This window comes from Mesoplodon mirus (assembly GCF_964341445.2).
Source record: "Mesoplodon mirus genome assembly, chromosome: 4".
NCBI lineage: Eukaryota > Metazoa > Chordata > Mammalia > Artiodactyla > Ziphiidae > Mesoplodon > Mesoplodon mirus.
Window position 1 is genome coordinate 142,781,955 of NC_138979.1, and position 144,179 is coordinate 142,926,133.

Sequence of the window (144,179 nt, forward strand, 5' to 3'; positions counted from 1 at the left end):
ACGAGGAGGAGACAAAGCAGGTTCAGCTTAGTTCCTCTGCTTTCTCTAGAGCAATTCCACAGTTCCACTGTATGGCAGTTTGGGCTGCCATAACGGAATATCATAGACTGGGTGGCTTAAACAGTAGAAATTCTTATGGTTCTGGAAGCTAGGAAGTCCACGATCTAGCTGCTCGCTAGTTCAGTTCTCAGTTTCGATGAGAGCTCTTCCTGGCTTGCAGACGGCTCCTCACTGTTTCCTCCCATATGGAGAGAGAAGCAAGCTCTCAGTTGTCTCTTTTTATACAGACACTAATCCCATCATAAAGGCCCCATCTCCAAATACCATCACGTTGCAGGTTAGGACTTAAAACATGGATTAGGGTGGCAGGGGCACAATTTGGTTCATAGCACTTACAGATAAGGTGTTTGAGGGGACAAAAAGCTTTGCTGCTTTTAAATTCTTAAAACTATTGTAGATGTCCACATCTCCTAGTTGAGGTTAGCTAAAATCAATCCGATTCACGAGTATAATAGAATCTCCATCCATCTAGAATTCTTTTTTTTTTTTTTTTTTTAATTTATTTTTGGCTGCCTTGGGTCCCCGTTGCTGCACGCGGGCTTTCTCTAGTAGCAGGGAGCAGGGTCCGCTCTTCGTTGCGGTGCGCGGGCCTCTCACTGCGGTGGCCTCTCATTGCGGTGGCTTCTCTTGTTGCAGAGCACAGGCTCTAGGCGCGCAGGCCCCAGTAGTTGTGGCTCGCAGGCTTTTAGAGTGCAGGCTCAATAGTTGTGGTACACGGGCCCAGTTGCTCCGCGGCATGTGGGATCATCCCAGGCCAGGGCTCGAACCCGTGTCCCCTGCATTGGCAGGCAGATTCCCAACCACTGCACCACCAGGGAAGCCCCTAGAATTCTAAGCTATGCTTAAAGTGTTAGTGTCACACAAGAAAAGAGGATTATTTAACATTTTAAGTTTTTGCTCTGCCTTGTTTTATATTAGGCCTTATTTTTTAAGATGGTCATTTGGACGAGCATTCCTTAAAGATAGGTAGGTAGATTTAAAAGAAAGCCTTTTCGCAGAGGTTGAGAGTCCGCTTGCCGATGCAGGAGACACGGGTTCGTGCCCTGGTCCGGGAAGATCCCACATGTTGTGGAGCGGCTGGGCCCGTGAGCCATGGCCACTGAGCCTGCGTGTCCAGAGCCTGTGCTCCGCAACAGGAGAGGCCACAACAGTGAGAGGCCTGCATACCGCAAAAAAAAAAAAAAAAAAAAAAAAAAAAACTGAACTAAAAGACAGCCTTTTTTTAGGGATAAGGAAATCTTTAAAAGAGGTTAAGTAAATCCCAAGGTCTCCTTACATGACAATGGCATCAAAACGGTTTGTCCACTAGATTATATTTTGCTCAGATATCCAGTACCCTTTATATGTAGTTCCTGGATTACCAATCTAGACCCTTGCCTTTTCTCTTCCACAAGACATCCTGACTTGTTCTTGTCCCCTTAACCACTGAGTAGATTCCACAGCTATGGGAAAACTAGGAAAACACTCAACTGGTTAACTTTTTAGATAAAGAGGCCAAGTTAAACTGAGCTTCATGTATTGTCCCACTTCTTACCCAGGTTCATTTCCTGGGAGCTAGTAACTATAGCTCTTCTGTACACTTTACATACTTTAGCTCATGGAACTCTTAACACCCTGCATTTGAGATACACACAATCTAGAAGAAGACAGAAACAAGTCTAGTTGACTGTTTAAATGCACTGTCCCAATTAAGACACAACAGACCTCTAAGACAAGGACAGTTCTTAATCCTCATTTTATAGATAATGAAACTACAGCTAAGAGGTAGAGATCACACAGCTGGTATGTTGTGGAACTGAGAATCCTAGGTGTGACCAGTAACAAAGCTTTGCTCTGTGCCACTTTGCTACAGAATGCTGCTTTCCTAAGAACAGGTTCTCCATCTTACACGTGCCTGCCATGGTTGCCTTAGTGCTGTAGTTCTGCTTCCAAAATTGTATACCTGGAAAGTCAAATCCATCTAACATGTATTGAATGTTATGTAGCAGACCTTTCACAGTTTATGTCACTGAATAAGTTTCATTAGCTATTCACTTTAAAAATCTAGTGTTTGTTTGAAATGTATATCCTTAGTGTCTGGTGAATAAGCACAATTCTTAAACTGCTAACTTGGAGAGTTGTATTTTCACAAACAGACAAATAATATTCAAAGGTGTAGCATTACAGAGTAGGTTAAAATATGGATGTGAGAATTGTTACAAAAGGTACTGGATGATCAAATCACTGGTTTCAGCCCTACCGATTATTGAAGACACTGGTTATCCAGCTGCCCCAAAGTGGGAAAGTCTTGGACAAGGCTGTCAGAGTGGCTGAGACAAGAGGTTTCTGTTAGTAATAGTAGATGAGCAGCCAAGATGTACAGGAACTATACAGAGGGTGGGAGAGTCCAAGGGAGGTTCTACCAAGTATGGCTTGACAGTTCTTTTTTTAAACTTGCTGATGCAGGACATGCTAAGTTAAAACATCTAAATTGTTGCTTAGTTACTGCAACACAGAAAAATCCCAAGTACTAAACTTAATGAATACCTGGATCCCTTCTTGACTGCTCAAAGAAATCTTTACTAAAAAAGCCCAAACTACATGACTAACGATCAGGAGGACTCAGTACTTGGGCTCTTTATAGAAGGGGGTGAAGACGATTAATGTAAACTAGGAGAAGCCTGTTGACAAACTTCACAAGACTTCTTATCTGAAAGGTGGTAATGAGTCTCCACCTCTGGCGAGTCCGTAATAGAAATCTGATCAAATTCTAGAATGCAGTTTTTCATGGTTCAGTGAGCAGCACAATTGCTGGGGATTCAAGGGCAGAGTTTTTAGCTTTGAGCTCAGCCTGGCAGTGTGATTTGGTACAATTGACTAGCTTCCTGTGCTGATTTACTTTATCTATAAAACAGATAATAACGCTCAAAATACTCAAAGCACCAGGAGGGAAAAATGGAACATTCTTTCTTGGAGGGATTCTATTTAGTGTATTAGCATTAACTAAAAGATTACACATCTAGGGCCTCCCTGGTGGCGCAGTGGTTGAGAGTCCGCCTGCCGATGCCGGGGACACGGGTTCGTGCCCCGGTCCGAGAAGATCCCACATGCCACGGAGCGGCTGGGCCCGTGAGCCATGGCTGCTGAGCCTGCGCGTCCGGAGCCTGTGCTCCGCAACGGGAGAGGCCACAACAGTGAGAGGCCCGCGTACCGCAAAAAAAAAAAAAACAACAGATTACATATCTAATATATAGTATCACTGTCAATGCTTTTTAAAAAAATCAGATTGTCAAGCTTGAAGGCTAAAATTTACACAATGTGATGATATATTTATTAAACACAAAGATTGCCTTATAAGTGGTCATACATGCCAGTTTGCCTGGGACAACTCTGGTTTATGTTGTCCAGGCGTAATTATTAACAGTACCCTCCTTGCATTCTCAAAAGTGTCCCGGATTTAAGGATAAATTATATGGTTATCTTAACTATAACAAAATAGAATGCAAGTGAAGATTTTCCATGTTTATTTCCTGAGATAAAAAACATCCTAAACATGTTTTAGCATAGAATTAACCTTTCCTTCACATATATTATCTAGGGTGCAACTTATACTGCATCTTACAAAGGTGAAGAAAAATAACCCAGTCACTTAATTGCAGCCACAATTGTCTTCAGAAAATCCCCAAAGAAGAGAGCACATTCTAGTCCTAGAACAGGAAGCCATGCCTTTTTTAAACAGAGAAGCTAGATAGAGAAGGGGAGATGGGAATAAGGCTTCCTACTTTTCTGGGCACCTGTCCAAAGGTTCTTGCCTCATAGCCTCAAATGTGTCTCTTTTTGCCCCCCATTCCGAAAGCAATTTCCCTTAAAGCTCCAAGTTCTTTCCTAACTTAATCTTCTCACAAACTCAGTAGCACTGAAAATCATGTCCAATTTTGGGGGTCTTTAGCTGCTACATACAAACATCACCAAATCTCTGGTAGAACTGCATTTCCTCCAGTCCTGGGCTGACATGAGTGTTTCTAATTCACAATAATGGTGGAGGGGAGGGGACAGTGAAATTATTATTTCATAGGGTCCATTAGTGGCAGGAAATAAATGATGAAAATTTAAACCATTTCAGAATTATCTGCTGGCTGTAGTAATAGTTTTCCATTTTTTGCTATTTAAGCACTTCTTTTTTTTTTTTTTTTTTTTTTTTTGCGGTACGCGGGCCTCTCACTATTGTGGCCTCTCCCGTCGTGGAGCACAGGCTCCAGACGCGCAGGCTCAGTGGCCATGGCTCACGGGCCCAGCCGCTCCGCGGCATGTGAGATCCTCCCCAGACCGGGGCACGAACCCGTGTCCCCTGCATCGGCAGGCGGACTCTCAACCACTGTGCCACCAGGGAAGCCCTAAGCACATTTTTTAATACTAGAACTTGGGATCTCCTGTAAGGATTCAGTGCTTCAGGGGTTGCCACGCTAGTCTTCATCAAGCTGTTGGTATAATGTCTGCTGCCACGACCAAGTTCTCAGAACGATCAAGTTCTCTCACGTGGCTGCATGGCGAAGTACTTGGAGTTGCTGGAAACCATGTTTCCTCGGTGCTCGTGTGCTAGCACACTCCCTCGTCCCTCCTGCAGTTTGAATCCTGCCCTTTACCACAGGCAGCGGCTTCTTAGCTTAGCATTCCGACAGCATTGCCATAAAAGTACACGTCCCCCACGGTGGTAAAAATCAGTTTTGCATGTTGACCACAATTTAGTGACACATCTGTTCTCAGCACACTATTATGCTGCAGTGGTTGTGAAGTTAGAATCGTAAACAGCTCACTGAAAACATCCGTTTGAATAGAAAGTGAAACCTCGAAATAAGTTTGAATATCCATTTGCTGCTAGTACCTTTCATAACAAAGTACTTGGGAATCACATCTGACTTATTCATCAGAAAATTATTGCTCTCAAACAGCCCATACTCTGTATAATGAAAAGCATATTAGCATTACCAGGGGGAGGGTTGGAAGGAGATGCAATTGGGATTGGGTACATGGAGGACTTGTTAGAGTCTGATCATGTTCTATTGAGTGGGGTGAGGGCTATACATGAGTATTCGTTCTATTTATTTAACTCCAAAAATATGTAATACTCTTTTGTATGTACAATTTACTTGTTAAAGCATATGGGGCCTGAGCACCTAATATTGAAAGGAAACCCCCATTTCACCCAGACTCTCTTTGAGAAAGGTAGAAAGGCCAGGCTTCAGTGTGACTGATTCCTGAGACATGTAACAGTAGCACAGGGCCGTGCCTAGCGTCAGTTTTTCCTTTGTCCTGATAACTGAAGATCTCAATTGCTTTAGGAGACAGATGGTTGTCATTAAGAACACAAAACATAAAGGGTCTGCACAGTGGTCCATTCAGTCTAGCATCCAGGCTGACAATGACAACAAGAAATGTTCTGTGAAAGAGCATAACTGGTACCTAAACCCGGCACGAGACAAGTGGAGAGGCGATTGTAAAGCATTCGAGTTTATAAGGCATTGTGTTAGGCTAGTACAAAGAGAATCACAAAATAAATATAGCCCCTCCCACACAGGAGGAGATGATAGGGATGGTACGCTCCATGGTGATATTAGGATAAGTGGAGAAAAACGAGGAAAACACAGACTGAGGATGAAGTGGTGCAGGAGCGTGTAAAGAGCACAAGTTCTGGAACCTGACCAGCCATATATACCGCTTACTAGATATATCACATTGGGTGAGTTACTTAACCTCTTGGCGCCTCCATTTCCTCAGCTATAAAAGGCGGATAACAATAATTCCTAACTCCATAGGGTTTTGAGAATTAAATGAAGTAATCCAGGTAAAGCACGCAGTGCTTGATGTCATAACCACTCAACAAATGTGAATGTACCATGGGACCTGGAAGGCACTTTTCTAGGTGTTAACAGTCTAGCAGAAGAAAGAGAAAAGTGAACAGGTCGTTTTCATTCGGTGTGATGTTCCAACTGCAGGAGGTGCAAATGACTCAGAAGACCCAAGCAGCACCTGAGAGTTAAGTGGCTACCATGTTTTGAGCACTACAGCCTCCTAAGGGCTTGAATCCCATTATCCCATTGAGTCAGGGGGTAAAATTCAGCCCTGTGAATGCAGAGCTGCATTCTTTCCCCTTTGCAATGCAGATCTCCGTTAGTGATTCAAGGCATCTGGCACTTCAGAAAAAGTCCTGTCTCAGAGAAAATGAATACAAGAGGGAGACTGTCCTCACCTCCAGCCGTTTGCCCCTGGCCACATTTTCCTAATCACATCCATACTCTGTTTGAAAGCAGCTGACTTTGGGTAGGCTAAGGAATGGGTATGTGAGTAAGTTTCCGGAGGGATGTGAGGCAGGCAGGTACTCTGGGGTGGAGCTGATTGAAGCCGCTTGAGTGTAACTATTCTGCCACCGAGGAGCAGTAGAATAGAACCTGTGTTCCCAACATTCCAGAGAACAGCTAGCCCCACCCTGGAATGGCTTTCCCAGCTTTATTTCCCAGTGACGTCAGCAGCATACCTGCGAACACAGCTTGCTTCATGGCTGCCCACAGCTACACCATTCCTTCTTGCTGGCCTTTGGGAGTACACAAGACCTATTCATTACAGAGTCTCAGGCCACTAGGAACTCTGAACACCTCATTTTTTTTTTTTTAATTTAGCCTCATCGGGTCTTAGTTGCGGCGCGCAGGCTCTAGAGCGCGTAGGCTTGGTTGCCCCATGGCATGTGGGATCTTAGTTCCCCGACCAGGGATCAAACCTGCATTACCTGCATTGGAAGGTGGATTCTTAACCACTGGACCACCGGGGAAGTCCCTGAACACCTCATTTTTAAACAGAGAGCCCTGCTTTTCCAAGGCTGCTTTGCTCCAGATTACATGAGAGACTTTAGCCCATATACAGGGATGCCAACTACTACTTTGATCAGGGAATAGATAAGAGAGGCATTTCTTGGAATGAATATGGGAGGATCTGAGCCTTGGATAAAGAGAATTGAGAAGACTTTGACCTAACACAGGAAGACAGAACAGTCCTAACTTAAATGAGCAAAAATGTATCAGCACATAGAGTTTTTCATTCAACTGGTATTTTTTAAAATTTATTTATTTTATTTATTTATCTTAGGCTGTGTTGGGTCTTCATTGCTGTGCGCAGGCTTTCTCTAGTTGCAGGGAGCGGGGGCTACTCTTCGTTGAGGTGCGTGGGCTTCTCATTGCGGTGGTTTCTCTTGTTGTAGGAGCACGGGCTCTAGGCTTGCGGGCTCAGGAGTTGTGGCGCACGGGCTTAGTTGCTCCGCGGCACGTGGGATCTTCCCAGACCAGGGCTCGAACCCGTGTCCCCTGCATTGGCAGGTGGATTCTTAACCACTGCGCCACCAGGGAAGTCCTCAACTGGTATTTTTATTAACCACTTGCACTGTGCCATGTGCTAGTAATTCAACAGTGAACTAGTCAGTTTCTGCTCTCACGCAGCTCACAAGCTAGTGGAAGAGGCAATCATTAGATAACATTAATTGCACTTGTGATAAGTGATGGAGAGAGAAGCATAACCTAGTTTGTAGGAGTCAAGTAAAGCTCGCCAGAGGAAACAACATTTGAACGGCCATCTGAGGGGTGAGCAGGATTTAGGCAGGAGACAAATTGGGAGAAGGGTGCCAGGAAGACAATATAAGAGGGGCAAGAAGGCAGTCCTTGTGCGCAGGGAGGGAGGGAGGGCCAGGAGTGGGGGTACCTGCCTCCATGTTGATGGTGCTGGGGCAGAGGGTGTGAAATGGAGCACACACAATAGGGTGGAAGCCTTGTGATCGGCTCCACTTCTTTCCCCCATTTTGTCTACTAGATTAAGTCAGCTATCTTCCTATTGACAAATGCAGAGACTCCAATAAACTCAGTTTCAAGTCTTTAGAATCCCTTGACAGTCTGGGGTAACCATACCAGGGAGATCCTTTTCATAGACATCTGGGTTCCCTGACGTCTCATTAAACTAATATTTTCCCAGCCTGGTGGAAGATGAGGTCTTCGTTTTTTTTTTTTAATTTCTTCAACTTTATCTTTTTATTTATTTATTTATTGGCTGTGTTGGGTCTTTGGTTGCTGTGCCCGGGCTTTCTCTATTTGCAGTGAGCGGGGGCTGCTCTTTGCTGAGGTGCGCGGGCTTCTCATTGTGGTGGCTTCTCTTTGTTACGGAGCACAGGCTCTAGGCACACAGGCTGCAGTACTTGTGACACGTGGGTTCACTAGTTGTGGCGTGCAGGCTCTAGAGTGCAGGCTCAGTAGTTGTGGCGCACGGCCTTAGTTGCTCCGCGGCATGTGGGGTCTTCCCCGACCAGGGCTCGAACCCGTGTCCCCTGCATTGGCAGGCGGATTCTTAACCACTGTGCCACCAGGGAAGTCCTGGTCTTCCTTTTTATAATCTTAATATCTTTCAAAGTGCCTGCCTATGCAGCTATATAAGCCAGTAGTGGAAGAATTATTGTCAGCACTATGCTGACTGGGGGATGGGGAGTCCATCCCTGGGTTTATCCCAAAGGAGAAATTAGAGAAATCCTTCACTGAATAATTTGGTCAGTTCACACCTGAGCAACCCCAATTTCCCTATCTTGCTTCTTGCCATAGATTTATTTCTTTTTTATTTTTGGCTGTGTTGGGTCTTCCTTGCTGTGCGTGGGCTTTCTGTAGTTGCGGCGAGTGGGGGCTACTCTTCGTTGTGGTGTGCCAGCTTCTCATTGAGGTGGCTTCTCTTGTTGCAGACGTGGGCTCATGGGCTTTCAGTAGTTGCAGCATGCAGGCTCAGTAGTGGCAGCATGCGGGCCCTAGGGTGCAGGGGGCAGGGGAGGGCTTCAGTAGTTATGGTTTGCAGGCTCTAGAGTGCAGGCTCAGTAGCTGTGGCACACGGGCTCAGTAGTTGTGGCTCATGGGCTCTAGAGTGCAGGCTCAGTAGTTGTGGCGCACGGGTTTAGTTGCTCCGTGGCACGTGGGATCTTCCCCGACCAGGGATCGAACCCGTGTCCCCTGCATTGGCAGGCGGATTCTTTTTTTTTTTTTTTTTTTTTGTGGTATGCGGGCTCTCACTGTTGTGGCCTCTTCCATTGCGGAGCACAGGCTCCAGATGCGCAGGCTCCGGACGCGCAGGCTCAGCGGCCATGGCTCACCGGCACAGCCGCTCCGCAGCACGTGGGATTCTCCCGGACCGAGGCACGAACCCGTGTCCCCTGCATCGGCAGGCGGACTCCCAACCACTGCGCCACCAGGGAAGCCCCAGGCGGATTCTTAACCACTGCGCCACTAGGGAAGTCCCCATAGATTTATTTCTAACCCAGAAAAGCTGAATGTCTATACCTTATAAGGTACACAAGGGAATTTCAAATCAACTGCTTAGTCTGTGGCTGCCTTAGGAAACATCTACATTTCCCAGCCCTCTTTAAGGACTTGCACAGAGCAGTCCCCTAGGGGGCATTTCCCAGGATGTGTTCTATAGAACACTAATTGCTAGATATATACCTCGAGTAGAGTTCCATGGGTCAGTAAGTTTGGGGACACTACGTGTACTATCACTCATGGAAAGGTACCCCTACATGAGTGCATTAAGGCACTAACAAGTCCTGCAGTAAAGAAACCCAATAGTTCCCACGTGTATTTAACTACAGGAACTTTTTGTCTGAATAATTACATTTCTATGGCAAGACTACAAGAGGGTATTGCTTATTTTTTAAGATTTATTCAGTGTACACCATGTCCAAAGTAGGTGAGTGTGTCACAGAGAGATGAAGGAATAACAGATGGGGAGAGTTTAGTACATTTGATGTATAGTTTTAATATATTTAATTCTGTAGATGATAAGAAATGAATGGATAAACTCATAAGATACATCAAGTAAAGGTCAGAATTAGTAAATAGAACATGTGTGGGTTAAACATTGATGAAAAATGGCTAGAAGAACCAAGAGTACATGGGGTAATAAACATACATGAGGGGCACCTGGGCACTAAATATTCAACGATACATTCAATATCAATATTCATGAGTCCTTATTTCGGCCACCCATTAGTGATACCTAGTCTGGCTCCATGTGCCGTCCATGGCTGTTCAACAGACGATTTGACAAGCTACAACTGTGGCTATAACTTCATGTCTCCAACAGAGCAAGTATATATCACTGACATAGGACCCCCTAGCTCGAACCTCAACTCTAGTCTTTATATCTGCATTGCCAGCAAGCAGGGAAAGCTGATACAGCACAGAAAGAGAAAGACAGAAGTCCTATGAACATAGCACACCCCAGGATTTCAGTAGCACAGTCCTATCAATTCCACTTGTGCCTATCCTAAGTGTTTAACTTAGCCATTTCCACTCCCTTGTTTCTCACAGTGTGTTTTACATTGACTTAATAAACTTTGTGATCCAAGCATTTTGATTTGGTGTGTGATCTTTTATATTCCATGAACCCTGGGATAGCTTGCCTAGTAGTGTATTTAGAGGCTACTATTGGATGAAGGTAATTTTCTACATAATAGAATGACACACATAGATTTTTTTTAAATTAGCTAATCTAGTCAATAGCATTGGTAAACCTAGGCTAGATTGATCAGGAAAAAAAAAGGAAGAAAACACAAATTACCAATATTAGGAATGAGAGAGATGACATTTCTACACATTCTGCAGATACTAAAAGAAGAATAAGGAAATATCAACAACTTCATGCCAATAAATTCAACAATTTACATGAAAGTGACAAATTCTGTGGAAGACAAACTATCAGTGCTCACTCAAGATGAAATAAATAATCTAAATAGCCCTATCTTTTAAAGAAATTGAAGTTGTAGTTTAAAACCTTCCCATAATTGTACAGCCACTTGGAAAACAGCCTGGCAATTTCTTCAGAGGTTAAACCCAGAGTTACCATATGACCCAGTAATTCCACTCCTAGGTATATACTCAAGAAAAATGAAAACATATGTCTACACAAACAACTGTACACAAATGTTCATAGCAACATTATTCATAATAGCTAAAAAGTAGAAAGAACCCAAATGTTCATCAACTGATAAATAGATGAACAAAATGTGGTATATCCATACCATAGAATATTATTCAGCCATAAAAAGGAATGAAATACTGATATACGCTATAACATAGATAAACCTTGAAAACATGCTAAGTCAAAGAAGCCAGTCACAAAGGACCACACTGAGTATGATTCCATTCATATGAAATGTCCAGAATTAGCAGATCTGTAGAAGTAGATTGTTGGTTGCCAGGGCCTGGGGAGAGGGGGGAAGTAGGGAATGACTCCTAATAGGTACAGAGTTTCTCTTTGGGGTAAAGAAAATGTTATGGCATTTTGATTGCAGTAATGGGTGCACAGCTCTATAAATATAGTAAAATCCACAGAATTGTACCCTCTAAAAGGGTAAACTTTATGCTCTATGAATTATGTCTTAGTAAAGCTATTATTAAATCTATGTAGTTCACCATATTAAAGACTAAAAAGGAAAAAAAATCATAATTGTATCAGTAGACACAGAAAAACACTTGGCAAAATCTAACATCAATTCTTTTTTTTGTTTGGTTTTTTGGTTTTTTGGGGTTTTTTTTGCGGTACGCGGGCCTCTCACTGTTGTGGCCTCTCCCGTTGCGGAGCACAGGCTCCGGACGTGCAGGCTCAGCGGCCATGGCTCATGGGCCCAGCCGCTCCGCGGCATGTGGGATCTTCCCGGACCGGGGCACGAACCCGTGTCCCCTGCATCGGCAGGCGGACTCTCAACCACTGCGCCACCAGGGAAGCCCGCCAACATCAATTCTTGATTAAAAGAAAAAAACCTCTTAGCAAACTAAGAATAGAAAGGAACTTCCTCAACCTGTTATAGGGCATCTATAGCTAACATCATACTAAATGGTAAGAGACTGAATGCTTTCCCTCTAAAATTAGGAACAAGGGAAGGATGTCTGCTTTCATCACTTCTATTTAATATTGTACTGGTTCAAGCCAGTATAATAAGGCAAGGAAAAGAAATAAAAGACAATCAAATTGAAAAGAAAGTAGTAAAACTATTCATAGAGGACATGATTGTCGATGCAGAAAATCCTATGGAGTCTACAAAAAGAGCTTATAAAAATAATAAGTGAGGTTAGCATGGCTCCTGGATATAAGTTCAATATATAAAAATCAACTGGATATCAATATATTAGCAAACAACTGAAACCTGAAATTAAAAATTGTACCATTTACCCTAGTATCAAAAATGTCAAATGCAGAACAATAAAATTGACAGAAGTGCATGTCCTGTACACTGAAAACTACAAAATACAGCTGAGAGAAATTAAAGGAGACCTCAATAAATAAAGAGCTACTCTATATTTGTGGACCAGAATACTCAGTATTGTTAAGATGTCAATTCTCCCTGAGTTTACATATAGATTCAATGCTATTCTAATCAAAACCCCAGCAGGATTTTGTATAAAACTTGACAAGCTAATTCTAAATTTTATTTGAAAATGAAAAAAATCTAATAGCTAAACAACTTTGGAAAAGACACAGTAATCAAGACAATATAGTATTGGCATGAAGACAGATCACTGGGGGAAAAATAGAGTGTGGAAATGGACCTACACATATATGGTAAATTGATTTTTCAATAAACATGTAAAAGTGATTTAGTAGAGAAAGGATTGTCTTAACAGTGCTGAAATATTGCCTATCCAAGGGGGAAAAAAAACTACTTTGATTCATATCTCACACCATACACAAAAATTAACCTAACATTTATAGACCTAAATGTAAAACTTAAAACTATAAAACTTCTAGAGAAAAACATAGGAGAAATCTTTGTGACCTTGGATCATAATACCAAAGCCATGATCCATAAAAGAAAAAATTGATAAATTGTCTTTCTTTACAATTAAGAAGTTCTGTTCTTTGAAAGACAGTGCTAGGAGAATAATAAGACAAGTTACAGACTTCAAGAAAATATTTGTAAGTCACATAAAGGATTTATATACACAATATATTTTTAAAGTCTCAAAACTCAAAAATAAGAAAACAAAACCCCATCAATATTGGGCAAACAATTTGAACAGATAATTCATCAAAAAGATATATGGGGCTTCCCTGGTGGCACAGTGGTTGAGAGTAAGCCTGCCAGTGCAGGGGATGCAGGTTCGTGCCCTGGTCCGGGAAGATCCCACATGCTGCGGAGCGGCTGGGCCCGTGAGTCATGGCCACTGAGCCTGTGCGTCCGGAGCCTGTGCTCCGCAACGGGAGAGGCCACAACAGTGAGAGGCCCGCATACCGCCAAAAAAAAAAAAAAAAAAAAAAAATATATATATATATATGGCAAAAAAGCACATTTTAAAATGCTCAACATCATTAGTCATTAGGGAAATTAAAATTAAAATCATAAAGAGATACTACTACATGCCTATTAGAATATCCAAAGTTAAAAAGAGTGATCATACCAACTATTGTCATCAATGTGGGGCAGCTGCAACTCTCATATGCTACTAAGGGGAATGGAAAATGGTACAACCACTTGGAAAATAATTTGGCAGTTTCTTAAAAAATTTAACATTTACCTACCTTATGACCCACCCATTCTACTCCCAGGAGAAACATAAGTTTGTGCCCATATAAAGACTTGTACACAAATGTTCATAAAACTTTTATTTCTAATATTTCAAAACCGAAACAACCCAAATATCCATCAGGTGAATGGATAAACAAATGGGGTATATCTACCTAGCATTTGATATACTCAACAATGGAAAATTACTAAGCAACTGATAGATACACTCAACACTATGGATGAATTTCAAAATAATGCTGAGTGAAAGAAGCCAAAAAAAATATGCATACTATATGATTCCATTTATATACAATTCTAGCAAATGCAAGCTAATCTGTAGAGACAGAGAGTACATAGTGGTTGCCTGAGGACAAGTAAATGGATTACAAAAGGATATAAGGAAACTTTGGGGGTTTATGGATATGTTCATTAACTTGATTATGGTTTCACAGATGTGTACATGTTAAAACTTATGACATTATATACTTTAAACATGTACTGTGTATATTACATCTCAATTACTTCAATAAAACTGTTTAGGGAATTCCCTGGTGGTCCACTGGTTAGGACTCCAAGTTACCACTGCAGGTGGCGCAGGCTCGATCCCTGGTGGGGGAACTAAGGTCCCACATGCCTCACGGCGAAGCCAAAAAAAAAAAAAAAAAAAAGGAGTAGAAAGATCAGAGAATAGATAGAGTTTTCCAAAATAAATGGAGTACTTACTTAAAAAATAATAGCCAATATTTATTGAACATTTTTAAATGCCAAACACTATGCTAGTTAAGAGTTACTACTTCCTTTCATTCCCTGTAACTTTATGAGGGAGGTACTATTGTTTCCATTAAGTAGTTCACTCAGATTACACAAGCCAGTGAGATGCTAAGCCAGTATGTGAACCCTGGACCATTTGACTTCACTACCCACAATCATAACCACTTGATAACATGATTCCAGGAGGCCTTCAAGGAATTTGAACTACCGGGGAGAGAGAGACACCACCCCTCCCCAACTACAAGAGAATAACTGAAGGGGAAAGAAAGAGAAGTTTTAGTAAAGCTGAAACTAATCTCTTGCAAGGTTCCAAACCAGACCATTGGCACTGCATGGGTAAGGCTCTAGATACAGAGTCCTGGTGCTTCTGTAGGGCCACCGGAGAAGAAAGGGGCTGGCAAAAGATGCGAAGCCTCTATGTAGACCAAAGGAGATTGGACCGTGCACACTCGGTGCAGGCAGTCCTACCAGGCAGGGCTCCCCCAGTTTCTGCCCAAGTTAAAGACAGAAACAACTGAGCAGACATTGCCTTATCCCATTTCAGGAGTACCAAGAGAGGTGTTTCTTTTGTTTTTCTGTTTTGTTTGTTTTTTATTAATTTTTACTGGAGTATAGTTGCTTCACAATGTTGTGTTAGTTTCTACTGTACAGCAAAATGATTCAGCTATACATATACATATATACCCTCTTTTTTGGATTTCCTTCCCATTTAGTTCACCACAGTGCATTAGAGTTCCCTGTGCTATACACAGTATGTTCTCATTAGTTGTCTATTTTATACATAGTATCATAGTGTATATGTGTCAATTCCAATCTCCCAATTCCTCCCCCCCACACACACACCCCCCACCAAGAGAGGTTTTTAATTGAAAGACCTAAGATTTAGAACTTTGGGTGAGTCCTTTCACTGCTCAGTATTCCTACTTCCTCATCTGTAAGATGGGAAAGTTGAACTAGGTGTTGCTGTGGTTCCTTCTAGGTCTCACATGCTCTGTCCCAGCCTGTATTATGGTTTTCCCAAAGAATATGAAGGCTCTGATGGCCATCCATGAAGTGTCTAGTAAGGTGACTTGACTTCTCTCAGCAGCTCTGCTGATTACAGGGAAATGTACTGCGATTACAAAGCAGCATCATTAAATGACTAAAAAGGAAAATCATTAACTTCAGATGCCTTTATATTATTAGTTACTCTTCTGATTACCAAAGTAACAGAGGTGAATTATAGACATTTAAGAAAATTCAGACTGTGAGGAAAGAGTTAACACAGCAGGTCTGGTTGCCTACTCCCTACCTGTCTTCAAGGACCCATGATTAACCCTTGGCCAACCGCTGGGAATGTGGGCTTAGAGTGTTCTTTTTGTTAGTGATTGATGGGTCTGTTATACACACCTGGAGCAATGGACTGTATCATACCTGCTTGTCAGGTTGCTTTGCACAAACATCAAAATCTACGATCCGCACCTGGTTTCATTATTAAGGTCCTGAGTTTCGGTTGTCATGGTTGGTTGCATAACAGGATATACCTATGTGACGAGCTCCCCATAAAAGCTTTAGACACTGAGACTCAAACAGCTTCTATGGGAAAAGACATTTCACATGTGTTCGTAGTCAACAGTGAAAGAGTACTCCTGTGTGACCTCAGAGAAGGAAGGACATTGGAAGCCTGTTTTGAACCTCTCTGGACGCCATTAATGCATGTCTTTCTCCTGCTGCTTTTGCTCTGTACCTTTGTTATCATAAATCTCAGTGAGTATATAACCTGCTATTGGGTCTCATGGATCCTTCTGATGAGTCACTGAAGGAAACACAAATATATCTATGTAGATATTTATGTATATATTTAAAAATAACTATGTATATAGATATATTTAAAACCAAAATCCCTCCACCTAGATATAATCATCTGGCTAACTTTAAAAACAGGTTTTGACTGCACGAAGATGGCACGTAAGGTGAAGAAGGAAGCCCCTGTCCCTCCCAAAGCTGAAGCCAGAGCAAAAGCTTTGAAGGCCAAGAAAGCAGTGTTGAAAGGCATCCACAGCCACACAAAAAAAGACCCGGACATCACCTACCTTCCGATGGCCCAAAACACCGAGGCTCAGGAGGCAGCCCAAATATCCTCGGAAGGGCGCCCCTAGGAGAAATAAGCTTTACCACTATGCCATCGTCAGGTTCCCCCTGACCACTGAGTCAGCCATGAAGAAAATAGAAGACAACAACACACTGGTGTTCATTGTGGATGTCAAGGCCAACAAGCACCTGATTAAACAGGCTGTGAAGGAGCTCTATGACATTGACATGGCTAAGGTCAATACCCTGATCAAGCCTAATGGAGAGAAGAAGGCATATGTTTAACTGGGTCCTGACTATGATGCTTTGGATATTGCCAACAAAATTGGGATCATCTAAACTGAGGTCAGCTGGCTAATTCTAAATACCAAAGTTTTCCCTATTAAAAAAAAACCCAAAAAACACAGGTTTTGACCTACTAAATCATCGTGTGAAAGTCCTTCTAAATTGTCAGAAGGCAAACAAAACTGCTAATTGATGGTAAGTTGTATTGTGGCCTGAAGATTAAATTTTATGGAAGCCCCATATTAAGACTTAAAAGAATAATTTTGCTGTTTTAAATAATTACCAAGACTTATTGTACTTTGCTTTTGTGACATAATAATGGCTTAGTCCATTAAATTGGAATGCAACTTTTAAGCTTGATTGGGTTCTGATGGGAAGAAACAGGACACTCTATAAGAAGTTGCTTTATAATATCCCCCAGGAACAGGTAGTGAAAAGCAGAGACTGCCTGTACATGAGAGTCTGGGGAGAGAAGGGGGGGAGGTGAGCAAGACTAGCTCCCCTGCCATGTACCCCTCACTCTGTAAATCCCCTTCTTTGACAACTCCCCTCAATACTCTTAATAATAGTAACTAACATTTACTGAGTACTTACTCTGAGCCAGACACTATTCTACGCACGTTTTGTCTTATTTAATCTTCATAATAGCCTATTCAGTAAATATTACTATTTTCTCCTTTATACAAATGAAGAAACCAAGGCTAAATATAACTGAGTAGCTAGTTCATGAAGCTAGTATGTGAAATGGGACCGGAACTTAAACCTGAACTCAGAAAGTCACCTGCTATATACTTCATGTCTCTTTACATTCAATATATTCAAATGAGATGTCACTGATATAAAATGGAATTCGGACTAGGTTTTGCATCAGTCAGGGTTCTCCATGGAAACAGAACCAATAGGAGATACACACACACACACACACACATATATATATAATATACACACACACATACATACAGTTGAAACGCTTGAACAATGCAGGTTTGAACTGCATGGGTCCACTTTTACCTGATATTTTTCAATAGTAAATACAGTACTACACGGTCTGTGGTTGGTTGAATCCATGGATGTGGAGGAACTATGGATACAAGGGCTGACTATATACTGGATTAAACTGCACATTGTTCAAGGGTCAACTGTATACACACACACACACACACACACAGTTTTATCTTAAGGAATTGACTCACACGATTGTGAGGGCTGACAAGTCTGGAATTCGTAGAGCAGGCTGGCAGCCTGGAAATTCAGGAAAGAGTTGATGCTGTAGTATTGAATTCAAAATCTGCAGGCTGGAAACACAGAGTTCCTATGTTGCGGCCTTGAAGGAGAAATTATTTGGGAAACCTCAGTTTTTGCTCTTAAGGATAAGGCCCAGCCACATTCGGAGAGTAAAAAAAGTACTGATTTAAACGTTAACCACACATAAAACTAACCATCATAGTTGTGATCTTTCGTTTTTGAAGAGGAAAGGAAGGGTGGATCCCCAAATGTGATTTACCCAAGACTAACCCCAAGATGAGCCTGCTCCCGAATGAACATCCAGCCCCGTGTCACAAGCCCCTCACCTTAGCTACAGCCATGCAAGTGTGGCCTTGGCCAGAAGAGGGCACTGCCATCTACTTGTGTGACTATCTGCTTGGGAACCAATAGGATGGAAGAGGTTTTGACACGACTTTCAATTAATTATTAATTTTTACAGCCCCTGAGTTAGCATAGTACAAACTTTGGAAGAATAAATGGCTGTGAACTTTTAGCTTCACTGTGAGACCAAAGCACCTCCCTGACATTACTCAAACTTGACATTCAATAATGCAAGAGGGTGTGGAATGCTCATGTCCTTTGGCTTTCCTGGTGCCTTAAAACTGGTCCAGCTGGGCAGAGCCAAACCAAACAGTTTTTCCACATCAGGACAACTCAGGAAGATGCAGAGGAAACAAAGAAGTTGGGCATTTGGGGACTGAGAGGAAAAACTGGGAGGACCCCTGGGGCTCCAAGCAGGTGAGGAATCTTCTGGTAACATACAGAGGAGGACAGGCTTGGGAGGTTACTCTATGTGTCTGGGTTTGAGAGAATAATATTACAGGCCCCTCTGGCAATACCACTCTGTCTAGCAGAGCAGTTAATCTAACCTCTGGATTCTTCATTGGAAATGGAAATTCACATCAGTATAGTTGTTCTTTAGTTCTCATTAATAATTAGAAGTCTCCCTCCCCTGCTTCCATGTTAATGACAGCTTCCATTCATGCAGCTTGAGACTTTGCAGAGGGCTTTCCCACCCACAGCAAGGAATAGAGCAGGTACTGATTATTTCCAGTTTACAGTTGAGGAAACACAGAGGGTGAGTGGTTTACTCTGGCTCCCCTGTAATCCAAGCCTGGGAGGTGACCAGAGGTCTGGGGCCTGATCTTAGTCCTGTGCTCTGTCCCATAACAATACTACATTCCTGGGCTTCCCTGGTGGCGCAGTGGTTAAGAATCCGCCTGTCAATGCAGGGGACACAGGTTCGAGCCCTGGTCCGGGAAGATCCCACATGCCGTGGAGCAACTAAGCCCGTGCCCCACAACTACTGAGTCTGCACTCTAGAGCCTGTGAGCCACAACTACTGAAGCCCATGTGCCACAACTACTGAAGCCCACACGCCTAGAGCCCCTGCTCCGCAACAAGAGAAGCCACCGCAATGAGAAGCCCGCGCACCGCAGCAAAGAGTAGCCCCCGCTCGCCACAACTAGAGAAAGCCCACATGCAGCAACGAAGACCCAACACAGACAAAAATAAATAAATAACATTTTAAAAAACCCCACTATATTCCTAACTCTCGCCACTGCTGTTTCCAAGGTCTGTTAAAAGCTGAATGTAGGGCTTCCCTGGTGGCGCAGTGGTTGAGAGTCCGCCTGCCGATGCAGGGGACACGGATTCGTGCCCCGGTCCGGTAAGATCCCACATGCTGCGGAGCAGCTGGGCCCGTGAGCCATGGCGGCTGAGCCTGTGCGTCCGGAGCCTGTGCTCCTCAACGGGAGAGGCCACAACAGTGAGAGGCCCATGTACCGCAAAAAAAAAAAAAAAAAGCTGAATGTATGCAAACCCTGTGACTCAGCAATTCCACCTGTAGGAATGTATACAGCAGAAGTGCGTGCCCACAGGCACCAAAAGGTATGTGCAAAACTGTTCATAGCAACATAATGTGCAATAGCCCCAAATGAAAACCAACCCCAAATCCCACCGACATAGAATGGATAAGTTGACTGTGGTATATTTCTTTCATGAATTCCATGTGGTAATGAGAATAATGACCAGAATCTATGCAAAATGTGAATAAATTTCACAAATATATATAAAGTTCAAAACAGGCAAAATTAATATAAAGTGTTGAAAGGTTAGTGGTTATACCTCAAAGGACTAGTAAATGGGAGGGGGCGATACAGGGGCCTACTGGGGTGCCAATAATATTCTACTTCTTGACCTAGGTAGGAGTTACATGGGTGACATAGGTGTGTTCACTTTGCACAAATTCACTAAGCTGTATGTTTATAATTCATGCACTTTTCTGCATGTAAGTTACACTTCAATGAAAAGCTTTAAAATCCTGATTTGTCTAAATAAATTACTTTTCCATGAGCAACTTTAGTACTGCTCAAACGTAGCTCATCCCTGATTAAAGCAGCCTTGTTTGTTGCTCTGCTCTGACAGTGACCACACCACCATTCCCCAGAGAATTCCCAAAGGGTTGAGAGAGGAGGTCAACATCTGCCTTTGCATTTGTGCGTGCAAGAATACATTTCAGGAGGCTGCCACATGGGAAGTTCAGCCCCTGCCTCCACTACTACAAACATATGTTCATTCTGTGTGTTCAGAAAGTAAAAAAGAAGGAAACACGCAAGCAGGATAAGCCAAACACAGCAAACATCTCCTCCAAATGGCAAAGCTCCCCTGCCTGTCCCATTTTTAACAGCCAATGACACTAGCACTATCTTGCAGGAAAAACAAGAACTCTAACCCCAGCATCCTAAAGATGCAGATGGCACCTCTAGACAAAAGACCCAAAGCACAGGGCAGCAAACTGAAGCTGTTCAAAATTCCATGGTAGGGCCCGATGAAGTCATAAATGGAACCAGATTTCCTGTTTCCCAGAGTACAGCCTGCTTCTCATTAGCCCTTACTGCTTCTTACAGGACCAGGGGGCTTGAAAATCTTAAAGGACAAAAGTACAACAACACATTAGATCAAGGACTGGCTATCTCCATCCACGGGCCAAGGACATTTAGTCTAGGGCTACACACACACACACACACACACACACACACACACACACACACTCACACACACACTCACACACACACACACACACTCCCTGGCTCCCTCTGCTGTTTTGGAGAGCTTCTAACGCCACTTCAGCTCCCTGTATCTCCTATGTCAGTTCCCAGGGGCAAAAGAGTGAGGATCTTGAAAACCACTTTGATAGGCAGCCACTTTCAGACTTTCTCCAACTGGATTGCATTGGGAAAAGCTGGCCTTCTTTTTTTCCCTCCCAACGGTCAGAGGGACACTAGCCATACTTTTTGCACCTTTGCATGATGTGGTGGTGTTGTCAGAACTCTGGACGCTGGGCCATAAGGTATTCTCGATCACAACAGCAGAAAAATAGGATGAGAGCAGAGGTCAGGACTGAGCCTGGTCGAGCTCCTCCGAAGCCTAAATGAGTACTGGCCGTAGCGGAGACACGCTAGGGTATGCATAGTTGAAGCCCAATGCCAGGAGTTTTCTGGCAGTGGCAACACTCAAAGTCAGGTAGATGGCACAACAACACGCACACAAATGAGTTCACTGCAGCACTGTCGTCCAAGAGAAAAATGAGAAGCAAGTGAAGCATCCAACAACAAAATGTGTTACATTATATGATATCATTATATACAATGGATTCTCATGCAGCCATGAAAAAGAATCAGGCAGCTCTATGCTAACTAACACAGAAAGTGGTCTACACTTTAAAGTTAAATGGTAAAGGCAAGTTGGCGATAACTACATATAGCATGATTCCATTTGTATATTTTCAACATCCTGTATGCATATACATACAATCTCACACACACTAGCACTGTGAAATGATCTAGAAGGATACACATTTATCAGGTTACCTCTGGGGAAGGGAATGGAAGTAGGAGGTGAGGGGGAATCTTTCCAAATTTGCCATTTTTTGTTTCTATAGTATTTGTTTATGCTGTACCAGTAGCTCTTTAGTAATTTAAAAAGCAATCTAAGGGCTTCCCTGGCGGCGCAGTGGTTGAGAGTCCGCCTGCCGATGCAGGGGACACGGGTTCGTGCCCCGGTCCGGGAAGATCCCACATGCCGCGGAGCGCCTGGGCCCGTGAGCCATGGCCGCTGAGCCTGCGCGTCCGGAGCCTGTGCTCCGCAACGGGAGAGGCCACAACAGTGAGAGGCCCGCGTACCGAAGAAAAAAAAAAAAAGCAATCTAAAAAACCAAGGCTATGGGAATGGGGTATGGAGGAGGCACATCTGATGGGGGTGGTCAGCACAGCCAGAGGCTTCTGTGGGTCAGGACCAAGGGCTGGGAAGTAGATTCACCCAGAATTTTGGGACAGGCTCCAAGCTCCTGTTTATGCATAATAGATTTTTGTCCTGTTTTCCCTCTTTGGGATCATGTGCTCTTGGTTCTCTTTGGGTCACTTCCAACCCAAGGCAGCTGGAGGAGAAGAGCCCCTCCCTAGAAAGGCCCAGGGAGGATGGCTGGGGCCCATTTAGCCTGAGGCCTTCAGAGGAAACCTCCTTTTCTCCTTGGTGCACATTTCCTTGGGGTTCTTTTCCTGGGCCTTTGCCACCACTGGACAAGATCTCCAGGGGCTGAGGAACTTGGCCAACTCTTAGTCAAGCCTACTGTTGTTCTCTTGGGGAGGTTTTTTTTTAAAATATAAGCCTCAAATATAGACATACACATTGAAATATAGAATAAATGCTTTGTTATGTTAGCAAATGACACATGCTGGGTAAAATGGAAATTTTCACCCATTCTGGAATGAATGTAAATTGGTTAAAAGCCTTTCGAAAAGCAACTGGACAATATCAAGAGTCTAAAATATTTTCAGGGACTTCCCTGGTAGTGCAGTGATTAAGAATCCACCTGCCAATGCAGGGGACACGGGTTCGAGCCCTGGTCCGGGAAGATCTGACATGCCACAGAGCAACTAAGCCCGTGCTCCACAACTACTGAAGCCTGTGTGCCATAGAGCCCTCAGGCTGCAACTACTGAACCTGCGTGCTGCAACTACTGAAGCCTGCGCACCTAGAGCCCGTGCTCCACAACAAGAGAAGCCACCTCAGTGAGAAAGAGTAGCCCCTGGTCCCCGCAACTAGAGAAAGCCCGTGCACAGCAACAAAGACCCAGTGCAGCCAAAAAATAAATAAATAAAATAAAATATTTGCATACTATTTTATCCAGTAATAAAACTTCTGGAAATTTCTCCTAATGAAATACATAATGCCTCAAATAGGAAAACTTATGTGAAGATTGCTCTCATTGTTTCCTTTTATTATAGCTAAAAATTGGAAACAAACTAAATGTTCAACAAACAGCAGGCGACTGGTTAAATATGTGTGCTCGGGACTTCCCTGGTGGTCCAGTGGTAAAGAATTTGGCTTCCAACGCAGGGGACACGGGTTCGATCCCTGTTCGGGGAACTAAGATCCCACATGCCGTGGGGTAACTAAGCGTGCGCGCCACAACTACTGAGCTTGCGCGCCTCAACTACAGCCCGTGTGCTGCAAACTACAGGGCCCGCGCGCTCTGGAACCTGCGTGCCACAACTACAGAAGAGAAAACCCGCACGCCACAACTAGAGAGAAGCTCGTGTGCCGAAATGAAAGATCCCACATGCCACAACGAAGATCCCGCGTGCTGCAAAGAAGACCTGACACAAATAAATAAATAAATAAATACATACATTGGATTATGTTTTTTTAAAAAAAGATATGTGTGCTCCATGGAACATTGCACAAAAATCAAAATTATAAAGAAAATTTGTAATAATAAGTTCACACGTACTAGTGATGGCCTTGTAGCTTTTTTTTTATACAAAAGTACTTTTGTACTTATATAAAAGCTCATTTCATAAGAAAGAATAAACATGTTCAGGCCTCATCCCAGTCTAATTAAATCAGAAGCTCAGGAAGCGGGGCCTAGACATCAGAATTTTTTTAAGTTTCCCCAGATGACTCTAACTGAAGCCAAGGGTGACAGAGAACCATTGGCTTTAGATCAAAGTGAGACCGCCCACTTCAGTTGTGGCCCAGTCCAGCTCAACTGGATGGAGTTCTACATGGGGCACTGAATGGCCTATGTTTCCCTGGTCTTGTCCCCAAATATAATGACTAGTGGGTTGGGTGGTGCCCCCCCCCCAGTAGGAGGCTAATCATAAATTTGAGATTAGGGCCAAATAGCTTTACACTTTATCACAACCAGCAGGCCGGCAGACTCATTAGGAAGTAGATAGTTCAGATAATCTCCGTAAGATTCATGAGGTCAGAACGGGTTGAGAGGCATGGCAGAGGCAGATCCTCCACAACTAGGCACCTGAGCTAAAGAGTTGGAACCAAATCCCGTAATGTATGTCATCTGTTGAGGAGGGGATGCAGCCCTACAGAGCCCCTGGCTGCCTGCCTGCTGGTGTCAACCTCCACAGTCTTGCTAGCAGGGTTAAAAGCAGAAAGCTTTAGAAGATTTGCCACTAGGAGATTCTGGTTTCTACAGGGCTCTTTAGAAGAAGCTGTGACAGCAAATTTGCTGTTGGACCAAAGGAAACAAAATGAAAATTGAATAGGAGAGAGAAAACTCAGGAAAGGTAGACAGCAAAAGGGAACCATCAGCAGAATATAATGACCCCTTTATGGCATCCAGACTCCCTGTTGCCTGTAATTCCACTATGAGATTAATTCCACTTGGGTTATTAAGAATTGCCCCTTCATAGCTGTCCTCTTTGAAAATGCGCACTCCTAAAAGGAACGACACTTTGATTCAGCAACAATTTAATGGAATTAGCTCATGATTTACTCAGCCAATTTGAATGCCTACTCTGGGCTTGGTACTGCACTGGGAACTGGGATACAGTGGAAAGAAGACCTCATTAAAGTGACTAAGAAGACTCCATTTATTTTATTTATTTATTATTTATTTATTTTTATTTTTGGCTGCGTTTGGTCTTCGTTGCTGCTGTGTGCAGGCTTTCTCTGGTTGCAGTGAGCGGGGGCTACTCTTCATTGCAGTGCGCGGGCTTCTCATCGCCGTGGCTTCTCTCGTTGCGGAGCACGGGCTCTAGGCATGTGGGTTTCAGTAGTTGCGGCACGTGGGCTCAATAGTTGTGGCTCGTGGGCTCTAGAGCACAGGGTCAGTAGTCGTGGCTCACAGGCTTAGTTGCTCCGCGGTGTGTGGGATCTTCCTGGACCAGGGCTCGAACCTGTGTCCCCTGCCTTGGCAGGCGGATTCTTAACAACTGCGCCACCAGGGAAGTCCCAGAAGACTCCATTTAATTCAGAAGTATCTACTGAACATGTCTTGTCACTGGACAGGGAGCTGGTGCTGAGACAGGAGGAAAACAACACCGTTACCTCCCTCAAGGAGCTTCTAACCTTGCTTGGGGAAATCCAAGCACACAAGAGACAAAACAAGCAACTGCTTATTAAACTGCTAAGATAATCAAGGGCCAACATGAAGAGTGGAGCTAAGTGCCTTCATGTCAAATAGCCTTTTCAGAAACCCTCATAATTAAATCACACTAAGTCTTTTCCTTAGGGAGCCTGGAAAATAAGCTATCATAACCCCACTCTTTTCTAAATATTAACACGAGTGTGACTTTCTGGTTCTGAGGCCTCACCTTAGTTTCTACCCTACACCCTATAGCTCTGGCTAGGCTGAGTGCTACTTAAAGGGAGTTATTCATTAAGCATTTACAGGGTGCACGGGGTCCACCCACTTTCTCTGCCTGTGCCCCCACCTCTGGCCACTTGCCGTGTCTTGGTGGTGGGCTGAGTGGGTGGTTTCACATTGACTAAACATGCACAAGATACATGGTTTCTGTTTATCACAGTCACGCTCACAAGGCTCCAGCTGTCACTGGGAAGGGAGAACTGTGACTGTCACCCAACTGGAGTAAGGAAGCAAGATTTAGGAACAGAGAAATAGGTGTGGCTCAGAATCTAGCCATCAAGCAGGACCAGACAGGGAGACATTACCAAGTGTTGAGGTGCTGTGCCTTTTAATGAAACTATCTTTAGTAAATTGTGTTATTCTGGAAGTATATTCCAGGCCAGATATTCTTTGGAGCTGCGTCAGAAGTCCAGTAGGAATGAGGAGTGTAGACTAGTGCAGGCACCGAATCAGCGTGTAGCCTGTAGGAGGAGCAGACTCATTGGCACCAGAGATTGCAAAAGACTGGAAGAGGAACTGGAAATCAAATCTGGGATTGCCAAGGAAGAGCAGCACAACAAAATCTAAGTCCAGGCACTGAGGTGGCATGAGCCTTGGAGTGGGAGAGCCCAGAGTAGAGCACAAGATGAAGATGGGGGTTCAAAACCAGGGCAGCCAATTGATGTCTTCAGACTAAGCAAAAGACTGGAACAGTGGTTGCCTCAGGTGGGGGGAGGACTGATTGGGAAGAAACACGATGGGACTTTCTGAGAAGATACAGAGATGAATGTCCCATATCTTGAAAGAAGTGTGGGTTATGTGGGTACAGCTATTTGTCAAAAGCCGTTGAACTGTATACTTAGGATTTGTGCATTTCAGTGTATGTAAATTGTACCTAAAAAAACAGTAAACAAATCAAACCTTGGGTTTACTCTTAGTAGTGCTAGGAATTAGCAATTCTGAAACTACAAGCTGTATATTCTTGGGCATGAGGTAAGTGGGAGTCTGATTTCCAAATGTTGGGGAGAGAAAGTACAGATACAGAAAAGGTGTTTTTTGCATTGGAAGTGGAGTTATCCATATAACTATATATGACTAATATATCTCTATATATGCCTCCGATATATTTCTAATACATTATTAGAAATAATAATCTATTTATAGATAGAAAATAATCTATTTCTGTGTGTTTATGTAGGTAATATAATCTAATTCTGTCTGCTAAAAGGGACTAGAAGCAATGACACAGTGGGAATGAGCATATTTAACCCCCAGACCTTGGTTTCTAAGTACCATTCCCCACTGAAGGAACCAGGGATCCTTGAGAAATGGCTTGTTCCAGGGTTGGGGGCAGGAAAAGTACAGGATGAGCCTGGAACATCTTGTTGAGCCAAAAAGTAAAGAAATACTCAAAGAATCATGTTGAAAGGACTCAGAAGCTAGCTTGATGGGGCTCCCACTGGCCCAATCTGGGACAATCTCACATCAAAATAAATAATATTTGTAATGGATTATACCCCACTAAATAAAATAAGAATCCATATTGATATAAATAAATAAATGAACAAATAAATAAATGGAGGTAAAGGGAAACCTCTTCACTTAGAACACCAAAATAACAGAGGTAGAAAACTGATAGGGAAGAGTTTGACAGAAAATTGGATAATTACTGGACTTCCCTCGTGGCGCAGTGGTTAAGAATCCGCCTGTCAATGCAGGGAACACAGGTTCAATCCCTGGTCTGGGAAGATCCCACATGCCGTGGAGCAACTAAGCCCATTCACCACAACTACTGAAGCCCATGCGCCTAGAGCCCGTGCTCCGCCACAAGAGAAGCCACTTCAATGAGAAGCCCGTGCACTGCAACGAAGAGTAGCTCCCGCTCACTGCAACTAGAGAAAGCCCGTGCGCAGCAATGAAGACCCAACACAGCCAAAAAAATTAAAAAAAAAAGAGAATGAGTCTCAAAAAAAAAAGGACAATTACACAGTTGCAAAGTATGCCCCCCAATTACTTATTGACTACAAAGGAAAAAATAATAACTTCAGAGTTATTATTAAGGCAGAAAGCACTTAATCAAGTAATCAAACCTAACAATGCTATATTGGTATAAACCAATATCCAATACCATGTGCCTCGGATTGGGATGCTTGGAGAAGGACACACCAACAATTCTGTGATATTCCTGCCAAAAATGCATAACCTGAATCTAATCATGGAAACATGAAACAAACTCACATTGAAAGACATTCTACAAAATAACTGGCCTGTACTCTTTTATTTTATTTTATTTTATTTTATTTTATTATTTTTTTTTTTTTCCTTTTTGCGGTATGCGGGCCTCTCACTGCTGTGGCCTCTCCCGCTGCGGAGCACAGGCTCCGGACGCGCAGGCCCAGCGGCCATGGCTCACGGGCCCAGCCGCTCCGCGGCATATGGGATCCCCCCAGACCGGGGCACGAACCCGTATCCCCTGCATCGGCAGGCGGACTCTCAACCACTGCGCCACCAGGGAGGCCCTGTACTCTTTTAAAATGATAGGATCAAGAAACATAAAGAAAAGCTGAAGGAATGTTCCAGAATAAAGGAAAATAAATAGATCTGACAACTAAATGTTGTGTGTGATCTTGGATTTGCTCCTGGACTTGGAGAGAGAAAAAAAAGAAGTAAGGACATTTTGGGAACAATTGATGAAATAGATAGTAGTATTGGATTAATGCTTAATTCCCTGATTGTGTTAACTGAACTGTGGTAAGAGAATGTCTTCCTGGAAAATGCACACTGCAGTATTTAGCAGTAAAGGGGCACCACATCTCCAACTCACTTTTAAAAGGGAGGGAGGGAAGGAAGGGGTGGGAGGAGAGAGGGAGAGGGAGGGAGGGAGAGAGAGAGAGAGAGAGAGAGAGAGTGCACCCGAGTGCAAATAAGGCAAAAATGCAAATAAATGGATCAAAGATTGTAGGAGTTCCTTGTACTATTCTTGTAATTTTTCTGTAAAATTGAAATTGTATCAAAACAAAAATTCCTCTTTAGCAAGTGGTGCTGGGAAACTTGGACAGCCACATGTAAATCAATGAAGTTAGAACACACACTCACAGCATACACAAAATAAACTCAAAGTGGCTTAAAGACTTAAATATAAGACAAGACACCATAAAACACCTAGAAGAGAACGTAGGCAAAACATTCCCTGACATAAATCATACCAATGTTTTCTTAGGTGAGTCTCCCAAGGCAATAGAAATAAAAGCAAAAAATAAACAAATGGGACCTCTTTAAGCGTATAAGCTTTTACACAGCAAAGGAAAGCATAAACAAAATGAAAAGACAACCTATGGAATGGGAGAAAATATTTGCAAATGATGCGACCAATAAGGGCCTAATTTCCAAAATATACAAACAGCTCATAAATTCAATAACAAAACAAAACAAAACAAAACAAAAACCCAATCAAAGAATGAGCAGAAGACCTAAATAGACATTTCTCCAAAGAAAACATACAGATGGCCAATAGGCACATGAAAAGATGCTCATCATCGCTAATTATTAGAGAAATGCAAATCAAAACTACAATGAGGTAGTGACTACCTCACACAGGTCAAACTGGCCATCATTAAAAAGTCTACAAATAATCAATGTTGGAGAGGGTGTACAGAAAAGGGAACCTTCTTACACTGTTGGTGGGAATGTAAATTGGTGCAGCCACTATGGAGAACAGTATGGAGGTTCCTCAAAAAACTAAAAAATAGAGTTGCCATATGATCCAGCAATCCCACTCCTGGGCATATAGCCAGACAAAATATAATTTGAAAAGATGCATGTGCCACTTTGTTCATAGCAGCACTATTTACAATAGCCAAGACATGGCAACAAACTAAATGTCCACTGACAGATGAATGGATAAAGAAGATGTGATATATATATATATATATATATATATATATATATATATATATATACACACACATATATATATACATACAGTGGAATATTACTCAGCCATTAAAAAGAATGAAATAATGCCATTTGCAGCAACATGGATGGATGTAGAGATTATCATACTAGGCGAAGTAAGTCAGACAGAGAAAGACAAATACCATATGATATCACGTATATGTGGAATCTAAAATACAATACAAATGAACATATCTGTAAAACAGAAACAGACTCACAGACACAGAGAAAAGACTTGTGGTTGCCAAGGGGTGGGGGAGGGGAAGGGAAGGATTGGGAGTCTGGGATTAGCAGATGCAAAATGTTATATATAAGATGGATAAACAACAAGGTCCTACTGTATAGCACAGGGAACTAGATTCCATATCCTGTGATAAACCATAATGGAAAAGAATATGAAAAAGAATATATATATGTATAACTGAGTCACTCTGCTGTACAGCAGAAATTAACACAACATTGTAAATCAACACTATACTTCAATGAAATTTTAAAAATAAATAAATAAAATAAAAAGATCCTCCCCAAAATGAAAGAAAGCAAACAAATCTATGGGTGTGGTCAGGAACCAGGCAACACTCTGGAACTAGCAGCCAAGAGGCCTGTGTTTCCTGCTGGGACGGGAGCCAGTCCAAAGTATGGCCATTCCAGGGATTGCAGGAGGGGAGGGGTATCCACCCTGTGGGGTAGGCTTAGTGGACTGGAACTCGTGTTATGTAAATTTTGTCATCGACTAGACCACAAACTGGGGTGCAGTTCCTGTTAGAGCATGGAACTTACACCATCATGTCCTTATAGCAGAGAGGCCTCACAGCTGTTTTGTGTCAGATGATTCACAGATAAGATGTAGCAAACAGAAAATCATTGGGAAATGTGTGAACTGTGGTCAGATTTCATCTCTTTTCATAAAACTGACTATTGTTTAAGTCTTCTGCTTTTGTTACGGCCCATCTAGATATAGAAATGTGTTTGCATTTTTGCAAGGAGGCCTGAATTTTTTTAAATCTGGTAAAAGAGTTTAAGGTTAAAAGAATTTAAGGTAAAATCAGTTAAGGTTTTCCCATTTAGCAGTTTTCCCACTAAGCAACTCCTTTCCAAAGAGAAGCATATGTTTAAACGTAATTCATTAATATCTCTTCCGTGGCCATTATCCAGTGTTTGGCCTTCTGCCACAGCTCTAGAGCACAGTGATTTCTTTTTCTCTGTCATCTCTTTTTTTTTTTTTGGCCAGAGATTCTGAGAATCTCTAAATCGCTAATTCTATGATTTCCTCTGGTTTGCCCCCAAAAGCTTAACAGTCAGACTTTTTTTTTTCCAGGAAATTGATGCCCCACAAATCTAAGGCCAATTAGCTGAAAATAAGACAGGCTTCTTCACACAACCCCGAGGTGGATATCACCATTGCCTTTTCTCAGAGTCAGAGATAGCCATCTGAGAAAAGGATGGATCAAAATGGATCTCACGGGCTTCCCTGGTGGCGCAGTGGTTGACAGTCTGCTTGCCGATGCAGGGGACGTGGGTTCGTGCCCCAGTCTGGGAGGATCCCACTTGCGGCAGAGCGGCTGGGCCCGTGAGCCACGGCCGCTGAGCCTGTGCGTCTGGAGCCTGTTTTCCGCAACGGGAGAGGCCACAGCAGCGAGATGCCCGTGTACCACACACACACACAAAAAAAGGATCTCACTATGGAAGTTCTTCCTAACCCTTCACTGGTGCCTCCCAGGCTGTGACGGGGAAAGGCCAAGAGTGGCTGCAGTGTTGGGGAGTGGGACACACCGGAATTCACCTTCCCTTTCCCTCTGCCTGCCTGTGGGGAGTGTTTCTGACTCGCATCCTGGCTCAGGCAGGGCTCTGGTGGCCTAGGCAGCACCTGGCCGACGTTAGAGGGGGCGCTGCCCCAGGAAGGCCTGCAACACACAGCTCATTAGAGTGAGGCTGAGTCGTGGGGTATGGAGGCTGTTGGGTCCCATTCTTGCAACATAACAAGCAAACAGAGTACTGGCAGAGAAAAGCCAGACTGTGGAGTCTGTAAAACTTTTTCAAGGCCAGTTCACAAAGGCATTCACCAGGTCTGTGAGAGTGAAATAAAAGGTTAACAGAGCCAGTCAGAACTGCACAAGGTTAGGTTAGCCTGGGGCTGACCTGAAAGAAGAGGCCTCTGGAAAGGCAAATACCTTTTGGGGTCTGAAGTCTCCAGCAGAGGGAGGGCATGAAGCCTTACTTATAAAAAGGGCTAAAGGGACTTCCCTGGTGGCGCAGTGGTTAAGAATCCGCCTGCCAATGCAGGGGACACGGGTTTGAGCCCTGGTCCAGGAAGATCCCACATGCCACAGAGCAACTAAGCCCGTGTGCCACAACTACTGAGCCTGTGCTCTAGAGCCTGTGAGCCACAACTACTGAAGCCCACGCACAACAAGAGAAGCCACCGCAATGAGAAGCCCGCGCACGGCAACGAAAAGTAGCCCCCGCTCGCCGCAACTAGAAAAAGCCCACACACAGCAACGAAGACCCAACTCACACAAAAATAAATAAATAAATTTATAGAAAGATTTTAAAAATAAATAAAAAGGGCTAAAGACTGAGAAGCAACCTCTCTCGGGGCAACTTGGTAAATATCTTACAAGCCTCTGGGCTCCAGCTTTAACTACTCTTGGTCTTGAACTCCTACCAGGCCAGAGTTTACCAAAGCAGGATGTAGCCCCTCATACCCTGAATACCAGGCAGAGAGGAGTGCTTGAAAACTGAGATCTGTTTCCAGGGCATAATTGGTTCAGATCTCTGAAACTGGAAGATGAAAATCCGGTACATCTGAGAAGCAGGTTTGCTGGAAGCTGAAGGTTCACATAGAATAAGTGAGACAGACCTAACTTGTTTTCTTGGTAGCTTAAAACCATTTCTTTCAGGCAATGATCTGAAAGGGAACACCTGGCCCTGAGACCAAACTAAGCGTTCATCCTTACGAGGAAATATTTCCGATAGATCAAATAGTAGGAGTCCATGCAAGCCGAGAATGCTGAGGCTAACACACTGGTGTGATGGCCACACCCATCTCCGGTATGGACACCACCTCCCCAACAGGACATCTTGAACCTGGCATTTAATATGCTATGAGAAACATGAAACATGTTTTCACTCTCATGATCAAAGGATGAGAGATGCTTTCTGCCTTTTTTTTTTTTTTTTTGGCCATGGCATGCAACTTGCGGGATCTTAGTTTCCCAAGCAGGAACTGAACCCGGGCCCTTGACAGTGAAAGTGCCAAGTCCTAACCACTGGACCACCAGGGAATTCCCGCCTTCTGCCTTCTTGCCTGTGGTTAGTTTTCTCCCATTTCCCAAGCTTGGCTGAGGAAAAGAAAAGGAAGGAGAAACCTCGAAAGAGAAGAAACTTCCTCCAGTCCTCTCACAAATTTCTGTTCTGCTCCTGTGGCTGCAGAGCCAGGGCCTGGAATGGGTAGTCTGCTCACTCACATTCTGGTCATTTTCTTTCTAAAGTAGAATGACTAGCACCTCCACTTGTGTTGAACGTTTCTGTCCAGGGCCTGTGTATAGTCCTGCAGATGTGTCGCTGGCAGCAAGGAGGTGCCAGGTTTGGCTGTGTATGGTGAGATGCAAGTCCCTCTTGCCTCTGGGAAAACAAGTCAAAGGCATGCCTTACTCAAGGTAGGCAGACTCCCTCTAAACCCAGTATATTTTACTGTATTATGGGATGCAGAAGAGATGAGAACTAACATTTGTTGGGGGCCAGCTAAGTGTGCTGGACACTTTAGTTATATTCCCCCTTAACCTCGCAACAACTCTGAGGCAGATGGCATTATACCCATTTTACAGATGAGGAAACTGTGGCTGTGTATTTGATAAGGTACTAGATGCAGGACCTTAGGTAACCAGCAGACTTAGGACTTGAACCCAGGTGGTACATGCAGAGGCCTGTGTGCTTTCCAAGGGGCTGTGCACGCTGTGCTCGCCTTTTCCACTGGCCTGACCTCCAGCCATTTGGTCATCTCTGGTCACCCAGAGCATCTTCAATCTTCCATGAGTTTTTGCATATTGTCGGGAATGATGGAGACGTCACTAGTGATTTGAATTTGATTTGAATTTCACCTTCTAGCTATATTTGATTTGAATTTTATATTTTAAATATATCTGGATTTCATTTTTAACATACATTTAAAACTATTTTTTAAAACTATAATTAAAAACACAAACATGCAGCTGTGTTAGCTATCAAATCATAACACAATGGAAAACACTGTACATAAACTTTTTTTTAAATATCTTTATTGGAGTATAATTGCTTTACAATGTTGTGTTAGTTTCTGTTGTACAACAAAGTGAATCAGCTATATGTATACATATATCCCCGTATCCCCTCCCTCTTGCGTCTCCCTCCCACCCTCCCTATCCCACCCCTCTAGGTCGTCACAAAGCATCGAGCTGATCTCCCTGTGCTATGCAGCAGCTTCCCACTAGCCATCCATTTTACATTTGCGAGTGATTATATGTCAATGCTACTCTCTCACTTCGTCCCAGCTTCCCCTTCCCCACCCCGTGTCCTCAAGTCCATTCTCTATGTCTGTGTCTTTATTCCTGCCCTGCCACTAGGTTTATCAGTGCCATTTTTTTTAGATTCCATATATGTGGCACATAACTTTTGCTGACAAGCTTATGAGCAAATCCTGGGATAGAGTTTCTTGGGCCCTCCCTGCTTTTCTCTCTTCTCTCTCTCTCTTTCAGCCAATAGGACTTTGAAGTATAATTTACCTACAGTCAAATGCACAATTCTTAGGTATACAGCTCATGAATTTTCACACATATATACTCCATATAACCGCCACCCATATCAAGATATAGACAATGTCCAGCACTGCAGAGAGTCTCCTTATGCCCTTTCAAGTCACTGGCACCCTTCCCCCATCACCATCTGACTCTACCACCATAGACTAGTCAGTCATGTACCACTGATTAGGAGGGTTATGGGTCTGCACTGACCTTTTATGTCTGTTCCTGTAACAAAGTTCCCCAAAATGCAGCACTCAGTCACACCAGACTCAGAAGCATCTATTTGGTCCCTGCTCTTGTCAGGCCTCAGTGATCTTTCACAAGTGAATGCGTAACCTGTCACCTGGTTCTACTGCTTATAAAAAGTGTTGGGTAGTTCATGTCTGACTTTTGTATCCTGGACAAGAAATTCAATAGTCTTAATTATGATTATCTGGAAATTTTTAAATGTTCTAGTACTCCTTTTTTCAAACTTCTGGATCAGTTTAAATAATAGGTGATAAGGCAAGCTGTTTTTATTTTGTTTTCTAATAAATATTTGTTTACTCTTTGCAACTAAAATAATGTATAGAAGTAAATTAAATGCTGAGCTTATGTAAGATTGCAATGGTCATACCTATATTAATTGTTCCAAATTTGGTATTCATCAAGACAATAATTTTTCCTCATAGATTAACTTTATAAGAAGTGAATGCTAAATAAGTTTTAACTTTAAATGTATACAAAAAAATTATTTAAACATTAAAAAAAATTAGGGTTCTCAAAGATTTGCCTGAAAAAGTTATAATACTAAAAATTTGCAACCCACATCCTGGGACATAATATTTCTGGACATAGAAACTTGATGGCCCTTAAAGTAGCTGGATTGTCTCTTCTTGACATGCAGTTGATCACAGGCTTACATTCTTCTGGACCGCCCTTGTTCTTTTCCTATCCAGCTTGAAGTGATTTCTCTATTTGTGGGAGCAGTGGAAACAAGGTAGTTAATATTCTACTACTTTCACCAGGAGAACCCTACCAGTCCCCTTCCATGTAAGCCTGGTTTTTGAAAGCCCCTTTTGGAGAGTGTGTGTACGTGTGTGTGTATGTGTGTGTGTGTGTGTGCGTGTGTTATTAACAGCATTAGGGATTGCTGTTCTTATTCCATGTAAGTGAGAAGTATTTTTCTATTCTTAAAGAAAAAAAAGTGAGACCGTTCGCAAAAGTCATTTCCTGAAATAAAGTGGGGAGGGAAGGCATGGGCGTGAGGGCAATGAGTCATCAGAAGGCAGCTTGGGGAGAGCACGGGGTTGCTGGCATGAGCTAGGGGAGCCTTGCTTAACCCTGCACAAGCCTCTCCGATCAGTGAGCTGAGCAGGATATCAGGCCCTTCTGATGTGAGAAGAGGGCCTCGTGAGAGGTCCAGAGGAGGCTGATGTACAGGATGGTGGGCAGCTGGGGGCAGCTGGAGGTACAGGGGGAAGGCAGACAGACAGGTCCTGGGATTTCGGCGGGGGCCACTCAGCTGCTGGAAAATGAGGTTCACAGAGTGGCTTGGACTGTGTGAATCTGGACTTAGGATAGACCGAGCCGTAACACTTGGTTAGGTGACACACACTTCAGGCACCTTGCACGGGGATGTGAACTGGATCATGGGAAAAGGCAAGACTGCGAAGGTGAGAAGTGCAAGAGGGCAGAGGGAGCAACTCTACAATCAGTGCACCAGCCTGCGGCCCTGAGAGGAATCACGGGGCTCCCAACTTGGACTTGATTCAAGCAATTGCAGAGAAGAAGGGCCAAAGGGCAACCAGGAGGCCCTAACCAGAGGAAAAACTGAGGAGGAAGTTCTGAAAGAGGTTGCAGAATCCATGGTCAGGCAACTAGGGCAACCCAGTTCTGCTCCCAGCTAAAACTGGAGATCATGACTCTAGCAGCTGACCCTGTAGGTGGTGGGTGAGTGGGAGGATGATATTCTAAATAAAACCTAACTGACAGGGGATTCCCTGGTGGGGCAGTGGTTAAGAATCCGCCTACCAACGCAGGGAACACGGGTTCGAGCCCTGGTCCGGGAAGATCCCACATGCCGCAGAGCAACTAAGCCCGTGCGCCACAACTACTGAAGCCCGCGTGCCTAGAGACCGTGCTCTGCAACAAGAGAAGCCACCACAGTGAGAAGCCTGCGCACTGCAACAAAGAGTAGCCCCCATTCTCCGCAGCCAAAAACAAAAAACAAAAAAACGAACTGACAAGTCCCACTGGAGCTTTGAAGAAGGAATTAGGAAAGAGGGACCACGAGTTGCCTAGTTCGACTTGTATCAAATTTAGAGTAAGTCCCACATGACCAGTGACTTAGTCTAAGTTTTTTAGTCTAAGTTGTTTTTTTTTTAATTAATTTATTTATTTATATTTTTGGCTGTGTTGGGTCTTCTTTGCTGCGCACAGGCTTTCTCTAGTTGCGGCAAGCGGGGGCTACTCTTCGTTGCGGTGCCGCAGGCTTCTCACTGCAGTGGCTTCTCTTGTTGCAGAGCACAGGCTCTAGGCATGCAGGCTTCAGTAGCTGTAGCACACGGGCACAGTAGTTGTGGCTCACAGGCTCTAAAGCGCAGGCTCAGTAGTTGTGGCGCACAGGCTTAGTTGCTCTGTGGCATGTGGGATCTTCCCAGACCAGGGCTCGAACCCGTGCCTCCTGCATTGGCAGACAGATTCTTAACCACTGTGCCACCAGGGAAGCTGCTCAACTGCTCTGTCATTTGCTACCTTTGCTATCTTCTTTTTCTCAATAATTAGGAGTGCATTGCAGTGAATAACAGTGGTCAAGAAATCAGACTGCCTGGCTTCATACTCTAGCTCTGCCACTTATTAACTGTGTGGTCTTGGCCAAGGTTTTTTGTTTTTGTTTTTGTTTTTGTTTTTAGCCAAGTTTTTTTTTAATGTCCCTGAGTTTCTACTTCTTTATCTGTGAAGCTGAAATATTGATAGAAACAACTCATGACATAAATGTGATTAAATCAAATGTAGAGCCTTTGGCACAGGGTAAGGGTTCAATAAACATTTGCCCGTTGTGACAATGAGGCTAGAAATAATAGCACTAGGAGTAATGATAGCGACAAAAAAAAAGGCAGTCAGGGGCTTGTTTCAGGGATGGGAGAGTGGAAGAGAAGTTGGGAGTGGTGCCCTATAGGTTTGGGCTTCCTTCCGTGGTTAATCTCTGGGCACCTCATCATCCCAGGTGGTTCCCTTAAGCCTGAGCATAGCTCTGGAAATCCTCCTTTCCTTCAGTCTCTGCACTGGAACCATGACAGTGGATTCCTTCTACTGCTGGGACCCTGACTGATCCAGTACCTGACGGTGGTTGTGTGTCTTTCCATCAGTCTTTTGTGCTAGGACTCAAACCAGCCCCTTCTTCCAACTCTCCCCATTGGCTGTGGGTACCAGCATATGACTTTCAGTCACCCCTGACTGGTTCGTCCCTCTCCCTGAGCCCCCCACAATGCAACATCCTGAGACCCTACATTCCCACCTCACAGAATACCTCACGTCCTCCCCTCATTGCCCTTCCCATGGCTTCTCCTTCCCATTCAGGTCCTTCTTACTGCCCCCTTGGGCTATGACAAGAGCATCCTAACTAGACTCACAGGCTCCAGTTTCCTCCTCCGCACCCCTAATTCAGCCTCTGATTTGTCATCAGATTAGTCTTCCTAACTCTGGGGCTTTCAAAATTTTTTGGCCATGACTCACAATAAGAAATATATTTTAGGGACTTCCCGGGTGGCGCAGTGGTGAAGAATCTGCCTGCCAATGCAGGGGACCTGGGTTCGAGCCCTGCTCCAGGAGGATCCCACATGCCACAGAGCAACTAAGCCCCTGCACCACAACTACTGAGCCTGTGCTCTAGAGCCCGTGAGCCACAAATACGGAGCCCTCATGCCACAACTACTGAAGCCCGCCCGCCTAGAACCCGTGCTCCGCAACAAGAGAAGCCACCGCAATGAGAAGCTCGCGCACCACAATGAAGAGTGGCCCCTGCTTGCCACAACTAGGGCAAAGCCCATGTGCAGCAACAAAGACCCAATGCAGCCAAAAAAAATTAAAAAATAAATTTTAAAAATATATGTATATATATATTTTTTTTACCTCACAACCCAGTACACACATACAAAACACACAAAGCAATACTGCACTCTGATATTTTTTTTTATCGTGGGACCCACGAAATTGGATTTGTGAGCCACTAATGGATCATATCCCACAGTCTGGAAACACTGCCCCCCACAGAGCTCTAATCATGTCACTACCCCAGTGAAAGATGTCAGTAGTCCCCATCACTGACTGAATTTAGTACAAGCTGTTTAACCTGGCATCAAAGGCTTCTATAGGATGCCCTCAATTTGTCTGCCTAAACATTTCTCTCCCTACCTCCATTTATGTCATTTTAACCTCTCTGAGCTTTTGTGGTCTAATATATAGAATAAGAACAAAAATATTTCTCCAGCATGAAGGCCAGGGGTAGACCAGATGGTACATTAAGTTTCCTCTTTAAGGGTTATAATTCTGGGATTGTAAGTGCCTGATATCCAGTAACCAAACATATCTCCTCTCTGGTCTCCATACACTCCCAGATCTATGTCATCTATGCTCCTATTGCCCCCTTTAGCCATCTTCCTCCATCTCCCTCTATCTTCCTATGTTGAAATCCCATCAAAGTCTAGCAAGGGCAAAGAACACAGGAAGGAAGGGTCAGAACATACTTAAGCAATGCAATTAGTCCCCTAAGAGTGGAGCCACTAAGGCTGGTATGTTACAAACAGGTGGGAAGAAAGATGAATCTAAAGAGGTGGGCTAGGCTAGATTAAGCCAAACCGAGACCCTCAGGCTGAGATTTCATCTTAATTTAGAGGTCATGGGGAGTCAGTGAGAGTTTCTGCACAGGTGTGATATGACCAAAGGTGACGTTTAAGAAAACTGATTTGCCTGGAGCTGGGGCATCAGAGGTTTTTCAGTAGTAATATGGACATAGCCTAGATGTAGTTGGTCTCATGACAGGCCGGGTCAGGCATGGATCCCAGAAATTCAGGCAGGCAGCATCAAGGAGGTTCAGCTTTGGCCACAGATAAGCATCCTGGAGAGCAGAAGGAATATGGTGTCTGGTTATAAGGAGCAGACTTGAGCAGAGGGCCAAGAAGGTGCCTGGCTTCCACCAGCTCTGGCAACACAGTGCAGGGGCCCAGCCAAGAACTGGGACTCAGGGGCAGGAGGCCGGTCCTTGACAGGGCTGGTGAGAGCAAAGCTTCTGGCAGAAAAAGAAAAGGAACCACACCCTTTACTCAGATCCTGTATGTGACAGTTTCTCTGCCAAGCACTTTTGCACACTGGTCTGACTCCAAAGCCTAAAGTCGGAATGACACCAAACTGCTCCCAATGTCTCTGAGGACAAGAAGTGAATTCCCTCTCCTCCTGAGACCTGGCAGTGCTTATACAGAGTAAGCCTAGATAAATATTTGTTGGATCGAACTGAAAAGAGATTATCATTCCTATCACCCCATGGATATTGCTGCTGGTTCGTCTATCTTGACTGGTGATTCTTGGTGTCCTGGGCCTTACACTGTTTAACTGAAAGAGCCTGAATACCAAAGCTCTGTGGCTGATTATACTGATACTCTGAATGCATTAACCTAAATGTATTTCTAGATGAAAGGCTTCAGGTGTGGCTTTAACAACTGACGATGTGTGAACAGCCAAGGGAGAAATGAGCGTTAGTGTCATCTTTCATCCCAAAGGCTTTGCGGGCAGTGAGAGCTCAGCTCTGCAGCAAAACATGAACTATAAATCATCATGAGATTTGTTTCCCCGCGTGCAGTGGGAGAAACCTGCACTATTATTATGTCTCTTTTCACGTGCCCTCTTCCAGATATATCTTGGTCTGCCCACCACCCAAGGTGCTCAGTAGATGGATGGAGCCATTCAAGGAGCAACCGGGGTTGGGAGGAAGCTGAGCCTTGCGCTAGAGCTGGTGGGCTCTGTGTGGAGCTCACTGCAGCTCTGGCAGCCCTGGCAGGGGTGGTAGCAGCTGGCTGTGGTCCCTTGGGAGCAGTACATTCTCGGGGGCGAACAGGAGACATATGACTGCCAGGAAAAGGGTGTAGAACTGTTTCTCTTGGTAAACTCTCCATAATCATGTATTATTCAGACTCTCTGCCTCCTAGTTATTCAGTCAACACTTACTTACTCACAGCCCCTGTTAGTAAGAGCAAGAAGGCAGAGTGAAGGCAGGTCAATTCCATCTTTGAGGCTCTTAGTATATTTAAAAAATGAACAATGGCTAAATTAGATTTTAAGTCATAGTAAGTTTTAATGTTTATGTATTTAAAATTAAACTTATATGATGAATACTGTCTTCTTTCCTTCCTGTAACTACAGCTTTGTGTCTGAATTCATAACCTCATTTGCAGGTAGTGCAGAAGTCCAAATGTGAGGCTCTTATGAATATGGGAACTGGATCTCTTGCCCCTAAACCCCCAGGCCTCCTGCCTTGTTGCTTACCAGGCCCAGATGCACAGAGGACTGAACCACAGTTCATATGGCTTTGACTGACATCAGACCGTCCACTGCTTCCATTCAACCACAGAGACTCCCTTTGACTTCAAGTCAAGTCTGGAGCTTTGAACTGCCCTGAGGGGCTACACCCAGATGCAAGACTCTGTCCTTGTCTGAAGCATGTCTCCTAGGTCATGAGAATCTCTACTGCCAACTCAGCCACTAAACCTTGCTACTTGGCTTGAGTTCTATCTATGTTTTCCTCACATGCACTTAAGCTGTGAGGACGCCCTATTTCTAAATGCTTGGACACACTCACCTGTAGCAACAGGAGACGAAGGGATTCCCCAGAGAGGCTCTTATGCTTAGGCACATGACACATACCTCTAAACCCACTGAGCCAGGAATAGGAGGTACCCTGATGTCCAAACACAGAAACATAGGATTTGATGCCATTGTGATAATATGAGGAACCGCCAAGCATCCTCTTTTTAAAAATAGCCAAAGGGACCTAACCCAAAACATTAACATACCTACTCCGTAAGACTTTGGCTTTAGGGACCGATGGTCAGAGGGACCCATTTCTTTGGGATGGCTGAATCTGCCTCATCTCCAGCTTTGCGAGGACCCACCCTGGGGGCACCTACAAGGCCAACTGACCTCCAACTCAAAACCACATTGGATTTTCCTCACTCAGACCTTTTCTCTAAGAATCTCAAATCTGTTTCGAGAGAATTAGGGAGTTAGCAACCAACCTGTACAGAGTCCCCATAAAAAAAAACAGGGGTTCTGTCTCTTCAAGAAGTGGGAAATCTGAGGCCCTGAGGCCTGTTCTGTGTCCTGGGGTGGCAGACCTCATTCCTGTCCCAGAGTTCACTGACAGTTGAAAATATAAAGAGGTGGTGAGGAACGGGGAGTGACGCAGTTAGAGAAAGCTGTCTAAAGATCTCAGTAACCTGGAAACTACTGGCATGTAAAAGTGCCTACCCTTCCGAAAAAGCAGATCAGCAGATGAGAAAGAGCAGAAGGAATAACATAGGCTCTACAGTATCATTAAAGGAATAAAAATATTTTTTCAAACTTCATCTTAATTATAAGGAGGTACAAATATGATGACGTAGCTGCCAGAATTATGATTTTATTGGCAAAAAGCTATGCAGTTTTGGGGCTTCCCTTGTGGTGCAGTGGTTGAGAATCCGCCTGCCAATGCAGGGGAAACGGGTTCGATCCCTGGTCTGGGAAGATCCCACATGCCATGGAGCAATGAAGCCCGTGCGCCACAACTACTGAGACTGTGCTCTAGAGCCCGTGAGCCACAACTACTGAGCCTGCATGCCATGACTACTGAAGCCTGTGTGCCTAGAGCCCGTGCTCCACAACTAGAGAAGCCACCGCAATGAGAAGCCCACACACCACAACAAAGAGTAGCCCCCGGCCCCCGCTTGCCACAACTAGAGAAAGCCCGTGCGCAGCAACGAAGACCCAACACAGCCAAAAATAAATAAATTAAATAAATAAATGTATTAAAAAAAAAAGAAATCTATGCAATTTTGTTTCCTCACAGGCTATGTCAAAGGGAAAACACTGAAAAAAATTTTTTAATCCCAAAGGGAAAAAAAGACACAAGTGGAAGAAACACTTTTTTCCCAGACCTGATCGCACTTATATTTGAAAAAATAGTGCACTTCTATTTATTTTAGAAAGTTTCCACCTACCAGAGAAATGCTAGAAGACAAAGCTGGTTATTCTATGTTTGTCTGGGTGTTATCTCTTGAAAGAAAAGTATAAAGGAAGTACCATATCCATCATTAGTCACTGAGCTTTAGAAATACTTAGTCACATGACTTTTAGTGTGTATTTGTAAAGGAAATATTGACTGTTGCCTTTCTTTCTTTGTCTTTAAGAGTGAAAATTCTGGTATAGCTTTTATATGAATTCTGGTGGATTTGATCATAACTGGACCACCAGTTTCTCTGCCCACACCTGCACTCTTCACCACCTTCTTTATCACCAGTTAAAAAAGATTGTCTCGGGGCCTGGAGGAAGAGGCTTGTCCAGCAAGAACAGAATGGGTGAGGCGTCTGCGCAGTACAACCCAGAGCCCCCGCCCCCTCGCACCCATTACTCCAACATCGAGGCCAATGAGAGTGAGAAGGCCCGGCAGTTCCGGAGGCTCTTTGCCCAGCTGGCTGGAGAGGACATGGAGGTCCGTGCCACAGAATTCATGAACATTCTCAACAAAGTCGTGACCCGACATCCTGATCTGAAGACTGATGGTTTTGGCATTGACACAGGTCGCAGCATGGTGGCCGTTACGGATAGTGACACGACCGGCAAGCTGGGCTTCGAGGAATTCTCGTACTTGTGGAACAACATCAAAAAGTGGCAGGCCATATACAAACAGTTTGACATTAACCGTTCAGGGACCACTGGCAGCAGTGAACTCCCGGGGGCCTTTGAGGCAGCAGGATTCCGCCTGAACGAGCGTCTCTACAACAGGATCATCCGACGCTACTCAGAGGAGGGAGGGAACACTGCTTCTGACAACTTCATCAGCTGCCTGGTCAGACTGGATGCGCTGTTCCGTGCCTTCAAACCTCTTGACAAAGATGGCACTGGACAAACCCAGGTGAACACCCAGGAGTGGCTGCAGCTGACCACGTATTCCTGAATGGGAGTCCCAGACCCGACCCCTCATCGCCTCGCTGTAGGAGTCACCTTGGACTCTTCAGTCTCCCCCAGGGCTGATCCTGTTTGCAGTCACATCTTCATGGCTCCTGCTGACCCACACAGGCCTTTCTGTTCTCCCAGCCCTTGGCACCCGGATTCTCAGTCAACAGCCAGGGCCCAACATGCTTCAACACACCCTGCCCCAGCACACCCATCTCACATCTACTCCATAACCCCTCTCTTGCATCTGTGCCAAGCCCAACATTTGTGTTGCTTGCACATCCCAAGGGCCCTTCTCTCAGTTCTGGGAGGATCACCCCAGTCCCTACACACCCTGGCACACCCACCCAGTTACCACCCAGGCAGCTGAACTCCAGGCCATAACAGGTCACATGCCCCAGTGCCTTTGTCTGTATTCTGCTCCCAGCCTGCCAGGCCCAGGAGGAAATAAGTGCACCCTAGTTGGGGCTCTCTCTGAAAAAAAAAACAAAAAAAAGATTGTCTTCACCCCTTGCTATCAAGAATATTAGTCCTAGTGACTCCTTCCTTCATGTCTAAGAAAAGGGGATGCTATTTAACCATTTATTCACTTTATTCAACATGTATTCATTCAGTGCCTGGTGGTGTTTTTTTTTAAGACCATTTTTATTTTTATTTATTTTTTAATTAATCTTATTTATTTTCGGCTGCGTTGGGTCTCCGTTGCTGTGCGCAGCCTTTCTCTAGTTGCAGCAAGCGGGGGCTACTCTTTGTTGCAGTGTGGGGGCTTCTCATTGCGGTGCCTTCTCTTGTTGTGGAGCACGGGCTCTAGGCACACGGGCTTCAGTAGTTGTGGTGCGCGGGCTCAGTAGTTGTAGCTTGCAGGCTCTAGAGCACAGGCTCAGTAGTTGTGGCGCACGGACTTCGTTGCTCCGCGTCATGTGGGATCTTCCCAGACCAGGGCTCGAACCCGTGTCCCCTGCATTGGCAGGCAGATTCTCAACCACTGTGCCACCAGGGAAGCCCTCTCTCTTTTCTTTACTCACCCTCTTTGCTCCCCTCTTTGTCTGCTCTCCCCTGGCTCTCTCTAACAAAAGTTCCCCTCATCCAGATGCCCTCTGGATCTTCTGGCATGCCACCAGCTTCCTCAAAGTTCCTCCTCCCCATCCTGGTGAGAGGCCTCTCCCAGGGTCCTTGCTTTCATGGCAGGGTCCTAAAAATCTCTTTATCAGTAGAAATCAGCCAAAATATTGCTTGAGGGCTAATACTGGGCTTGTCCCTTATTTCAAAAACCATAGTGATTTGTATATAGTAGTCACTCAATGATATTTTTATTGACGTTATTAGATTGCTTTTTACAGTTATCTTGGAAGAGTTTTATAGGCTTTGGGTAGGGTACTGTTGAGTCATTTACTGCATGTATACAAATTATAAATTCCCAGGCACACCCAATCATAGCAAAACCCTTTTGTTAGCTCTAAGGGGCATGGATTTGACACCAAGAGTGGTGCTTGGGGATGTGCAATTAAGGAAGTGAAGCGAAAAAGATGTTTGAGCACATGATGAGCCCACTAAGTAGCAAGGGCATGAGCTTTATCTATCCCTGAAATGACTGAGGATTACTGGAAAGAAAGGCAAGAGGGTGACTCATCTCTTGTCTCCATAACAACTGGTTTGGCCATCCCTTTTTCTTATTACCAGAGGCTAGCCCTCTAAGGACAGCGATGCCGATGCCACTCCTCGCCCGCCCAGTGGCCTCATGACTCAAAGTCTTAAGATTTACGGCATTTTCTGAAGAGGCAAAGGCCATTACTGTGGGTAACTCCTTTTTAATACTCATAGGTTAGTCACTTACTATGGATGATTCTTTCAAGTCAATTGGTTGCCAGGCACCCTCTTCAGAGAAGGGTTTATATTTTCATAAACAATCCCCAGCATACAGTGACTTCTATGTATAAGCCTAGAGAGGACAGCAATGAAAAAACAGTACCAGCCACTAAGGCACTTTCAAATGTATCCTAAAGGATGCAAGACACCTTCCCAGTTCCATCAAGTGAGTCCTTCATGTGCACACTTCCCTTCTATGGTAGAAGACTGGATGAAAGAATTCATCTTTACACAATGAATTATTTGGTTATTTTAGAGAGGACAGGAATTATTTAGGAAGCAGATTATACCTGGTCTCCTCCCTAGTTTACATAAGCCAGTCCCTGCAAGGATTCACTGCTCCGTGTTTGTCTAGATGAGTTGTAAAAGTCAGGACTTCGGGCTTCCCTGGTGGCGCAGTGGTTGAGAGTCCGCCTGCCGATGCAGGGGACACGGGTTCGTGCCCCGGTCCGGGAATATCCCACATGCCGCGGAGCGGCTGGGCCTGTGAGCCATGGCCGCTGAGCCTGCGTGTCTGGAGCCTGTGCTCCGCAACGGGAGAGGCCACAACAGTGAGAGGCCTGCGTACCGCAAAAAAAATAAAAAATAAAAAGTTTTTTTTTTTGCTCTTTATTGTTTTGTTTTGTTTGTATTTTACAAACATAGCAACCTATTAATTGAATTCTTCATTATTAAAATTTTAATCATTTTAAGAGGCATTAAATAGTTAACTAAGAGGGAAAAGCACTGAAAGTGATAAAATCAAACAGCCACAGGGTTTTTCTCCAGTGCCCACACTATGAATTTATTTACTTAGCAAATATTGAGTGCCTACTATGTGCCTCTTGGATTCGTCAGTGAATAATACAGCAAAGAACTCCGTGGTCAGGGAGGGGAGTAGAAGAAAGTCAGGGGGAACCAACAATAAACAGTAGATATAAGAAATAAATCAATTCTATAGCATGCTGGAAATTGATAAATACCATGAAGAAAAGAAAAATTAGAGCAGGGTAAAGGGGGATCAGCAGCATGAGGAACTGGGGAACTTTTGAGCTGCAATTTTGAATAAGGAGCTAAAATACTGAATAGTAGACTCCTGGAGAAGCACCACGCGAGCAAAGACTTGAAGGAGGTGACAGAGTCGGTAATGGGAGGAGACAGTTTCACATATGGGGACAGCCGGGCAAGGATGTTAAGCTTGGAGCGAACCTTGTGTGCAGGGATGGAACAGCTGGGGGCCCTTGTGGCCCCAGTGGGTAAGCAAGGGGAGGAGAATAGGAGGGAAGTAAGAGTTAAACTCCAAATATAAATGTTTGCTTCCTTCAACTTTCTTAGGGGCAATACAGCTTTATATATTACATATCCTTCATTCTCTGACATCATAGGGCCCACGCAAGCAACATTGTCAGGCTACCTGGGTCACCTTAATGTAATGTCGGAGTTCATAGGAACGTTGCAGCCCATCATGAATCACACATTTTAAAAACATTAATGTATCTTAGTTTTCAGAGTTATTTACGGATACATGGAGTGATAAATATTTATATATCTAAATATATTTTGGGGGCATAAAATGTAATTTGGACTTTTCATAAATTTCTACCCTTCGATCCTATTGTATCATTGATTACACCACGAGGCCACATTTCCATTTTCCACTTTGGTTTACTGAGTGAACTCATTGCCCAAAACACAGAACACATGTAACTATCACCAAGTTACATCACAACTCCCAGTTGACCAGTTCTAGCGAGGCCTCCTTTGTCCCACTGTGGGACTATGGCTCCCATAGTCTGTTCTGGCATAGAGCAGAGCCCTCCGCAGCCCCTCCCCTGCTCAGTGCACCCCAAAGAAGTAACCTGTGCGGACCCCACTCATGCTAACAAACCAGTGTGCCGGCCACCTCACCTCACTCCCCTACCCCCCACCCCAGCCCCTGGCAGATGCAGCCTCTGCTCGCCCCTTGGGAAATGTCCATTACCTACATGAGGGAACCCCCAGCGCCAGTGGTTCTTCCTGGTGAGAACGCTAATGTCGGTCCCGGGGAGTCTGCTCTGGGAATCTGCAAAGAGCCAGCAAGTCCTGGGGTGTGTGCAGAAGGGGAAAGGATAGATGCCTTACACCCCAGAGCTGTATTTTGTCACTTGGGCCTTGATGCCACTTCTCAAAAAGCTTTCACAAAGACAGCCCCATCAGCTTCTGGCCCCATTCCTCTCTCCCTGGGGCTCCAGCCCAGCAAAAGAGGCTGGACTGGAATTGGTTTCGACATCCCCTCCCTAGTTCTCTGTCCTTACTCCACTGTCTAGCACCAAGTCCCTTCCTCCTCTAGCCAAAAACCCAAAAGCTCCCAGACACAGGTCAAGCAAATACAGAGGCTTTCTCACATACACTATCAGCCAGACACAGAATCCCACTATAAGATAGAAAACTGTCCCTCAGAATTGAAACACTGGAATCAAAAGAGCAAGTCTACTCCTCCGTTCTTTCAGAGATCATTTCACTGTGAGGTCAATTCTTCTTTCCTTTCCTGAATGATCCCCTCCAACTTCTAAATCTACCAACTTTTGGTGGCCTGCTGGCAGTGGCATTTTCCCTCCCTCCCTCTCTTCCTTCCTTCGTTCATTGGCGTATTCTTTGCCTCAATCTGTGGAATAGCAAATCCCATTTCCAAAGGCTTATTTCTTAGACCCTGACATACTTTCAACTTGATCTGTGTTGTGATCTTGGTCATATCTAATTCTCTATGCCTCAGTTTTTTCATCTTTAAAATAGGGATAAACATACCTCCCCCCCCCATATAGGCATGTAAAGCACTAGGTATAATACAAAGCACATAAGAAGTGCTTGATGAATAGTAGCCGTGGGCTTCCCTGGTGGCGCAGTGGTTGAGAGTCCGCCTGCCGATGCAGGGGACACGGGTTCGTGCCCCGGTCTGGGAAGATCCCACATGCCGTGGAGCGGCTGGGCCCGTGAGCCATGGCCGCTGAGCCTGCGCAGCCGGAGCCTGTGCTCCGCAACGGGAGAGGCCACAACAGTGAGAGGCCCACGTACAGCAAAAAAAAAAAAAAAAAAAAAATAGTAGCCGTTAATATTATCTAAACTTCATTTACATATACATATAAAATGAGATATATTTATGTATAATGGATATATATACATATATATATATGAAATGATTACCACAATAGTTACCACATCCATCACTTCACATAGTTACCTTTCTGTGTGTATGTGATGAGAATATTTAAGATCTACTCTCTTAGCAACTTTCAAGTATTGTCAACTATACTCACCTTGCTATACATGAGATCCCAGAACGTATTCATCCTGTAACTGGAAGTTTGTGCCCTTTGACCAATATCTCCCCATTTCTCTCATCCCCCAGACTCTGGCAACCACCAAACTATGTTTTTGTTTCTATGAGTTCGACTTTTTTAGATTCCACATGAGTGAGATCATTTCGGTATTTGTCTTTCTCTGACTTACTTCACTGAGCATAATGCCCTCAAGTTTCATCCATGTTGTCACAAATGGCAGGATTTCCTTCCTGCCATTTTTTATGACTGAATATATTTCACTGTGTGTGTGTGTGTGTGTGTGTGTATGAATGTGTATAGATATAGATACAGTATATAGCTATAGATATATATCTCACATTTTCTTTATCCCATTCATTCATCCACGGACACTTAGGTTGTTTTCAGTTCTTGGCTATTATTAATAATTCTGCAATGAACGTGGGGGAGCAGATATCTCTTCAAGATAGTGATCTGATTTCCTTTGGATATGTACCCAGAAGTGGAATTGCTGGATCATATGGTAGTTCTAGTTTTAAGTTTTTGAGGAACTTCCATACTGTTTCAATTTAAATTCCCACTAACAGTACACAAAGGTTCTCTTTTCTCCACATGTCTCCAACACTTATCTCTTGTCTTTTTGGATAATAGCCATTCTAACAGGCATGAGGTGATACTTCATTGTGGTTTTGATTTGCATTTCCCTGATGATTAGTGACGCTGAGCACCTTTTCATGTACCTGTTGGCCATTTGTATATCTTCTTTGGAAAAGTGTCTGTTTGGTTCCTCTGTCCATTTTTTAATCAGATTTTTTTTTTTGTAATTGAGTTGTATGAATGAATTCCTTCTATATTTTGGATATTAACCTCTTCTTTGGATATATGATTTGCAAATATTTTCTCCAATTCTGTAGGTTGCCTTTTCACTTTGTTGACGGTTTCCTTTGCTGTGCAGAAGCTTTTTATTTATTTATTGGCAGCATTTGGCCTTCGTTTCTGTACGCGGGCTTTCTCTAGTTGTGGCGAGCAGGAGCTACCCTTCGTCGCAGTGCATGGGTTTCTCATTGTGGTGGCTTCTCTTGTTGCGGAACACGGGCCCTAGAGCGCATGGGCTTCTGTAGTTGTGGCTCGCTGGCTTAGTTGCTCCACAGCAGGTGGGATATTCCCGGACCAGGGATCGAACCTGTGTCCCCCGTATTGGCAGGCAGATGCTTTAACCACTGCGCCACCAGGGAAGTCCCTGTGCAGAAGCTTTTAAGTTTGATGTACTCCCACTTGTTTACTCTGAGCTTTTATTGCTTGTGCTTTTGGTGTCATATCCAAAAAAATCATTGCTAAAATCAATGTCAAGGAGGTTTCCCCTGTTTTCCTCTAGGAGCTTTATAGTTTCAGGTCTTACATTTAGGTCTTTAATCCATTTTGAGTTAATCATTTGTTTTTGAAGCATAGTTGATTTACAATGTTTCAGGTGTACAGCAAAGTGATTCAGTCATATATATATTTTTCAGATTCTTTTCCATTATAGGTATTACAAGATATTGAATATAGTTCCCTGTGCTATACAGTAGTTCCTTGTTGTTTATTTTATATATAGTAGTATGTATCTGTTAATCCCAAATTCTTATTTATCCCCCCCTCACTTTCCCCGTTGGTAACCATAAATTTGTTTTCGATGTCTGTGAGTGGAGTTAATTTTTGTGAGTCTAAACTTTAAAAAAAAATCATCTTTGACATCCTTAGCCATTTCACTCAGCTATTACCCAGCTAAATGCTACCAAACAAATACCATTTCTCTTGGAAGCATCACTACTTGTTGTAACAAACTTTTTGGAGCCATAGCTTTATTTTATTTAATTCTTCCCTCCTTTATCAGGACTCTTCCCAATAGGAAGTGACTCACCATTTCAATCATTCATTCATTAAACAAATATTTACCAAACACAGGGTAGATGCTAAGGATGCAGTGGGGAGCAAACAGCAAAACAATTTAGGGCTCCTAGTCTGAGGTGTGGACCCACATCACAGTTCATAAAGGGAATGAAAGCAAGACCAAGAACATGGAGCATCTCACCTAGCATCTCAGAAAACTGTGACCCAAGTCATTGCGCGAAGGCTTTGATGCTGAGAAGGGATTTAGGTAAAGTAAATGCAGAACGGTTGAGAGTGCCTGAGATTCAGGCAGAAAAAGAGTAAACACGATTAAAGCAAGTAAGCAAGCAAAACTCCCCAAAGAAGCACACACAAAAAGCTTCGCAGACTCTTCCTATCTTGGTCTGAGGAGTTAGCAGGTGAATCTCGTGAGACGGCGGTGAACCACGTTCTCCAGCAGCTGCGGAGGGGACCGACTGGACGCTCCGGGGATGGAGGCCTCGGGTCAGGGTCCCACCCACCGCTGTTTCGAGTCAGGCGTCTCCTCTGCGCCCTGGAACCGCGGCGCCTGGGCGCCCAGGTGTCCAGCGGGACCGCGGACTCGCCCCGCCTGGTCCGCAGAGCGAGGCCGGGGGTGGCGGCCCCGCCCCGGGAAAGGCGGGCCTGGCCCGGAGTATTTGAGGCGCAGAGCCGGCCGCCGCCCAGCCAGGACGACAGCACCTCTGCCGAAGCTACCCCCGCGGCGTGCGAGCTAGTGCCGAGGCGTCGGGTGAGTGGCGCGGGGCGCCGGGACGGGGGCGCGCACGGGCCTGCTGGCGGCTGAGCCTGGCAGGGCGAGGGCGCCCGGGCGCTGCTCGGTGCGCGGCCGGGGCTTGACTTCCCGGGGGCCCGCGGGAGGGGGTCGCCGAGAAGGGAGAGCGGAGTCTGAGACTTGGGGAAAGTTAGCAACGCCTTACAAGGACTCACCTGCATTTACTCGCGGCGGACGGGTGTGTTACTCTCTGCGGCGACTGGGAGGCTCAGCCCCGGCGTCGCGCCCTCCCGTCCCCGGCCGCCCAGGGCCGCCGGCGGTGAGCGGTGCGCGCGCATCACCCCAGCCGCCCGCTCCAGCTGGGCGGGAGGAAGCAGGCCCTCCTGCCCCCATTCCACAGAAGGTACTGCTCCCGGACTCTGTCGGGCGGCTCCACGACCCCTGACTTGGCTGTCGACCACTTGATCTTGCTGTGGGATGGGAATGCGCTCTGCTACCAGGCCAACAGGGTCAGGGGCTGCAGCCTCTCCCTGGACGCTGATCCCGCAGAAAATGGTGCTGCCCCAAGGCTGAGTGGACATGTGCCCGGCTTGACAAAGACCGTACACCCTGAGTTTTTACAAATCAGTGACTCATCCCTGTCCAGATTTGGGCATTAACGATCTCACATCTGTGCCGGGGATATGTGGGGTGTGGCAGAATGTTGGTCCCAGGGTGCAGAGGCCTCCTAGCTGAGGCGGGGGTGGGGAGGCTTTTCAAACATGTTTGAGCATTTATTCTGGATTGTGAGTTGCTCAAATCAAAGCACTAAAATGCATGCACTTTGAGGAGCAGGAGCTCAGGGACGCAGGGCTTGAGGTTGTGCCTTATGCTTCATGCCCTCCCCTTAGCGATTCCTATTCCAGATACCGTGGAATATTTGTAAAGTGACTCCTGGGAGTTGGGTTGCTGGACAATGAGGACGGTTGGACCTCAGTGACCCAGTCTGTTTCTAGGATTCTGGAAAGGAATGGAAGAAAGGCTCATTTAGTTCTGAAGAAAATAATAGCAATGAAAATTGACCTCTTGGCACAGAGCATGAGAGAAAATTTTCACCAGCTTCCAAAATTCTGACTCATTTGCCTCAAGTTTATCTTTCATACTAGGAAATTGTTTCCATAAAAGTTAAAGTTTAATAATAAAAATTTATTGTTGCACAATAGTCTCCTTTTCAGACACTGACTTTGAATCCCTAGAGGAGAGTCTTTCATTCCTTTCATGGCTGTGCCCCATCCTTGATCTATGGGAGATTGGAGCTCTTTCCTAAGTTAATAATGTGTGGGCGTTATACTTAGAATCAGCATTTACGTCATATTCTTGGGAGAAGTTTGATGATGGGTCTTGAATGTTTTGAGTTTAGAAATATTAGGTGGTGCCTCACCAGGTTACATAAGAAGCAGAAAAGAAGGAGCATTGCTTAATAGATTGACCCCAAAAGCTAGTTTTTTGGGTTTTTTTAAGACATGCTTTTCTTTTGTAAGTCACCAATGCCTTTTTAATTTTTATTTATTTATTTAAATTTATTTATTTTATTTATTTATTTTTGGCCGTGTTGGGTCTTTGTTGCTGCACGCGGGCTTTCTCTAGTTGCAGCGAGCTGGGGCTACTCTTAGTTGCGCTACGCGGGCTTCTCATTGCGGTGGCTTCTCTTGTTGTGGAGCACGGGCTCTAGAGCGCAGGCTCAGTAGTTGTGGCGCACGGGCTTAGTTGCTCCGCGGCATGTGGGATCTTCCCGGACCAGGGCTCGAACTCGTGCCCCCTGCACTGACAGGCGGACTCTTAACCACTGCGCCACCAGGGAAGTCCAAAAGCTAGTTTTTTTTTTAAAAAATGGAATATCAAATTTCACTGTGTTGAGGGGTCCTTAATCAATGACATTTTGCTATGCCACAAATATGCAGAAGTGCTTTATAAAGACTTTTTACTTACTTACTGCTCGTGAGGTCAAAGGCCAATATTGGTCTCACCTATGATTTAGATACTGTTTGCCTAGAACCTTCATCAGCCAGGCTCTAAATTTTAACTGTAATAGAGATATTTATTCATACAGTAAAACTTGAGACTCTTATGTTACCTTAAATACCAGTTGGCTTGTAAACTTCATGTACCTGAGACTCATAGTAACTGATCTAAAACTTAGCCTCTCTTTCCTGTGATAGTTTGGGACATAGGCTTCTGCTGAGGACAGCTAGTTAATATTTTGTGTCTGGTGCCTGAACGGGTTCTTCTCATTAAATTCTGAGTGGTAAGCCTGCCAGGGCAGTAATTCCAATTTGCTGCTGACTAAGTATCATGTGTTCTCTCTTGACTGATGTTCAGCTTTTCCATAAGGGAAAAAAAAATCAGTAACTGAGAGGCACAAAGTAACTTTACCTTCCTTGATGCTGAGGAACAATGATGAAAAAGAAATCCTAGTAAAGGACCAGTTTCCTTTATTCTAACCAGCATCATTAAATTTGGCTTTGGTAAGTGGGCGTTCCTCAAGGCCTGTCCCGTGTTTCAGCAAGGCCAGGACGTAGACTGCCTGTCCTGTGTTCTTTGGGGAGGAGTGTGGGCAGTGCTTGGGGTTCTGAGGAAATACGTTTGGGATCTACTTCCCTTACAGCTCGTATAAAAGTTGGGGCCCTTTGTGGGCAGAAATTTCAGAAGTGCTCCTGGGAACCCTGGCAACTGAATTAATTGCTACATGGGCCTAGAACAGCATAGTACAGTGGATAGCCACTCTTTATTAAAGGGCAGAGCTGCAATTAACAACCGATTAAAGTGGTCTGCGTTCTGATTCATGTTTAAATTCCTTATTCCAAAGCAATACTGAACTACTTTCTGTAGGTTTTTCCAAATGTGAAGACTCAGATAGTAGTTTTTAAAAGTTTTTGTCTTTGATGTAGTTTTTAAATGTTTTTGTCTTTGATGTAGTGTTTTTATCCTGGCTTTTCAAAATTCTCTGATTTTGGGAATGCCAGAGTTCACAAACCTATAGTACCTGTGGAGTGGGAAGATTTTTTAAATTTTACATTTGATTGTCTCTATAAGCTACTCCTCTAAAAAAAAAGAAAGAAAGAAAGAAAGAAAAAAAAAAAAGAAAACTTCCAGGCAAGTAAGGAAGATATTTACCCAAATAGATGTGTTGTTGTTTTTTTTATTCTTTTTTTTGGTTCCTTTTTTTTTTTTTTTTTTTTTTTTCTGTACGTGGGCCTCTCACTGTTGTGGCCTCTCCCGTTGCGGAGCACAGGCTCCGGACGCACAGGCTCAGCGGCCATGGCTCACGGGCCCAGCCGCTCCGCGGCATATGGGATCCTCCCAGACCGGGGCACGAACCCGTATCCCCTGCATCGGCAGGCGGACTCTCAACCACTGCGCCACCAGGGAGGCCCTTGGTTCCTTTTTTTGTTTTTAAGTTCTAAGGTTGCTAACCTTGATTTCAAAAGAACATTGGTTAGAACCTGTTTCATCAGAGATCTGATGGTTGGGAGTTGACGTAATCAAAACAATGCATACCCAATTTTTGGAAAAGTAAGCCTTTTCGGTTTAAATGTGGTTATAATTAGCAAAGTGACTGTGCAAAATGCCATCCTTGTATTCGATATCACTGCACACTGAGTCACCCAGCTAGTTTTCTGACAAAAACATGATCTTTTTTTTTTTTTAATTTACTCATTTTATTTACTTATTTTTGTCTGCATTGGGTCTTCATTGCTATGGGCGGGCTTCTCATTGTGGTAGCGCACAGGCTCAGTAGTTGAGGGTTACAGGCTCAGCCGCTCCACGGCATGTGGGATCTTCCCGGACCACGGCTCGAACCCATGTCCCCTGCATTGGCAGGAGGATTCTCAACCACTGTGCCACCAGGGAAGTGCCCATGATCTCTTTTTAATTTGTTTACAATTTCAGCATGTTTATGCAGTTCTGAATGTTTAAGCCAGAGAATTAATTTCTAAATGAAGTAACTAACACTTTCGAAGGACTATACTTTAAAATTTCAAAGTGTGAGGTTTTATACTAATGTAAAATCAGCCTGAATTAGGAGTCAGGATGCTTGGACCCTGGTCCTTGGCCTGCCAATGACAGAATGACTTTGGGTCACCACGTTACCTCTCTGAGAGTCAGTTTCCTCACCTTTAAAGTGAGGATATTAACTTTTCCCTGTCAATCTCATAAGATTATTATCAGAATCAAAATAGGTAAGGTATGTGACAGTGTTTTGTAAACTGAAAAGCACCACATAAATGCAGGGTGTCATTATTCTAATGGGCTTGTCTAATGCGTCACAACACAATCCAAACTGTCATCCTTGGTGTCATGTGAAACACAGTAGAAATAAAGTGGAATCTGCTTTGTTTTTTAAATTGTTTGGGGCTAGTTGGAAAATAAACTGAATATGCTTGAACAGAAACTTTGAAAAGAATAAATGGTACATTTTGGAAATGTAAATGTAAATGTCTTTGTGTGAGTTTCTGGTTATGATCAGCCTTTAAACACATCTAAGTTTAATTGGATTTATGTTAATAAGACACTTTATGAGGCCAATGGAACAGATTTAGCTAGTTTTAACAATTGAAACTACCTTTCTGTTTTTTATTGACCTTCATAGGTACATTTATGTGAGGATACATATGCTAATTAGCCTACACCAGTGGTTCTCAAACCAGGCACAATTTTGCCCTCTTCCCGCTTCCCCCAGGGTTATTTGGCAACGTCTTAAGACATTCTGCATTATCACAATGTGGGGGGAGGGGTGCTACTGGCATCTTGTGTGTTGAAGCCAGGGATGCTGCTGCACATACTGCAATGCATGGGACAGCCCCTCCCTACAAAGTATCCCACCTGAAATGTCAGTGGTGTGAGGTTGGGAATAAGCCCGAACACGATGGGGATATTTAAAAGAAGTCAAAACACTTACAATGTTATTGCTGAGGCATTGATACGTTGCCCAGGAGTGGAAGAAGAAGTTGTGTAATCAAAGTAACTAAGCTTTCTGCCCACTATGAAGTTCAAGATTGTTTCCTACTGGCATCCAAAATGAGAAGCTTTATTTTCTTGACTTAAGAAATGTCCTTTCTTTCTCTTTAACAACTCTTAACGTTCTCTCTGGGGTAGCAGCACAGAGTTCAAGGCAGTGGTAGCCTTTTGGGGAAGGAAGCACAGAGGAGCACCTGACGTTTGCTTTAAAAGGTCAAATACTATATACTAAATACAGTGAATATAAGTCCTGGGAGAGTCACCGTGACTTCCTAATCCAATTGCTAGCAGTTTCCACGTTGGAAAACGGGCACAGTGATAACAGTGATAACCTGAGGGTTTCCAAATATATTTGAGAATGCCCAGATTAAAAGAGATGTGCAAAAAGAAAAAAATAATTTAGTGAAGGATAATATTTGCGTGTTATAAATAACAGCAGAGTAGGATAAAATATCTGGTGTATAAATAAAGCACACATTAAGTTCTAGGAGGAGGTCTGCCTGTTTGGTTTTTTTAACAAAATCTAATATTTTACATTTTTAGGACCTATCAAGTAGCCACCACTTACTCAATTATTTTAAGAATAATAATTGAGTAACTATCACAAATAGGCGACTTAAGGAAAGCAGCGGGAGCAGGTGTAAAACATCCTGTTTGGATGGGGCCTTGGCACAGGGGGAGGAGCTGGAGAAGCAAGAATGATGTCTCGGGGCCACCCTTTGAGGCAGCTGTGGGCAAGGCCAACCCTCTCTGGTAACATCGTACCCAAAAATATTTTCCTCCACGTTGTCTGACTTTTTTTTTTAACCTTAGTTGTTTGTTATACTGCCAGACATTTCATTTGGAATAACAGGTATCTTTTAAAAAGGGAATCATCTTGTGCCCGCCTTTCTTCTTTATTGCTCCACATCGCAATCTCACCTTTCCTTCAAGGCTTAGCTCAAGCAACACTGTCTCTTCCCCTGTTAGAAGTCACCTTTCGAGTTGTGACTTCCCACAGCATGCAGTCTGGCTCACAGCGTCCATCTTGTGACCCCCTTCTGGCCTCTGGACCCTTTGGCCATACATCTTGGTCGATTTCATCTTCAAATCCAGACAGGAGCCACCCAGTGCCTGGTCCAGAGTAGGCATAAATGTGTACAAATGAAGGAATAAATCAACAGCAGCAACTAGGTCTTGGCGGGTGGGGCTGGGAAGGCAAGGATTGTCTTTCAAATCTCAGTAGGAAGAACTAACTGCTTCCTCCCAAAACCCAGAGGAGGGCGTGGGGCTGTTATAGAGGGAACTGGAGGGGAGGTGGGTGAGATTAATGCACTGAACACTTTTTATGAGGTGGTAGAAAAAGAACACAGGAAGGAAGGTGAAGGAGGACCAAAACCCCAGGACTGTTTACATGTGTTACCTAGGAAAGGGGCAGAGCATTTTAGTCCCCCCTCCCGCCTGTGTTGGATCACCGGGTGCTCCCAGGATTCAGGCCACAGGCTAGTGTGATTAGAGTTTAAAGGTATGAGTTAAATAGGGCGTGGTGATCCAGGTGGAATGCATCTCCACCCTTTGATGAGACATTTTTGTGGTTCCCCGCTAATGATTTCAGCATATTTGACGAATAGACTGGCTTGTGTTAGGAGAATGCCTGTACATTGACTAGACCTGCACAATGAGCTGTTTGTGATGTTAAATTCATACGGAAACCAGTGAAATCTTTTAGGATCAATAACCTGTGTTTGTTTGTTTTTTTCTCCTTTCAGGAAAATGGCAGACAGTTTTTCGGTAAGTGTTTTAGGTCTGTTTTCCTACCCTAATATGTATACAGTCATGCAGGTTGAAGGTTGTTTGTTTGTTTTTTAACCACTCAAGTTTTCCTAATTCTCCCACGATGTGGCTTCCTCTGGCCTCACCCTTCCAATGAGGGCTTGTTAGCTGGAGTCTTGTTTTTCCAGCAACAGATTTGGGAAGAAAGCCAGGCAGAGAGAGGCCTGGGCCTCACTAACAGTAACCCCTTTACCCAAGGCCTAGGACAGAAGTGGGTGGATTCCACTGGCAGGAGCTGAGAAACCAGCTGAACAAAGGGCAGTGTGGTACAGTCTGAGCATCCTGATTGTTTTTTGGTTTTTTTTTAAATCCTGCAGTGCCCTCTACTCCTCCTCCTTTCCCAAATGCTGGAGTAAGAAGCAGCCAAAATAAATTCCTATTAGCATGCATGCTTATGTATTCTCAAATTCCTTAACAGAATGACTCACACCACCTACAGCCATGAGCTTGAGTTGTTTTCTAAATCCGGTTTACTTTCCATCATCATCCAGCCCTCTGTTTATCTCTCCCCCTCCCCCAGACCCCATGGGCTCCCTTCACAGCCTCACTCTGCTGCCCCGATACCAGGTCTGGGGTTGGGTTCCTGATGCACCAAAGGGTCAGACAATCCTGGCAGATCATATTCAATCAACATAGAAGTTTTTACTGAGTATCTTCCATGTACCACCTAGCACTCTGCTAAATACTGTAGAAGTCAGAGAGGGAGAAGGCAGAGTCTCTTCCTGGAGAGAAAGGACACAAACCAACACTGGCACAGCATCTTGCGGTCTATAAAGAGCCGTCCCAAATGCTGCCTCATCTGTTCGTCACAACAATCACTTGAGATAAGATCATTATCCCTGTTACACAGACAAAGACACTAAGTCCTATACAAGTGACACGATGGCTCCAAGAGTTTGGAGCTCTTGAAGGATGGCACTGGATTTCAAACCAAATCTTGTGATTCCACATCCCAGGCTCCTCCCTGTGTACAAGGCAGCTTCTCTGATTCTAGCCTGGATGCCACTAAGTGGTGACTAACCTGGTGCACCTGAAGTGCAGTAGACATCCAGCAAAGGGAAGGCCAAGGCAACTGGCTCCAGCTTGGTGGAGGTTTTCCAGCCCAAATGCATCTTGATTTTCGTGATTGTTTTTCTCATGTCAGTTAGAAAGTATGTGCTTTTATACAGAGGATGGCTAGCTCCTGACTTTAGCAAATTACAAAAAGGCAACCCTTAATGATCTGAGATGACGGAAAGCAAGAATAGAGTGATAAAGCATGCATAATCCTAAAATCTAATTTTAGTCTTAGGAACTCAAAACTAATAGGTGGGGAAAATTTTATTGATATGAATTTCATATCTTCACCATATCGCTCTAATTCTTAGATCACATATTCCTGAAAATTCTGTTGTTGTGAATGTCTTTCATCCTGTAATTGTTTATGTCTTTCTTTCCAGCTTAATGATGCCTTAGCTGGGTCTGGAAACCCAAACCCTCAAGGATGGCCTGCTCCATGGGGAAACCAGCCTGCTGGGGCAGGAGGCTACCCGGGAGCATCCTATCCTGGGGCCTACCCTGGACAGGCACCACCCGGCCCCTACCCTGGCCAGGGACCTCCTGGGGGTTACCCAGGCCAGGCACCTCCAGGGGCCTACCCTGGCCCAACTGCATCTGGTTATCCTGGACCAACTGCACCAGGTGCCTACCCCGGGCCTGGGGTCTACCCACCTCCTGGACAGCCAAGTGCTCCTGGAGCCTACCCTGCTGCTGGCCCTTATGGCATCCCTTCTGGACCCCTGGTAAGATGGTGTTAGTCATTTCGTATGCTTGAATGTGACCAGGACAAAGCTAATGAAACACATAGCAATTGTCTGGAGCGGTGGTGCCATCACTTTGTAGTGCTGTGGCTGGGAGCTGGCTCTGGGTACTGACCTGCAAAGGGCTTCCGGGAGAACTGAAGCTTTAAACTCACTGCTTAGAGCCGCTTTGCAAGGACCAGCCACAGTGTATGTTGGTCCAATAGAAAAAATAGTTGCTCATGTTGTGTTCAGTATGTGTACTGTTAGAGTAAAGAGAAGCTAATGCATCTTTTGAAGGCATCTGTAAAGCAGCTTTAATATAAATCAAGTTAAGATCATAGCAATGGGGGAAGTTTTGGTTATTATTATTAATAAACACTGAGTATATAACGTGCTAGCTGTGTGCTTCTACATGGATGATCTCATTCAACCCCATAAGCACCCTCTAAGATACTGTTATTATCCCCACTTCACACATGAGGAAATGGGGCAATAAAGAGTTATACAACCTTCCCATGGTCATAGAGGGAACTTTTGGGGGAACCACGGTAATCGGGTTTTTAAAAACCTTCTAAAGATAATTTTGTGATCTAAGGATTAAATTTTCACTTACATTAAAACCCATTTTAATAAATGAATTCTAAGCATAAAACTCTGTGGGGCTCCAGCCACATCTCAGACACAGACCCTTCCCTTCCAGATGGTGTAGTTGGGAGAAAAGATACAGATATGAGGAAAGAGTTCAATAGCACAGGACTGCTGAGTTCCGGGAGGAAGCACAGGACTAGTACAGATCAGACAGATCAGTGCTAGAGAGTTCTAGAGAGAAAAGACTTGGGGATGGTTGAACCCAGGGGGAAACAATTTTACAGGAAAAAGAGAAGAGGCCAAGGACAGAGCATTGGGAATATTTACAGCGCCTTGAACATAGAAGGTCAATAAATATTTGTAAAATGAACTGGGGAAGGTATTAATTGGAAAGTGTCCATTCTACAATTATCAAGTGCCTGCCACATTCAGAGCACTCCTCAGGGCCTTGTGTGAGGGGAACACAGGGGGCCTCAGAAGCCCAGAAGGTACCACAGTGCCTGCCCACAGGGAGCAGAAGAACCTGACAAAGAATGTTCTATGACAAGGATCTTTCCAAAAAATAGGTCAAGTGGATGAGTCATAGATTGGAATGGGCCTTGTCATGAGAGATAACAGTGCTCCGAAAGGGAATATGTTCTGCCTTTGGCACCAATTAACGGATGGCCTTATTCTCGATTATTAGCTGCAGTTGTGTAGGGAGCCTTCTCTCTTCAGGCCCTGGGCAAGGTGGCCTGAGAGTCTGAAAAGATGGCTAAACTAGGGTTATGTGTTATTCACACATATTAAAAGTGGTTGAACTTTAGCGATATCTTTTTCTTTCTTCCCTCAAGAAAACATGACTCTTTATTGATTTATATATATATATATTTTATTCCCAGAATGTGCCTTATGACCTGCCTTTTTCCGGAGGAGTCATGCCTCGCATGCTGATAACAATCCTGGGCACAGTAAAGCCCAATGCAAACAGGTAAAGAGCCAAGTCAGCAAGTCTAACATATTTATTGATTGCTTTTGGAATAAAGGGTGATCTGTTTTGAATTTTGATAGAGTTTTTAAAATTGCACATTTAGAATCTTGGCTATACCACAGTTTGGGATTTTCCTATAAATCAATATGCATTCCCACCAAGAAGACAAGGTTTCCCTCACTAAATCTTGTGTTTCTCCCAGAACCAGAATAAAACAGAGTTCTACTTTGTGAGGACAAAGAGGAAGAGCAGGAAAACCCATTCTGTTGGTTCTTCTAGGCAGTGAAAGCCTTAGAATTAAAGGAAAGTAGAGCCTTTGTAATGTAATGTTTGGCCATCCCTCCACCTCTGAGCCATAGATTGTCTAAAAAACAAAGCCAATCAAAAATTAGGGTCACAGGGCTTCCCTGGTGGCGCAGTGGTTGAGAGTCCGCCTGCCAATGCAGGGGACACGGGTTCGTGCCCCAGTCCGGGAAGATCCCACATGCTGTGGAGCGGCTGGGCCCGTGAGCCATGGCTGCTGAGCCTGCGCGTCCGGAGCCTATGCTCCGCGGCGGGAGAGGCCACAACAGTGAGAGGCCCGTGTATCGCCAAAAAAAAAAAAAAAAAAAAAAAATTAGGGTCAGGGACTTCCATGGTGGTTCAGTGGCTAAGACTCCATGCTCCCAATGCAGGGGTTTGATCCCTGGTCAGGGAACTAGATCCCACATACCTCAACTAAGAGTTCTCATGTTACAACTAAAAAAGATCCCACATGCCACAGCTAAAAGATCCTGCATGTTGCAACGAAGATCCTACGTGCCGCAACTGAGACCCGGTGCAGCCAAAAAAAAAAAAAAACTAGGGTCAAAGACAAAAAGATGCCTAGTTGATCTGAGAGCTTAAATATTATACCCCTCTGTCCTCATACTGGTACAAATCTCCCTGCAGTTGTGCAGGTCTTGGTGCACTCTCAGATTTGTGAGCTTGGCCGCCATTTCCGTCTTCATACTGGGTGAAACAGCAGAGTCACAGATTCCCATGTTGTTGGCCTGGTCTACAGATGATAAGTGACAAGGTGGGGAACCCCAGTCTTCTGAGTAGACACTGTTTACTTAAAAGGTTTGAAAAGACTCCGCAAGTTAAAGACTTTGTAAAAATAAATCAGCCTCTGCCATTGGTACTGGTTTGGTTGAGGTGAGCTCGGGGCGGGTAAGACTTTGAGCTCACTTAGGAAAATCCATGCTGATTTATGGGCTGCCCTGGGATGTCTGGCTCTGGTTATATTTATTATATTATATTATATTATATATAGTATTATATATAATATATACTATATTATATATAATATATATTATATTATATATAATATATAATATAATTAATATTATATATAATATATAATATATTATATTATCACCACTGGTTATATTTATATATAATACAAGCAGGCTAGGGCTATCCTGAAGCTGTTCAGTATGTCTGTCCTTGAGGTTAGTAGTACTATTAAAGCTCCTAGATTAACTAATATCTGTTTCTGGGTCTTATAGACAGGACACAAAAGGTACAAATTCCAGCTGTGTACACAGGTTTATTTAAGAATCTATAAACAGCCTCTGTGAGTGCCTGTCATCTTGATCCTCGGGAATCGGCAGGAGCAACCTCCTCTGTTACCCGGAGGTGGACTCAGATTCTGATCTGATCGTTTTACATTCAGCTAACCAGTTCACGCCACCTCCAGCCAGCCTCCTCTGGTTCTACGTGGTAGTCACTACCCTAAGCCAGCTCTTCCTTCCACACAGCATATACAGCTTCTCTCAGCACAATACTTCCCTACACAATAAAGCTTGTCTCACAGCAAGTTACACAACATATATATCCTCTGCCTGTGTCCTTATCCATCTTGCCTCCCAAACTAACATAGGACCCAGCGCCCTGATCCTCTGCAGACAGCGCTCACGATCTGGTAATATCTGCTCTCCTCCTGCTGCAGCTGCTGTCACGCAGGACCACACTGGTATCTTTGCCTTATTTACGACTGTTGCACTAAAAAGGTTAGTTCCAATAACAATAGAGATGTCGACTGAGACTGTGGCAGGTCAAAACCAATTTTGGTTGAAATGATTAAGGTGGTAGTAAACTGAGAAATATATTGCTTTTGATCTGCAAAATCTATGTGAGCAATTACATGGAAGAAAAAAATCCTTACGGTGGTAGAGTTGACAATTATCTTCCTTTTCACTGCTGAGAAAATACAGGCATTGCATATTTAGTCAAATACAAATTCTATTGCCATTTAACCATATTGGTCCTTTCCCTGTGAATTTAATCATTGGTGGTTGTATGTGTCTGTTACTGGGTGAATGAAATACCCAAGGAATCATTGTTAGTAGGTCTAGAAAGCAGACCTTGCTTTTTTTTTTTTTTAATTTTACTCAATTGAATTTTCTTTTTTAAAAAATTTATTTTTATTTATTTATTTTTGGCTGCGTTGGGTCTTTGTTGCTGCGCACAGGCTTTCGCTAGTTGTGGTGCACGAGCTTCTCATTGTGGTGGCTTCTCTTGTTGCGGAGCACAGGCTCTAGGCGTGCAGGCTTCGGTAGTTGTGGCACATGGGCTCAGTAGTTGTGGCCTACGGGCTCTAGAGTGCAGGCTCAGTAGTTGTGGTGCACGGGCTTACTTGCTCCATGGCATGTGGGATCTTCCCGGACCAGGGCTCGAACCTGTGTCCCCTGCATTGGTAGGTGGATTCTTAACCACTGAACCACCAGGGAAGCCCACAGACCTTGCTTTAAACAAGAGCACCAGCTGCTTCTGAGGTTAGCGCTCTGGGGAGCACACTTTGAGAAACTGTGGGGTAGGGGTAATACTTTAACAGCCAGATAACTTGTGTTTGTATTAACATCCAAGGAGAGGAAATAGGGTAGAAAGTTTATCCAGCACTTCCATTAATTCCACTTCACATCATGGAATGTTTAGTACATGTATTATTATGACTTTACAACTTAGCAATAGGATACTGAATATTAACTGTGTTTTCTCATTCTTGCTATTTTAGGACTAGGTTTTTGGTTAACTATGAGGAAGCCAGGTTTTTGATAGCACTTTTTTATGTGACTGCCTTACTTTTAACAGGGATTAAAAGTAACCTGGCAGGGCAGGTAAAAGGTAGCCATCATTTCCACAATGTCAGGTATAAAGTGCCCCCAAAGTGGCCCCAAATCTCTACAAGGAAACCCTGACCCTTTTTGTTTGTTTGTTTTTGGCTGCACTGGGTCTTTGTCGCCGCGTGCAGGCTTTTGTTCGTTGCGGCGAGCAGAGACCACTCTTCCTTGCGGTACGCGGGCTTCTCACTGCGGTGGCTTCTCTTGTTGTGGAGCACGGGCTCTAGGCACCCGTAGTTGTGGCACGTGGGCTCTAGAGCACAGGCTCAGTAGCTGTGGAGCACGGGCTTAGTTGCTCCGTGGCACGTGGCATCTTCCCAGACCAGGGCTCGAACCCGTGTCCCCTGCATTGGCAGGCGGATTCTTAACCACTGCACCACCAGGGAAAAAAAATAGAATGCTTCGTGAACTTGCGTGTCATCCTTGCCCAGGGGCCATGCTAATCTTCTCTGTATCGTTCCAATTTTAGTATATGTGCTTTCGAAGCGAGCACACCTTGATTGTTTTTATATGTAGAGAGTAAAAAGGGAATTACAGCTGAATAGAAGGATATGACCAAAGCCAACGAGGCCAAAAAACTTAACACATATTGTCTTGTTTACTTTGAGATAGCGTGGTAGTACATCGAATACAGTAGTCCCCCCTTATCTGTGGTTTCGCTTTCCACGATTTCAGTTACCCAGGGTCAATCGCGGTCTGAAAATATTAAATGGAAATTCCCAGAAATAATCAATTCATAAGTTTTAAGTTGCCACCGTTGTGAGCAGCATGGTGAAATCTCACGCTGTCCAGCCCCATCCTGCCCAGTATGTGAAATCATCCCTTTGTGCAGCATATCTGGCCTATTAGTCACTTAGTAGCTGTCTCAGTTACCAGATCCACTGTCATGGTACCCTGGTGCTTGTGTCCAAGTAACCCTTATTTTACTTAATAATGACCCCAGAAACAAGAGTAGTGATGCTGGCAATTCATATATGCCAAAGAGAAGCTATAAAAGGCTCCTTTTAAGTGAAAAGGGGAAGGTTCTTGACTTAATGGAAAGAAAAAAATTGTATGCCGAGGTTGCTAAGATCTATAGTAAGTACAAATCTTCTGTCCATGAAATTGTGAGAAAGGAAACTCATGCTAGTTTTTTTTTTCCTGTCATACCTCAAACTGAAAAAATTACAGCCCCAGTGCGTAAGTGCTTAGTTCAGATGGAAAAGGCATTAAATGTGTACAATATTTTGAGAGAGACCACATTCACGTGACTTTTACAACAGTATATTGCTGTAATTGTTCTATTTTATTATTAATCTCTTACTGTACCTAATTTATAAATTAAACTTTATCATAGGTATACATGTATAGGAAAAAAGTGTGCGTGGACAGCTAGCCAGCTAGCTAGCTAGCTGGCTAGCTAAATAGATATTTGGTTTGCGGTACTATCCATGGTTTCAGGCATCTACTGGGGTCTTAGAACATACCCTCTGCACATAAAGTGGAACTGCTGTACTTGGCCCAGTATACGTTCCAGTTTGAACCCATTCTCTGGTTTATTTGCTTTCTGTTTAGAAATTTTCCCTGTATTTTATAAATGATTTGCTCTTTAGAAAATTTTATGTTCTTCACTTGATACAAATGTACAACTTGAATAATTTTACTAACTCTGGTCTTTGGTTTAAAACAGACTTGCTTTAGATTTCAAGACAGGGAGTGATGTCGCCTTCCACTTTAACCCACGCTTCAATGAGGACAACAGGAGAGTCATTGTTTGCAATTCGAAGCTGAATAATAACTGGGGGAAGGAAGAAAGACAGACGGTTTTCCCATTTGAAAGCGGTAAACCTTTCAAAGTAAGTTATTGCTACTATTATATATTGATAATGTATATTTCTCATGGGGAATCACTCTTAAACCACAATGCACTGGAAACGAATTTTCATCAGCTGTCCTGGGACACCTAACCAGTACATCTGCTCTCCATACCAGGGGACTGGTCTCAGAAATAGTGGCACTCTCCCCAACTCCATTCAGGCACCTTACCATCACCCGTTACCACCCTTCTGAGTTTAAGCTTTTCTGGAAGTGAGAAAAATAGCATCTTTAATAAAAAAGGTAGAAAGTCTTTATGGTACAGTTGGGCTGAGACTTAATTCCTCAAAACAACATAGTTAGCATGGCAATCAAAACAAAATTTTTATTGGATTTCCCTGGTGGTCCAGTGGTTAAGACTCCGTGCTTCCAATGCAGGGGGCGTGGGTGCAATCCCTGGTTGGGGAATTAAGATCCCACATGCCATGTGGCGTGGTCAAAAAAAAAAAAAAAAAAAAAAAAAAAAACCAAAATTTTTTAAATTTAAAAGTAATACATGCTTGTTTTATGAAAAGAAAAATTTATAGATTTTTATTTTTTTTTTTTTTTTTTTTTTTTTTTTTTTTTTTTTTGCGGTATGCGGGCCTCTCACTGTTGTGGCCTCTCCCGTTGCGGAGCACAGGCTCCGGACGCGCAGGCCCAGCGGCCATGGCTCACGGGCCCAGCCGCTCCGCGGCATATGGGATCCTCCCAGACCGGGGCACGAACCCGTATCCCCTGCATCGGCAGGCGGACTCTCAACCACTGCGCCACCAGGGAGGCCCTATAGATTTTTAAAAATTAACTGAAAAGTCCTCCATCCTTTACCGCTTCCCCCATCCTCACAAAGGTTGCAACTTAAGTATCTTTCCAGTGTTTTCTATGACAAGCAACACACTTTTTATTTTTTTATTATTTTTTATTTTTTAATTTTGCGGTACGCGGGCCTCTCACTGTTGTGGCCTCTCCCATTGCGGAGCACAGGCTCCGGACGCGCAGGCTCAGCGGCCATGGCTCATGGGCCCAGCCGCTCCGCGGCATGTGGGATCTTCCCGGACTGGGGCACGAACCCGTGTCCCCTGCATCGGCAGGCAGACTCCCAACCACTGCGCCACCAGGGAAGCTCCGCATGCTTTTTATTTTTAAGCACTGCTTCCACAAATATTTATTAGGTCCACAGTATCGGGTAAGGGTTGACTATAGAGTGGGTTATAAAACAGCTAGACCGCCAGCTCCTCAAGGGCAGGGTCTAACAGGGACCATATTCTACATTTGGTGGACATCTTTCCTTATGAGAACATTGCCACCTAATAGTACTTCATTGTTCAGATGTGTAATAATTCAGCCAGTACCTTACTGATGAAAATTTGGAGTATGGAAATATTCCAAACAAATCAAACCGGGAAAGTTTTATTTATTTTACTAAAATACTGTGATAGCTATCCTTATAAATCTTTGCTTCCTAGAATAACTTTACTCAAAGAATACACGTTTAAAATTTAGATAAGGATATTGCCAAAGTGCTGCTTCCAAAAGGATGTAAGGATTAACACATCCTCTAACTACTGGGAGAGTATGTTTCCCCTACTCTTGCCAAAACTGGTTATTATCAATCTTCATAACATTTGCCACTCTAAGTAGAGGATTCCTATTTTAGCATTTATTTTTATTTTTAGTTTTAGGTGTTTGAGGCCATACAAAAACTTTAGGTTTTTATGTAGATAAATTATTAATCTTTTCCTCTGTGGCTTCAACTATATATCCTTCTAACAATTTTATCACTTTGTTTTGTTTAAATCTTGAATAAGTTGGAGTTCATTTTTGCTGTAAAGTTACTTTTTATGACTTTAATTAGTTCTACAATTGATCATAAAGGTGAAATGCTGGACATCCTGAGCTCAGGCCAGACTGGTTTTGAGATGAATGGGCATTCCTAACAGTTTTGTGTACGTGCCATTTCAGATACAAGTCCTGGTTGAAGCTGACCACTTTAAGGTTGCGGTCAATGATGCTCACTTGTTGCAGTACAATCATCGGGTGAAAAATCTCAGGGAAATCAGCAAACTGGGAATTTCTGGTGACATAAATCTCACCAGTGCTTCGCACACCATGATATAAAGGGGCAGGTACTTTTTAAAGAAATGAAATTGAATGTAAACCTTACACATTTAAAAGTTTCATGTTCACTATGAGTGAAAAATTGTACCTTTATTCATCAATGTCCTTCTTGCAAATCATCCATTTAATAAAGAGTTACCTGTCTTTATATGTCATTTAATTGGGGCAGTTTATTCTTGATAATGCGCAATGGACTCAATGGAAAAGGACTCAATAGAAAAAGAAATATGTAGCAATGTTAATACTGCATTAGAGTCTCCCAAAGTTTTCAATATTTGCTAAACTATTTTTTAAAAAGGAGGGACTTCCCTGGCAGTGCAGTGGTTAAGACTTCGCCTTCCAATGCAGGAAATGCGGGTTCATCCCTGGTCAGGGAGCTAAGATCCCACATGCCTCATAGCCAAAAAACATAAAACAGAAGCAATATTGTAACAAATTCAATAAAGACAAAAAACAAAAAGTAAATAGGAGTAAATACTACCCCCAAATTAACCTCTCCAACAGATGCTACAAAGAAATCGTTCTATTTTCTTACTTCAGGAAACATAATATATTCAGGAAATGAGAAAAGCAGAAAGAAAAAGTTTACATATAGGTGACCCATAGACAATTACTGTTAGCATTCTGGTATATTTCTCTGGACTCCTTTTAACTATTTCATCTCTCTGAACTATACTTCACTGCTTTCAAATCAGTAATTGATACCAATATCAGACAATCTTCCCGTGGGTTCTTTTGGTTTTATGAAATCTCCAGATTTGTAGAGGGAAAAAAAAGTAGGTTTTTAATTAGAAATGTAATCAGCTTGAAAAAGTTAATAGTTTCCATTGTTAATACTCTCAGCCATGCCTTTCTGCCCTTCCTCATTACCAGCAAGGCCAAAGATTAATATAATTTCAAAACCAGGATGTGCTCACATCACCTCATTTTATAGGAGACCAAATATTATTTGATCTATTATTGTTTCTACAATACCATCTTCTCAAGTATTTTGTTGCCACAGGTTGGGTCCCCCAGGAGGCACAGAGATTAGAATGCAAGAGGTTTATGAAGGAGTGACCTTTTTCTCAACAGGTGTGGAGACGAGAAGGCACACAATTAGGCAGAGTAAGAAGGTGAGCATCCATGCCTCAGCCTACATTGTAGGGGTTATGAGCTGGGATGATGTTTTAGAGCTGTCGAGAGGGGGATGCCTTCATATTTTCACTTCAGTCAGTGGATACAGGCCACCTAGGAAACAGTCTGATCTTGGGTGAAGTGGCTTTCTTCACCTGAGACAGTTCTCACACGGGATGATTCCCAAGGACTGTCTGCTAGCAGCAGTTATAGCAACTAAAGAAATGAGTCCTTCAGTCCTAAAGTGGGATGTGAGCAGCATATCACGGCTCATTTCAAAAAGTATGTTAATTCCTTATTCTAACATTCTGATCTTGACTGTTCTACGCCAGTGATTAAACAGAAGAACACAGTAAGCTATGGAGAAAAAAGGGAATTTGGTTTACACAAAATTACTTAAATCCTCTGAGCCTTCGTTCCTTTGTCTGTAAAACGAACTGTATAATACATTTTATAACACATCTTTTGTCTATAAAATGGGTTACTATGACCATTGAATAAATATTGTTTGCAAAGAGGTTATCATATAGTAGGTCCTCAATAAATGGAAATTCCATTTTTTAAAAATTTTTGGAAAGGCTCTTGTTCTACCCAGTTTTCTTTCATTTTGTCTTTAAAGATTTTCTTAATATCTCATAATTCTAGAATCCAGTAGCCCAAGGACACTCTCTCTAGTTGTAGGACACATTGATGGCTGCCTACCCAACTCATTCCCTGCTTCCTAACAGTCCTGGTTTTACCCAGGTATAATCCCAGATAAAATAGGGAAACCTGATTAGTTTAAGCAAACCCCAGCTGATCTGCAGATGGAGATGTGGCATTAGCTGGCCTAACGAGACTAAAGGGAAGGACACAGCTCTGATTACCACCAGCAACCATCATGTGACTCCAAAAGGACCCAGCTTTAGAGACACTGACACCAAGGATGCCAGAATGAACTATGAACAGATGTTGGACTTCGATGGCATCATTGAGCTGTTGATTGTAAAGTGCCTGAAATCACCTTGACAACTTGTGAAATAATAAATTTCCTTACTGTTAAGCCAATTCGAGTTCAATTCATTATCACTTAATAGCCAAAAGCTTTCTAAATGATTCAATAGTGCATCTTATTAGACCTACAAAAAAAATCATGTTTACTCACATTGTTTTATTCTCACCTACTTTATCCTTGAGGGCAAATATTACTTTATTGTTATGTTGCATCTTTTAAAAAAATTCATTTATTTGGTTGCGCCAGGTCTTAGTTGAGACAGGCAGGCTCCTTAGTTGTGGCTCCAGGGCTCCTGAGTTGCGGCTCGCCAGCTCCTTAGCTGTGGCACATGGGCTCCTTAGTTGTGGTATGCATGTGGGATCTAGTTCCCTGACCAGGGATCGAACCCAGACCCCCTGCATTGGGATCTCGGAGTCTTATCCACTGCACCACCAGGGAAGTCCAATTGTTGCATATTGCTTTATATAGATTCTAAGTCTTGGGTTACTTTGTACCCATCTCTTTTACATGTTCATGGCCCTGGGCCCTTAGAAAACGCTAACTTTTACATAAAATGTTTCTTTGTTCTGAATGTCTTGCTTGAATTATTCAAAAATGGGCTGTTAAAGCTGCTTTTATATTTTGTTAAGACTAGGCATTCTGAGACTATGCTTCTAAACCAGCACCTCACATAGCTGCTCACGTGGGCTTGATAATAAATACTGTCTTTTCCACAAGCCTAACATACCTTCCTCTGACAACAAAAGTAGATGTGCTTTCCTTTCTTGTTTGGAAACTCCTCATCTTAAAGGACTATCCATAAAGTTGCTGCTTGTTTGGTGAATACCTCGAACACTCACCTCATTTGCAAACAGAAAAAACTGGATCCAGGTCTGGTGACCAGCTTTAGCTACAATGAGTCATCTTGGTGCTCTGTTATTCTGATCACCCTGTCTTCTACAAATCCTGTAGTTAAGAGTTTTATAAAAGAGAAAATATTTCGAACGCATTAAGTGATTGATATAATTCTCTTTAAGGGAAGGCAGCATTTCCTTCAAAGGCTGTCAGTCACGTCAAGGGGAAAATGAAAAAAAAATACAAGAATTTAATGGGAACCGCTTATAATTTAACCATTTGAAACTGCAGCATGTAAACTGACTTCAGAATCCAGAAAGCTCATCTAAAGAAACTCAACACACCCTGGAAAATGCAATATGCAAAGCTGTTCAACATCAACAAATTTAAGAGTTCAAATTAAGAATAAAGTATAAAGGAATGCAAATATTTCTGTCAGAGTTTAACATTGTATTTTGATTAAATGAAAGAATGTTCATTAGCTCTGAGTAGGTATACTTAACATTTAAGCTTATACATTTTAAACAAGAGAGGCAAGGCACAGTACATTTTTATTCTGCATGGTTAATATACAAAATAGCCCCACTTCCCTTGAGAAACAGTATCCTATCTAAAACATACTTTGATGAACACTGAATATTGAAATAGTATACAGTTGTTCCTCAGAATCCTGGGGTGGGGGGTATTGGTTCCAGGACCCCCCTCCTCCCCTGACACACACACACGAATATCAAAATTCAAGGTTGCTCAAGTCCCCAACAGTAGGCCCTCAGTATACGGAGGGCTGCTGTATGACACTATATAAATGGATTGAATAGAAGTGAACACAAATACATATTCTTCAACTTTTCAATATCCTAAGAATATACCACAGCACTGATAACATGAAGAAAAATGTCTGGATTTATTTTTAAATTCAAAATTCTTCTGGTTGATCTCCACTGAGGGGCCTTAGAGGTGAAAACGTAATCAGGTTACCACCAGAGGGAATGTGTCTGGTATGTTCTTGATGTCTTCTTTCCACCTGAGTAAATGTGTTACTGCAGTTTAGGCCTGGCTAGAGAATAAATTTAGAGAAGTCACTAAAGTAACCATCAAGAGTTTCACCAATTAAGTTTTCAACATTGCAAATTAGTAATGGATTAATTAATAATATAAATGACATTTCTTATACACAATAAAAATTATTAATAACATGATTATGCTACTTTCCATGGATCTAATTTCAAACATATAGTTTTTTTTAACTGAAAAGCATATTAGGAACATACACCTTAAAAGGTGATTAGTAATATGTAAATGGACTTCAGCAACATATGCAGGATGAATAAAACTGAGGCCACTTATGCAGATTCCACAAATCCTAGTCCATATAATTGTACTTAATAGGTCTTTTACTAGTGTGATCCTGCTGGGATCCTTTTCTTTGTTCCCTCTCAAACCCTACTTCAAGTTCAAATGATGCATAGAGCTAGTAATAATGTGGGTCTAAAATAGACAGGTGGACCTATTAAAAAAAAAAATCCAAAAATATAAATTCTAAAATTTATGGAAGTGGAAAATAATTCACAGGGAGACTAAGTTTTAAGATACTAAGATTTATCAACAAGATAATATATGATAACTGTGAAGTAATTTTAATCATATTACTAATGTATCAAAAATAGAATATTATGATTCATTAACATCCAGATTTACTTATAATACCACATATTATCAGAACCAATCATTCAGAATTCAGCTCTGAGAACAAGATTAAATCAGGTTTATATAAATTGGCCTTATGCTGAAATCCTGTCCCTCTAGGTCTCAGCCTAGGATTAAAGAGTCCCAAGACTGGGACTTCCCTGGTGGCGCAGTGGTTAAGAATCCGCCTGCCAATGCAGGGGACACAGGTTCAAGCCCTGGTCTGGAAAGATTGCACATGCCACAGCAACTAAAGCCCATGAGCCACAACTACTGAGCCTGTGCTCTAGAGGCCATGAGCCACAACTACTGAGCCCGTGCGCCTAGAGCCCATGCTCTGCAACTTACAACGAAGAGTAGCTCCTGCTTGCCACAACTAGAGAAAGCCCGCACGTAGCAATGAAGACCCAATGCAGCCAAAATAAATTAATAAATAAATAAATTAATTAAAAAAAAAAAAAAGAAGACTTGGACTGGGACTTCCCTAGTGGTGACTTCCCTAGTGGCGCAGTGGTTAAGAATCTGCCTGTCAATGCAGGGCACACGGGTTCGAGCCCTGGTCCGGGAAGATCCCACACGCTGTGGAGCAACTAAGCCTGTGTGCCACAACTACTGAGGCTGCACGCCTAGAACCCATGGTCCACAACAAGAGAAGCCACCACAATGAGAAGCCCGCCCACTGTAACGAAGAATAGCCCCTGCTCACCACAACTAGAGAAAGCCCGTGTGCAGCAACGAAGACCCAATGTAGCCAAAAATAAAATAAATAAATTTATTTTTAAAATAAATAAATAAAGAAGGCCAAGACTAAGAACGAGCAGCGTGGTTGCAGTAACACACTCCATTCAGCCCCTGAGATGCAGCCAGCCCAGGAGGCTGAATACAAAGAAGGCATCTTCGGAAGAGGACGATAATAAAAGCCAACATATTCAGAGGCCCTTAAGGAATTAGTGGCTTAAGGAAGCCAAGCATTTGCCAGCCTTCATGAGGTTAACAAAAATTGTTTCTGTTTGATCCTACATTTGCCTTAATGAATTTTTTATATTCTGAGATCGAAGATTAGCAAACCAAAGCCACTCCCTGATTTATTTCAGCAATTGGTCCTGGAAAATTTCAAGGTAAGGTTATAAACCAGAGTTGCTGACCATGCCACATGTTAAAATCGCCTGACAAACGTCCTAATACAGATCATTGAAATAAAAATATCTGGCAGTTGGGCTGAAAGCCAATGCTGTAAACACTTAGTAGGCAAGAGAGCACTATTCCCTTCATGCCCTACTATTCAGTGCCAGCATCCATGAATGCGCATCAGACAGCTCTGCCTAAAGAGGAATTTATAGTTAATAAGGGAAATAGATTCCTGAAAGTACAGTATGTTTTAGGAATACAGTATCATTTATTCATATTATACTCTTAATAAGAGATTCAGTGTGTGCACTGTATGCATTGTTCACCTGTGCCTATACAGAAATTAACATGCGAGAGATGAGAGCTTTTACAGGAAGGCTTCACAGATGGGCAAATGTTTGAACTAGATTTAGAGGCAAGAGGTCACTAAAAGTAAAGGCTGGGGAGCTTCCAAATAAAATAGCAGGACATAAATATAGTAATCTAAAAGAACTAGAATGAAAATAAGCAATGACTGAAGGTAGGACAGACATTATCTCCCCAGCTGTAAGCTTCAAAAGGATAGAAACCTTGCATTATATTTTTCATACATCACTGAGAACTACCCAGCATAATCCAAGCTACATATTAGATATTCAAGTATTCAACCACTTTGTCACAACAAATTTGATACATAAAACATATAGAGAATTAAATCTTCAGAGTTTAATACTAAAGCACACTATATTTTAAAGTATTACTATAACTTAATACAATTTTTCCCCTTTTGAGAAAAAATGAATAAAAGTGGATTTCAGAGTAAATAAAACAATGACAAGATGTAAACTTTGCACATAAATTGAAAAGTGAGTAATATTCATTTTATAAAACAAATCTGGAATATAAAGAACTTTTCAAATCAAGTTGGAAAACTTACTGAATCAAGGAGATGGCATTCAGTAGTGAGACTTTTATTATCAAATGGTACTGAAAAACAAAAAGGAATAATTTTTAACTTTTAAAGTAATATTCTCACAGTTAAGTGTTGTTAGAAAGGAACAAAGCCTTGAAAGATATGAAAAATTCCATACATCATATGCTAAGAAAAATATGGATCATCTTATGCTACAATATTTTTTTAATGTAGTTAAATTTCTTTGTAAAATTCTCATCCTTAATTTCAGTATAAAAAAAGGCTTCTATAAATAAATCTCATGCTTGTAATTTAAAGGTACCCAAAAGATGCTAGAACATAGCTGGAGTGCCTTAAATGTCTGACCAAAGTTATAATGTTTATTTTGCCTTAGACCCCACCCAGAAGAGCACCATGCAGTAGCAGATGAAAATAGTAGGTGAAACCATCACACATTATATTATAACAAAAATACAAGAGCCATTTCCTACTGAACAATCACAACACAATAGGTAGGAAAAGGCATTAGGGCAGAAAAAGAGGGTGTTTTGAAGAAAGGTTTGAGGATGTTTGATGGAAAAGAAGAGAACTAAAAAAACTTCAGGGAATTTTTCTGAGTCTTCACAAACAACAAAGGATCCCACATAGTTAGGTCTAATGTAAAGTGCTGCTGACATCCAATATGGATTAGTATCTGTTGTTGATCTTTAATGGGTCTACCTCAAAAGGTTTGGGTGAATAGTAGGGTACCACAACACAAACTAATTCTCACAAGATATTTATTGCAAGTGTCCAATTTCTCAACCTTCATTCTTGGAAACTGTATCCCGAAGTGTTTATAATAATCTATACTTTAGTCCAAGTTCACTTATTTAACAAAGCCTCATTTAAATACATTAAAAGACTTTACCTGAGTGAGAAATTTTTGTTTCTTCTTCCTGTGAGATGTTATTTTGTGATGGTACATTTTTTTCAGGGCTAATCATCAAAACATCCTGTGCTGTAATTGAATTTAGTTCCATTCCATACACAACATCTGAAATTTCTTCCTTTTTGTTAGTATTAACATCATCTGCCACTTTGCCAGCAAGGAGAGCCCAATTCATTCTTTCACTTGGTAAACAATTTATTTCAAAGTTTATCTTATTTACATCCTGGAAATAAAAATGTTATTACATTTAATTACCCAAAACTGTAATACATAGAAAAAGTCTTATTGCTATTAAAAATAAGAAATAATAGAAGGATAACATTCTGAGCACAAGCTAAAGAACACTGTAAATCCTACCATCTTGCTTCTTGAACAATTAGACCAGATAACATTACAGCAATAGTATAAATGAAGGAAAGTTTCTCAGCAAGTACCAACAGTCCAGCTCAGAGATTGGCAAACATTCCATGTGATAGGCCAGGTAGTACAGTTGACCCTTGAACAACATGGGTTTGAACTGTGAGGGTCCACTTATATGCAGAATCTTTACAATGGTAAATACTACAGGATCTGTGGTTGGTTGAATCCACGGATGGGGACCCACAAATATGGAAGAACCAAGTATAAGGGGTGCACCAGCTGTAAGTTATACGTGGATTTTTGACTGTGCAGAGGGATGGCACCCCCCTCACGCTATTGTTCAAGAGCCAACTATAAATACTTTAGGCTTTGTGATCCAAAGAGTCTCTGCACAAACATGAACACTCTACCGTTGTATTTTGAAAGCAGTTTTGAAAGCAGCCAGATACAGTACATAAACAAATGACTGTGGCTGTGATACCATAAAACTTTATTTACAAAAATAATCTTAATGTGAGCTGAAAACCAAATTGGCACTATGATCTCAAACAAGCCAAAGGTCTTTGAAATAAGAACTGTCATTCTATATGACTGCTTTAGATTTCCAATGGAAATTCCGGAGGTTGTTTATGGAGTTACTATATATAATGATATAAATAGATAACATACTAGGCTATCTAATGCACTGGAATAGGACTTACATGGTTTACTTCAATTAAATCTTGTAATCCAGGACACTTAGCATCTTCTACTATGCTGTTCCTAAAAAAAGAAAAAGGCAGCATTGTACTCAGATAATTAAACATTTTGCTATGTTTTGACTTGTGTTTTGAGACTATCCTTTATGGGTCAAAGATGGAGCCTCATCCAAGATCAGGCCTGATCCAAATAGATTAGTTTTGGATGACAGCTACTGCAGGATGGCCTTACAAACCAAACACATTTTCCTCAGAAATCTCACAAGCTTGTGACCATGCTGGTCAGTGTGCTGGCAATCTTTTGAACCTCAGCCAAATCCAGAGCCACATACTAGAGAAAGTCAGGATAAAGCTTACTTCTGGGGGATTAAAGCATCAACTCAATTATTGTATGGCTGGAGTTGCCTACCTTTACTTGTTAGCTAGTTATAGCACAATATATTCTAATCCTGAAGTTCTTAACTTGAATTTTACTAGAAACATTTGTCTCAACCTCTTGGAGTCATTTAAAAATATGTATAGGGCTTCCCTGGTGGCACAGTGGTTGAGAGTCCGCCTGCCGATTCAGGGGACACGGGTTCGTGCCCCGGTCTGGGAGGATCTCACATGCCGCGGAGCGGCTGGGCCCATGAGCCATGGCCGCTGGGCCTGTTCGTCCGGAGCCTGTGCTCCGCAACGGGAGAGGCCACAACGGTGAGAGGCCCGCGTACCGTGAGAAAAAAAACCAAAAACACCCCGCACAAAAAATAAAAATAAAAATAAAAATATGTATATATACTCTATTTTTCTGGTTTTCAGCTTCACTTTGCCTTCATTGTGTGAAGTTGTTTATTTGTAAGATGCTCTTTCAGGACTATTATCGGAAATAAAGTAAAAAATATTTTTAAAGAGTACTTGTAATATCACTTAAATACAATTTTGGATCTTCTTAGTACAAGATAATGAACTACAGGGTATACAAAGTAAAGTAACTTGCATTTAAGAAATGACAATAAATTGGTATTTTATAATCCACAGATTTCTAAAACATCTAAAATAATTTAATCCCTACAAAGGCTAAATATTCTTTAGTTTATACTGAAAACTAGAAATTTTATAACTTGTTCCATGAAATATTTAAAAAGAAAAACTTTCACTTGTTTCCCCATTGAAATAGTCAATGCATAGGGTGTTCTTTATTTTTTGACAACCTTGTTTGGTTTGACAGCAGAATATTCAATGCTGTCGCATCTCCAGATTAATAATAAATCCAACAGTCCTATCTTGGCTCCAGACGACAATTTTATTTCCTACTTAAAGTATCTTTTTCCTATCATATCTCTGGTACATTTATGTTCCACGAACAAGGACTATATAGGTAATTTTGATGCATCTGTGCGGAGGCAGTACTATGTAGCATAAGGAACGTAGGTAACATCCACTCTCACCAACTGTAAAAGCTGAATTGGGGTAAGTGACTAACTTCTCAAGTTTCCTCATTTTTTAAAAATGGAGATCTAGTACCTCACATGGTTGTTCTGAGGACTAAATGAGATAATATATGATAGGAACCTTGAACAATGTCCAGCCCATAATAGTTGTTCAGTACATATTAGCTCCCCCTTCTCTCACTCTGCCATCTGTCAAGTCAGCAGCCTCAAGGTACTTTCGATCATGGCCGGTACAAAAGTGCCTTCCTCTCAACGACCCCGCAGGGAGGTATCGGCACTGTTCTGTGGATGAGGAAACTGAAGCTTAGTGAGTTAATTAAACGTGTCCTGAAGTTTCATAGCTAGTATGTTATAGAGATGGTTTTGAGCTCAGATCCGTCAAGCACCACAGTTTCAGGCCGTTTATCAACAAAGAACACGATATTACTTCTTTTCTTCTTGGTTCTGCAGCATGTACTTTGCCCATCTAGATATGACCATTTACCAATCTGAAATCTGAAGCCCTAATTTCCTCATTTATAAAATAGAAGTATTGCCTATACGTTACAGGGTCATTGTGAAATTTAATAAACAATACATATCTTGCATACTTAACCAGGTTAACAATCTGAAATGGTATTTAATGTCTGCATCTGTTAAACTCTTAATAACAACATATTAAAGAAATACCTGTTTCCAGGAATATTTGAAATCAAAGTCTTATCAACATGTTCAATTTTGGTACCCTGGGGATCAGGATTCTCTGGTGATGTAGTTTGTCTTAGAACGCCCATCTCAGCCCTGCTCTCAGACGCAGCTTTGCTGACAGACTTAGGTATTCTAAGTCGTTGAGAAAGACATTCAGAAGAAAGTCCTAGAAGATGAGAGAAATCATCTTAATACCAAAAAGCTCTTTCATTCATTTTTCATTATAACTAGGAAGACAGTGCAAATTCTTCCTATTCCCCTACCTTTCTCCTATAAAATAATGTTTGTTAAAGTCAATGCCTGGGACTTTCAGTTAAAGATAGTATTGAATACACTCACTAAACTGCTTCCTCTTGACATCCCACTACTATAAACAGTAACAGATAACCTTGAAAGGTTGAATGCTACAAGGACAAAGCATCCTTTTTTTTAAGGTCAGTGGCTTTTAAAATTTGAAATATAATTTTCAAGGACAAAGGAAACTAAACCAGAAACAACAAAACTCAGAAAAGTTTGGAAGCGTAATGTAGATAGATGAGTGGGATATTACTCAGTAGACTCAAGAAAATAAATCCTAAGCCACTAGTCAGGAAAGATGTGAATCAACCCAGTTTGTACCGCAGCACCTCTCAAAAGAATTGGTGGCCTCAAGAATCTCTGCAAGCAGAGGTAAAAACAGGAAGATTGGCTCAAAGTCAGTTTAAAGAAGAATTAGAGTCCAGATTCCTTTCCTCATTATGCACAGCTGGGAAACTGTCAACAACCCCCCTCCCACTACCAAGATAAAAAAAACTAGAGGCTTATCTCCCCAAAAAGGTGAAACAGGGCGTCTCTGGTTTAGGGGATAAGGTTGAGAGATGGGTACTATATGGAAAAGGGGGGATTAAATGAGTATTTTTTAAATTGTTGATACACTCAGTTTCCCTCCCGCCATGTGGCTCCTGAAAGACTGGAAGCCAGAATTATACCCTCCAGGCAACAGATCAGAAGGATCTTCTCTGGGGAATCTAACTAGCCCATGAGAAAAGACTTAAATTAAATACAGTGATGATGTGCAGGTTCCCAGCATAATGGTGCAGCTAAACCACCCCACAGTAAAGACCTTATTACCCACACGCTGCCGTGCAGAGTCCTGCTCTTAACCATGAGCAGGCAGTGAATGATCATCAGACACCCGATGGAAGCCTCTAATACGAGAGACAGAAACCAAAACCAAACAGATGAGAGTATCTTGGAACAAACTATCCAGGGGAAGAATACATAAAAGCTATCGTTGGGCTTCCCTGGTGGCGCAGTGGTTGAGAGTCCGCCTGTCGATGCACGGGACACGAGTTCGTGCCCCGGTCCGGGAAGATCCCACATGCCGCTCGGCTGGGCCCGTGAGCCATGGCCACTGAGCCTGCGCGTCCGGAGCCTGTGCTCCGCAACGGGAGAGGCCACAACAGTGAGAGGCCCGCGTACCGCAAAAAAAAAAAAAAAAAGAAAAGAAAAAGGCTATCGTTAACGTCTGTAGAAAAATAAGACAGTGCACTTATGAAATAAGTACAGAATGTTATAAAATGGAACATTCAAAGACTAAGAGTTCTTGGGAATTAAAAACATGATAGCCAACAGGAAAGTTGAAGAAATTCAGGAAGTAGAAGAAAATGACAAGTACAGGAAAGAATGATAAAAACAGTCTATTTCCCAGGAGAAAGATAAGAGTTTCTGAAAGAAAGATCAGAGAAAACCAAGGAAAGTACATCAAAGGAATAATTCAAGAAAAAAATCTACACCTTGTTTAGAGAGGGCTGTAAACAATACCCCAAGACTCCTTTAAGCACTGGAAGTGGTTGCCTTTAGGAAGTGACAAATGGGAGGAGTGGGGCTTCTTGGGGGACTTCTGTTTTGTAACAAACCTCATATAAACTATGAGTTCTACAATTAAAACTCTATTGAGTTCTATAATTAAAACTCAATTTCAGAAAGATCAATTTTGGTCAAAAACCTTGATCTCTCTAGTCATAAGTGCCCAGATGGCTCCCTGAAAGAATAGACAGCAGTGGGCCCATAGCCATGGAAACCACTAGGATCCTTGGGAAGTAAGTAACAAGGACCCATGCCATTAGCAGTGAGGCAATTCCTGGAGTCCAGGGAGTGCAGCTGCTTGGAGTAAAGGAAACACGCCAAAACCATACACTAGGTGTGATACCTAAATTGACAGGGAGGTAATAATATACTCGAGGTGATAAATTTACGTTTTAATGTAAATATTAAATAGCAACTCAAGTTTATTGTCAGAAATCTTCCAAGTGGACACAGTTAAATAATAGGAAAAAAAATCCCTTCTGCTGATTAGTAGTTAAAGAGGACTTAGCCCCTTTCTCCTTGAAAATAAACATCTAGCACTTAAAGCATTAATAGAAGTGTCTACCAAGATTGAAGGAACAGATTACTTCAACTATGACCTCTCATTATATGGCTTATATATAATTTCAATCTAGGTAAATAAATTCAATCTCATAAAGATAGCCTATGAAAAATAGCTATTGAAAAATACAACCAGAGTTAGAAAATCATAAGAAAGAATGGTTTCCTGAAGTAGTAAAAGCTGGTTACACTGCAATATTTTAAAATTAGGAAAATGGGGGACTTCCCTGGTGGTTCAGCGGCTAAGACTCCGCACTCCCAATGCAGGGGGTCCAGGTTCGATCCCTGATCAGGGAACTAGATCCCACATGCCACAACTAAGAGTTCGCATGCCGCAGCTAAGACCCGGTGAAGCCAAATAAATAAATTTTAAAAAAAATTCTTTAATAAAATAAAATAAGGAAATTGGTACATTCTGTATTTCAAAAAGATAGGAGGAAAAATTTTACTCCAAATGAAAATAAAACCAAACCCACCTTCCATAAGCTATTTCTCAGAAATCACAGAAAACACATAAATCTTCATGTGAAAACTATTTTTCACCTCTTACACAAGCTCCCATCCAACCCAAATATTTCCCTTTGGTAGTATCAGCAGAAAAACTAACCTGAGAATGATTTAACGGGACTTTCAATTCTGAAAAATCCAGCATCAAACACTATTTTATCCACTTCCTTTGGCATTGCAGAGGCTGCTGCCTCAGCATGTTCTTCCTGCTTAATTCTCTCTCTCACTGCACTTTTTATGGCAGCTAGGCGATTTCTAGCTGCAATTCTTCCACGATCATCCTGTTTGGGTTTACTCGCTATACCTGAGACAACTTTTTTCTGTGAAGAGAAATTATGACTTATTAAAGGGATTCATTATCATCTTATAAGAAAAACAAGTAAGGCATACATGAAATACTCAACACATTCATCATATACTTACCAAGCTCCTAATACGTGCTAAAATGCTGGGGGGGGGGGTTGGACCGCCCTGGTGGCGCAGTGGTTAAGAATCCGCTTGCCAATACAGGGGACACAGGTTCAATCCCTGGTCCGGGAAGATCCCTCATGCCGCGGAGCAACTAAGCTCGTGCACCACAGCTACTGAGTCTGTGCTCCGAAGCCCACGGGCTACAACTACTGAGTCCGAGTGCTGCAACTACTGAAGCCCGTGTGCCTAGAGCCCGTGCTCCACAATAAGAAAAGCCACTGCAATGAGAAGCCTGCGCACCGCAACGAAGAGGGGCCCCGCTTGCTGCAACTAGAGAAAGCCCACGTGCAGCAAGGAAGACCCAAAGCAGGCAAACATTTAAAAATAATACATTTTTAATAAATAAATAAATAAAATGCTGGGGGTCAAAAGGTAAAGGACAAAGTTCCTGCCCTCAAGGAGTCCTCAGCTTCACAGTGGAAGGGCTAGATAAGGACACTGAGAAGAATAAATGTCATGTTAGAAATAAATTCAGAGGGCTGAAATTCAGAGGCATCAAGAAAGGCTTATAGGAAGTAGCACCTGAGCTGAAATCACAGCTAGGTGGGCTACAAGATGGGATGAGGAAAGGGCTAGGTAGAGAGAATAGCATGTTTGCAAAACCAGAAATGAAAGGAAGCACAGAGGAGTTGGCAAGAGGTAAGTAACAGCTAATTATAATCCCTCACATGTAACTATTTTGAGGAGCTACATTTACACAGAGGACAAAGTAACAGAGGTTACTGATGATTTTTAATCAGGAGGTTAACATTATCAAATTTGCATTCTGGAAAAGTCACTCTGTGTCCAGCCTGGAGAATGGATTGGAGGGTTACAAGCCAGTTAGGAAGGAGATTACTTCAGTGATACTGGAAAAAGATGCTAGTAGTTAGATCACGGAGGGAAAAAATGGAAAAAAGTAAACAGATTCAGGAGATATTTACGAGGAAGAATTGAGAGGACTTAGCAATCTTTTAGATAGGTGCGGGTGAAGGTGGTGAAATACAGAAAGGAAAGGACCACAGAAGATAGCCAGGTTTCTAGCTTGGACGCCTGGAGGGATGATAATACCATTCTCTGAGACAGGGAAACATCGATGTGTGTGGAGATGATTTCAGTTTGGGATATACAGATTTTAAAGTATTACTGTGTCAGCAGTAAGAGTGGTTTGAAATACAGATTCGGGAATCATCGCCGAGTGGGTAAGATTGCGCATGAAGAATATGGAAGGAGAGAAGAGAGTCGAGGTAGGAACTGGAGTATCACAAACACTTAAGGGATGAATGGAAGGAAACTTGCAAACATGACTGAAGAAAAGGGACAGAGGTAGGAGGAAAATCAATATAATATAATTTCAAGAAAGAGGGAGTAGACTGTATTTAATACTGCAGAGGGACAAGATTTTATAATTAAGTACCTAATAACTGCAGCAATTAGTGGATCAATAACCTTGGTTATAACTGTTCTGGAAGCATAGAGGGGGTGAAGCTGAATTGCAGTGAGTTGGAAAGGTAAGTGGGAACCAAAATAGTAAAGACAGAGTATAGACAACTTTTTCAGGAAGCTTGTCTGTGACTGGGGAGAAATAAATGGGAATGGGGAAGGGGAGGTACAGATAACTGGAAGAGATGTGGACCTCACAGGTTTAGTTGTTGTTGTTTTGCTTTTTCCTAATGTAAACAGAGATAAGACCCTTAAACAAATCTAAAAACTGATGGAAAAAAGAGGGAAAGACGAAAACAGGATAAGTGATGGAATGAGAGGCGATGAATAGGAGGTCGAAGGGAATGGTAACAAAGTACAGGTAAAAGATAAATTTTATTTTATTTGTTCGATATCTTAACAGCAGCCTATAAATAAAGTAGGAGGAGAGAGACACCTGGTGATAAGGGGCAGAATTACAAGGCTCTGATATACTGCTGTACTGATACAGCCATTATCTGCATCACTGACGATATTAATGTTTCCAGGACTAAGTACTCAATAAGAAATATCCACAGTAGCTTCAAAATGTTCAAGCATCCTTCACTGTTTAGTAGATTTAAAACTCATTCAATCAATTCTGTCAATGTCCTTTGAGTCTTTGTCATAACAATTAGTAAAATAATTTTATTAAAACATTTCTTTAATACTCTAACAGCTTAAACTCCTAAGGATTCAAAACAGTTTTTCTACAGATTACATAGCATGAGAAAGTACCAATCTAGAAACCTGATTTTATAACCACAGACATTTTTCTAAAATCTAAAAGGAAAACTGGCAATGCTCTACTGTGGTTTGAGAAGCATTCACCTGAATCAAAAACGCTGAGTTTAAAACATTACTAGAAAAAATTCTACAAATAGATAAGAATGGAAGCTATCATGATAAAGTAGAGTAATAGGAAATTTTACAAGACAAAGTATAGGGAAGAAGACAGACATTCTAAAGAGCCATTGTTCCTCTTTCTTTTCTATTTAAAAAATTGTTTCAGGACTTCTGTGGCGGTCCAGTGGTTAGGACTCCGCGTTTACATTGCAGGGCGCCCAGGATCGATCCCTGGTCGGGGAGCTAAGATCCCGCAAGCCACTCAGCATGGCCAAAAAAACCCCCCAAAATCTTTCATTTTGAAATATATCACACAAAAGCACAGCCTACTGGATAAGAATAGGAATTCTGGAATGAGAAAGTCTGGCCTGAAACCCAGCTCCATCTTGGGCAAGTAACTTAATATTTCTGGGCCTCATATTCCTCAACTGTAAAATGGGGATAACAGTACCCACCTCAGTAGGATTGTTGAGGATTAAATGAGTTAAAACATGTAAAGTATTTGGAACAACATTTGGCACATACTAAGCATTACATAAATTATCTACTTCTACCATTATTATTACAAAAAAAGTATAAACACAATTTAAAGAATAAAACAAACACACACACACGCACTACGTAGCAACTCAGAAGCTCTCAATCACAACCCCAATTCAATCATAGCCCCTATCCTTCCTCCCTCCGGAAATAACCATCCTGAATTTTGCATTGCTCATTTCCTTTCTTTCTTCAAAGACAATCAGCACATTGTAAGCAATATATGAAACTTATTTTAAAAAATGATAAAAAATCTGAAGCTAAATGTTTATAAAGCTTGAAAATAAAAATTCTTTAGAGTAGAAGAGTCTATATTAGAAACCCACAAACTTACCCGAAAAACTTTTTTGCTTGTATTATTATTGTTTTGCCACCCAGATTCCTCAAGTTTGGTCAGATTGTTGAATTTTTGATTTACGTCTTCTATCTATTAATAAATAAAGCACAAGTTTATCAGATTAATGCTAACCACATTAAAATTACAAACTAATAAACTGAAGCTTCAAAAAAATTGAGAATGGCAACATAAAATTAGACTAAATCACCCTGAATTTAGTATTCAAATGAAAAACTCATAGTAAAATTGTTCATTGTTATTTTTGGTCTTACAAACCTTCAAAATCTACATAAAGAATGTCATATATGGGGGCTTCCCTGGTGGCGCAGTGGTTGAGAGTCCACCTGCTGATGCAGGGGACACGGGTTCGTGCCCCGGCCCAGGAAGATCCCACATGCTGCTAGGCCCGTGGCCCATGGCCGCTGAGCCTGTGCGTCCGGAACCTGTGCTCCGCATCAGGAGAGGCCACAGCGGGAAGAGGCCCGCGTACCGCAAAAAAAAAAGAATGCCATATATGAATAACTCTCCTAAATTATTTTTGATCACTAAAATTGTAGGAGAGATATCCTAAATTTTTTTGTTTCCTAAATTGCAAAATATGAATACAATCTCTCTCTTTTTTTACAGGACATCTTGGTTGCTTCCAAGTTTTGGCAATTATAAATAAAGATGCTATAAACATCTGTGTACACATATTTGTGTAGACATATGTTTTCAGTCATTTGGGAAAATACCAAGGACTGTGATTGCTGGATTGTATGATAAGAGCATGTTTAGTTTTGTAAAAAACTGTCAAACTGTCTTCCAAAGTGGCTGTACCATTTTGCAATGTACCACCAGCAATGAATCAGAGTTCCTGCTGCTCTCCATATTCACCAGCATTTGGTGTTGTCAGTGGTTTGGATTTTTGCCATTCTAATAGGTATCCAGTGGTAGCTTATTGTAGTTTTAATTGGCAATTCCCTTATCTTGTCATATGCTTACTTGCCATCTGTATATCTTCTTTGGTGAAGGGTCTGATCAGGTCTTTTCTCCATCTAAAAATTAGGTTGTTTGAAGGGTTTTTGGATATTTTGATACAGATGTTTGTATCAAATATCAGATACATCTTTTTTTTTTTTTTTTTTGTGGTATGCGGGCCTCTCACTGCTGTGGCCTCTCCTGTTGCGGAGCACAGGCTCCGGACGCGCAGGCTCCGCGGCATGTGGGATCTTCCCGGACCAGGGCACGAACCCGTGTCCCCTGCATCAGCAGGCAGACTCTCAACCACTGCGCCACCAGGGAAGCTCCAGATACATCTTTTGCAAACATTCATTTCCCAGTCTGTGGCATGCCTTCTCATTCTCTTCACACAATCTCATTTTAAAAGATTCAAATAATATCCCCATCCTTCTGGTATTTCCAATCTCCTCCAACGAGGTAACCACTGTCAACAGTTTGGTAAACTTGCTTCAAGTCCCCTTACTATGCATTTATATTCATATGTACTCTCAATCTCTCTCTCAAAAAAAAACAACTTTAAATGTCAAAATGACTCAGGATTACATTTATGATCACTGATTTTCAAAAAGTTGCCACTGTAATTCAATGAGGAAAAGACAATCTTTTCAAGAAACAGTACTGGGAAAATTGGATATCCTCAAGAAAAAAGATGAATTTAGACTCTTATCTACACCATACAGAAAAACAAACTCCAAATGGATCACAGACCTAACTGTAAGAGCTGAAACTATAACACTTTTAGAAGAAAACATGAGAAAATCTTTGTGACCTGTGGTTAGGCAAAAAGAGTTCTTAGACATGTACACAACATAAAAGAAAAAAAGTTGATAAATTGAACTTCATCAAAATCAAGAACATTTGGGACTTCCCTGGCGGTCCAGTGGTTAAGACTCTGCACTCCCAATGCAAGGGGCACAGGTTCAGTCCCTAGTCAGGGAACCAAGATCCTGCATGCCGCGCAGTGTGGCCAAAAAATACAAAAATCAGAAACATTTATACTGCAAAAGACATCATTAAGAAATTATAACAGAAGCCACAAATCGGAAGAAAATATTTGCAAATAATATTTCGGATAAAGGACTTGTATCCAGGATATATGAAAAACACCACTCAATAATAAAGGCAAACCAATTTAAAAATGGGCAAAAGATTTTACTAGACATTTTGCCAAAAAAGACATATGAACGGCTAATAAGCACATGAAAAGATGCTTAACATCATTATCAAAACTATAGAGACACTTCTCACCCACTAGGATGGCTATATTAAAAAAGACAGACAATATCAAGTATGGATGTGGTGAAACAGGAGCACACATTGTTGGTGGAGACGTAAAATGGTGTAATCACTTTGGAAAACAGTTTGGCAGTTTCTTAAAAAGTTAAACATAATTACTACACAATCCAGCAAAATCTAGGTATCTACCCGAGAGAAATGACAATATATATCCACACTAATATTTGTATATGAATATTCATAGAAGACTATTCATAATCACCAAAGAGTAGAAACAATATAAATGTTCATCAACTGATAAATATAGATACAAACTACAACATGGATGAACCTCAGAAACATCATGCTAAGTGAAAGAAGTCACATACAAAAGACCACATATTGTATTATTCTGCGTAATGTGAAATGCCCAGAAAAGGCAAATCTACAAAGACAGCAAGAAGATTAGTGATGCCTGGGGCTAGGAGTGAGAATGGGGATTGACTTGCAAATAGGCAGGAAGGATCCTTTTGTGGTGCTAAAAATGTTCTAAATTTGGATTATGGTCACAGTGTGCAAGTCTGTAAATTTACTGACAATCATTGAATTGTACACTTAAAACAGGCAAAATTTTTTAACATCTTTATTGGAGTATAATTGCTTTACAATGTTGTGTTAGTTTCTGCTGTATAACAAAGTGAATCAGCTATATGTATACGTATATCCCCATATCCCCACCCTCTTGCATCTCCCTCCCACCCTCCCTATCCCACCCCTCTAGGTAGACACAAAGCACCGAGCTGATCTCCCTGTGTTATGCAGCAGCTTCCCACTAGCTGTCTATTTTACATTTGGTAGTGTATATATGTCCTTGCCATTCTCTCACTTCGTCCCAGCCTACCCTCCCCCTCCCCGTGTCCTCAAATCCATTCTCTATGTCTGTGTCTTTATTCCTGTCCTGCCCCTAGGTTCTTCAGAACCATTTTCTTTTTTTTAAGATTCCATATATATGTGTTAGCATACGGTATTTAAAACAGGCAAATTTTATGACACAGATTATACTTCAATACAACTCTTAAAAAAAAAAAAAAAAATGGGCCTCCCTGGTGGCGCAGTGGTTGAGAGTCCGCCTGCCGATGCAGGGGATACGGGTTCGTGCCCCGGTCTGGGAGGATCCCATATGCCGCGGAGCGGCTGGGCCCGTGAGCCATGGCCGCTGAGCCTGTGCGTCCGGAGCCTGTGCTCCGCAGGGGGAGAGGCCACAACAGTGAGAGGCCCGCGTACAGCAAAAAAAAAAAAAAAAAAAAAGGCCCCAGCAGCCAGTTTGAAGAGGCTGTCACTGGCCAAAGCTGAGAAATGAGCATCAATAAAGATAATAACTGTAAATAATGAAAACACATCAAATATCTTTAAATCCATAAATTAACAATGATAGTAAGAAACACAGAATTAATTGATCACCATCAAAGGATACTAGTTAACTAACTCATCAATATGAAAACTGGTAAATGTATAAAAACTGCTCACAAAGTAATGCTTATATTATGACTACATAAACACTATTCACATCCAGGCCATTAAGTTATTGAGACTATTATGTTCCCTTACTCACTTTTCTCTAGACTTAATAATTGTTTTGCTTTTTGTTTGCTTAGTTGTTCATGCGTCTATCAACGATTCAGTCTAAACTCTGCACAGTAAGTATAAATCTCCTCTTAAGGACTTCCCTGGTCGCGCAGTGGTTAAGAATCAGCCTGCCAATGCAGGGGACACGGGTTCGATCCCTGGTCCAGGAAGACCCCACATGCCACGGAGCAACTAAGCCCGTGCGCCACAGCTACTGAGCCTGTGCTCTAGAGTCCTAGAGCCACAACTACTGAGCCCACGTGCCACAACTACTGAAGCCCATGCGCCTAGAGCCCGTGCTCCGCAACAAGAGAAGCCACCACAGTGAGAAGCCCACGCACCGCAACAGAGTAGCCCCTGCTCGGCACAACTAGGGAAAGCCCACGCGTAGTAACGAAGACCCAACACAGTCAAAAATAAATAAATAAATAAATAAACAAAATGAATTTTAAAAAAAGAAAAAAAAAGGAATGCATTAAATCTCCTCTTAATAAAAAACAAATCAGGTATTTTACTCAGTTCAGCTTTCCAGAGACAGGTCTGGTAGAACCCCTGGTGCCCCTGTGCTCATCAGGAAGTGCTGCTTCCTAAGCGTGCTTCACACATTCTTGTCTCCCCTTGGCCTCAATTCTCTTGGCCCCTTGCTAGGGATCCAACCCACCTCCTCCTCCATTCTTGGCTTACTCCCTCATTTTTGTGAGGTACTTTCTCACTTAGCTTGCTGAGAAAGAGTGCTTGGGAGGTAAAATCTGAGACTGTGTGTGTTTGGAAAATGCCCTTCCACCCTCACACTTGATTGGTTGGCTACAGAGCTCCAGGTTGGAAGTTTTTTCCCTCAGAAGTTTGAAGGCATTGTTCTCCCAGCTTTAAATGTTGCAGTTAAGAAATCTAGGGCTTCCCTGGTGGTGCAGTGGTTGAGTCCGCTTGCCGATGCAGGGGACATGGGTTCGTGCCCCGGTCCGGGAAGATCCCATATGCTGCAGAGCAGCTAGGCCCAAGAGCCATGGCCATTGAGCCTGCGCGTCCGGAGCCTGAGCTCCGCAATGGGAGAGGCCACAACAGTTAGAGGCCCACATACCACAAAAAAAAAAAAAAAAAAAAAAAAAAAAAGAAATCCAAGGCTACTGTGATCCTTGACCCTTTGTATGAAACTTGTTTTCTCTCTGGAAGCTTCTACAGTTTTCTCTTCAGCCCAAGAGTTGTACAGTTATACTTAATGGCATACATTGGTGTGGGTCTACTCTTGATTCACAGTGTTAGGCACTCAGTGGGCTCTTTCAATCTGGAACTCATGTGCTGCAGTACTGGGGAAAATTTTTAAACCATTCCATTGATGATTTTCTATTTTTTCAGTACTCTTTTTCTGGAATTCCTATTATTTGGATACTACTTCCTAGATTGGTCCACTTCCTCCATCCAAATACCTTTCTTCTTATTTTTGCTTTGGCTTCTTTCTTTCAGGTTTGAGGCTTTCTTGAAATGTCTAATAGGTGTTGACTATAGGTTGTTGAAATAGTAATTTATATGCTTATTTCTAAAATATGCTCAAAAATCTACAAAGTATCATCTCCTCCCATGCCCTTACTGACCTTCCTAGTGATTCCCTCTCTCATAGCACTTTTTTACATTAGATTGGAATTATATATTTTGTCTAACTCACTAATCAAACTACAAACTCCTTTGGGGCAGAGAATGTGCCTTATTTTATCAACTCCTAATACAATGCCTGGCACACGGTAGGAACTCAGTAACTGCTGGATGGACGGAACTACTAAAGACTAGATTTACTCATCTTCTCACATGTAGAATCATTACAGATTATTCAACAGTTGAATATAATCTCAGTTTCCAACCCAAATAGAAATCATACTGACAATACAGGGGAGAAGAAGAAATCAGTCATCAAATTTAGACAGCACTTGGGACTTCCCTGGTGGTCCAGTGGCTAAGACTCCGCCCTCCCAATGCAGGGGGACCGGGTTCGATCCCTGGTCAGGAAACTAGATCCCACATGCCGCAACTAAGAGTTCATGCGCCACAACTAAAGATCCCGCATGCCACAACTGAAAGATTCCCGAATGCCACAACTAAAAGACCCCGCGTGCCATAACAGAGATCCCGTGTGCTGCAACTAAGACCCAACGTAGCCAAATAAACAAATAAATAAATAAAATAATAAAAAAAATTTAGACAGCACATTACAGTTTATAAAGGTGCTAATATCTCATTTAATATTACAGGCACAGGGACTTCCCTGTTGGTGCAGTGGTTAAGAATCCGCCTGCCAATGCAGGGAACACGGGTTCAAGCCCTGGTCCGGGAAGATCCCACATGCTGCGGAGCAAAACTAAGCCCGTGCGCCACAACTACTGAGCCTGTGCTCTAGAGCCCACGAGCCACAACTTCTGAAGCCCATGAGCCACAACTACGGAAGCCCACGTGCCACAACTACTGAAGCCCGCACACCTAGAGCCCGTGCTCCACAACAAGAGAAGCCCCCGCTCGCCACAACTGGAGAAAGCCCACGCTCAGCAACGAAGACCCAACGCAGCCACAAATAAATAAAGAAATACATAAATAATATTACAGGCACATAAGTAGCTAATACTAACCCTTTTATACTACTGTTACCTCATTTTCAAAAAAACAAAAAAAACAGACTCAAAGTTAACATATTCAAAATACTTGACCACATACCTGAAAACTAAGCATATCCCAAAATCCATCCAGATCTGTACAGGTAGTTTCCTTTTCACCTCGTTTATATTCACAATTGTCCACCAGTCCTTCAAACTGTTTGAACCTTTCATTCATAAGGAGTCTTGTTTGACCAACTGCTGTGCGAATAAGATCTTTAGCTAAAAGAAATATGAGGTTTTTAAAAGTTAAAGGACAAGACAGGAACTTTATTGCAAGCCAACCAGCTGATAAGACGACCTCATTCCAAATATCCTACAGTTACAGAATCAAATTCTTACTTTAAAGCAAAACAAAACATATCTACTACAAAACCTTGTCATACAAATATTGAGCATTTACCATCTGCTTCAATTCCTGCTAAAAATTAGCAAGATACATTCTCATACATATTGCTACACAGTAAAGAGCATTCTACCTCTCCTTGTGTTTTATAAGAATTCAACATCAAACAACTCACTGCACGTCAGTATCTGAGGACTGATGTGGCAGCACACAACTGACTTTTTTCTAAAGAGCTTTCCTGAATAGGTAAGGTTGGAACTTTTCAGAAAACTTGATTGATTTTGATTTGATTTCATATTGATTTAGGTGATTTTTGTTCAGAAAATATTTTTGTATAATTAAGCAATACCAGCTATAGCTGTCATTCATAAAGTCACAGTAAAAAAAAATTTAATAATAAAATAGGCAAATGTCTAACTCTCAGGAATCATAGTCAATATTCTAACTACTTATATCTTTTAAGTCAGGTACCATTTTAGCACAGAGATATTAGTGAACATATGTGAGATATGAAAAATTCTTGCTATTTTGAATAACAATGAAATTATAAAGTTGGACAACACTGGATTTTTGTGTTTTAAATAAATGTAACCATATTAAAATAAATAAAGGTAAGACATAGAAACATATAAATGTTCCCTCACCGTCATCTGGAATGTCCAATTCAAGCTTCCTGTCCCACTCAAGGCAGTGTGAAGTTAACTTCTCAGTTTCTGACTGGAGAGTATTTCTAAAATGATGACATACATTAGCACTATGACAATTATACAATGTTAACTTCCCAGAGCTGATGCTTAATTATTTTATGAAATGTGATATGTTAAAATCCATAAATACAATTTGATATTCTATGTATGTCCATCCTTCCACACCTAAAACTTAAGTGGATGGTTAATGCCAAAAGCCCATTTTTCAAGCTAATATTTCTAGTCTTTTCTGTTCTTATTTTTCAGTGGCTAAGCAGAAAGAATCAGACATTCCTTAGTTCTGTTATTTTCCATGGAACTAAGACGAATTCAATTGCCAAGAGTAAGATGAAGCTAAAAACTGTTAAGTCTCAAATTACTGTAAGTCTCAAATTACAGTGATAGGGCCTTACAGATTCTATTAGGCTTTGCTTGTCCAAAGGCAATGGTTCTCAACTGGGTCAATTTTTCCTACCAGGGAGTATTTGGCAATATCTAGAAGCATTTTTGATTGTCACGAACTGGAGGAGTGCTACTGGCCAGGGATGCTACAAAACATCCTGCGACGCAGGGGACAGACCCCACAACAAGAATTATCCAGTCTAAAATGTCAGTAGTACCAAGGTTAAGAAACCCTGGCTCTGGCTTCCCTGGTGGCACAGTGGTTAAGAATCTGCCTGCCAATGCAGGGCACACGGGTTCGAGCCCTGGTCCGGGAAGATCCCACATGCCACAGAGCAACTAAGCCCATGCCCCAGAACTACTGAGCCTGCGCTCTAGAGCCCATGAGCCACAACTACTGAGACTGCGAGCTACAACTACTGAAGCCCACACACCTAGAGCCCGTGCTCCACAACGAGAAGCCACCACAATGAGAAGCCCACGCACCGCAACGAAGATAGCCCCCGCTCACCACAGCTAGAGAAAGCCCGCGCGCAGCAACGAAGACCCAACGCAGCCAAAAATAAATTTTAAAAATAAAATAAAATAAATAAATTTATTAAAAAAAAGAAACCCTGGCTTAAAAATTTAAACTGTTTCTTTACAAAAACATCCAAGCAGGAAAACTGAGGATAGTTTTTCTTAGAAGAATAATTTAGCTGCCTACATCCAGTGGCAACAGAGAACAGCTTAATTAATGAGAAAGAGACCTGGCTTAGATCTGACATTATTTAGTTGGATAAATTGTTTATCATCTCAATGTCTCAGTTGAACAACACAGTGGCTTAGCTAATCTCTGAAAGACTTTATAATTCTAAAAGGTTATGCTCTAAAAACAATTGAAGTGGTTCCCCAAAATATAAAAAGATACTCATTCATAATAGAAAGAATGGATATTAGAACTAGAGCAAGGGGAATTCCCTGGTGGTCCAGTGGTTAGGACTCGGAGCGTTCACTGCAGGGGGCACAGGTTCGATCCCCGGTCGGAGAACTAAGATCTCATATGCCACGCAGCACAGCCAAAAAATAAATAAATAATAAATAAATAAATAAATAAAACAAACAAGAGAAAGCTAATATTTTTTATCTGTTTGATTGGTAAAGCTCAAAAATTGTTAACATTGTATTGGAAAAGGTATGGGAATTTTCTTGCTATATTCATTCAAAGATAACAGAGTGTAATCATTTTCTGTGTGATGTGGAATGTTAAGGCCTTTCTCGAAATGCAGGCCTCTGATATGCTTCCAAGGCATTTAGGTGACATGTTGAAGTTCCCCAAACAGGATGTTAATTTTCAATTCAGTTAGAGAAACATAATCCTGTCTCATAATTTGGTGGGCCAAAGAGCCTCCTACCATCTCCCATTATCCTTCTTTTATAAAATAAACTTTAATTTAGTTCTTTGTGAGGGAAAAAAAAAAGGTATGAGAAAATAGGAACTCCCGTACCTTGCTGGGGGGAATGTAAATTGAGGTCCTTATATACTTGTACATGAGAAAATTGAAACATATACAAGTTTGTTGTTGGCAGCCTTGATTGTAATAGTAAGAGACTGAACCCAATGTAAATAACCACCAACAGGGACCTATTAATTATGGTACATCCATATTATTGGATACTATGTGGCCATTAAAGAACACACACACACAAAACAACGTGAGAAAGCTCTTTAAGTACTAAAATGGAATGTCTACTGCATTTAACATTAAATGAAACAAAATAGTATGCTCTTGTTTATGTTAAAAAAAATATATATATATGTTTATATTAGCTTACATATGCATTATCTACCTCTGGAAATATTCACAAGAAATGAGTAACACTTGCCTCCGTGGAAGGTTCAAACTATCCCCTGGGAGGCAGAGGTGGGAAAAAGACTTCTCACTTGTACCTTTTTCTACCTTTTGAATTAGGAACCACATGAATGTACTAGTTACTGAAAAAAAATCATTAAAATTTAAAAGATAAATGAAAATCACCAAAATTCAATTTCCCCCAACTCATCTATTATATTCAGGTTAAAAATAGTGTAATTTTAAATGTCTAGACATTGATACAAAATTCTTACACTAGGAACAAATGGACAAACCTGAAATATGGCACATCATGTTGTGGCTGAGATATCTGATCTTGATTTACTTCAAGTGACGGGACTTCTTCTTTTATTGAAAGGCCATCTGAATTTTTATTAGTAGTTTCATTTTTATTTAAAACATGTTCTATAGATTAAAGAAAATATTACATATAAATTTCAAAGCAGCAACTCAGAAAATGACATCCCCCACAAGACAAAATTTTTTTTAAATCCTTTAATTTTTTTCAATGTTGAATTTTAAAATTTTATTTCTGACTCAATGATTTCATTCACCACATATCCTCTAAAGTGTCTCCTTATATTCATCTCCTCAAATTTACATTTATTTCCCCCCATCTTCTCAGTCTGTATTCCTTATTCCAACTCTTTGTCTCTCCAGATATCTTTCCCCATGTTTTCCCATCTCTCCTGACCCCGAGATCACATCCCTGAACTATATGTTGAAAAGGGCTCTAAACAAATGTCTGATAAATCACAATCCAGAAAAGCCAGTAAAAAATTAATTAAAATACAATACCTTTACTCCAAACTGTTAGAGAACCCAAAGCACATTGTAATTTACTTGAATCTTGATGTACTGTCTTGGCAGAGAAAGTTCTACATTTTTGTGCCAAAATTTCTTTTGTTGCTTCAGTCTTATCACTAAAAACAACAGCAAAAAAATACTTTATGAAACATGAGCCTCATATATCTAATTGAAGGATTTCAAAATGATGTTACTTTTTAAAAACCTGGGATTTAATAGAAATGTTTCTATTTCTTTTTAATGTGTCTTTCTGGAGGGGAAAAAATTTAAACACCTGTAGTGGGAATGTTCATCTTTACTAATTATAATGAGATCCAAATACTGTGAAGATCTCTTCATGGAACATAAGCACTCATAGTCTTGGATGCTGCTGAGCAGTTTCTAGTAAATTTGCCACCAGCCAGTCTTTGCGAAACAACCTTGCTGTTTCTCTTAAAGATTCCAACTGATTTTCCCCCCACTTTGCAAGTTAATTATTTTTGGCTTTAGAAGTAGTTTTTCTAAAATAATACTCGGCAAAAAAACAAACAAAAAAACCCCAAACCATGTCTGAACTACAGTATTATAGAAATTTTTTCCTTCTAAACATTTATTTCTTTTATTTATTTATTTATTTATTTTTTTGCTGTACGCGGGCCTCTCACTGCTGCGGCCTCTCCCGTTGCGGAGCACAGGCTCCGGACGCACAGGCCCAGCGGCCACGGCCCACGGGCCCAGCCGCTCCGCGGCATATGGGATCCCCCCAGACCGGGGCACGAACCCGTATCCCCCGCATCGGCAGGCGGACTCTCAACCACTGCGCCACCAGGGAGGCCCTAAACATTTATTTCTAAGTATTATAATAAAGTCACTTATAAAAAGCAAAACAACACAAAGTGTACCATGAAAATAATGATAAAAACAATGTATAGGAAATATCAAAACAAATACATTACTGTAGCCTTCTGAAGAATATTTTAAAAGACCAAATTTTCATGATTTATAATTAATATAATTTACTAACTAAATATTAACTTTTAAAAAGCACAGGACAAATCTAAGAAAGGCATTTGTTAACCATCTTAGCAAGGAATTCATTATTAACATTAAATTCTTACACTTCTGTGTTTAAAGGGGTCCAGGTATAACTGGGTGTCAAGAAAGCACTGGCACTTCTGGGAGTCATAGGTGTTACTTGATAGGTCTTCAGACCATCTAGTGGCTGAAACATAAAATCTTTAGGTGCAAAGGAATTCTTCCCCTTCATTTTTGCACTATTTGTCTTAGATAAATTTTCCATTTTTGATAAGACTCCATCTGGACCCATTCCAATTGTTGTACTGGTTTGTGAATCCAAAGTACTTTCTTCACTGTCAACTTTAAAAGAAATGGCCTAGATGGGAGGAAACAGAATGGAGTAAGAATTTCTCTTCTGGGGATATATTCAAACCAATTTTTACAGGCCTGAAAATATGAAAGTTGAGATATGTGTCCCTTGTGCATAATTTAAGAGAAAAAAATAAATACAATTAAATGTAAATATGGAATCAGTAGCCAGCTAACTAAACCACTGTCATGATCCAGAGAGAGACAGAATCAATCCTCATTAAAAGGACTAAATAATAGGTTTTAAGTATTAAAATTAAATATATGAAAACTAAGGTGGAAAAATTACCCACCTAACAAATACTTACCTTTTTATTTAAATTATGTTGATAATTACAATGGTTGAGAATCAGAAATCCAATGTTTATTGGATGACTACTATTGTCAAGGACCAAATCCTCTTTTAAAATAACCTTGATTATAAATAAATTTATCATATGAGAAAAATATTTTTCAGTGTGACACAGTGAGATTAACCATATAAAATGTGAAGCTTATTTTCTGTCAATTTAATTTTTTTGGTTTTTTTTAAAAACTGAGATATAACTGACATATAACATTATATTAGTTTCAGGTGTGCAACATAATGATTTGATATTTGTATATATTGCAAAATGATCTATACGATGAGTCTAATGAACATCTGTCACTACACAAAGTTACAATTTTTTTTTCTTGTGATGAGAACTTTAATGACCTACCCTCTTAGCAACTTTCAAATATACAACACAGTATTATTAACCATAGTCACTATATTTTATAGTGAATCCCTGGGACTCACTTTGTAACTGGAAGTTTGTAACTTTTGACCACCTTCACCGATTTCACCCACCCATATAAACATAATTTTTAGAGGTTTTTACATTTCTGATTTTTAATTTTTAGTTAAGAATCTAGCCACATTTCTTATACTTTGGCATGAGTCTTTTTTTTCTTTTAAAATAAATTTATTTATTTATTTATGTTTGGCTGCGTTGGGTGTTCGTTGCTGCACACAGTCTTTCTCTAGTTGCAGCGAGTGGGGGCTACTCTTCATTGCAGTGCGTGGGCTTCTCATTGCACTGGCTTCTCTTGTTGAGAAGCATGGGCTCTAGGCACATGGGCTTCAGTAGTTGTGGCATGCAGGCTCAGTAGTTGTGGCTCGTGGGCTCTAGAGCGCAGGCTCAGTAGTTGTGGTGCACGGGCTTAGTTGCTCCACAGCATGTGGGATCTTCCCGGACCAGGGCTCGAACCCGTGTCCCCTGCAGTGGCAGGCGGATTCTTAACCACTGCGCCACCAGGGAAGTCCCTAACTTTTCTTAAGGTTAAGGAACTGTGTAGCATGGATTATAAAACAAGGCATTGGGGCCTCAAAATTGTGTCTCTTTTTTGAAGACTCTACCATGTACTATGGTAGACGCTATCAGAAATGTTAGGTTATTTAATTCTTAAAACTACTCTATGTAGGCATTACGGGCTGGAGATGGGAAAACAAATTCCTAAGTTGTCCAAGGTTATATAGCTAACTGGAAGCAGAGACAATACTCAAACTCAGGCCTAACTGAATCCAGAGTCAATGCATTTCACCCTACTCCATCCTATCTCTTAGCTAGTTCCCACATGAAGGTTTCTGTCAGCTGTGTTTTTATCACTTTTCTCTATTCCCTGTTAATCAAATTATGCTTTCTCTACCTATAAAACTCTGAGGATAAGACACCTGAAAAACAACAGTAAATCCTCCTGATGCTTCTTTATGGTTCAAGAGATTTTAATACACATGTAAGTTAACTTCTTGAAGCACTTCTATATGCTTAATTTCAATGTTATGAAAGTAGCAGTGAGATTTTCAAAGTACCTAGAAATAAACAGATGTTTATACTCTACCTTGTCAGGTTTTGTTTCTATCTTTTTGGCAGGTCTTCCTTGATTTGGTGTCGCTGTTTCTGCTTCATTATCTAAAATAAAAGTGAAATAAGCCATCCATTTAGACTAGATAAAAAAATGCTGCATTGAAAGTACTAGGGGGCTTCCCTGGTGGCGCAGTGGTTGAGAGTCCGCCTGCCGATGCAGGGGACGCGGGTTTGTGCCCCGGTCCGGGAGGATCCCACGTGCCGCGGAGCGGCTGGGCCCATGAGCCATGGCCGCTGGGCCTGCGCATCTGGAGCCTGTGATCCGCAACAGGAGAGGCCGAAGCTGTGAGAGGCCCATGTACCGAAAAAAAAGAAAAAAAGTACTAGGTAATTTGGGAAAGGAAAAAAGGCAATAGGAATGTATGTCTTAAAGAATTTTATGATTAAAAGTCACGTTATAAAATAGGAAAAAAATAGATGAAATTTCCTGCCAAGTTTAGGCCATCTATTTACAAAACAAAACAAAAGTTTTAAGGTATTTTACCTTTTGCCTCTGAATATCAAATACGTATTTATTATAGAAAATTAGAAAAAATTTTAAAGAGCACAAAAACAACAACAATCAAAAATTTTACCCAAGCTTACACTACTCAGTGGTAATCACTATTGACACTTCAGAGTACGTTTTCCCAGTTTTTTCCTATGTTCACATTCACATACATATTTTAGAATTTCAATCATACTGTTCAGAGTTTGAGCTGATTTTCTTTGCCCACTTAATATGATTAACCATGTCATTAAGTGTTCTTTCATACATTGTTCTTACATGGTTACATTGTATTCCACCAAATGGATGGACTGTAACTTATTGGGACCATTAATTTTTCACTTTGAAGCACTGCTTACACCGATTCAGTACTTCAACATTTGAGCACCCACTGTGTGCTAACGGAATATCAGGGCACAAAACCTATCTTCGGGAATTAGAATCTCCATTTCCTCCTCTCCTACTCAAAGAAGTACATGATGATTTAAAAAATTGAACACAGGGACTTGCCTGGTGCTGCAATAGTTAAGAATCCACCTGCCAATGCAGGGGACACGGGTTCGACCCCTGGCCCGGGAAGATCCCACATGCCACGGAGCAACTAAGCCCGTGCACCACAACTACTGAGCCCACGTGTCACAACTACTGAACCCGTGCGCCTAGAGCCCATGCTCCACAACAAGAGAAGCCAATGCAATGAGAAGCCCGTGCACCGCAATGAAGAGTAGCCCCTGCTGGCTGCAACTAGAGAAAGCCCGCGCGTAGCAACGAAGACCCAATGCAGCCCAAAATTAATTAATTTTTAAAAATTGAACACAAAGAACCTCAAGTACCAAAACATCCTAGCTCAGCCACTGATCAAGAAATGTTCTTACCATTAGTAGCCCTTGTCACTGGCTTTCTTGCTATAGTAGGAGGCACTGTTCTGGCAATCTGCTTTGCTGCTTGAGTAGCCGATCGAGTCATTCTCACTGGTGGCATTACAGGTTGTATAGCTGTGGCAACAAATAATAAAATCAAATGTTTGTGGTAATTTTTAATTATTGTTGTGGCAACATCAGAACTTACCTTTTTTCTCTTTGTCCAACACTTTCTTTTCAGAAGCTTGTCTTTGAGCAGGTCGGATTGCTCTAACATCACTCCCATTATCAATCTATTCAAAAGATTAGGTACTATGTGATTTAATTGCATAATGAACCAAACCACCACATTTTTAATGTGTAAATTGACCCCTCATCTGAAACCTGATATTGTAAATGACTCAGCAAAAAACCCACTACCCCAAATAAAATGAGATGAAGAAACAAGTTTTCCATTATATACATTTCCTTATAAGCTTTTTCAGAATCCTAGAATTTAGAAAATGCTAATAACCTAAGCTATTAAAAAATAACTGACTATAATCTTCTGAGACTCCTTAAACATACCAGACATGTTTTCAATTCAAGACCTTTGAATTTTGACTAGAAAATTCTTCTCCTGGAAGAAAGCTCTTTCCCACAGTTCACTCTTCTACTTCCTTAAAGACTTCATTTAAAATGCCACCATCTGGGGACTTCCCTGGTGGCGCAGTTGTTAAGAATCTCCCTGCCAATGCAGGGGACACAGGTTTGAGCCTTGGACTGGGAAAATTCCACATGCCACGGAGCAACTAAGCCCGTGAACCACAACTACTGAGCCCACGCACTGCAACTACTGAAGCCCACATGCCTAGAGCCCGTGCTCTGCAACGAGAAGCCACCACAATAAGAAGCCTGCGCACCACAACAAAGAGTAGCCCCTGCTCGCTGCAACTAGAGAAAAGCCCGCGCACAGCAATGAAGACCCAATGCAGTCAAAAATAAATAAATAAATTTATTAAAAATAAAATAAAATAAAATGCCACCATCTCAGTGAGGCCTGATCAAAATTCCACCCTACACCTACTTCAAAACTCCCCACCTCCCTTCTTCTTCTTTTTAATCTCCTCCATAATACTTAATACTTTTGACCATCTGACACACTATATAGTTCTTTTTTTAGTGCTATCTCTCATGTAAGCTCCTTGAAAACAGGGAATTTTGTTTGTTTTGCTCAGTTATATTCTAGAGCCTAGAGGAACATGGTAGTGACTCAGATTCATTGAATACATGAAACTTAGCTTCCTCACCTGACAAAGAGGCATACTATTTCCCTCTTTGCCCACTTGACTTTATTTTAGTAATCCTCCTAATAAGTTTATCCATAACCGTGTTTTGAAGACCCATAAGTTTATAACACTCACCCTGTATGCTTTATATTCCTATCTGCACTTCATGGTGACATGGGATGCATAATAGAAGCCCGGTAAACAAACAAACAAAAAAAGAGTGTGGCACAGAGTTTAGTATAGATCTCATAAGGGATGTCTGGGCAAAGAATACTTTAAGTGACTATTTCCTTAGCATCTGGCCAAATCTGCTCTGCCACCAAACCAAAACAGTGATTTTGGTAGTACTATTGGCTTCAGAAAAATAATCACTATGCTTGAAGACGGTATTAGATTAAAAATAAATTTACTTACTCTGAGGGAAAAAAGTACAATTTGTCATTTTAGTAACAATGACCTACTAACTATCAACTATACCTTTGTCAGCTCCACTTGGTCTTTGGCCTTTGACCTTGTAATCCGTACAGAAGATGGAACAGCCTTAAAACAGTCAAAAGAAGATAAAGTTAAAAAAATAAATAAATAAACTGGCAAAATTTACTTCCATGTTTCATTATGAAATAAAGTTTCCATTTTAAAGTTAAATTTTATCCTTAATCATTTATGGCAAAAAGATACTTGCTAACTTAAATTAATTTTTTTTTTAATTTAAGTTTTAATTTTTTTGGCCGTGCCGTGCAGCTTGCGTGTCTTAGTTCCCCAACCAGGGATTGAACCCGGGCCTCTGGCAGTGAAAGCACTGAGTCCTAACCCCTGGACTGCCAGGGAATTCCCTAAGTTATTATTTTTTCTGGTTCTGGCTTAATTTAAATTATGTTTAAGTTAATAACTTCAAAACTTACCCATATTTCTCAATGAGGAAAGAGAAGAAATTTCAAAGCATATTTTCCAAGTATTAGGATCCTCATTAATATGATTAGCTAGACATATTTGAAAGGGGGTAGATGAACAAACTAGAGTATTAGGATCTTTTGTTTTCTGTTTATGAAAAGATACTGTACAGCTTACATCCCTAGCTTTGACAATATGCCTTCAAATCTCATGATTATACACCTGTCCATTGTCAGTAAGAAAATGGAGACCTAATCACAAAATGTGAAAAAAATTTAGCATGAGAAAGACCAATTAAAAAATTATAAGGTTATTTATCAACTCTGTAAAATTTCTTAAGAAACATAATCAGGGACTTCTCCAGTGGTCCAGTGGTTAAGAATCCACCTTCCAATGCAGGGGACATGGGTTTGATCCGTGGTTGGGGAACTAAGATCCCACATGCCATGGCGCAACTACGCCCGTGCGCCACAACTAGAGAAGCCCACATGCAGCAACGAAAACCCAACGCAGCCAAAATTAAAAAAAAAAAAAAAAAAACCCACAACGATGTGTCTCTTGTTCCTCCTACATATATTTTTAAGATATTTTAAAATAGTTGCTTACAGTGTAGACCAATGATTGGTATCTACATATTCCTAAAAAGACAGCTTAAATCTAATCCCTTCCAAGAGGTCTTCTTTGATGTTCCTCCAAATATAAACAATCTATCCCTCCTCTAATATAAAGAGCATATTTATCTGTATCCTTCCACCATGAACTACAGTTTATTAATTTTGGTCTCTTCTACAGTGTCCTAAGATCATACAGAGTAAATAAATCAAAGATCTGTCAAATGAATCATTGAGATTCATGAAGCCTAGAAAAACAAGCAATATCTTCGGCCTTTATATTATTCAGTTCTTATTTAAATCAGGAATGAGTATACAGTCAATTAGATCTTTTATACACATCTTTAAATAGCAAATCAGAGACTTCCCTGGTGGCGCAGTGGTTAAGACTCCGCCTGCCAATGCAGGGGACACGGGTTCAAGCCCTGGTCTGGGAAGATCCCACATGCCGCGGAGCAACGAAACCTGTGCGACACAAATACTGAGCCTGCGCTCTAGGGCCCGCGAGCCACAACAACGGAGCCTGCGTGCCACAACTACTGAAGCCCGCGCGCCTAGAGCCCATGCTCCGCAACGAGAAGCCACCTCAGTGAGAAGGCTGCGCACAACGAAGAGTAGCCCCTGCTCACCGCAAGTAGAGAGCCCGCACACAGCAACGAAGAACCAATGCAGCCAAAAATAAATAAATAAATAATAATAAAAAAAATAAATAAATAGCAAATCACCAGTGACTAGCAAGTTTACAAATCCAACTGACCTGTTCAAACTTCATCCTTCCTGATTCACTAACCATTCTCTTTAGATCACCCCTCCTGTAGCTTCTATCCTCCATTTTAGCTCGCTGCCACTCTGCCCAGTCCTTTTCAGCCTATCACTGCCCACCTAAAGGCGTTCTCTAGACCTCACTCTTTCATAATTTTATATATCCTAATTGGAATGGTCTCATTTAGTCCTACAGCTTAAGTGTCCATTCATACTCCCAATATCATATCCAAAATCCACATCTTAGCATGGATCCTCATCCTGATTTCCAAATTTTTATTCCCAACCGCCTGATGTCTAGATGGCCCAAATAGGATTTTTTTTAAAAAGGGTATTAATATTCACCCACTTAAGCTTTTCTTGCCTTCCTCATCTCTTTTAGCAGCAGCAAAATTTGTATTATTGATCAAACTATTATCTTCAGAATCATCATCTTATCTCTAACTCTTCAACTTCCTCCACCCCTCACCATCTACTTGGTCACCAGTCCTATCAAATTTATCTCTTAAAATGTCTTACATGACACCTGTTAGAATGGCTATTATCAAAAAGACAAGAAATAATAAGTGTTGGTGAGGATATGGAGAAATGGGAACCCCTGAGCACTGTTGGTAGGAATGTAAATTGGTGCAGCCACTATGGAAAACAGTATGGAGGATCCTCAAAAAATTAAAATTAGAACTACCATACAATCCAGCATTTCCAATTCTGAGTATTTATCCAAAGGAAATGAAAACACTAACTCAAAAAGGTATATGTATCCCCATGTACATTGCAGCATTATTTACAATAGCCAAGACTTGTAAACAACTCAAGTGTCCATCGCTTGAGTGAGGTGCAGGGTAGGTGAAATGGGTGAAGGTGGTCAAAAAGTACAAACTTCCAGGTTTAAAATAAATAAGTCCTGGGAATGTAATACACAGTATGGTGACTACAGTTAATAATACTGTATTGCATATTTGAAAGTTGCTAAGAGAGTATATCTGAAATGTTCTCATCACAAGAAAAAAAGTTTTGTAACTATGTGTGGTGATGGATGGTAACTAGACTAAGTGTGGTGATCATCTTGTAATGTATACAAATAATGAATCATTATGTTGTACACCTGAAACAAATATGTCAATTATATCTCCAGAAAAATGATGTCTTAAACCTCTTTTTTTTTTTTTTGCGGTACGCGGGCCTCTCACTGTTGTGGCCTCTCCCGCTGTGGAGCACAGGCTCTGGATGCACAGGCTCAGCGGCCATGGCTCACGGGCCTAGCCGCTCCACGGCATGTGGGATCTTCCTGGACCGGGGCACGAACCCGTGTCCCCTGCATTGGCAGGCGGACTCTCAACCACTGCGCCACCAGGGAAGCCACCTATTTCTTCTTTTAAACCAATGGCTCAGTCCACTTATCTCATCTCACCTATTCTATAGAGAATATTCACAATATAGACTCACAACTGGTCTTCCTATCTGTAAATGCTTCCCTTTCTAGACTATAATCCTCAAGTCCAGGCTAATCTTCCCTGAGTATTACTTTGATAATGGTACAACCTCGTTTATAAACCTCCCTTGACTCTCCATATCTAGAGGATAAATGCCAAATACTTTGGTATAGCATTCACTGTTCAGCCTGGCTCTACCAGCTTTCCTAGTTTTATCCAATCTCAACCTAAATATAGCTACATCAAGAGACCCTGTTTTCATCTTCTGAGTTACTATTATGTCATTCCCACCTCCTACCAACTAATTAAATGAATAAAGGGACTCGGGAAATGGTTATTTTAGTCATCTAATCTCCTAAAGAAAATTCCAGTTAAAAGGAACTATTCCTCTATATCAAGTTAGGATACTAAACTTACCTTTTTTGGCTCAGCTTTCATAGTACTCTGGTTTGAGAAAAGAAAACAAGGAATATCAGGTCTATAAAGACCCACTTTAAATACTCCTCGTTTAGCTTTCTCTCTCTGCTCTTTCAATTTTTGAAGCTGCTTTTCTTCTTTGTATTTTTGGAGCATTTGTTTTCGTTGATCACCTAGAATAGTTTTCACTGACTCTAAGTAGGAAAAAGAAAAAAAGAAAAAAACAATATATAAAACATTTCAGATAAAAAGTTAGGCAAACATCTTAACTTCTAACTTCAACTGTTGCTAAGAAATGCTTTTAGTAACTTCTTGTTAATTCCTTAGCACTTCAAGTTATTTCCACCCCTATTTTAAAATTCTTATTTCTTTCACCTTCATTTGTTCAAATATATAACTGTTTACTATGTTCTAGGCATGTATTACTTCACTTTTAAATTAATTAGCTTCTATGATAGTCAGCCTCCAAGCTGACCTCCAGTGATTCTCACCTCCTGGTAGACATGCCTTGTGTCATCCCCTCCCATACTGAATAGGGCTGACCTGTGTAACCAAGAAAGTACTGTGGAAATGATAGAGAATGACTCCCACAACTAGGTCATTAAAGACATCGCAGCTTTTGTCCTGCTCTCTCTTGGATCACTTGCTCTGGGGGGAAGCCAGTGGCCACGTGGAACCTTAAGGAGACTCAAGCAGCCCCATGGAGATGTCCACATGACAAAGAACTAAGGCCTCCTGCCAAAAGCCAGCATCATCTTGCTGGTAATGTGAATGAGTCACCTTAGAAGCAGATCCTTTACAATAATCAAAACAGGGACTTCTCTGGTGGTCCAGTGGTTAAGACTCCCAATGCAGGGGGCCCGGGTTCAATCCCTGGTCGGGGAACTAAGATCCCACATACCGCAAGTAAGCCTGTGCTCTGAAACTACTGAGCCCAGGCACCGCAACGAGAGAAGCCCATGTGCCACAACTAAGAAGCCCGCATACTGCAACTAAGACCCAGCACAGCCAAAAAAAAAAAAAAAGCCAACGTCCTTATAATGATGGCCCTCAGGGCTCTATGGGAGCTAACCTGTTTGCCTTCTCTAGCCATGCTTACCTACTTGCTTTCTCTGGAACATACCACACCCACTCCCACCTCCAGGCCTTCGCAAATGAGGAATAAAAGATATGCTAATAGCATACTGACAAGGTTAAATTTTGTTTGAAAGATTTTGATCGAGGAAAGAAGCTTTTGAGAGGTTACGAGTAGAGGCAAGGAGACAACTCAGAAGGTAATGTTACCTCTTCTCAGACAGAAAATGTCTAGTTCTTCCTTCAAAGGCCATCCTATATAATCCTACGACCCAGTGTTCATTTCCTCTGAACTCCTAAGAGATGTTATTCTTTACTCTATCCCCCTCAACCACCAAACCCACTTCCTTTGACCTTCAAACAAACTGATCACTTCATCTCAAAAATAAAAAAGTACCCTACTACACTTTAATCCAATTCCTTTCTCTCACTTTCCTTTAGAATCACAAAAATGACAAGTCTGGAAGAAATAGTTTAGCCCAACCTCCCCTTTTACAGAAGCAATTAAGCTGAATATGTTGAGTGTCTTGTACGTGTCACACATTACACTGGTTCTGGAAAAATGATAAAACTGAAGTAGTGAACACGTAAAACAACTTGACATCTCATTTCTTTCTCTATAAAACTTCTAAGACTTCAGCTTTCTGCTATTTCTTCACAATTTATCCTTGCTTTATTTCACTGCAATCTAGATCCTAGTGCCTGCTACATAAACACAAATAGGAGTCCAATAAGTCCTTCCGATTAAATGCATGTCATTTCCCAGTTCTCTTCCTTCTTTTCTATAGCATCCCTTGCCTTCTAAGACATTCATTTTTATTATTTTTATCTCTTGCTGAGATCATTCTCTTTTCTGGTTGGTTCTTTCCCTACTAATTACCCCAAATCCTTTTGGGCAAACTACAGGGATGAATCCTTTGCTCTTCCCTCTAAGAAGTGTCCCCATTGGCAAAGTACCCTTACTTCATGGATACTTCAATCAGTTCTATTTTTATGTCCCTTATCAATTTATCTTGTCAATATTTATCTTATCCAAGCTCCAGAAATAAGAACTTTAGGATTCCTGTAAGGCCATATAGGTAAAAAGTGTTATAATACTCCACAGGCGAATGGTTTTAGCCTAGCTAGGACGTCCACAGCCTTTACTTGAGTGCTTTTTTTGTGGGGGGAGGGGGGCACGCCAGGCAGCCTGCAGGATCTTAGTTCCCCGACCAGGGATCAAACTCGGGCCCCTGGCAGTGGAAGTGTGGAGTCCTAACTACTGGACCATCTGGGAATTCCCAACACAGCCTTTACTTGAAATAGACAGTATTTAGTTGTAGAAAACACCAAGTTATTTAGAATGGCATTTCAAAACTCCATTCTTCTCGTCAGGGTTGTTTTTAACCTCAGGTATTAAAGCAACTTTTATTCACTCTTCAAACACTTGAAATTACAATAGACTTTTACTTACTTGGCTTGACATCGGCCTTTTCTGGAACAAGCTCATGAGATATCTCATCTAATTCAAGAAGAACTCTACCTTCCAAGGTTGGAACGTTGACATCTTTCAAACCAAAGTGTCTATTTCGTTCATATTCCTTATGTCTGTTTTCTTTCTGAGACAGTGATTTCCTATGAGCAATTTTAGTTCTAATCATGTCGGTACTTAATTCCTTTCTGTGTCGACTGGCAAAATGTGATGAAGCCATCCTATCAGGAAAAAGAGAGAAAGACCAACTTACATGAAATTTCATTTGATTATTTAAAAAGTTAGGATTCCAGTTCACCTCCTACCCCAGAGTCTTCTGAAATAAAAATATTAAAATACAGCTCTCTGGGCTCAGACCTAGGTTGTGGCAACATGGCTAAATGCACCAAGAAGGTCAGAATCGTGGGTAAATACGGGACCCATTATGGTGCCTCCCTCAGGAAAATGGTGAAGAAAATTGAAATCAGTCAGCACGCCTAGCAAAACCAAGATGAAGAGACAAGCTGTGGGCATTTGGCATTTCCTGCATGAAAACGGTGGCTGATAGTGCCTGGACCTACAACACCACTTCTGCCGTCACAGTAAAGTCACCAGAAGACTGAAGGAACTGAAGGACCAGTATAAGGCCACCATTTGAAACATTGCTAGCCTATAATAAATGGGTTAATTTACATAATAAAAAAATACAAAATGGAATAAATATGTGACTGAAGAGTGGGAAGGAGGTTATCAAAAGATAAAACACTACAACCTATTTTGGGGTTCTGAACAGGAACTTGCTTGACAGATGAAGTGAAGCCCAGGAAGCTAAAGTCCAGAATATAAATAAGAGGGTCTAGGCTTACCATAGAGAGCACTGCAAAACAGAGTAGGAAGTAAAGGTGAAAATAGGGATATAGTATACAGAATAGTTTCCTTAACTTTCCCCTGGTGAATGCAGGCAGGCTGGCATTTTTTTCTCAAGCCAATAAACAAAACAAACAAAACACACAAGATGCTTATTAGGTAGGTAGGAATGATAAATAGGAAGTTAGATATATGAGATTGAGAAAAAGAAGGGTTTTCAGAAGTACCATGGTGATGCAGAAGGATAATCATATCAGTTTGCCCTGGTGAGGGCAGAATAAAATTCTTTTCGGACATGTAAGAAATCATACAGTTTACTTGGCATATGCTCTTTTCTTAGAAAGATCCTTGGGAGAACAAGAAAGACAATGTCATGGGTTCCAAGAAATCGTGGATCCAACTGAGGAAAAGAATAAAGGAAAGTGGAAAGTCTAAAGGCATCTCCTACACAGCTGGTATGGAGAACAACCAAGCCAAACTGGAGAAAGAGGACTGATTCTCCAGGGAAAAGTCTTGCCAGCTTAAAAGAGAAGGGGGGAGAAAAAAGGATGGAGGTCTGCCATTAGAAAGTTAGGGCAGGAATAAAGAGGTAGACATAGAGAATGGACTTGAGGACATGGGGTGGGAGGGGGAAGCTGGGGCGAAGTGAGAGTAGCATGGACATATATACACTACCAAATGTAAAATAGATAGCTAGTGGGAAGCAGCAGCATAGCACAGGGAGATCAGCTCGGTGCTTTGTGACCACCTAGAGGGGTGGGATAGGGAGGGTGGGAGGGAGGCTCAAGAGGGAGGGGATATGGGGATATATGTATGCATATGACTGATTCACTTTGCTGTGCAACAGAAACTAACACAGTATTGTGAAGCAATTATACTCCAATAAAGGTCTATTTAAAAATATATATATAAGCACACTATACCTTCAACAACAAGAAAAGAGTCCACTAGAAAAATGCAAATAAAAAAAACTGCACAAGAAATGCAACAAATTAAAATGTTGTATGATTTTAGGCAATCAACAGAGTATAAAAACGAGAATTCATCTGACCTGGATGCTAATAACATTCTCCTTTAAGGGCCCAGGGGAAGTGACAAAGGACTGTGCTTTTTTAATCAAGAACTCTCCTCTACTGTTTGATTTGCCACTTCCCGCAAATATTAAAGAAAAATTAAAATTACGTATTAGGTATTTAAAAATACAGCATAGAACTATACACGGCAAAGAGAGAGAGAGAGAGAGAGAGAACTAACACCGAAGGCTTTTTAATTATCACCTAAACCCTAAAAGGTATTTAGTATAACTGCCGTTATACAGATGAGGTAAATTAACTGCCCACATTTGCACAGCTAAAAGGTAGTGGAGCTGGAATCTCAAGCTAGGCAGCTTGGCTCTTCACACATATCTAAGTTCTCTTCTTTGGCTGACTGGAGTTTCTTCCAGCTTGAAAGTCTAGAATGCCTTAGTTTTGCTTGCCAAGGTTGTCAACCCAGGCGTTTTTAGTTGTCATAGAACCTGGAAAGAGGCACTGGCATAATGTTGGGGCCCAAAGCCAATAACGCCCCGGTGGTGAACTGATGCTGCTACACAGATCATGGCAACAAATATTTACTCTTCCGAAGGACTGCGTCATCAGCTTCGGGAAGGACAGGTAACACGGTCCTAAGAGGAGCCTCCCCTGAGCGGCGTCCAGCTCGCAGCCGCCGGTCCTCCGACCCTTCTAGACCTTCTAGAAGGAAGCGGACCAGCGCCCTCCCCCAGCTCCCCAACATCCACCTACCTGAGGCAGCTTCTAGCGTGAAACCTCAACCAAACTAAAAGTAAAGGAACCCTCTGGGCTTGGAAGACCACCGCCGCCTCCGAAGAAGGAATGCCTACAAGACTCGGCAAAATTCAAACTTCCCACACCGAACTTCTGATTGGAGGTATTTTAAGCAACACTTCCTGTAAAAGTACGCGCCTCTTCCCTTCGACGAGGCTTGCGATTGGTTCGCTCCTTGCTATATTTGAATTGATTGAAAGGTGAACTGACCGTTCAAAGGGTAGCTGTGAGCTGAATCAATGGGCGGGTCCGCGATGCGATATTGATGAGGGGCGGAGCGGTAGGAACGCTGGGGCTGGCGGGGAGCTACAATTGCCGACGGTTGACAGAGGATACGCCAGAAACCGCCCTGGAGTTCCCGGGGCCTCGCGGGTATCCGAGAAAAGACAGAGGAACTCGGACGGAGGAGAGGGGACTCAGAGTCTGCAGGGCTTTTTAGTGTCCTTGTTTAATTACATAAATCCAGCAGAGCTTATTGGAATATTTTCTTCACTTAACGTTTTAAAGAAAGGGCTTATCACCACATCAAATTTCTCCTTACATCTTTTACTGTTACCTCTCAGCGTTACCAGTCTTTTTTTTTCTCTCGTCCTTTTTTTTTTCTTTTTAAATAGAGGTAAAATTATCAAATACAGTGAAAAGCATAGTTTTTTTAGTATATGATTTGATGAGTTTTGCTAAATGTAAACAGCTGTGTAACCACCACCCAATCAGGATATAGAGCACTTCCATCACCCGGTTCTCTCAAGCCCCCTTCCAAATCTCCCACAGCTTGGACAATCACTCTTCTGATTTCTATCACCTTAAAAATAGGAGTGGTAGGTACTCTTTCTTGTCTGCCTTCTTTCTCCCAGTGTAATGTTTTCGAGATCCATCCCTACTGTTACAAGAATCAGCCAGTTGTTTTTATTGCTGAAAAGTATTCCATTGAATAATTTGCTTATCCATTCTCCTGTTGATGGATATTGGATTGTTCCAATTTTTAGCTATTATGAATAAAGTTACTATAAACATTCTTGTACAAGTCTTTTTGTGGTCATGTTTTACTTCTCTTGGGGAAATGTAGGTGTGGAATTTTTTTTTTTTAACTGAGTTCTAATTAATATACAGTATTAGTTTCAGGTGTACAACATAGTGATTCAATATTTTTATACATTATGAAATGATCACCACAATAAATCCAGTTACAATCAGTCACCATACAAAGTTGTTATAATATTATTTACCATATTCTGTGACATTTGTTTTATAGCTGAAAATTTTTACCTCTTAATCCCCTTCACTTATTTGGTCCTTTCCCTGACACTCCCTCCCTGGGCAACGAACAGTTTGCTTTCTGTATCTATGAGTCTGTTTCTGTTTTGTTTTGTTTGTTTGTTTGTTTTGGTTTTTATATATAAATGAAATCATATGGTATTTGTTTTTCTCTCTTTGACTTATTTCATTTAGCATATTACCCTCCAGTTCCATCTATGTTGCCACAAATGGCAAGATTTCATTCTTTTTTAATGGTTGAGTATCATTCCTGTGTGTGTGTGTGTGTGTGTGTGTCTGTGTATACTACATCTTATTATACCACCGACTCATCCATTGATTGACATTTAGGTTGCTTCTCGTGCTGCAATGAACACAGGGGTATATATTTTTTGAATTATGTTTTCATTTTCTATAGATAAATACCCAGAAGTAGAATCACTGGATCATATGGTAGTTCCATTTTTTTTTTTTTTTTTTTTTTTTTTTCTGTACGCGGGCCTCTCACTGTTGTGGCCTCTCCCGTTGCGGAGCACAGGCTCCGGACGCACAGGCTCAGCGGCCATGGCTCACGGGCCCAGCCGCTCCGCGGCATATGGGATCCTCCCAGACAGGGGCACGAACCCATATCCCCTGCATCGGCAGGCGGACTCTCAACCACTGCGCCACCAGGGAGGCCCCATTTTTATTTTTTTACGGAACCTCCATACTGTTTTCCATAGTGCCTGCACCAATTTACATTTCCACTAACAGTGCAAAAATGTTCCCTTTTCTCTACATCCTTGCCAACACTTGTTGTTTCTTGTCTTTTTGATAATAGCCATTCTGACAGGTGTGAGGTGGTAGGTAGCTCATTGTGGTTTTGATTTGTATCAATATTTCCCTGATGATAAGGGAGGCTGAGCACATTTTCATGTGTCTATTGGCCATCTATATGTCTTCTTTGGAAAAATGTCTATTCAGGTCCTCTTTTTTAATCGGATTGTTTGTCTTTTTGATATTGAGTTGTATGAGTTCTTTATATATTTGGATATCAACTGCTTTTTGGATATATCTTTTGCAAATATGTTCTCCCATTCAATAGGTTGCCTTTCCATTTTGTTGGTGGTTTCCTTCACTGTGCAAAAACTTTTTAGTTTGCTTTTGTTGCCCTTGCCTGAGGAGACATATCCAAAAAATAATTGCTAAGACCAATGTCAAAGAGGATACTGCCTATGTTTTCTTCTAGGAGTTTTGTAGTTTCAGGTCTTACACTGAAGTCTTTAATCTGTTCTGAGTTTATTTTTATATATGGTGTAAAAAAGTGGCCCAATTTTATCCTTTTGTATGTAGTTGTCCAATTTTCCCAGCACCATTTATTGAGGAGACTATCTTTTCCCCTTTGTTGTTCCCCATTCCCCATTCTTGCCTCCTTTTTCATAGATGAATTGACCATATAAGCATGGGTTTATTTCTGACCTCTCTATTCTGTTCCAGTGATCTATGTGTCTCTTTTTGTGCCAGTACCATACTATTTTGATTATTGTATCTTTGTAGTATAGTTTCAAGCTAGGAAGTGTGATACCTCCAGCTTTGTTCTTCTTTTTCAAGATTGCTTTGGCTATCTTTTGGCTATGAATAAAGTTGCTATAAACATTCTTGTACAAGCATGTTTGTGGGCATGTTTTATTTCTCTTGGGGAAATATAGATGTGGAATTTCTAGGTCATTCTGGGTATGCTTAATTTTATAAAAAATTGCCAAGCAGTTTTCCAAAGTGGTTGTACTATTTTACATTCTCACTAGTGATGTTTAAGAGCTCATGTTGTTGTTCCACATGCTTGCCAACGTTTGGAGTTCTTTTTAATTTTAACCCCTCTAGTGGTGTAAAATGGTATCTCATTTTAATTTTATAGTTCCCCAATGACTAATGATGATGAGCATCTTTTCATGTGCTTATTAACTATTTTTATATCTTGTTTTGTGAAATTCCTGCTCAAGTCTTTTGCCTATTTTTTAAAATAAATTTACTTATTTATTTTTCACTGCTTTGAGTCTTCGTTGCTGTGCACGGGTTTTCTCTGGTTGCGGTGAGCGGGGGCTACTCTTTGTTGCGGTGTGCGGGCTTCTCATTGTGGTGGCTTCTCTTGTTGCGGAACACGGGCTCTAGGCACACGGGCTTCAGTAGTTGTGGCATGCAGCCTCAGTAGTTGTGGCTCACGGACTCTAGAGTGCAGGCTCAGTCGCTGTGGCACATGGGCTTAGTTGCTCCATGGCATGTGGGATCTTCCCCGACCAGGGATCAAACCCGTATCCCCTGCATTGGCAGGTGGATTCTTAACCACTGAGCCACCAGGGAAGTCATGCCTATGTTTTTAAAATTGAGGGTTATCTTTTAAAATTTGGTTGTCTTTTTAGTATTCAGTTGTAGCAGTTCTATCTATTCTGGGTACAAGTCCTTTTTCAGATATATGTATTTTGAGTATATTTTCCCAGTCTGTGCATTGACTTTTTAAAATAATAAACCTTTAATTTTAGAATAGCTTTAGATTAACAGAAAAATCACAAAGATAGTAAAGTGAGTTCCAATATGCCCCACGTCCATTTCCCCCGTTACATTAGTATGGTACATTTGTTACAATTAATGAACTGATACAGATACATTATTATTAACTAAAGTCCATACTTTATTTAGATTTCTTTAATTTTTACCCAGTGATCTTTTTCTGTTCCAAGATACCACATTATATTTGGTCATCATGTTGCCTTAGGCTCCTTAGACTATGACAGTTTCTTAGACCTTTCCGTATTTTTGGTAACCTTGACAGTTTTGCAGAGTACTAGTCAGGTATTTTGTAGAATGCCCCTCAATAGGAATTTGTCTGATGTTTTCCTGTAATTAGACTGGGATTATGGGCTTTTGGGAGAAACACCATAGAGGTGAAGTGCCATTCTCATATCACATCAAGAGTATATCTTATCAACATGATTTATTACTGTTATTGTTAACCTTGATTATTTGGCTGAGGGAGTGTTTGCCAGATTTCTCCAGTGTAAAATTACTCTCTTTCCCCCTTTCCATACTGTACTCTTTGGAAGGAAGGAAGTATGGGCAGAACACAGTTAAGGACTGAGAACTTATACTCCATCTTCTTGAGCACAAAATATGAACATAAAAACTACTTGTAATTATTCTGCATGGGAAATTTGTCTCTTCTCCCCCATTATTTGTTTATGCAATCACTTACATTAGAACTTGTGGATATTTATTTTCTATTTTGGGTTATATGCTAATACTACTTTATTTTGTTGCTCACATTGTTCTAATTTCAGCCATTGGTAGCTCTTTCAATTTGTTCCTCCATCACTTGGACATGTCCCCATAGTTGTGGGTGTTTTGTTTGTTGTTTGTCTCTTTTTGTTTATTTGTTTTAGTATTACTTTACTTTCTAGCTCTAAAATATGCTCCAGATTCATCTTATATTTTCCTTGCCTCAGTACTAGAATGAGCCATTTCTCTAAGGAGCACTGGTTCCTCTTATTGGAGAATGGTACTAGAAACCAAGATCTGGACAGCAGGTGTGCTCCTTGCAACTAGGGAGTTTCTCAGCTGATGGGGTGAGAAACTAGACTAACATATGTAGATACAGATCTATAAATATTTCTATATGTAAACATCTGTACCTACATTAAGCTAATCATGAGTTCATGCTGATGTCTCCAACTCTAATCCATTACCACATGGATCATTCTAGCCTCCTCCCTTTGCTTATCTGTAACCTCCCACCCTAACAGTAGAAAACCTGGCTCTGTTGGTTGCCTTTGCATTTTCTTAGCATCACTGGTGAGCAGAGGGTTTAAGTTTGATGAAGTCTAATTTAAAACTTTTTTCTTTTATCTTTTGTGCTTTGTTTCCTCTCTAAGAACTATTTGCCTACCACAAGATCGTAACGTTATTCTCCTATGTTTTTTTTTCTAGAAACTTGGTAGTTTTAGCTCTTATGTTTAGGTCTGTGATCCATCTTGAATTAATTTGTGTGTGGTATCTTCAATCTTTTCTCACTTTTTAAATATATTGTCCAGCATCAAATGTAAATAAAACCCACGTGTTTAGCTGTTTGTGGGAAAAGTTGCCCCTGCAAAGCCTCAGATGATTTTTTTGAGTTAACTAAAACTAAAGAAATAATTAAGAAATAACAAAGAAATAATAAGAAATAATAAAGCAAAGCATAACATATGGAAGGACACAGCATTGCACGTTCAATCCGTTTAGCAGCAAGGGTGTGACTGGCAGCTTTGGTGAGAATTATTTCAGCTGAAGGATGGCGGCAGAAACCATACTGCAATGAATTAAAACTTCATTAGGAATTACTGAAACACAGGCAGAGAGTATAACTGAGGAATTAGCAGCTTTAATGATGGAAAGAACTTTGAAGATCAGTGACTTGTACAAGATCCCACAGCTAACTAAGTAGCAGAATCAGGACTCAAACTGAGGTATTTTCATTTTCCTGGCTGGAAACATAGCTTGTTAACATGTTGATTTGAGAATGGAAAAGGGCATAGGCTTTGGGGTCAAATGGATGGCATTTAAAATTGCCACTTCACATTGGCAAGTTTTCTGCACTTCTCTGAATCTCCATTTCCTTATCTACCTCTTAGGAATGTTAGGAAAATGAAATGAAATAATTAGTTCCTGTTCAGTTTCCTACAAGATGCTGACAAAATAAAGTTACTAGCTCCTTCCCCAGAGATCAATCTCAGAGGAGCTACAGAGAGAGAAAAAAAGCAAAAAACATCCAGGTTACCTGGTAAACACCTAAATACCAAGGAAATAGAAAATTCTGGGGCAATATGGCTGTTCTGAACTGGTGTTTATGGGATAATGCATCTGGCATGGGGCATAAGGCAAAGGAGGATAAAATATGATAGAAATTGTTTGGCTTTTGTGTCATCCCTGCTATTCTCTTGGGACAAACTGCACCTGCTTCTATATAGCAGCAGGTACAGAGAGACAAACAGATATTTTAAGATGAGCAAATACCTTTGTAATATTTGTTGTTGTTTAAAAACTGCTATGAGCAAAGGAAAAGGAGAGCATATATTTAAACTAACCTAGAATGAAACACTCTAGATAATAACAAGATATGGAAGGTGGAAATGAAGGAAAAACAAGGGATATGAAGATGTCATAAAATTCTTGTCTACTATATCATTTTTTAAAGTAGAAAACATAAAAAAGGTGAGATAAATTGAAATTACAAATTAAGATGATAGAAAAAGTTACAAATATATCAATAATTATAGTAAGTATAAATGAAGTAATCTCACCAGTCAGAAGATAGATGGGATTTTAGAAATCCAGATATATTCTGTTTAAAAGACATATGCTCAGGGCTTCCCTGGTGGCGCAGTGGTTGAGAGTCCGCCTGCCGATGCAGGGGACACGGGTTCGTGCCCCGGTCTGGGAAGATCCCACATGCCGCGGAGCGGCTGGGCCCATGAGCCATGGCCGCTGAGCCTGTGCGTCCGGAGCCTGTGCTCCGCAACGGGAGAGGCCACAACGGTGAGAGGCCTGCGTACCGCAAAAAAAAAAAAAAAAAAAAAAAAAGACATATGCCCAAAGCACATGGATATAAAGAGTGAAAAATAAAAGGATGGTATATACTCTGTCAGGCAATAACTAACCAGAAGAAAGCTGGTACATTGTTAGGGGTGGAGAAGGTCATGGTGGAATGACAAAAGATTCAATTCACCAAGCTAGAGCAGTCTGAGACATGTATGCATCTAACAAAATAGCTTCACAGTAGATGAAACAAATATTTATAGAGTTACAGAAAAAAATTGATAAATCCACCATTATTGTGAGTAATTCAATACACCTCTCTCATTACTGATAGGCCAAACAGACAAAATTTTAGCAAGGACATATGGAAGATGTCAACAAAACAATTAACAACTAAGCCAAATAAACATCCAACAATCAGAGAATACATATTTTTCTCAAGTATACATGGAACAGTTACAAATAATCATATATTAGGCCATGAAGAACGCTTCAACAAATTTCAAAGCATATATGTACAGTAAAGTTAGTCATTGAGGGACTTCCCTGGTGGCTCAGTGGTTGAGAGTCCGCCTGCCAATGCAGGGGACACAGGTTCGAGCCCTGGTCTGGGAAGATCCCACATGCCACAGAGCAACTAAGCCCACACACCCCAACTACTGAGACTGCGCTCTAGAGCCCACGTGCCACAACTGCTGAAGCCTGCTCACCCTAGAGCCCACGTGCTGCAACAAGAGCAGCCACCGCCTGCACGCCACAAGGTACAGTAACCCCCACTCACCGCAATTAGAGAAAGCCCGCGCGCAGCAACGAAGACCCAGTGCAGCCAAAACTAAATAAATAAATCTAAATTTAAAAATTAAAAAATTAAAAAAATAAAGTTAGTCATTGAGAACAAAAAATAAATTAAAAATCCCAGTTCAATATTCCTTGGCCGAAGAAGAACTTATGATGGAAAATTTTAAATGCCTAAAACTAAATGACAATGAAAAGAATACAAATCAAAATTTGTGAGATAATGCAAAATAGATGTTTAAGGGAAATTTCAAGCCTTACATGCTTATGTTAGAAAAGCAGCAAGTCTCAAAATTAATAAGTTATGTGTCCCTCTTAAGAAGTTAGAAAAATAACAACAGAGTAATGTCAAAAAAATAGAAGGAAACAAATAATAAAGGAAAGAAAAGAAAGCAGTGAAATAGCAAGTTACAATAAGAAAATCAACCAAGTTAAAACTTAATTCTTTGAAAAAATTAAAATAGATAAAACTCTGGCAAGACCAATTCAAAAAACAAGACACATGCGCTTCCCTGGTGTCGCAGTGGTTGAGAGTCCGCCTGCTGATGCAGGGGACACGGGTTCATGCCCCGGTCCGGGAAGATCCCACATGCCGCAGAGTGGCTGGGCCTGTGAGCCATGGCCGCTGAGCCTGCGCGTCCGGAGCCTGTGCTCCGCAACGGGAGAGGCTACAGCAGTGAGAGGCCCGTGTACCGCAAAAAAAAAGAAAAAAAACAGGACACAGATATCATCATGAATGAGGATACACAAAGGGGACTATACAAGTTATCTACTGCTGTGTAACAAATTATCCTAAAATTTGTAGCATACAATGACAGCTATATTATTTGATCTTGATTCAATGGGTCAGGAATTCCGGCAGATTTCAATGGAACAGTTCATCTCTGCTTCACGCCTGTAGTCGCAGCTGGGATGGCTTGGTTAGGTGCTGGCGGGGATGGATAGGGCTCTCTCCTCTCATTCTCTCATCTCTTTGTCCCAGTAGAGCAGGAGGATTCAAGATGATCTCACCCACCTGTGTGGAGCCTTGTTATGGACCATCACCTGGGGCCACTCTTTCTACATGGTTAGTCTTATTCTCCAGCAGCTTCTCCATTTGGCCTCTTTCTTCAGCAGACTATTTTGGACTTCTGTACATGGCAGCTGAGTTCCTTCTCAGCATATGTGGAAGACCTCTTAAGATCTGGGTTTGGAAGTCCAAGAATGTCACTTCTACCTCATTCTATTGGTCAAAGAAAGTCACAAGGCCAACCCAGATTCAAGGAGATTCAATCTTATGGGAAGGGTAGCAGAGTCATGTTCAAAGAGGAGTGGGCACAGGACGGAATGATTCATTGGGAGCCATTTTTAGCAATCCACAGGAAAGGCATAATTACAGTTAAAGTACTAAAAAAACAAGAAGAGAATACCATTAAGACCAATGTGCCAGGACTACCCTGGTGGCACAGTGGTTAAGAATCTGCCTGCCAATGCAGGGGACATGGGTTCGAGCCCTGGTCTGGGAAGATGCCACATGCTTCAGAGCAGCTAAGCCCACGAGCCACAACTACTGAGCCCATGCTCCACAAAAAGAGAAGCCACTGTGCACCACAACAAAGAGTAGCTCCCACTTGCCACAACTAGAGAAAGCCCACACGCAGCAACGAAGACCCAATGCAGCCAAAAATAAATAAATAAATAGACCAATATGCCAATTTTGAGAACTTAGATTAATGAATAAATTCAATAGAAAGCTTAAGTTGTCCTATAACCAGCTGAAGAAGTTAAAACTATGGTTACATATGTTCCCATAAAGAAAACAGCAGGCCCAAATGGTTTTACAGATAAGTTCTAAGAGATTCCTCCTCCAACTCAGTTCACGGTAAATTCAATAAAAGGAAGAAAGTTGGTATAAAGAATGCCATCTTCCTTACTAAAAATAAAATCAAGAACCTCTAAGTTTCCCACTGTAAGTGGTGGTGGCTCGTCTTTGCAGCACCAACTTAATCTCCCTGAAATATACCACCCTTTAGGGATCTTTAGCTCACATGGTCAGTCCATTGATTACTTGTAACTGAAACAAGGCTGGTTTATTTCAAACAGGACTTTAGTTTAAATGCTAGGGTATTATGAAAGGACAATGCCTGTCATGCTGTATTTCTTAAACATTTTCCATTGCATAGATCTAAGGGTAGAAGGGAGTTCATAGTGTCTCCAGTGGTCTGAAGAAGCAGCCCGAAGTGGTCCATCTCATTCTAAAACTGTCAAACTCTCCCATTTTTCCTTAAAAATCACCTTGATGCATTTTTCCTCATAAAACATGAACTCTATATGGAATTTATTTAGTATTTTATTCCCAAAATCTTCAGCAAAGGTAGATGCTCCAGGAAGCCCCATAATTTTACTGTGATTAGGTATTTTTCAGTGTGCAAAGCACTGGAGATAATCTGATTTGGTACAGACCTGGTGCAGACCTGGTACAGACCCAAGGGAACCCAGAAATAAAGAGATCTTGCATAATTTTTCCCTCTTTGCCTTCTTGTCTCCCTTCATATTTGGGGCATATCTTTTAAGCCCACCACCCAGAGTTGCTCCTACAGTTCTAGACAAGCCCTGTCTACTTTTCTAGAGCTGACCTGCACAGTTCTAGTTTCCTGGTAGAAGAACCACTTCTTCCTGGGGAAGATCTCATGAGTAGCCCCCTCTCGCCACAGCTAGAGAAAGCCCGCACAGCAACAAAGACCCAACACAGCCAAAAATAAAATAAATAAATAAAAATTTTTAAAAAGAAGCAGGGGGAGACAGAAGTTAAGAACAACAACAAAAAAAAAAAGAAAATGTGCTGATTAAAATTATTTACCCAATGATTCGTAATTAGTCAAAGGCAAAACGGAAACATAACTGTGGGTGTACTTTTACCTCTATTAAATCATCACAGAATACAAACATGCCTGGTCCTTGGGAACTAGGTGAGATATGGCCCTATCCTAACAGATGGACATAGAGGGGAAGGCTGCCCATAGTCTACCAAAACTCTTTTTTTTTTAAAGGGAACTTTATTTTTATTTATTTATTTATTTATTTTTGGCTGCGTCGGGTCTTCCTTGATGTGTGGGCTTTCTTTAGTTGCAGTGAACGGGGGCTACTCTTTGTTGTGGTGCCCAGGCTTCTCATTACGGTGGCTTCTCTTGTTGCAGAGCACAGGCTCTAGGCGCGTGGGCTTCAGTAGTTGTGGTTCACGGGCTCTAGAGCACAGGCTCAGTAGTTGTGGCACATGGGCTTAGTTGCTCCGCGGCATGGGGAATCTTCCCGGACCAGGACTCGAACCCATGTCCCCTGCAATGGCAGGCGGATTTTTAACCACTGTGCCACCAAGGAAGCCCTGCCAAAACTCTTTAATGCTGACTCCAGGCACTTCTAATTATTTCTGTCCAAAGGAACCTGTGCTGTGTCTTACTTGTAACAGCATCTAATGTCAGGGAAGAGCTTTGAAAAACTTCTTTATAGTCCCTTTATGCTGGAAGATGTAGAAGATAATGTCTCTATTTCACAATAATGATAGATTCTCTGCAAAGGGGAGGAAACAGGGCTGATCAGCCATCCTGAGCTTCGATTTAGGGTAGCCGGGCCTGCCCTGCAGCTGAAGAGGAAAACTGGAATCTAAGAAAATCGGGAGTTCTTTTAGCATGGCAGAGAATTTGTGGTACAAAAAAGGTGGGATAGGAGAAGAAAGAACTAAGGATAATGTGAACCTATAAAATCTGCTTTTATTAGTTACCATCAAGGTCATGGTGATGAGAAAACTTGTTCTCTAAAATCATGGACCTGACCTATCCAACATGGTTGCCACCAGCCACATGTGGCTAAAATGTAACTAGGGTGACTGAGGAACTGAATTTTAAATTTTACTTAATCTTAATCAGTCTAAATTTGAATTTACAACCTGGTACTTGATTCAGTTATTAGAAAACTCATGTATGTTTGGAACAACTTGGGTCCGTGAGTACACTTTTTCAACTGTAAATTTTATGACATCTAAATACAGATAAACTGTTTCAATGAAAATCTAAACTCAAAATTGAGATCTGCTATACTGGATTTTGGAGACTTCATGTGAATAAAAGAAAGTGAGATGTCTAATTCAACATTTTTTATTAATATATTGATACTGTGTTGAAATAATATTTTGGATAAATTGTGAATCTATTGAGTTAAAATATATTACTAAACTTAATTTCACCTGTTGTTTTAAAATTATTTATTTATTTATTTATTTATTTATTTATTTATTTCCGGGAAGAGCTTTATTGCTTCCATGATGGATGCCCAGGATGGCTGCCACAGCTTGGGTGAGGTCCTTGAGCCTCACTTCCCTCTGGTCCAGGTCCAAGGACCTGGCAGTCTCATTGCTGAAACTCAGAACAGCTGCCAAGTTGGTCACTCCAGGCCTGGGGCACAGTCCTAGGGGTTGGTGGCAGCTAGGGGGTGAGGCCCATCAGGCTGGGCCAGGGCTCACCTCCCAGGTGCTGAAGTTCTCTCTGCTCAAGCCCAGGGGCATCTTGTTGGCTTAAAGGATGGCTCCAGGGTTTCCCTGTGGGACAGCTGGGGGCTGCTGAGTGGGAATATCCCATTTGCTCCCCAAAAAAGCCAAACTGTGTCATGAGCTGGAGAGGACTGGCCTGAGATCCTGCCCACCTTCCCAGAACTCCAGAGCAGGCTAGTCCTGGCACTCGCACTCTACAGGGAACCCACTGGTAACACTGCCTGAGGGGCCCTTCAGTGGGTCTCTTTCCGCACGGCCAGTGGACCAAACTTACCTCTCCAACCTTATTGAAAAATAAATTAACCCTACCTTCCCCCCACCACAAATTCACAAAATGATAATACACTGAACACTGATTGGAGAAATGATTCTGGCAGCAGCCTTGCTGCCTAGCATCCACCTCCTGCATGCTGGGCCCGCTGGGCATGGCCAGTGCCCTCCTGGTCCTCTGGCTTCAAGGACACAGGCTGAGAGGGAGGCTGAGAGCTGGTGTCTGAGGCTGGCCTCTGAGCAGACACAGCTCTGGCTGCCCCACGAAGGCCTCGCCACTCACCTGTTTCTTTTTAATGTGGCTATTAGAAAAATTTTAATTGCGTGTCTGGCTCACATTACATTTCTACTGGAAAATGCCATTGTAGTTTATGAGAAACTTCGCTGTCTGAAATATCCAGGAAAATGGAACGTCTCACTCCCTGTGGGTTACTTTGACACAGGGAAGGAGCCTCAATTTCCAACCCAGGGATTCAGAAAAGAGGTTTTTAAATGGTAGTTTCCAAGGAAACAGGTAATCAGACCAGAATATGTCTAACAGAAGTTTAAAAAACGTTTCCAACAGGAGGAGGCCAAGGCCACGTAAACAATGTTTCTCCTCAGGCTGTACAATTCCTCTCCTTTGGAGTGGTCACTGCTTTTTTACCAGTGACATCGCCTGCTCTGCTTTTGCTTCCAGAACAAAGATGACAGAGAAACCTAAAGTGCCCCTGTTCGTGACAGCACCAGTCCACAGTGGATCCCCGCTTCTTCTGCTCCCTCCTCAGCATCACTCAGCACTGGCCCATGCCCTGAGGTAAGCCCCTCCCAAGTCTCTCTTGCCCAGACATCCCAGGATCCCCGGGAGAGGCTGCATGCTCTCTTGCAGCAGCAAGTAAATTAACCAAACTTAAACCACAAGTGTGTTCCTGATGAGCTTTATCTGTGGACCTCTTGAAGTGGAGTCTTGAAACTGGATTACCAAAAAGGAATGAATCATTCATTGATTCAAGAAACATTTATGATGTAAAGGGTGGAGTTTTAGAGTCCAGCCAACCTGAGCTGAGTCCTGGGTTGCTCAATGTCTGTTCTCAAACTTCATTGATGCAGGTTCTATCAATACCAACTTGGTAAGTTTGTCATGAGGATTAAATAAAACACCCTGTCTGAAGAGCTCAGCAGAGCAGCTAGCGTACAGTGAACACTTAAAAAATGGTTGTTATGGTTGGCTGACCACAAAGGGGAAAAGTTAGGATGAGAACCAAATCCTGTGGACATTCCTGTGTTCCCTGGACCAGCCCTGTTTCTGACAAGGCAGGGAGAGAGGTTGGGTGGCAAATGGAATTTAATTAACTATTTAATCAATTTGCCTGTAACAGTTAAAGTTGAAAGGAGGGTGAAAGGGCCTCTAATCTCCACTGGAATTAAAGGGTGAAGGAATTACACACAAAGACTTCTCCTTTTCTGTTTTCCCAGGTTTTAAAGATGCTCTTACTTTATATGCTTAATAAACTTTATTTTAAACATCTTTACTGGAGTATAATTGCTTTACAATGGTGTGCTAGTTTATGCTTTATAACAAAGGGAATCAGCTATACATATACATATATCCCCATATCCCCTCCCTCTTGCGTCTCCCTCCCACCCTCTCTATCCCACCCCTCTAGGTGGTCACAAAGCACCGAGCTGATCTCTCTGTGCTATGCAGCTGCTTCCCACTAGCTATCTGTTTTACATTTGGTAGTGTATATATGTCCATGCCACTCTCTCACTTCGTCCCAGCTTACCCTTCCCCTCCCCGTGTCCTCAAGTCTGTTCTCTATGTCTGCGTCTCTATTCCTGTCCTGCCCCTAGGTTCTTCAGAACCATTTTTTTTTAGATTCCATATATATGCGTTAGCATAAGGTATTTGTTTTTCTCCTTCTGACTTACTTCACTCTGTAACTTAATAAACTTTTACTGCCTAGTGACTCCAAGGTCCATGTAAACCAGGCCTTGGATTAGCAGGCTACCAAGATGAGTATAGCATAGTGTGGAAAGAGTATGGGCTTTGACTCCATAGATTTGGGTTTAAATCCCAACACTGCCACGTTTTCAATCCATAGGTTAAAGGCCACATATGGCCTTGGACAAGAGACTCAATCCTTCCAGAGCCTCTGTTTGATCACACCTTCCTCATGGAATTTTAAGATAAAGAAACATTGCATAAAATACTTGGCAAATAGTAGATTTTCAACGAATGGTACTTTAAAATAATAACAGTGACAAAAATAAGAATAATAACAGTATCCTTGAATCTACCAATAGAAACTATGCACACTTCTGATTAAAATATTGAGAAATAAAGTGCAAGACGTATTGCTATCAAAAATTTGTAGGAATGACAAAATTAACGTTAGTTGGTCAAAACTATAAACTGGTAAAATCTTTCCAGAAAACAAGCATAAGAGGGCTTCCCTGGTGGAGCAGTGGTTAGGAATCCGCCTGCCAATGCAGGGGACTCGGGTTTGATCCTGGTCCGGGAAGATCCCACATGCCGTGGAGCAGCTAAGCCTGAGTGCCACAACTACTGAGCCTGTGCTCTAGAGCCCACGAGCCACAACTGCTGAGCCCACATGCCGCAACTACTGAAGCCCGCACGCCTAGAACCCATGCTCTGCAACAAGAGAAGCCACTGCAATGAGAAGCCTGCTCACCGCAACGAAGAATAGCTCCCGCTTGCTGCAACTAGAGAAAGCCCACGTGCAGCAACGAAGATAAAAATAAAACACAGCCAAAATACAGCCAAAAAAATAAATTAATTAAAAAAAAAGAAAACAAGCATAAGAGATGTTTCCCAATCAGTCTTACTAGTTTAAAGGGTGGGTTAGATTTCACTTAATTCATAACACTCTAAGCCATTGCTTGCACCCCTAGATGCCATTTTGAAATTTGAAAAAAGAACTCATTCATTTATTGCTGCTTTGTTTCCACTTATTGCTGCTTTGTTTCCACCAATCATTAAAAGCTATTGATGATTCTTCCCTCAGAAACTGAGAAAACACAGCAGAAATGCAATAAATAGGTTGATTTTTGTATGTAGATTTTTATATACAGTGACAAATATTTCATTTTCAGTGGTGCTGTGAACCTATAAAATATGATTGAAAACACTTTTTTTAAAAGCTCCGTAAAATTTAAGCACACACCTCCAAAATCATCTCTGAAAATGTGTAAATACAGAGTTGGCAGATTGCAATGATTTAAAAGTTATACATACACACTGACAAAGCCTGGAAGGAACTGTATGATGTGGCAAGACTGTGTGAACCTTTCTTGTATTTTAATTTTTAACAGTGTTGTAATAATTTTTTTTTTTTTTGCGGTACGCAGGCCTCTCACTGTTGTGGCCTCTCCCGCTGAGGAGCACAGGCTCCGGACGCGCAGGCTCAGCGGCCATGGCTCACGGGCCCAGCCACTCCACGGCATGTGGGATCTTCCCAGACCTGGGCACAAACCCGCGTCCCCTGCATCGGCAGGCGGACTCTCAACCACTGCGCCACCAGGGAAGCCCTGTAATAATTTTTGTACAATAAATAATAGCTTAAAAATTCGTGCAAATAGCTAACTGTAACTATATGTCCCTGAAGAGCTAATTAAATGTTAAATTTTTCAGTTACTTAAGAAACACATCTTTCCTGCAATTTCCCTGGTGGTCCAGCAGCTAGGACTCGGTGCTTTCACTGCTGTTGGGCCTGGTTCAATCCCTGGTCGGGGAACTAAGATCCTGTAAGCTGCACGGCATGGCCAAAAATAGATAAATAAAAATAAACAATAGACTTATAAATTAAAAAAACAAAAACACTTCTTTCTGAAAAAGAAAATGTTTTATTTTATTGCTGCATAATTTATTGTCTTATATATATTATATATTACAATCATTCTATTCTTATTAACTATTTAAGCTTTTTTGTTCCCTATTTAAATAATCATTTAATTAACACCTTTTAAAATGTCAATTTTGGGTCAATTTTCTTTTCTTAAAAAATTTTTTTTAATTAATTTATTTTATTTATTTATTTTTTGGCTGCATTGGGTCTTCATTGTTGCGCATGGGCTTTCTCTAGTTGCAGCAAGCGGGGGCTACACTTCTTTGAGGTGTGCGGGCTTCTCATTTCGTGGCTTCTCTTGTTGCAGAGCACAGGTTCTAGGCACACAGGCTTCAGTAGTTGTGGCTCGTGGGCTCTAGAATGCAGGCTCAGCAGTTGTGGCACTCAGGCTTAGCTGTTCCAAGGCATGTGGGATCTTCCCAGACCAGGGATCGAACCCATGTCCACTGCATTGGCAGATGGATTCTTAACCACTGCATCATGAGGGAAGCCCCATTTATTTTTTCATATCACAAAATTATTTCTTTATTTCCTAGTCTTTATAATGGGAGAGGGGAGTGGTATCATTTTTAAAAACTATTTTTTTTAACTGAAAGAAGTAAAAATACCTGTCAAACAATGCAACATTTATACATTTACCACCTATTCCCACCTGTAATTCCCCACCACTGCCATCTCCATCTTCTTGTGATCCCTTTCTGTGTGTTCAAGTTTCTGATCACTTCTTAGGGGAGAATCCCAGACAGGGAATTACTGAGTAATAAGGGATCTAATAACATAGAAATTATAGAAATAGAAATGATATCACTTATGTGGAATCTAAAAAATACAACAAACTAGTGAATATAACAGAAAAGAGCAGACTCACAGGTACAGAGAACGAACTAGCAGTTACCATTGTTGGGGAGGGGTAACATGGGAGTGGGGATGTGGGAGACCCAAACTACTGGGTGTAGGATAGATTAAAGGATATATTGTAGAACATGGGGTGTATAGCCAATATTTTGTAATAACTGTAAATGGAAAGTAACCCTTAAAAATTGTATAAAATTTTAAAAAATTTAAAGAAATTATAGAAACAGTAAAGGAAATTATTGGTGGCAAAATAGAAAAATTCAAATACTACATATATAAAATATATTTTCATATATATAAAAAATAAGAAACAGTTCCATGAAAGAACACAAAAAAGAAAAAGAAGACCAATGGAATGGGGAAATGCTTGAAATTAACATGTCAGATGGAAATTTGGTATCTAAAAGATAAGAGAACTGATAATAAATTTCTTTGGACAATAACTAGCATCCAGTAGATAAGTATTTTACAGAGGAGAAAAATGAGAGCTAGAGATGAAGGAATTTGCCCAGTTCCTAAAGGAATTTACACTGTGATGCAGGTGATGAGTCCATGTGCTTAATGACTATAATACACTTTTTCTGATTCAGGATTTATCTGAATAACTCCAAATTGATTCAGGATTTATGTATTTATTTGTTACATGAAGTTTAGATTCATGACTAAATATATAGTGTGATGTATATTGATAGAGAATATATAGAGAAACTGTGATTTAATTTAACAGAGTGCTGGAATATATTCTCTAAAATGGTTTTAATGGATCAAAGGATATAGTTATTTTTGTGATTTTGATAATGAAAATGAATGATTTTGAATGATTTCTTCTGTTGAAAGGCTGCATGCTCCTTAACATTGTTCTGTCACTCTTGCTATTTTGTATTAGTATTTCCCTCTAATTATTTTCCAAGTGTTTCTTTTTGGGTAAATTATTTGTTCATCTGTATAAAACTAAGGAGATTTGTGTTTCAGCATGATTGTTTTAGCAGGTGTTCATAATATGGGAAGGAACTTAATAGTGAATTTTTAGAGTAAAGGCCTTGTACCCACAGGTGTATTTTAGTGTGTGAGTTCTTTTTAAATACATCTTATAAATATTAATGAGACAGTGTGTTTTAAATAGTCTTATTTATTTATCTTTAATTAATCCAATTTTTGTTAGAAAATAATTGAATTACATAAATTAAAAATTAAGGGACTTCCCTGGCGGTCCAGTGGTTAAGACTTCACCTTCCAACACAAGGGGGTGTGGGTTTGATCCTTGGTCGGCGAGCTAAGATCCCACATACCTCATGGCCAAAAAAACCAAAACATAAAACAGAAGCAATATTGTAATAAACTCAAAAGAGACTTTAAAAATGGTCCACATTTTAAAAAAAAACTTAGGCAAGACACCAAGTTAACGTCTCCCCACAACTAGGGCGCCTGCCAGCTGCTGGTGGGGTACCCTGATGCCCAAGGAGATGGGAGGAACCCCCAAGTGAACCGGTAGGACGTGGAGGGATGGAGTGGGGGGAGGAGAATTGGAGGCCAGACAGGATTGGTGCCCCTGAGGCCAGGGAGATCAGGAGAGGTAGGTGGGAGGAGCCAGCCGGGAGGAGCAGGAGAGGAGCGCGGGCATTTGCCCTACCCACTCAGGCCGGGGAGACTGCTGAGCTCCCAGGCTGATCCATCGCCCTCCAAAGACCCCTCCAGGCCTCATGGGTCCTTGGGTGCATAGGAAGGAGGCCGAGGAGATCAGGAGAGGCGGGGGGAGGGGCCCTCTGGGACCCAGAGGAGCAGGAAAGGAGAGGACGGCTTTTGCCCCACCCACTCGAGTCCAGGAGGCCTGCTGGGCTCCCTGTCCTCTGAGACCAGGGGTGGGAGGCATGCCTGGGCCCCTTCTGTTCCTTGAGCCTAAGCCCCAACCCCCACAGCCCCCAGGGCCTTTTCCAGCCCTGTGGGTCCTAAGCATAGGCTCCGCCCACCACCCAAACCTCACCCTTGCTTAGGCCCCGCTCTCCACAGCCAAGGCCTTTTCTCCCTTTTCTTTTTTTCTCTCTTTTCCCTCTCCTCTTTTTTACTATTGTGGTACTGTTGTACCTTCCAGTTGTTGATTCATCTATATTTTTATTTTTATATTCTTTCTAACATATCTGTTAGTTTCCTAGTCTAATTTTATTTTTTACTTTGCTATTTTTCTCTCTCTTTTTTTTTTTTTTTTTTTGCCACCCCAGCTTGTGGGATCTTGGTTCACGAGCCAGGCATCGGGCCAAAGATCCTGCAGTGGGAGCTCTGTGTTGGAACCACTGGACTAACAGAGAACCTCAGACCCCAGGGAATATTCATCAGAGTGAGGTCTCACGGACATCCTCATCTCAGCACCAAAACCCAGCTCTACCCAACAGCCTACAAACTCCAGTGTTGGAAGCCTCAGGCCAAACAACCAGTAAGACAGGAACACAATCCCAATCATTTAAAAAAAAAAAATGAGATGGCAAAAAAATATGTCACAGATGAAGGAGCAAGGTAAAAACCCACAAGACCAAATAAATGAAGAGGAAATAGGAAATCTACACAAAAAAGAATTCAGAGCAATGATAGTAAAGATGATTCAGAATCTCAGAAATAAAATGGAGGCATGGATTTAAGAAAATACAAGAAATGTTTAACAAATATCTAGAAGAACTAAAGAACAAACAAACAGAGATGAACAACACAATAACTGAAATGAAAAATACACTAGAAGGACTCAATAACAGAATAACTGAAGCAGAAGAATGAATAAGTGAGCTGGAAGACAAAATGGTGGAAATAACTGCAAAGGGGCAGAATAAAGAAAAGAGAATGAAAAGAATTGAAGACAATCTCAGAGACCTCTGGGACAAAACTAAATGCACCAACATTTAAATTATAGGGATCCAGAAAAAAAAGAGAAAAAGAAATGGTCTGAGAAAATATTTGAAGAGATTATAGTTGAAAACTTCCCTAACATGGGAAAGGAAATAGTCACCCAAGTCCGGGAAGCACAAAGAGTCCCATACAGGATAAACCCTAGGAAAAACACACCAAGACACATATTAATCAAATTAACAAAAATCAAATTCAAAGAAATAATATTAAAATCAGCAAGGGAAAAAAAAATAACATATAAAGGAATTCTCATTTCAGCAGAAACTCTGCAGGCCAGAAGGGAGTGGCAGGATATACTTAAAGTGATGAAAGAGAAAAACCTACAACCAAGATTACTCTACCCAGCAAGGATCTCATTCAGATTCAACAGAGAAATCAAACACTTTTCAGACAAGCAACAGCTAAGAGAATTCAGCACCACCAAACCAGGTTTACAACAAATGCTAAACTTCTCTAGGCGGGAAACACAAGAGAAGAAAAAGACCCACAAAAAACAAAAAACAAACTAACAAAAATACCCAAAACAATTAAGAAAATGGTAATAGGAACATACATATCGATAATAACCTTGAATGTAAATGGATTAAATGTCCCAACAAAAAGACACAGTCTGGCTGAATGGATACAAAAACAGACTCATATATATGCTGTCTACAAGAGACCCACTTCAGACCTAGGGACACATACAGACTGAAGGTGAAGGGATGGAAAAAGATATTCCATGCAAATGGAAATCAAAAGAAAGCTGGAGGAGCAATACTCATATCTGATAAAATAGACTTTAAAATAAAGACTGTGACAAGAGATAAAGAGGGACACTACATAATGATCAAAGGATCAATCCAAGAAGAAGATATAAGAATTATAAATGTTTATGCACCCAACATAGGAGCACCTCAATACATAAGGCAAATGCTAACAACCATGAAAGGAGAAATTGACAGTAACACAATAATAGTAGGGGACCCCACTTACATCAATGGACAGATCATCCAAACAGAAAATAAATAAGGAAACAGAAGCTTTAATTAAATAACACAATAGACCAGATAGATTTAATTGATATTTATAGAACATTCTACCCCAAAGTGGCAGAATACACTTTTAAGTGCATATGGAACATTCTCCAGGATAGATCACATCTTGGGTCACAAATAAAGCCCTGGAAAATTTAAGAAAATTGAAATCATATCAAGCATCTTTTCTGACCACAATGCTATGAGATTGGATCAATTATAGAAAAAAAAACTGTAAAAAACACAAATACATGGAGGCTAAACAGTGCACTACTAAATAACCAAGAGATCACTGAAGAAATCAAAGAAATAAAAAAATACCTAGAAACAAATGACAATGAAAACACGACGACCCAAAACCTATGGGACGCAGCAAAAGCAGTTCTAAGAGGGAAGTTTATAGCAATTCAATCTCACCTCAAGAAACAAAAAAAACTCTCAAATAAATGATCTAACCCTACACTTAAAACAACTAGAGAAAGAAGAACAAAGAAAACCCAAAGTGAGTAGAAGGAAAGAAATCATAAAAATCAGAACAGAAATAAATGAAATAGAAATGAAGGAAACAATAGCAAAGATCAATAAAACTGAAAGCTGATTCTTTGAGAAAATAAACAAAATTGATAAACCCTTAGCCAGACTCATCAAGAAAAAAAGGGAGAAGATGCAAATCAATAAAATTAGGGCTTCCCTGGTGGTGCAGTGGTTGAGAGTCCACCTGCTGATGCAGGGGACACGGGTTTGTGCCCCGGTCCAGAAAGATCCCACATGCCGTGGAGCGGCTGGGCCCGTGAGCCATGGCCGCTGAGCCTGCGTGTCCGGAGCCTGTGCTCCGCAGCGGGAGAGGCCACAATAGTGAGAGGCCCACATACCGCAAAAAAAAAAAAAAAAGTTTGCTGCTTAAATCTTTCCTTAATTTTTTCTGCTTCTGCTTAGTTGCCACCATTGTTGTATAACCTGGTGTCTTGGATTCTTATTTTTGTGCTGAAGCACTTCCTCAAGTAATTTTTTCATGTATGGAGCATGAGTGGTAAATTTTTAATTCCCAGATATATTTATTTTGTCCTCATGCTTATTTAATAATAAGGCTAAGTTTAAAAAGATCTTCCCTTAGATCTTTGAAGACATTACTGCACTTTCTTCTTCTTCTTTTTTTTTTTTTTTTTTTTGGCTACACTGCTTGTGGGATCTTAGTTCCCCTACCAGGGATTGAACCACGGTCTTTGGCAATGGAGTCCTATCCACTGGATCACCAGGAAATCCCCTCCACTTTCTTCTATAGTCTTACTTTTTCTCCACCTGCTTGAGATTAAGAAAAGTGAATTGGAGCCTCTATTTCTTGTGTGTTTCTATTTCTCCTTGTATCGCCTATAGTTTTTGCTTTATGAATATTAATGCTATGTTCTTCAGTGGATAGATTTTATATCTCCATTGTGAATTTCCCCTTCAGTATTATAAAGTATCTTGTTTAATGCTTTTTTGGCCCAAATTCTGAAGTTACTACAAGTCTGGCTCTAATTTTTCTCTGAAGCGCCAATACTCTTACCAGAAAGCATCTTTCATGAACTGCACTGATGGTTGCTCCACAGACAGCTCCTCTCTTAGAATTTGCTGTTGTTGAGCCTCTTAGAAGGAACGTGGCTTGCCTTTGTCCTGAGATGCAATTTCTTCTCTTTTGATTTTTTTCATGAAATTCAAACCCATTTGCTTTCTATTTTCTAGGTAGTCCTCAAATTTTCTGGTACACTGATGATACTCTAATCATTTTCTACTGATGTGGCTTTGTGCTTTAAAAAATATCTGTCTTATTCCAGTGGGAGGGTGTGGGGTTTGTCATGTGTCACAGTCTACACCTGGACCTGGAATTCTTCTTAGAGATTTTTTTTTTTGTTCCACACCGCGCAGCTTGTGGGATCTTAGTTCCCGGACCAGGGATTGAACCCAGGCACTCGGCAGTGAGAGCACAGAGCCCTAACCACTGGACAGCCAGGGAAATGCCCCCTTAGAGAGTTTTAATAAACACCAAATTTATAGGAATATAACACTGTTTAGCGTCATCCATTTTCTTCCTCCTTCCTTTATTCTTCAACATGCATTGCATATGCACACAAAATCGTTTATCATCTGTATGCTCTTCCTTAATATTCATTAAAATTCTCAGTGCCTTAGTTCTCTTTTCTCCCCATAAATGTAAAAACTGGAAAGTGTAAAATATTGGAAAGACCTATTTGAATGATGTATCTCTAGTGAGCTTTCAAAAATTTCATTTTAAGACATATTACTATACTATTATGTGGCCATTGTAGAATGGCATAACTCCAAAGGGAATTATAGCAATCTATAGTCAGAATACAGTACAATAATTTTTAAAAATGAATAAGTTCAAAGGTTTGAATAAATTACTTGCATATAATTTTATTCTTATACTTTCCATACATTACCAGCTTCAAGACATTTTACAGCTAGCAGCTGATATTATTTGCAATAAGTCATTTTTTTCTTTATATGCTAAATATACAAGCAGAAAGTTATATATTCAATTTAACTATAAATATATGTGATGTCATTATCTACCTGATCTTAAATCCTCATTTTGGAAGATAAATCTTTTTTTTTAATAGAAACGTTAGTTCACCTACTTTGTTAACTGCATCAGAATCTGTGTTATCACTTTTCATTTTGGAAATCTAATTGTTGGAGTCCTTCTTTAAAGGAACCAAGTTGCAGTACAGCAGACTGACCACGTGGTGGCACACGAAAGCCCAGAAACCAGCATCCTACAGACCTGTATCAGGCCTGTATTTAAAAATTTAGGCAGACAGCTATCTTGTAGGTAGCAACAGGAAACAAACAGAGCTGTGAAACAGTCGTATTAGAAGATGCTAGGGACTTCCCTGCTGCAGCAGTGGTTAAGACTCCGTGCCCCCAATGCAGGGGTCCAGGGTTCAATCCCTGGTCAGGGAATTAAATCCCACATGCATGCCGCTACTAAGAGTTCACATGCCACAACTAAAGAGCCCTCGAGCTGCAACTAAGACCCAGCACAACCAAATAAATAAATATTTATTTATTTTAAAAAATTAAAATGCTAAAAATGTTCTATAGCTTGATCAGGGTTGTGGTTACATAGGTATATACATATATAAAAATTCATCAAGCTATATAGCTAAGATTTGTGCATTTTACTATATGTATATTATACCTCAATAAAAAATTTTTAAGTGATTATAAATGAAAAACATTTTATATAAGCCACCTTAAACTTTTCCCTATTATTGAACACAACAACAAAAAATTTCAGAGGGAGGACTTCCCTGGTGGTTCAGTGGGTAAGACTCCCTGCTCCCAATGCAGGGGACATAGGTTCGATCCCTGGTCGGGGAACTAGATCCTGCATGCATGCTGCAACTAAGAAGTCAGCATGCCGCAACTAAGAAGTCTGCATGCTGCAACTAAAAGATCCCACGTGCTGCAACTGAGATCAGGCGCAGCCAAAATAAATAAATATTAAAAAAAAAATTTCAGAGGAGTACTATGTATTAACAATTCCCCTAAACATTATGAAAGTTTTTGTTTTTTTTTTTTTCAGTACGCGGGCCTCTCACTGTTGTGACCTCTCCCGTTGCGGAGCACAGGCTCCAGGCGCGAAGGCTCAGCGGCCATGGCTCACGGGCCCAGCCGCTCTGCGGCATGTGGGATATTCCCAGACCGGGGCACGAACCCATGTCCCCTGCATTGACAGGCGGACTCTCAACCACTGCGCCACCAGAGAAGCCCTGAAAGTTTTAACAATAGTTATTTTAACTTAGTGCAATAAATTTAAAACATTCTGAAACTGTCAACGTTAAAATTGTCAATTGCAGTTAAAACTGGACCATCAACAGCACAACAATACAGTGGGTGGATAAATCATGGGTATAATCACATATTAGAACATTATCCAGTAATGAGAATTAGGGAAGCACAGCTACATGCATCCTCATGGATAACTCTCACAACACAAATTAGGTGAATGAAACAAGTCACAAAAGTCACTTATATATAAACTTTTATATAAAGTTCAGAAATAGTCAGAATAAACAATATTGTTTATGGATGCATGCATAGGTGGTAAACCTAAAGAAACACCAGAATGATTATAAAAGGCAGAATAGTGGTCACCCCTTGAGGGGAGGGAGGAGGATGCCATCTGCAGAGGAGAACACAGATGGCTTCTAAGATCCTGGCATCATTCTGCTATATTTCTTCACCTGGGTGGTGGTTACACAGGGGTTTGCTTTATAATTTCTCTTGAAGTGCAAAAGAGGTAGATTTAAAGGTAAAAATCCAATAATCAGGTTTTTTATAGTCCAGAAAGCCCAGGGATTTATCTTCTGGCAAACTGAAAGTAGTCACAGGCACCTGGCATTATATGTAGTGTTGCCAGATTTAGCTAATAAAATAAGAAACTACAGCCAATAACAATCAGGAAGCTCAGTTAAATGTGAATTTCTAGTAAACAACGACTAATTTTTTAGGATGAGTATATCCCCATTCAATATCTGATCCCATGCAATATCTGGGATACTTACTTAATCTGGCAACACCAATTATGTGGTGGCAACACTAATTATGTGGCGAGTTGCACAGGCAGAACCAGTTCTCAGTGGGCCATTGAGTGGAGTAACCAGAGGAGGATCAAGGAAAAGGAAGAGGAGGAAGAAAAGTCCTTTTTAAAAAAATAATTTTATAATTTTCTTTTTATACAGCAGGTTCTTATTAGTTATCCATTTTATACATATTAGTGTATATATGTCAATCCCAATCTCCCAATTCATCACACACACACACACACAAACACACACTCCCCCGCCACTTTCTCCCCTTGGTGTCCATATGTTTATTCTCTACATCTGTGTCTCTATTTCTGCCCCTCTGGTAACAAAAGTCTTAAAATAAATTAGCCTGATCCTAAACCCCTATTTGAACAACAGAGTAATGGATGTGCTGAGTTTAACCATTATTGCAATAGTTCAAAAGCAATGAATCAACATAAACTATTGAATAATTTCTACCAACAAAAAGAAATATCAGCAACTATTTAATAGAGCCACCAGTGTTTCTGCTAAAAATTGCATCTCTCTCACTGCATCAGCATCTCTTCTGATGATTTTGGATGAAGATATTGTGGAAGATAGCCCTGATGATGCTCATTCTGTGACTAAAGTTTTTCTAATTCATAGGCAATGATTAGTAGGAGTGTGAAGTTGCGAGGTTGTTTTGTTTTTGTTCTACAAATATTCTCTGACAGCCAGAACCCAACTTAGACCCAAAGGACAGGATAATGAATGACACAGACATAGTCGTTTCCTGTGGAACTCAGTGTCTAGGCCCTAAGGGACTGTAAGATGATGACAGACAGGAAGACAGACATAGATAGATAGATAGATAGATAGATAGATAGATAATTATGTGCACTAGGGAAAATGTTATCTAGCAATATTGGATATCTGATGTTTGCTGGCCAGCATTCCTCTTTCTTTTGGGAAATCACCAGACCCAGTTCTATGTTATTTGGTTTGGGTGGAACTGACCCCAAGCCCATGACCACAATTGATGATGACTGACTCAAGGATAGGCAAATAATTCAATTATAACTGATGAACTCCTGAGAGACATTAAGTAGAGGCTTCTGGAAAAGTGAAGCATTCACTCTTGCCTTTGGTTACGGTCACTATGTTGCTAATTTGAGGGAAGCCATCCAAACAATCAGGACCATCAGATACACACCCGCAGAGAGCATCAATTACAGGTGTAAAAGATAAAGTCAGCCTCCAGAAAAAGCATCCTGGTGATACTGTGGAGCCCTGATTCAAGATGAACTGAAACTCCTCACAGACTTTTCAGTTAAATTGAGCCAATAAATTCATTCATTTTTTTGTTTTTTTTTTTTGTTTTTTTTTTGCGGTATGCAGGCCTCTCACTGTTGTGGCCTCTCCCATTGCAGAGCACAGGGTCCGGACGTGCAGGCTCAGCGGCCATGGCTCACGGGACCAGCCGCCCCACGGCATGTGGGATCTTCCCGGACCGGGGTACGAACCCGTGTCCCCTGCATCGGCAGGCGGACTCTCAACCACTGCGCCACCAGGGAAGCCCAATTCATTCATTTTTAAGGGCAGTTTGAGTTGCAGTTTTCTATCATTTGCAGTAATAGAGTCCTAACTGATACAATAAAAGTCTAAGAGGAAATTAAAGACTTCTTTCCTATTCCCCAACATCCAGTTTCATCCCCTGAAGATAATCACTGTTACATTTCTTTCAGACATTTGTTTGCCTTTTCATGCAAATAAGATTGTATTCCACCACTTGCTTTTTTTAATCTTACGCTGTATTGTGGACATCTTCATTTGTCGATGCAAAGTAGTCTGTAAATGTATCATCATCAATTTAATGTCTTCCACTGATAGAAATTAATTTTTCCACAGTTTTTACCTTGATAAACAATACCTTGATACATGTCTTTGTGCATTTATGCAATTATTAAAAACCTCTAGAAACGGAATTGCTCTTTCAAAGGGAATGTATGTTAACAATTTTGCCCTCCAGAATAATTACACAAATTCACACTCTTCTCAGAAACAGAAAATGTTTCTCCCCACCATTGCGAACACTGCGTTTTGGGAAATTTAAGAAATTTTGCCAATATGAAAATGAAAAGCAGTATTGTTTTCTTGATATGCATTTCTTTAATGAATGTATAACACACAAAACACAAATGGAGAGACCCATACATACTTAGGCTATTTTATAAATTAACTATTTTCCTATAAATTCCCCATTCATATCCTTCGCCGATTTTCTTTTGGGTCATCTGTCTTTTCCCTATTGATTTGTCTTTATAAATTAAGAAAATAAACCCTTTGAAACCTCTCTGGAGGTCCAGTGGTTAAGACTCCACGCTTCCACTGCAGGGGGCATGGGTTCCATCCCTGGTCAGGGAACTAAGATCCCACATCCCACATGCAGTGGGGCATGGCCAAAAAAGAAAGAAAGAAAGAAAATAGACCCTTTTCTAGCATATGGTTTGAATATATTTTTCCAAGTCTGTTGTTTGTCCTTCAACATTTCTTTATTTCTCTCCCTCCCCCCCTTTCTTTCTTTCTTTCTTTTACTTTCCTCCCTCCCTCCCTCCCTCTCTCTCTCTCTCTCTTTCTTTCTTTCTAGTATAACATTTCAAGCATACAGAAAACAGGAGAGAATTATGTAATGAGCACCTGTATGCCCACCATTCAGCTTTAAAATGTTATCCTTTGCAATTTTGTTTCACTTTTTAAAAATGAAAGAATAAAATGTTACAGATACAATCAAAACTTATTTTATATTCTCACTGATCCTATTCCTCTCCACCTCTCCCCAGAGGTAATCACCACCTTGAAGGTGATGTGCATCTGTTTTTGGAGACCCTTTTTATACTTGAAAACCCCCTCTTATGCACCAAAGGTTTAAATATTTTCCTACGTCATTCAAAAAAAAAAAAGACAGCAATAACAAATTGACTGGTAACAGTTGTTCTCAAGTAAGTCTCATCAGGATCTGCAAGCATCTTTCTAAGATTAATTCACATTATTCCAATAGTAGGGCTTGCAAAGTTCCCGTGAGAAGCTCTTCACAAAGTGTGCCAGCCTTCTGATTAAGGTTGCTAATAAAGAACAAAGAGGAATCTACCCATCAAACTTGACTCAAATGAGGTTATGATTGGATATATTATATATTATACTATAATTTATTTTGACTTCAGGAGAATTTATTTTTTAAGGGGTCATAGTACCACATTTTGCCCATTTGAAGCATACATTAATTTGGGTCAAAGCCCTCTGTATGAGCAGTGATGGTCATGGGGGCAGGGGTGTTCAGATTCACTTGAACATATGAAAAGAAGAAATTTCTTAAATAGAGTGATGAAACCATTGTGGTCATGTCTGAACATTTTTGCAGAAAGAATTAAAAGTTAAAAAAAATCTTTGAATAATCTCTAGTCTTTTGAAAATATTCTGAAACTTCTACCTCATTGTTTATTTTTAAAAAATATTTATTTTATTAAATAAATAGTTTTAAAATATTTATTTGGTTGTGCTGGGTCTTAGTTGTGGCAGGCAGGCTCCTTAGTTGTGGCTTGAGGGCTCCTTAGTTGTGGCATGCATGTGGGGTCTAGTTCCCTGACCAGGGATCGAACCTGGGCCTCCTGCATTGGGAGAACGGAGTCTTTTTTTTTTTTTTTTTTTTTTTTTAATTTATTTATTTTTATTCTTGGCTGTGTTGGGTCTTCGTTTCTTTGCGAGGGCTTTCTTTAGTTGCGGCAAGCGGGGGCCACTCTTCATCGCCATGCACGGGCCTCTCACTATCGCGGCCTCTCGTTGCGGAGCACAGGCTCCAGATGCACAGGCTCAGTAGTTGTGGCTCACGGGCTTGGTTGCTCCGTGGCATGTGGGATCTTCCCAGACCAGGACTCGAACCTGTGTCCCCTGCATTGGCAGGCAGATTCTCAACCACTGCGCCACCAGGGAAGCCCGAGAACGGAGTCTTAACCAGGGAAGTCCCATCACTGCTTATTTTTAAAAGATCACAAATTAGGCTTAGCCTAAACAAGGGAGTCAATGGTGATTTTGACAAGCGTCTTAAACAGTATACTTCTATGGCTTTTTACTTTTTTCACAGATCTCTTTTAAAATATATATAACATAACTTTGTAAAATTGTAAAGTTTGTAAAAATTACCTCTTACTGTGCATATTCTTCTGTGGCTCATTGTGGTTATTCAGCATGACTTCAAAATTTATCCATGTTGATACATGTATTGGATAGCTTGAGTTGATTCATTTTATCTATTCAATAGTTTTCCCTCTGTGAATTTGATTTTCCATTTTTAAATTAATAAACATTTAGATTCTTTTTTTCTTCTGGTAAAAACAGTGCTGCCTTGAATATATCTCCTTGTGCACATGTCTGAGAATTTCACTAGTTTGTCTGATTACCAGTGAAACTGCTGCTTTGTGAGTCCCACATCTCTGTACTGGATATTGTCAAATTGCTCTTCCAAAAGGTTGTATCATACAATTTCTATTTTCCATGGCAGTAAATGAAGGTTCCTGTTTACCCATATCCTTTCTGTTTCTGGTATTTTTGTTTTGGGGTTGTATAATTTTAATAGAAGTACTTTTAATCAAATTATTGCCTTGTGACTTCTAGCCTCTGTGTGTGTGTATGTGTGTTGTCATGTTTGGAGGATGGGTTTTGTGTTTTGGTTTTTGTGTTATTTTGATCATGTTTAGTTTAGGTAGCTATTGCAGCTAACTTTCAAATATAGCTTTGTTGTTGTTTATTTTGTTTCACAATGAAACAAAGAATAGTGCTAATTTTTCAGAAATCTGGTAACCCTGCATCATGATGCTTTCCAGAGTGTACAACTCTTTGCCTGCCAAATATTAAGAGGGGCTAACAGTAAAATTAAATTAAATTCAGAAAACTGTGATTTGAAAACTGTGCTAACCACTATGTATAATAGCCAAATCATTGAAAGGTTTTCGCTCACTGCACAGAACCGGGTTATCTGATAAAGCATTAATAAGTGTATGAGGTCCAGGGTGAACAGTTAATCTGGAAGGTTTCAGTACTGATGTTTCTTTCCCCCTATCTTCCTTGTCCTACTTCTTTTGAACAGTGTTCACTTTCTCTTCCTTTTCAGGTCAATCTTGAAGTTTCAGTAAAGTCTTAGATGTAACAAAGTTCAGGTTAAAATATTTTGCAGTGTAAGCTCATTCAAGGCACTGAACTTCTCATGCCATCCCAGCTAAAAAAAACCTAAAACTCCAAACCTGTAGGATAACCAGATGTGACATTTGCTGAACTGTCCTGTATAAATAAGCAATAAGTTACATAGTGAACAAGGACTATAGCAGGTGTGGTAAACTAGGAATGGCTTTTTGACATAAACTGATGATATTTTTACTTCTTCTGGAACAATCAGAAGTATTTTTTTTATTTTACATGCTCAATCTTTTTTGTGAAACATTCTTTCATAACAGTATAAAATCTAGCAACACTTTATCACAGCATCTCTGGGTGGGAGGTGTTGCTTTCTTTCACCATCTAAATGGCCCTAAATGAAAAATTTTTGCCTCAAGATGTGCATTCCTCCAAATTATTTGTGAAATTTCCTTTGAAGAGTGTCCAGCTACTGTAGAAAAGTTTAAATCCCGCATAAGGATAGTCATTCTGTTTTCCAATATTTCACGATTTTTAGAAGGTGGCAAAGTCTTTAAGCTTTTTTGTCCAGACCTGGGCTTTTTTAAATAAGAATTTGAAGAAAACCAGTCTTCACTCAAGACACATGGAAAGACATCCCCTAGTTTACAAAGTCTTCTCAGACCCTTATGGTAAGGTATCCATAATCCTATTCTCTCTACAGAAAACTGCAAGGCACTTTTGGTTACAATTTGTGTTGCAACTTCTCTTATGTATTACCTTTTGGTTATTTAATTATTGGAACTCACCGTTCCATAAATCTGTGCCTGTCGTTTACCTTCCGTTTGACTCCCTGATTCTTGACTCCTACCTTCCTTCAACTTCAGCCCTCAGGTGGAATGGGTAAACTCAGACTTGAAGATATATTTAATGTCTTAATTGCTTTTATTATCGTCTTTGATGGTATATATAGAAAGAAGTTAATAGATCCTTTCTTTCACATTGGGGAAATTATAAGTCAATCCTGTTTAGTAGTATGTGTCTCTCCATGCTCACTAAAACTCATAGCAACTGATGGTTGGTATTAATTTCTTTCTAATTAGGGAAGCACATGCTCTCATATCATTCTGAATAAGAGCAATGGTGTTTAATTTCTCTGATCCTTCTCACTTTATTGCCATTAAGCAATATATGATGATTGTACAGCTTGTCAGAGAGAGTATGGGATGGTAGAATAACATGGGATTTAGAATATATTGCTTGGATTTGAGTTGTACACCATAACCAAGAAATTTATCCCAGGAATGCAAAGTTGGTTTAATACCTGAAGTGAATTAATGTAATATACTTTATCAATAGAATAAAGGACAAAACCATAGATGTAAGAAAAAACATTTGATAAAATTCAATGCCCTTTCATGATAAAAGCAATCAATAAACCAGGAATCAAAGGGAACTTTCTCAACCTAGTAAAGGACATCTACAGAAGTCTTTCTCCTGGGAGCCCACACCTTCCTTTGTTCTTCCATTCCAAAAACTTTACTTTTACCTGATTTTATGTAGAGAGGTATGGGATAGTCCAATGTCTGGGCCTGGGTGAGATTGTCTTCTAAGTGTGGGACTCAGTTTTAAGAAGTCTACTTGCCCACAGGTATATGCCATATTATCCACTCTAGTCTTTATTAATAATAAAGTTGATATTTTGGTTCATCTCAGCCCCAAATGCCTTAGACTTTATGTTATTCCTCAATTGGCTCAGAATTGAGGCAGGAAAGAGGGGTGATAGTGTTGGGCCCCTTTAAAGACCCCAGCAT

At 41.3% G+C, this 144,179-nt stretch overlaps 3 protein-coding genes, 1 long non-coding RNA gene and 2 pseudogenes across 6 annotated transcripts; 4 read left to right on the forward strand and 2 right to left on the reverse strand.

Moving 5' to 3' along the window:
• Positions 1-16,323: 16,323 nt before the first annotated feature.
• Positions 16,324-16,792, forward strand: LOC309803249 (large ribosomal subunit protein uL23-like; annotated as a pseudogene). Its single transcript has one exon. The product of its transcript is annotated as a large ribosomal subunit protein uL23-like (transcript).
• Positions 16,793-24,802: 8,010 nt separating this feature from the next.
• LOC309803251 lies at positions 24,803-54,675 on the reverse strand. The gene is made up of 3 exons (XR_014293920.1): positions 51,547-54,675; positions 47,401-47,477; positions 24,803-25,328 (listed from the first exon to the last, which is right to left on the reverse strand). It is a non-coding gene; the product is annotated as an uncharacterized lncRNA (long non-coding RNA).
• LOC309803247 (calpain small subunit 1-like) lies at positions 42,979-44,125 on the forward strand. The gene has a single exon (XM_082619249.1). It carries the CDS (start codon positions 43,101-43,103, stop codon positions 43,569-43,571), a length of 471 nt encoding a protein of 156 aa, XP_082475375.1. The 5' UTR covers positions 42,979-43,100; the 3' UTR covers positions 43,572-44,125.
• On the forward strand, positions 51,228-68,729 carry LGALS3 (galectin 3). The gene is made up of 6 exons (XM_082619245.1): positions 51,228-51,349; positions 58,078-58,099; positions 59,581-59,922; positions 61,392-61,480; positions 66,293-66,458; positions 68,419-68,729. The coding sequence occupies exons 2-6, from the start codon at positions 58,082-58,084 to the stop codon at positions 68,572-68,574; spliced, it is 771 nt and encodes a 256-aa protein (XP_082475371.1). The 5' UTR covers positions 51,228-51,349; positions 58,078-58,081; the 3' UTR covers positions 68,575-68,729.
• Positions 68,730-69,242: 513 nt separating this feature from the next.
• Positions 69,243-111,753, reverse strand: DLGAP5 (DLG associated protein 5). The gene is made up of 19 exons (XM_082619235.1): positions 111,609-111,753; positions 108,964-109,202; positions 106,437-106,630; positions 102,800-102,862; positions 101,263-101,347; positions 101,070-101,189; positions 99,682-99,752; positions 97,551-97,825; positions 96,445-96,569; positions 95,922-96,051; positions 93,350-93,435; positions 92,421-92,581; positions 85,878-85,970; positions 82,347-82,566; positions 79,313-79,496; positions 77,217-77,277; positions 76,135-76,378; positions 75,249-75,298; positions 69,243-72,575 (listed from the first exon to the last, which is right to left on the reverse strand). The coding sequence occupies exons 2-19, from the start codon at positions 109,199-109,201 to the stop codon at positions 72,435-72,437; spliced, it is 2,541 nt and encodes an 846-aa protein (XP_082475361.1). The 5' UTR covers position 109,202; positions 111,609-111,753; the 3' UTR covers positions 69,243-72,434.
• Positions 109,354-109,618, forward strand: LOC309802923 (large ribosomal subunit protein eL43-like; annotated as a pseudogene). Its single transcript has one exon. The product of its transcript is annotated as a large ribosomal subunit protein eL43-like (transcript).
• Positions 111,754-144,179: the final 32,426 nt, after the last annotated feature.

Bases quoted from the DNA above. Each gene is read 5' to 3' on its own strand.
- LOC309803247 (XM_082619249.1), top strand. From the start codon at position 43,101: ATGGAGGTCCGTGCCACAGAATTCATGAACATTCTCAACAAAGTCGTG.
- LGALS3 (XM_082619245.1), top strand. The intron at 59,923-61,391 runs GTAAGATGGTGT...TTTTATTCCCAG, and splicing joins GCATCCCTTCTGGACCCCTG to AATGTGCCTTATGACCTGCC. The intron at 66,459-68,418 runs GTAAGTTATTGC...GTGCCATTTCAG, and splicing joins AAAGCGGTAAACCTTTCAAA to ATACAAGTCCTGGTTGAAGC.
- DLGAP5 (XM_082619235.1), bottom strand. From the start codon at position 109,201: ATGGCTTCATCACATTTTGCCAGTCGACACAGAAAGGAATTAAGTACC. The intron at 102,863-106,436 runs GTAAGTTTAGTA...GACTGTTTTAAG, and splicing joins TGAAAGCTGAGCCAAAAAAG to GCTGTTCCATCTTCTGTACG. The intron at 93,436-95,921 runs GTTTGTCCATTT...TCATCATTTTAG, and splicing joins CATGATGTGCCATATTTCAG to AAATACTCTCCAGTCAGAAA.